The 121,896-nt window shown below is 44.0% G+C and overlaps 5 protein-coding genes and 1 non-coding gene across 6 annotated transcripts in view; 3 read left to right on the forward strand and 3 right to left on the reverse strand.

Annotated features, from left to right (window-relative positions):
• Ywhaq (tyrosine 3-monooxygenase/tryptophan 5-monooxygenase activation protein theta) overlaps positions 1–16,722 on the forward strand; it is a 24,863-nt gene extending 8,141 nt beyond the window's left edge. Inside the window, exons 3-6 of the mRNA XM_051205963.1 lie at positions 10,763–10,886; positions 12,338–12,501; positions 13,066–13,161; positions 15,973–16,722. Coding sequence (XP_051061920.1) covers positions 10,763–10,886; positions 12,338–12,501; positions 13,066–13,161; positions 15,973–16,032 — 444 coding nt within the window. The 3' untranslated portion in view covers positions 16,033–16,722. The remainder of the gene's footprint in view (positions 1–10,762; positions 10,887–12,337; positions 12,502–13,065; positions 13,162–15,972) is intronic.
• Positions 16,723–28,506: 11,784 nt separating this feature from the next.
• Adam17 (ADAM metallopeptidase domain 17) lies at positions 28,507–69,276 on the forward strand. Its single transcript, XM_051205949.1, has 19 exons — positions 28,507–28,797; positions 39,238–39,370; positions 43,066–43,196; positions 44,203–44,291; positions 45,916–46,084; positions 47,607–47,740; positions 49,525–49,614; positions 52,087–52,200; positions 55,559–55,703; positions 55,818–55,906; positions 57,639–57,791; positions 60,362–60,561; positions 61,683–61,786; positions 61,969–62,103; positions 63,721–63,851; positions 64,689–64,767; positions 65,747–65,835; positions 67,278–67,328; positions 67,611–69,276. Exons 1-19 carry the CDS (start codon positions 28,701–28,703, stop codon positions 67,959–67,961), a joined length of 2,484 nt encoding a protein of 827 aa, XP_051061906.1. The 5' UTR covers positions 28,507–28,700; the 3' UTR covers positions 67,962–69,276.
• Positions 69,277–69,303: 27 nt separating this feature from the next.
• On the reverse strand, positions 69,304–75,997 carry Iah1 (isoamyl acetate hydrolyzing esterase 1 (putative)). The gene is given in 7 exon segments (XM_051205951.1): positions 69,304–70,156; positions 71,536–71,657; positions 72,822–72,980; positions 74,478–74,626; positions 75,055–75,083; positions 75,085–75,108; positions 75,884–75,997. Coding segments are annotated over 7 exon segments (747 nt in total). The 5' UTR covers positions 75,965–75,997; the 3' UTR covers positions 69,304–69,973.
• An 869-nt stretch (positions 75,998–76,866) lies between these two features.
• On the reverse strand, positions 76,867–103,451 carry Cpsf3 (cleavage and polyadenylation specific factor 3). Its single transcript, XM_051205950.1, is given in 20 exon segments — positions 76,867–77,047; positions 77,818–77,914; positions 79,511–79,580; positions 81,244–81,331; positions 82,020–82,114; positions 83,005–83,103; positions 85,555–85,663; positions 86,772–86,924; positions 89,049–89,069; positions 89,071–89,196; positions 89,677–89,835; positions 90,524–90,699; positions 92,302–92,332; positions 92,334–92,453; positions 93,505–93,594; positions 94,782–94,959; positions 96,319–96,447; positions 97,664–97,761; positions 99,198–99,261; positions 103,316–103,451. Coding segments are annotated over 20 exon segments (2,055 nt in total). The 5' UTR covers positions 103,366–103,451; the 3' UTR covers positions 76,867–76,945.
• On the reverse strand, positions 101,675–101,806 carry LOC127237610 (small nucleolar RNA SNORA21). Its single transcript, XR_007835865.1, has one exon. It is a non-coding gene; the product is annotated as a small nucleolar RNA SNORA21 (small nucleolar RNA).
• Positions 103,452–103,705: 254 nt separating the features above from the next.
• On the forward strand, positions 103,706–120,846 carry Itgb1bp1 (integrin subunit beta 1 binding protein 1). Its single transcript, XM_051205961.1, has 8 exons — positions 103,706–103,753; positions 111,269–111,345; positions 112,514–112,617; positions 114,564–114,642; positions 116,349–116,482; positions 118,387–118,479; positions 118,914–119,063; positions 119,490–120,846. The coding sequence occupies exons 3-8, from the start codon at positions 112,546–112,548 to the stop codon at positions 119,559–119,561; spliced, it is 600 nt and encodes a 199-aa protein (XP_051061918.1). The 5' UTR covers positions 103,706–103,753; positions 111,269–111,345; positions 112,514–112,545; the 3' UTR covers positions 119,562–120,846.
• The last annotated feature ends 1,050 nt before the right edge of the window (positions 120,847–121,896 follow it).

Raw genomic sequence — 121,896 nt, forward strand, 5'->3', positions numbered from 1 at the left:
TGGCAGTCTGATGATGAGCCTTGCGCTGCTTCCAGGTTAATGGGGCACACTTTTTCAAGTGTAATCATGTACTGGGGCAGGGTTTTGTTTTTGAGACAGGGCTTCTCTATATCTCTGGCTGTCCTGGAACACATTATGGTTTATCAGGCTGGCCTCAAACTCAAAGAGATCCACCTGTCTGCCTCCTAGGTGCTGAGATTAAAGGTGTGAGACACCACTGCCCACCTGGAGTATGTGGAATATTCCTTTACACTGTGTGAATATGTGTCACTGTGATTGGTCTAAGAAAGAAGCTGAGTGGTCTGGACAGGATTAGATTAGGCAGGAGAACCAGACTAAGGACACTGGGAAGAAGCAGGGTGGAGTGAGATGAGTAGCCAGCCAGACATGGAGAGGAAAGGGTGCAAAATGGAGAGGAAATGTCACGTGGCAGAATGTAGATTAATATAAATGGGATAATATAAGTTGTATGATTTAGCTAGTAACAAGCCTAAGCTATTGGCCGAGGACCTGTAATAAATAGTTTCTGAGTGGTTATTAGGGACGTGGCTGGCAAAACAAAGCTGATCGAGGTCCCAACAGAAGACCCCACTTAACTACAAGGTAAGTTTAAAATAGAATTTTCATAAGTTAGCCTTTCTATGACAGCTGATGTGCTCATCACACCTGACCTCTGTTAATTGATAAAAAATGGATTGAGAATGTTCATACACTTTTTTATTTCTTAATGAATCTGAATAGTGGAGTCAGAGCTATGTGGTCTTGAGAGCTTTTGTATTTGAGAGAGAGCTATATGCTATACCTAAGTTGGCCTCAAACTTGCTGTGTAGCTGAGAATGAAATTGAACTTCTGCTCTACCTCTCAAGTGTTGGGGGTTACTGGCACAGATGTGTGCCAGCAGAAGATGCTGGGGATGGACCTAATATTTACTGCATATGAGGCAAGCACTCCCGCTGAGCTTCCCTAGCCCTAAACTAGTCCATGTGCTCTTCCCTGGGCATATGGGCACCGCTCCTTTTTGTTGCTGTTTTGTTACTGTTTTGTAGTGCTTTTCAGTCACACGCTCTGCTACTGAGCTACATTCTGTACCACTACTCCCCTTTCTAAAAAAAATTCTACATGCGGGGGTAGGGAGGGGTGTGAATCTACCTTCAATTTGTAATCATTTGTCTTCACCTCTAAAGTTGTGGGATTATAGACATGCAATTTTATATGGTGCTGGGAATCAGTTGCAGGGTTTTATGTATACTAGACAGTCATCCTGCTATATCCTCTGCCTCCCTCACACACCTTTTTATATTGTGGAACAGTTGAAAACATTTAGGAGTATAAAACCAAAAATTCTGCCCAAACCAAAAAGCAAATGTGCTTTTTCATGCATTATTTCAGTGATACTCTTTAATACAGCTCAACTCTTAAGTGTGATTTATTATTTTACCTTTGTTCAATATGTAAAGAACACTTTCAAGAAATAATTTAATCCATAGACTAATAAAAGTGACAGTGAATGAACTATAATTTTCTTCTCTTTACATCTTGTAATTGATGCCTCCCTTACACCTTCATGGTGTTCATAAAGTCAGTGGGGGGGGGGGGACAAAAGCTGGGTGGTGGTGGCCCATGCATTTGGGAGACTGAAGCAGGTAGAACTGGGAGGGGGGGGGCTGTCTCGAAAAACAAAAGAAAGTTTTTTTCAGATATATATCTGGCAAATATATTCTTAGATCAGAAAACTGGAAACAATTCATTAGGAAAATAGATAATAAATAGCATATTAGTCATAGAATACTTGCAATAAAAAAAGAATAGACTAGTTGAAAAATTGCCAAGTGAAAAATTTCATGAAAAAAATATTGTATGTAATTCTACTTAAATCCTAAAACAAGTGAAACTGATGGGAAGCAAAAGTGATCTGCATGTAGAGACTGTAATAGACTGGGGCAGGAAGGAACTTTATAGGATATTCCATTGTTCTGTGTGGGTGGTGCCGGTTATGATTAGCAGTGCTCATTCATTGCATACCCTGAGATAGAGTTGATGGACACTGTTATCCATGTAAGGAGTCCATGTACTACAGCTACATAGATGGTGGATGGTCACAGGTAACATTTATAGTGTAATGCAAATTATACCCTACTGCTTTAACAAAAGAACAGCTAAATGAAAGTACATTGGTGTCCTTGCTAGAACAAGTCTTTCCCTGTCTTTAGTAGTCTTCTAGTTTGTAGCAGAACTTGACCTATATTTACAAGCGGTTTTGACCTATTTGTTATTGAGCTTCCTTTGTATTAGGCATCAGAGTATCTGTCCAGTTTGACTATTTAGGACTAAACCAAGATCTTTTCCCTCCTCCTTTAGGAAATCCTTTCTGTTGAAATTCTGTGGCCAGAGGACAAAGTATGGGCACTGGTGTTTTTTGTTTGTTTTCTGTCACAAACCAGAAAGTTGGTGTGTAGCATAGTTTTTAATTGACAAATACAGAGGATATTTTTCATGCGTATCTCTGTAATCTTGGAGACAGTGTAACAGTTTGCATGGCAGTTGTAGCTACTGGGTACTTAACTGCCAGCATGAGAGTACAGCAGAAGCCAGACAGGACTTTTCTGAGGAGACAAGACATGCTGCAGTTTCTACACACCTTTTCTTTAAAGCAGAGGCTTGAGTGAACATTGTTACACCAGGGCATCTTTGGGGTGTGTTTCTGTTTTGTCTGTCCTTCTCTTTCTCCTTTTGTACCTTCCTCTTCTGATTGTGTTTGTGAAATTGAGATATCTTTATGGAAGGGGCATTTTTCCATTTTTATGTGCTGCTGCTTTTTTCCCTTTGTCTTTTGGGGTTTAGCTCTTTTGACCACAAACAAATAGCCAGTTGACCGCTTGACTACTCTGGTAGCTAGGGTGGTGCGTGCTCTGTTGGGCCTAAGTAGTACATTAAGTCTCTGACACTGTGATGACAGCTCTCCTTCACTCATGGCATTCATTTAGTAACTAGTCCAGCTGTGTTAGGTATCAGGTATTTTGTTACTATTATAGTTAAATCCCGAAATTTAGGGGTCTGTCTATGTAAATACTGTTAATCCCCTTTCCTCAGAGAGGCATTAATAAATGCTTTTGAATTTTAGTAAGCATAGTGGGAGCTAAGGAGCCTCAATGACACTTTTTCAGGTATTGATCTTGTTCACCTTAGGATAAGGCTTGGTAGAGGTGCTGAGTTACATGAGTTCACACTTGTGAGAAGTTAGAGGTATTAGTGTGGTGAGCCTGGATGACAAAGAGGTAGGGTGGGTAGTTAGTACAAATAAGTACTGTAGTTATAGACATAGGTTTGGAAATGCATTCATTCTTATTTAGGGCATATTAAATCTGGTAGAAACGTGTGTCAGGGTACTCACTCATTTTCCATAGTCAGATACACTGCAGGTTGGGGTGGGGAGTGTTCTCCAGTAGATGAAAGTGGAGGATCAGTTTATTGGATGGGGTGTGTAGTGTTGTCTTAGAAGCTCAGACATGACTAAGGAGGTTCTTTCAAGTATAGATACAGTAGTCAAGTGCTCATGACTAAGAAAGTTGTTTTACTCATTTACATGGACCAGTAGTACAGGAATGCTAGTGCTGCTACTGACATGACCAAAATATTTTCAAGTAAGGAGGCAGAGAAACTTGCTGGACCCAGTCATAATAAGGACGTTGTTTAGACTAACTGGCATTAGAACAAAGGGAACTGGGTGGCTTCTGAAATGTTTTTACAGCATCATCTCCACAGCTGGAATGGATTTGTTTTGTACATTGACTGTGATGCACTGCGGACCATGGATCTTTTTTCTTTAGTGTGTCTCTCTTTTTCCTGTTTCCATGATTCCCACTGTTCTGAAAGGCTCATCTATATTGATAATCTGTTTATATGCTCAATTGTATTTAAGTCTTAGGTTCTTCTTTGTTGTTGGTTTGTTTTTTGAGACAGGGTTTCTCTGTGTAGTCCTAGCTGTCCTGGGAACTCATTCTTTAGACCAGGCTGGCCTTGAACTCACAAGAGATCTGCCTGCTTCTGCCTCCTGAGTGCTGGGATTAAAGGCGTGTGCCACCAGTGCCCAGCAAGTATTAAATTCTTAAGAATTTTCTATATACATACTCATGCATATATAAATTGTAGAGAAGATTAAATCTTTCAGTTAGTGATTTGTAGCTAAGAGAGAGGAGATAAGTGTTGTCACGATGCAATTGCCTTCCTTGTCCGAGGCTTCTAAATTTGTTTTCACTACTGGGACATGAGTAACTATGGGAAAGAGTAGGGATAAAGCCAAAGGAAGCAGTAGATGACACCAGAGAAAAACAGGATAGAAAATGTAGAGTGCTTGTCTAACATCAACGGCAGCCTGGGATTTGGTCCCTATCACCATGTAAACTGGCTGTGGTGACTCACCCCTGTAATCAGTGCTTGGTAGGTAGAAACAGGAATGCCAGAAGGTCAAGGTCATTCCTAGCTACATAATCATCAGTTCGAGGCCACTTGTGAGTCTGGATGACATGATCTTGTCTCAAAAGAGTAAAATTATAGTTGAAAGTCCCAGTGTCTGTAGGACGGTTAGCCTTTTGGATAGATACTGTCCATGCATTGAAGAGAAGTGCCAAGTAGTGTTTTATTAACTCACTTAATCTTTACCAACATTGGTGAGGGAGATCATCAGTAACTTATAGATAAGAGACTGAAATACAGAGCTGTCAAAGGGATGGGCTTGTGAACTGTTAACATGGGCTCTGTACAGGTGTGAAGATCTGTACTTTGGTGCATTAGTCAGGGTTCCCAAAGAACAGAACTGATAGAATGAACTTATATACTGAAGGGAATTTATCACACTGGCTTACTGGATGTGGTCTGGGCACTCCAGAAGTGGCTGTTTCATACTAGAAAGAAATGTCAAAAATCTGGTACTATAGTCCCTGAGGCTGGATGCCTCAGCAGTCCTGGGCTGCTACTGGGGCCTTGGAGGATTCCCAGGGAGCTGGTCTCTTGTCTCTGTTGGAATATTGAAGAAATAATTATGTATTCTAAGTAGTTTTTTGAATATGCTTTCTGCTTTGCTAATTTTTTTTTTTTTAAGTTTTTACTTTTTTTTCTTTAATCCCCAACCTCCAGGTTTCCTTTTCTTGAGAGTTTGTTTGGAGGGTGTTTGTTTGGAAGGACAGCTACCACAGACCTATGATGAAAACATGACATGTCCTCTATCAGCATGTTACTCTGAGTGTGCAGCCTTGGGGTATCCTAAGATGGGGATACCAGACAGACCTACTGAATGAACTCTGGCAATTAATTGGGTAATAGGTGTCATAGCTGTATTCTCCCATCCCTTTCTTTTCTAATTGTAGTGCTGAAGCAAGTGCCCTGTGGTGGTTTGAGTGAGCATGGCCCCTGTGGGCGCATACATAAGTTGCCTTGGTTATGGTATCTCATCACAGAACTAGAAAAGTAACTAAGGCTGGGCACTGACCCAGGGGGCTGGAGCAAATTCCAGACCAGCTTGTCTACCTGGTATTGAGCCAACGTCCAGTGCTAGCATCATCTAGGGACCTTGAGGTTGATGAGCAGGCAGCCATGGCCATCTCAGACCTGGTCAGCACAGCCTATGAATGTCCTTTTCAAGTGCCTGTTTTTGAACACGTGCTGCTGGTATCTGTTGACACAGTGTTTGTGGTGAAGAGGCAGAACGGAGATGGTGAGTCTGTTGATGTCTGAGCTAGCTACAGAAGGCACTGGCTGGAGAAGTGACCTCAGACCTGTCAACCTTTCTTGCTGCTGGAACTGAGCTTGTGTTCACCACCTCCTCACCTGCACCTAAGGTGCAAAGGCTTAGCTGGCTAAGGGAAATTATAGGTTTGCATAATAAACACTGACACATACTCCTTCCTTAACTTAATTTGTTCTTCTTGGCTTCATTTCTTTTCAAGTTTTAAAAATTATTTTACATCTGTAAAAGAGCTTACGCAGAATAAAAGAAAATAATATATGCATTCATTATCCAACTTCAATAGTTTAAGAATTATGTGTTTAATTTTGAAAGAGGCCCCTTTGTAGTTTTGGTTGACTTGGAACTTACTGTGTAGACAAGGTTGGCTTGAACTCTCAGAACTCCTGCCTCTGCCTCCCAAGTAAGCTATCTCAGAGGGATTACTATACGGGGAGACTAAGGTACAGGATAATTTATGAAGAGTGTTAATATGTAGAAGAACAAGTGGCTCCAAATGCTTTGACTTTCTGGAAAAGCATGAAAGAAGCTTTTAGTAATTGCTGCTTTTAGGAATTGAAGACCTAGATGTGTAAGGAATTGTAGGGAGAACTTATTTTTTCACTTCTGTATTTTATGTGGAATACATGTATATTGTCCGTTATTCAGCAGGAATTGGTGCTTGCATACAAAATCAGAATAAGGAAGAAAGACATGATAGATTTGAATTTGGACCTGCCATTTTGAGATTTTTTTTTTTTTAAATTATTTTTACCCTGAGGAGGCAGAAAACAGAATAGGGTGACTATAATTTTCCTTCACAAGTTCCAGAAAAGCACTGTGCCTATTAGGCACTGTACTGAAATTTTTATAAAGGAAAAACACACAGAGACTTAATATTAATTATAAAACTGTTGGCTGGTTACTAGCATTTCTTATTGGCTAGCTTTATCTTATTATTAACCCATAATTACTAATATATGTATTTCTACATATATATATATATATTTCTACTAATATATGTATCTTACCAAGAACACCAGACTCATCAGTCCTCTCCTCCTGAGATCACATCTTGACTACCTCTCCCAGAATCCTCTTTGTCTCCTAGTTCTGCCTATCTTGCCTCCCTATTGGCCAACAGTGCTTTATTCATTAACCAATAAGATGGACATACACAGAAGAATATTACCCATCATAGAGGTTTTTAAAAAGTATTTTGTAAAGCAAAAATTACATAGTATATAACTTAATTAAAAATGAAATGGTTGTGTATGCTTTGTAACTTGACTGGAGAGGTCATTCATGACACTTGGAACAAGTTGGTAGTTACAAGTCATAGTCTTTGTATTTTTTAGGGCTACACATCTGTGTAATTTGGATATATGAAAAATCAGGTAGTGAAATTCATATTTTGTCTGTGTAGATGTATATTATATACCAACTTCATTTTAACATAGTTAAGAAAGCCTTAGTATTGGCTGTAGGGGGCGCTATTTGAAAGAACAGAACTAATAGGAAAAGGAGGGAGGTGACAAGTCCTTTAAAGTAAAGCTTTCAATAAAAATCTATTAGAGGTCCCTCATCTAGGCATGGGTGAGGTTAATATATAGAGCTGGTGGCTACAGGTAACATTTGTTTGTTTAAAGAATGGCTCTTAGAGGCTAGAGAGATGACTCAGCACTTGTGAACAATTACTCTTCTGGGATAGGGAGTAGGCTTTCCAGCACCCATGCCAGAAGACTCACAGCCTCCTATAACTCCTACTTTAGGGGTTCTGGCTCCCTCTTCTGGCCTCTGAAAGTGCCAGTATATATGAGACACATTATAATAAAAATTTTTTTTAGTTGCTCCTAAGTAGTAGACGCTGTCTTGGTACGCATGAAGTTTTTGTGTGTTTTATGTACATGTAAATTGATGAGAAAGATTTCCCTCCCCCCCCCCCCCCCCCCTTAACTTTGTAAAGACTTAAAAATTTGATGTTTTTTTTTTGGGATGTGTGTGTGTGTGTGTGTGTTGGGGCTGGGGCTGGGGCTGGGGGTGCCCTCAGAGGCCAGAAGAGGGCATTGGGTCCTCTGGGAGCGTAGCCAGCCCAGTGCTTAACTTTTGAGCTACTTTTCCAGTCTAATTTGTAAAGCTCATATTTCTAAAATAGCATGGTTATTTTGTCTGTATGACTATTTAAAAGTAAACCTAACTTGTGCCTCTTAGATATACTCCATTTTAGGATATCAGTAGTGTGTTTATTAATGGGTTTTAGTGAGGTGGCAGGAAACTGGAAAATGTGGGAACATTTGCTTCCTGTTTTTTGTTATTCCTTATTTTCAAGATTCCTCATCAGGTTCCTGCTCTTAGTTAATCTGTGTGAAGTGTAAGTCTTGTGGTTAGGAGCAGCATGTCTGACTCAGCTTACTTTGAGTGCTGTAGACCATAACCAGCAAGGAAGTGGATTACTTCAGTAAAACATGGCTCAGTTGTGACATGCAAAAGAGGGTTACCTTTACGAGTTAGTTAGTGGAGTTTGTTTGCTTCTTCTTCTAGTTCTTTAAGACAGGGGAGCAAGGAATAAGGAGGTGCTACTGATCTATGTATGTAGAGGTGCTTTTTCTTGACAGACTTAACTAGTTTATAGCTTTTGCAGTATTGTGCTTTTCTGAGAGTTAGTTACTTACACCTTTCCATTGAGCTCTTTCTTACATCTCTGATCTAGAACAGCAGTTCTCAACTCATGGGTCTCTACCCCAGAAAGGGTCGACTGTCACATATCCTGCATATAAGATAATTTACATTACGATTCACAGCAGTAGCAAAATTAAAATTATGAAGTAGCAGTGAAATAATTTTATAGTTGGGGTGACTACAACTTGAGGAATTGTATCAAAGAGTCACAGCATTAGGATGGTTGAGAACCAGGGATCTAGAAGAGTGCTCTCAGTTACCAGACCATCCTATGGTTGTGAGTAGTGCAATGACATCTTATGGCTTTCTGATGCTGTATGCCCCCCTCAGCCAAGTAACACTGCCAGTGCTAAAGAGAGCCCCAGTAGTAGTCCTCCAGATCTCCCAGGGTCATGCAATATGAGTTAAAAATAATGCATGGATATAGCTGTGGTGGCTCATTGTTGTAATTCTTTAACTCTGGAGGCCTAGGCAGGAGGGAGGACTGTGCTTAACACCAGAGTTAGCTACATAATGTGATTCTCAAAAAAACAGTTATTGTTTGTAACGGGAAACCTTGTTTTGTTTTTGAGTCATTGTTTCTCTGTGTAGCCTTGGTTGTCCTGGAACTGGCTCTGTAGACCAGGTTGGGCTTGAACTCATCCACCTGCCTCTGCCTCCTGAGTGCTGGGCTTAAAGGTGTGCGCCACCATACCCAGCTAGTATTTTATTTTAAGATTTATGTTCGATGTATGAGCGTTTGTTTTGCCTGCGTGTGTATTTTTGTACTATATGTGTGGCTGGTACTACAGAGATGAGAAGAGGGAATCAGATACTCTGAATTGGATGGTTGTGAACCACTGTGTGGGTGCTGGGAATTGAACCCAGGTTCTCTGCCAGAGCAACAGTGCTCTCAGCCACTGAGCCATCTCTTCAGCTCTGCGAAAGTTTTCTTTCTTTTTTTTCTTTTCTTTTTAATTTAAAGATTTAAGTGCTTTCCCTTCTCTGTTTCTGTTAAACTGTCTTGTCAGGATACAGTGGTTGCATTTTGTTAGGGGCGTTTTCATCAGATCTGTTTTTCCCATATGTTGGAGATCTGCTAAATAATCTTTCTTTAGTAATAGATATGTGTCAGTTTATAAATCTTATTCTGGGTTATTTTCTAGACTTTCCAATTTGCATCATATTTTGCACTTTATAACTTGTTTAACAGATAGTACCTGGTATTTTCTTTTCTTATTTTTTGTTTTTTGGGTTTTTTTTTTTTTTTTTTTTTTTTTCCCCAAGAGTTCAGATTCTCAAACTGAACTGAGGCAGAGGAGCTGGTCAGTTCATGTTCTCTGAGCTCTTAGTGTGATGCTGTTGTGGTGTTGGGTGACATCTCTCTCAGCAGCTTGCATAGCTCTTCTTGTACTGTGAGAAGTAGATAGTAGGGAAGACATCTCCACTCTAGTTCCAGTTTGAGTGCCAGCTTGGTTCACTGACAAGAACCATTTGAGGGGGAAAAAAGGCTTTCACCTTACAACAACTCCCACACCACACTCCATAACTGAGAAAGAAAGTCAGGGCAGGACCCTCAAGGCAGGAAGTGGAGCAGAGACAGGGAGGAGTACTCTTTATTGGCTTACTCTCCATGGTGTGCTCCTCTTTCTTTTTTATGTAATTCAGGACCACCTGCCTTGGGGTACTAGACTAGAGCTCTGTCTCTAACAGCAGGGTTGTACTCTAGTTCTGATGGCAGCCAACTCCAGTAACAATTGCTTGTTTTCTTTTGGAACCTACAGGGGTTTACCTGACTGACAACTTATAAGGGAGTATCCCACTCCTGGTCCTGGAATTTTTATGTGATAACATGGTCTCTGGGCAGCTTTATTCATTCATACACACATGGTGCCTCTTTTTTTTTTTTTTTTTTTTTTTTTTTTTTGAGAAAAAATTAGCTAACCCCAGGTGTCACTTGCATGTATTTTTAGTTTTGGTTGGCCCTCCTGTCCCTCTTCTCCATCTGCCTGCCTAGTCCATGTCACCTCTCATACATCTTCCAAAACTCGGGTGTACTCATAGTGTACTTAACCAACTGGGCACTTCTTCAGGGCAGCATGCTTTTTTTATGTATTTAGTTTAGTTCATGGCACCTAAGGCAGGTATCAGTAAGTATTGGGTAAATGGCTTATAACAGGACAAGATTTTTCAAATGATAATGTTTGGTGTATCCAAGTTTCTTTCTTTTTTCTTTTTCTATAAACCATGGGCAAGGCCTGCCACAGACATGAGTCCAGCAACCTGACCCTTTGTGAGAACATGCTTCAGGTCCAAGAAGTATACTGTTAAGTTCTTGTCTTGACCGAATGGCTTTTCATTAGTGTTTGATATATTTCTTTTAGGAATTGTTGGATAAGTATTTAATAGCCAATGCAACTAATCCAGAGAGTAAGGTCTTCTATCTGAAGATGAAGGGAGATTATTTCCGGTATCTTGCTGAAGTAGCATGTGGCGACGATCGAAAACGTAAGTATATCTTGACCTGTGCGTAAATGCAAAATTTATAAAAAGAAGTGGGAAAGGGTAGTCACTTGTCACTGAGACAAAATATCTGAGAAAAACACAGTTTAAAGGAGAGGTTTCTTTGGCTTTGGAGATTTTGATTCATGGTTCACTAATTCCATTAATGTGGACACTGACATAGGCAGACTTGAGGATATGCTAGAACAGAACTGCTCACCTTGGTACAGCCAGGAAGCAAGAGGGGTGGTATAGCTTTTCAGGGTACTTCCTAGTTTCCATCACCTCCCAGTAATGCCATCCATCAAAGGCCTGATCATTGGTTTGTTCAGCACCCCTAGGATGCCACACAAACTCACAAGCCTATCTTTAGCACGGGCTTCTTAGAGAATATTGCGTATTCAAACCATAACATTTAGGACAGTAGTCTGTAGGTAACTTTCAGGCTCTTTGCAACTTAAAAAATGACAGGTCTTGCTGGGTGTTGATGGCAAATGCCTTTGATCCCAGCACTCCGGAGGCAGAGGCAGATGGATCTCTGTGAGTTCAAGGCTATCCTGGTCTACGGAGTGAGTTCCAGAACAGCCAGGGCTGCACAGAGAGACACTGTCTCCAAAAAAAAAGTCTTTTATATCAAGAAAATTGAATGTTGCTTTATATTCCCCAAAATGAGAATACACCAGGAGACTATTGCATGGTCAAACTACATAGCAAGACTCTGCCTCAAACCAGTGGGGAGGGGGAGCGCTTATGGATGAACCTTGACTTAATCTTTTGTGCTTTGGGATTTTGTCAAACTTTTAGCTCCATGAATTTATATACACCTAATCAGTTATTCTCATAAATTATATATAGAAGTAGGATGCTGTATGTTATGTCTATGTGTGTGTGCTGGGGCAAAGACTATCACTGAAACTGTATCTACAGTTCTCTTTAAAATTTGAGTAACATCCTTTTGCTGGAAAATTTAACTTATGGCCGTATACATGTAACTAGGCAAATGCTCTACACTGAGCTATGTTTCTAGCCTCACTTAAATATTAAGTTATGAGGCTGGTCTTGAACACACTTTGAAACTTCAGTTCTCCTGTTTACCCCCAAGAATCCAGGAGGACAGGCCTGTTCCACCAGGTTCAGCTTCACACATTGCACGCTTAGGGGCCGTAGCGTTGCTGCTTAATTCTTATTGTGTCTGTGCCTGAATGGATATTAGAGCACCTCTTCTCCCACGTGGGCTCCAGGGATCAGATTCATGTTGTCAAGTACCTTTACCCAAAGACCATATTACCCGAAGACCATGTTGTTGCTGGTCTCCATAGGTTTTATTTAAATGTTGTACTGGAGTTATGGTGACTCAGAATAACTCATAGCTGGTACTTATTTTAAAGTAGTTAGCATGCTATGTATTAGATGTTTTTGCTGTTGTGTCTTAAATTTTTTTTTTCTCCAACTCACAGAAACGATAGATAATTCCCAAGGAGCCTACCAAGAGGCATTTGATATAAGCAAGAAAGAGATGCAACCTACACACCCAATCCGCCTGGGGCTGGCTCTTAACTTTTCTGTATTTTACTATGAGATCCTTAATAATCCTGAGCTTGCCTGCACACTGGCCAAAACGGTAAGGTTTGGGGGGTTGAGGGTGTATTTGGATTCTCTAGGAGGCCATTTCTTTTGCATTGTGGTTTTTTTTTTTTTTTTTAAATTACCATCTAGCAATACTTCCTCTCTCTGTAAACGCTGCGCTCTCACTCTGATTGTAATTACTAGTGTCTGCCTGAAGAGCCTGGAGGGAAAAGTCAGAGTAACTTTAGGAGGAAGCATCAGAAACTGGAAAGGAGTACCTTCCGAATTTGAGCACTAACAATCTCTTCCCCCAAATGTCTCAAGGCCATGCTAACGCTTCTAAGAATTGTGTCAAGTGTTGCTAACATAGTGTATTTGCGGCAGGTTTCAGGTTATATGAATTCTTTTTTTTTTTTAAAAAGAAGCAGAGGAAGTGTAGGTTTAGTAAGGGGGGGGAAGGACTTTAGTGATGAACCCTCACAACATCTTAAACCAGGCCTCCAAGCTGGTCCTTCCTAGTTGGTGTTACCTGTAGCACACTGTACACACAGTTGTATTTGCAGACTGACCAGTTCCTGTCACTCAAGGTATAGCTCACTGTGAATGTTAATTTTACCAGGCTTTTGATGAGGCCATCGCAGAGCTTGATACACTGAATGAAGACTCCTACAAAGACAGCACCCTCATCATGCAGTTGCTTAGAGACAACTTAACAGTGAGTGTTTCACTATTGTGTATCTTTGTTTCCATAAACAGTAATTTTATTTTGATTTTCCTATCCTTGGGGGCCAGTTATATAAGAGCTATAGTCTCTTACAAAGTTTTGAGAAGGATCTTCATGGTGATGAGGTATTTTATCAGACCTTCCTGGGAAAGGTACTGTGCTTGTAGGTACACAGTATTATTCTTATAATTTGACTTTGTTAAGCATGCTGATAACAGTTAATATAGAGAGCTTGTGTAATTTTAATATTTCCTTACTCTTGGTAAATTAGCTATACCCAATTAGGGATTCTATGGGTGTTGCAATCTCCTAAAATCACACAAAACAGCTTGTTGTAATAAAAGTTTACTTGATAGGGCTAGAGAGGAACATTGCTCTCCCAGAGGGCCCAAGCTCAAGTCTCAGTATACACATAGTGGTTCACAATGAATTAACTCCAGTCTTCTTATGACCTCCATGGGCACTGTACACACATAGTATGCAGATAGGAATACTTATACCTATAAAGGCTTAAGTTTTTATTACTATTTATTTTTTAAAGTTTGCCTTGTGAATTCTGTGTATTTGAATATCTGATGGAGGAGTTCCTAGTTTGCATTCTATTGCTGTGATGAAACACTATGACCAAAAGCATTTGGGGAGGAAAGGGTTTGTTTGATCTTCGAGTTTATAGTCCATCATAGAGGGAAGTCCAGGCAGGAGATCAAGGCAGGAACCTGGAGGCAGGACCTGAAGCAGAGTCCATGGAGGGTGCTGCTTACTGGCTTGTTTGTTCCCATGGCTTGCTCAGGCTGCTTTCTTTTGTCCAGAAGCACATTCTCAGGGGTGGTGCTTCCCATAGCAGGGCAAGACCCTGTCAATCATTAATCAAGATGACCTCAAGCCAGGCAGTGGTGGTGCATTCCCTTAACCATCCCTAGCACTTGGGGCAGAGGCAGATCTTTGAGTTCAAGGCCAGCCTGGTATACAGATTGAGTTCCAGGTCAGCTAGTGCTACACACAGAAACCGTTAGGAAAACAATGTTCCCACAGACATGCCTACAGGCCAACCTGATGAAGTTAGTTCCTCAAAGTTCCCTCTTCCCAGAAGACTTTGGTTTATATCAGGGTGACAAAAAACTAAACATAGGCTAAGCTTGTACCTAAGTTAATACTACCTCTGCTTGTAAGCTAAAGCCTCTGTTTAACTTAAACAGCAGATAAAGGACACGTTTGTGTTCTGTTCCTGTAACAAAGGGCCTGGGATTAAGCAACTTTAAGACAAGGAAACAATTAGTTTGATTCACGAGTTCTGTCCATAGTACCTAGCTATGTGGTGCTGAACAGTTCAATGGGAACATGTGTGGTGAGCACCCACATCTCTCCTGGCAGCCACAGGAAAGAGATGTGTGTCACAGTGTCCTCTTCAAGGACACTCCCACAATGACCCAACTTTCTCTAACTTGACACTTGCTCTAAGAAATTCCATCACCTCTTATTCAATCACAGTGACCATGTAGACTTTGGGAACATTTCAAGCCCAAACTATAGCAGGAAATAGTTGACAGTGGTAAAGCTTGAACTCATGTTGTCTTGCATGTTCAAGTAAATTTGATGGAATAGTATCTGGGAGGATTGTTGTTACTGTGTTTTATAAAGCTCTGCATCTATTCAGTTCTCCTGGACATTCTCTAATGTCAGCAGAGCCTGCAGCCCTATAGGACAGAAGAGTGATCTGTACATAACTGTTTCTGTATACTGATTGTATATGCCTTTCATGGACTCAGGACTAACTGTCTTTTAACTGGTTTGGTTCCATTTGTTGTTTCTAAGGGATAATTTTTGAGGGGATTTTATTCTGTTTATCTTAACTATCTTAATAGTAATTTAAGATACTCTAAGAGCCTAGTTTTTCTAAAAGTTCCAATCCTGGTGTAGGTCTGATAAAATTCACTTCCTGAACTTATTGCAATTAGTATTGACTGCTGACTTTTCACTTTCTCTTTATAGTCTTAATTAGATATTGGAATACTTAAGCTTTATTTAGCATTCAGTTAGTACATAGGTATGTGTGTTATGTCTCCTTAGCCTTGGTCACTTGCTCCTGTTTAAATTTCTGTCAGTGCAAAGTAAATCTACTTTTTCTGTTAATCCTTCATGTACTTGGAAAGACCAAGACCATGATTTTCTCCTTGTACAGTTTTTGCTTTATTAGTCTCATAAATTATACATATACAAACATAAGATAAGAGTTTATGTAGCTTTGTCTGGAACTCATTCTGTAGACCAGACTGGCCTTGAACTCAGAGATCCACTTTCCTCTGCCTCCTGATTTCTGGGATTAAAGGTGTGTATCACTACCTGGCTGCAAGTGATATTTAAATACTCTTTCACTATTGAGAATGGAAAAAGATTCTCAGCACCTCCCTTGTGTATTTTCTATGGCTTAACTACTGTGTGGTGCTGGGAACTATCTCAGTTTGCTCTCTGCTGTGAGAAAGTTTATGACCAAAACTACTTGGGGAGGAGAAGAGTGTATTTGTCTCTCACTTTATGTCATACACAATCCATCCTTGAGGGAAGTCAAAGCAGCAACTCAAGGAGGAACCTGCAGGTGTTGGCACTGCCCACAGTACATACGAGTATACATGCATGTGGTTTTATAAATGTCTGTTAGGCTGTGTTTTGAAGGGGTGATGGTGTTCAGTTTTGAGAAAGGACTAGCTTGATCATCCTCTTGCTTAAAGGATTGATTTCTCATGAAGGACTTGAACACTGTCTGGATGGAAGTAATGACTTGCCGTGTTTCTCTTTCTTCTGTAGTTATGGACATCAGACAGTGCAGGAGAAGAATGTGATGCAGCGGAGGGAGCTGAAAACTAAAGGCATCCAGGGTGCCGTCCTCCGTCCCCTCAAGAAAACCTTTTTACATCTCCATTCCTTATTCCACTTGGATTTCCTCTAGCAAGGAAGCCCATTCATGTGTATGGGATCAACTGTTTATAGTCTTTTCACACTGCAGCTTTGGGAAACTCCATCCCTTGATTTGTGTTGTCTCGGCCTTCCTGGTGTGCAGTTACTGCTGTAGAAAAGTATCAATAGCTTCATTTCATATAAACACGAGTAACTTCCAGACACTTGTGTAGAGGACTGACAGTGCATTTGGTATTTAAGTAATCTGAACCAGTTCTGCAAGTGGCTGTGTTTTGTATTACTGTGAAGATATGGAAATGTAGTACATTACAATTTAAAGTAATTGTAATAATAATTTCCTGATTTCTACATCCCCTTTCCGATCCTTTGAGGGGTTTCCTTTCAGAAGCAACTTTTCCATACTTGTACTGCATATTCTTTTTTTTTTTTTTTTTTTAAAGTAGAAATCCAGAAGTGTTAGATTGAATGGGAAAGCTCTTAATGCATCTGGTCTTGGAGTCACAGATCAAAATATCTCCTATGTAACACATTCTGGAGGTTACTTCTGTCTGTGACAACAGGGAATTTCTTTATGCATTCTTCATTTGCTGCTGTTTGAGTTGACAACTTCCTTCCCAATAAAAATTCACTTACACCTCCTGCCTTCGTAGCTCTGGTATTCACTTTACCTTGTCATAGAAGTAGCATGTTGCTGCCAGAAAACAAGTATTGCTTTGGGCAAATTAAAATGCATGTCCTTTCTTGGTACACTAGAAAGGGGAAATAAAGTACACAAGTCCAGGTCTAAACTTCAGTACTTTTCCATGCAGATTCATGCACATGTGAGAGGGTGTCCAGTTTGTCCAGTGATTGTTCTTTAGAGAGAGGGACCCACTATATTGTGTTTGCTAATCATTGACTGTAGTTCCAAAAAAGCCTTGTGAAAATGTTATGCCCTATGTAACAGCAGAGTAACATAAAAAATAAAACTACATTTTATAAAACCATTTATTACGGCTTTGTAACAGTTGCATACCTGTATTTCAAAGAACAGATGAATTTACAACTTTTTGAAGTTTTATTGCTATTTTCTGTAAAATGGTGATCACACCCATATTTCTGCATTGTGGTACACTTGTGGGTGCCTTGTAAAATCGAACTATATTTCTCCAGGTCATCTCATGGGCATCTCTTCCTCAGATGTGAGTGATAATCTGGTTAGGTGTCATGGAATTAAGTGGACATTTGAAAACTAGCAAAGTGTTGGTGGTGCACGCCTTTAATCCCAGCACTCGTGAGACAGAGGCAGGTGGATCTCTGAGTTTGTGGCCAGCCTGGTCTACAGAGCAAGTTCCAGGACAGGCTCCAAAACAATACAAAGAAATCCTATCTTGATAAACAAAAAACTAGCAAAGCAACTCCTGTGCTGATGAGTGCCTTGGCTGGTATTAGGATGGTGCTTCAATTACACGAACATTAGAAGAGCAGGAGTTACAATTTTAGCTAACCCACTTTGTAACTATTTTGTCTACCATTTGCACATTCAAAGTCATGTTGCTTTTAGCCTGTATTAGAAATGATTTTTCAAGGCAACATAATTTGAAAAATTAGCATTGTAGGTTTGTCCTTATTTATTATTAAAATATGAGTGTGGAACAAAGTTCCCTTTGCAGTTGCTTTGTGTTTGCCCTCTGGCTCTCTTCTTCTCTCCATTTCCCTTGACTCATTTTCTTCCCTTCCTTCTCAGCCTTTCACATGCTAGAGTACATTCCTGGTTCCTTAAACTTGAGGGAATAAAAAGAAATTTAGCAGCATTTAAAAGGTGAAGATGGGGGTATACTTGATAGGTATTCAGGCATTTTGTGCTTGCCTTTAACCCCAGCACTTGGGAAGTAGAGCAGGCAGCTGAGTCTGGCCAGTCAGGGCTACATAGTGAGCCCTGGTCTCAGAACACACCTTACTAAATTTGATCCATAGTTCTTCAAAAAATAAACAACCAAGAAAGGAAAACAAGGCAGCTCATGGGAATTTGTTCTCCCTGAGTTTAAGTCTGTAGGATACTGCTTTTTAAAATTACTGATACTTGAGTGAAGGTGAGACTGCTGTGCATTTGAGCTGGGAGAGTTTCATGTGTTGAACAGTAAACAGTGAATAAAGTCAGATGATGGGTAGCTGGGATGGACTCTCTGCTCTCTGTTACTCAGGCAGCTCAGACCTTAACTAGTGCTTACTGGTTTTTCAGAGGATTGGTGTTCTTCAGAACTCAGTAGACAACCACCTGACACTCCTACTCGAGGGGAGCCTTGGTGGGCATTCTTATGCATGCACACACAAAAGAATCTTTGAAAAGTGAGAATTTCTTCTCCATATAGAACTTGACATCTCAAGTCCTAGTTTATGGACTTCCCAGCATTATGTGGGAAAATGACATACTAAGGGGAGCGTGTAAGGAAGGGTTTGGAGTAATGGGAGGCATTAAAGCCATGTTTGAGGGCTTTTTTTCTCTTAATTTTCTTTTCTGGGGATTGAACCCAGGGCTTCATGCTACTAGGCAGCTTCAGTAAAGCCAGCTTCTGAACTCTGTTTTTGAAATTTCTTTCCAAGGATTTGAGTAGTGGCTAAATCCTTTAATCCCAGTACACAGGAGGCAGAGGCAGGTGGATCTCTGAGTTCGAGGCCAGCCTGGTCTACAGAGTGAGTTCCAGGACATGCTCCAAAGCTACACAGAGAGATCCTCAGGAAAAACAAAACAAAGTTTATGTGTTGCTTTATGGTATAGCAGTAGAGCTTTCTGGGGCAGTGCATATGTAGCAAACTAAAGCTTTTGAGCTTTTAAAAGGTAGCAGAATACGGCACTACTAGGGTCCCCCCCCCCCTTCCATCTGGAGTTGCTGCTTATGTGCTTCTGCTATTTCATCCCTGGGGTCTTATCACAAGACCATTTAAGCCATTCTCCATGATCTGATTTTTTTCTCCAGATTTCTGGACCCTAGATTAGAGACAGGTAGCAACGCCACAACTTTAGAAGTAGGAAAATAAATAAAGCGAGGTTAGCAAATTTTGAAATTAGATTTAAGTATAAGGTGGTTTGATGGAGCAGTGGAGAGAGGTGAACAGCCTCACATTAGGGCTCAGAGACTATCAGGTAGTCAAGCCTTCTGACCTCATGTACTCATGTTAGGGCTCAGACTAGGTATCAGAACTTTGATCCACACAACTTCACAGCTTTGTCTTAGTCTGAGTTACACATTCCTTAGCTACAAAAGGTGCACAACCTATCCTTGCCTGTGACCTAGTGCATCAAAAATTTCCAGGTTTGTGGAGGATTGTGGGTATTACAAAGGAGGGTGTAATAGGTTGAGCATGGTAGCAAGCACCTAGGATTCCAGCTAGTTACTTAAGCAGAGGCAGGAAGACCTTTTCTCAGCCAGGTATGGTGGCACACATCTGTTACCTCAGTGCTTTGGAGGCAGAGGCCATCCTTAACTACATAGTTCAAGAGCAACCTATGTTATATGAGACCCTCCTCCCTCCTATCTTTAAAAACAAAAACCTCAAAAGAAGGGCTAGTGGTAAAGCTCAGTAGTACAGTGATATAGACAAGAACCAAAGGTTTTAGATATATCAGGCTAGCCTAAATTAGACTGGACAGTTCTAATAAGTGAAAATTGTCTACCGTACTGAGCAGACCTATTACCCTAGATTGTCAAGGATACAGACACAGAAAATGACTAACTTGGGAATGAAAGGCTTAAAAAACTATTAAGCTGTTATTTTGCTTCTAATTAGTTTCCTCTGATGGAAAACTGGGAGAAAGTTCCATTGCTAAGTTAGAAAAATCCAGGACCCAGAGAAGAAATGTCTTTAGTTCTGTTAGATCAAGAATTTACTTGCCTCATGTTAGCACAGGCCTGTAAATAACACAATTGGGAGGCTCAGACTGTGTTGCACAGAGGCCATTTTCATGAGGTGGGGAGAGGAGCCCACTGTTGGAACTGTTAGTAGTAATGGAAATGATTTCACGTTTCTCCTGGTAATGAAATTTTTAAAGTAAGTTCATGTGCATTGTCATTTTGCCTGCATTCATGTGTTTATTCTGATCCCCTGGTACTATAATTACAGACAGTTGTGAGCTGCCATGTGGGTGCTAGGAGTTGAACCCTGGTCCTCTGGAAGAGCCACCAGTCCTCTTATTTGTCTATACACAAACACACACATACACACACACACAGAGAGAGAGAGAGAGAGAGAGGAGGAGGAGGAAAGTTTTATGTGTATGTGTCTAAATAAGTTACATAGTTCTTACTATATATTCTCTGATGAGCACCTAACAATGTCTGCATAGCTAATATGTGTAGTAACCACTGACCTCTGAACATCCTGAGCTAAAAGATGCTGTTCAAGGATGTCATCTAAGAGTTACATGTGTTGAGCCGGGCATGGTAGTACATGTCTATGGTCCTAGTGCTTGGGAGGCAAAGGTAGGTGGGTATCTGTGAGTTTGAGGTCAATCTGGTATATGTAGCGTTTCCAGGACTTTCGAGCTACACTGTACCCTGTTTAAAGAACAAAAAAGCAAGAGTTCAATGTATTGGATACCAGCTAAAAGTTTACAGATAACAGCATGGGTTATAGCATGAGGTGCTATCTGAAGGGAGGACAATGATAAGAATGTATGTGAGAAACTGCTCACAGAGATGGTAAAAGATAGATTTTTTTTTCCAATCCTTGTAGATAGCCAAGTTTCATCAGAGACTTTTCAAAATATGTAGGCAATAAAAATCTGACAGTATTTTATTTTTATTTTTTGTGTATGGGTATTTTGTCTGTGTCCCTTGCACATGGCTGCCAGAAGAGGATGTCAGATCCTATGGAACTGGAGTTTTAGGCAGTTGTTAGTAGTGATGTGCTCTTAACTGCTGATCCATTTCTCCAGCCCATCTTAGTATTATCAGACTGGAATCCCTGGCCCTTCTTTAAGAATCTGTTTTCATCAGTCCCTTCCATTTCTGGTTATAAAAGTGTGTGTGTGTGTGTGTGTATGGGCACAGTCTGGAAGAGGCAATTCTGTTGGACTTCCAAGGAAGCTCACCTGCCTTTGTGAAGTGGATGGAAACACTCCATTTAGCTAAGAGAGATGAAGAATGGTACAATTTCCTGTATGGGGCAAAAAGCCTGAAATATGAATTTTAGTGAGATGCACATTGATTAGCCTCCCTCCCTTAAAACCACGTGACATTTCATACCTAATCGGCCATTCCCTCTCTGTTTAAGGCAGATCTCAAGGGCATATACTCCCCTAGTTCTCTCAGAGTTCTTGAGTATAAGAGCTTGGCTTCTCTCACACCTCCCAAAATAGATGTTATTAGACTTCTGCATTGGTGCTTAACTTGAATGACCTGTAACTGAGGTGGTAGAGGTGACATTAGTGGATGACTGGCCTTCCAGCTGTTTTATATTCTAAAAATGTCGACAAATCAAAGAGTCTTCAGATACCAAGGACTGCACCTTATCCAGCTAATGAGCCAATGGTTGTCCTCTTCAAGAACTTAACTGATCTATACTTCTTCTAAGTAAGCCAACCAATAAATGGTAGCATGTACCCAAGGTGACTGTGTTTTGGTTTCTCAGGTTGACCAGTAGGTCTAAAGCAAAGCACTACACTGCGTGGATCACCCAGGATCAGAATTAGGGGGTCCCTAAGCCCACGGAGTAGACTTTTCTCTGTCTGAACACACGTTGAATCCTATTGCCTAGTCTAGATCCTAAGTGCTCTCATGAGCAAAACTTGGTCAGTTCTGGTGATACCATCTCATGTCAGCTGTAATGTGAATGAAAGCTCTCCTGCTTCATCAGGGAGTCCCCAGCATCAGATGTTCCCCGATCCTGCTCTTAGGAGTAAACAGTTCTTGACATGATGGATGGATGGATGACCTTGCCTGCTAGGAGCCAGGAATCTACACTTAAATTGTAATCAATTTATTGAGCATTAAACTGGGAAGAATAGCACTCCTCTGGCTTGAAATCAACATCTATTTAAAATATCTGATTGTGAAATGTAAAAGGCCACTTCTAGATTCTGGTCTGTTTTTGCAGGGCCTTTTACCTAAAGCTTTTCTGCCTTGTTTGTGTTGTTGTTAATGTCCTTCCAGTCTTCTAGCCTGTGGTTAGCTGATGTCTTGTGACATATGGAAGAGTCTCTGCCAATGGGCAGAATAGGGTGGAAGAAGGGGAAGGACGAGACATAGCTGCTTGATAGTAAGTAGCCTTGGGCCAAGAGAAAGGTTAAATTGCTGGGCAACAATTTCTGACAATTGGACTACTTATTTTATTGTATTCCAGTAAAAATGGGATCAGTGGAAGGACAACTAAACCACAAGAGACTTAGCCTCAGGGTTCAGAAATTGGGAGAAACATTCTCACTTTCTGCTGTCTGTTGGTGTCATCCTGTCAGAATGGCTTTGAGGCCCAAATATTTGCATCATAGTAATGTGACCCTTCTGCCTATGGGTATACACAGGCTAGGAGGGTGTGAGGAAACTCAGCATTCTATTAGTGTGCTGGGACTGTTGTGACTGCCATAACCTGGGAGCCTTAAGACAGACTTTCACAGTTCGCTTATACTAGTGCTGCTTTTTTTCTTTCTAATTTATGTATGTGTGAGCATTTTGCTTCTGTGTGTGTCTGTGCACCATATGTGTGCCCAGTGCCCTTGGAGGCCAGCAGGGGGCATCAGATCCTCTGGAACTGGATTTTAGTGTTGCCAACTGTCATGTGGGTGTGTTGGGAGGGAAAATCGACTCCTGCAAAAACTAGTCTAGTATCCTTTAACTGTTGAGCCAGCTCTCCGACCCCCAATTTTTTTTTTTTTTTTTTTTTTTTTGGTTTGGTTTTGGTTTTTCGAGACAGGGTTTCTCTGTATTGCTTTGGAGCCTGTCCTCAAATTCACTCTGTAGACCAGGCTAGTCTCTGACTCACAGAGATCCACCTGCCTCTGCCTCCTGAGTGCTGGGATCAAAGGCGTGCACCACCACTGCTCCACCAGAGAAAATATTTTTGAAAAAACAGGCATGACCTGACATTCTAAAAGAAGCAGCTATCTCATTTTGTTGGGTTTATTTATTTTTATTTTAATTATGTGTATGTGGATACATGCACCAGTGTTAGTACCCATGGAAGCCAGGCATCAGATCCCCTGCAGGTGGAGTTACAGACTGTTCCTGCTACCCATTTTTGAGTCCTGGGACCCCAACTCAAGTTCTTTGTTCATATGGATCTGCCTCTAAGTGCTGTGCTGATCTGGCTGAAGTGGAGTCCTGAGTTCTCCCAGAATCATGTGAACCGGGTGTGGTGCACTGGAAGCAGGACTATCAGAAGTCAAGGTCATTGCTTGACTACTTGACTACTTAAAAACCAGAATGAATCCTTTCAGGGCAAAGACACAATAGGGGTATTTTTCCTATTACCAGGTTTTGAATGTTGGAAACAGGCTTTCATTTAAGGACCCAGGCCACTGTAGAACTGGAGAATTAGTGTGAGTCTCCTCTGTGGGGCCAATCCAAGTCAGAACCTGGTCACTTTAGACCCTGTCATTTCAATCTCCTTTCCCTGTATTCTCTTTATTTATGCTCTTCTTATGTTTAGTTTATCATGTGGTCCCAAAGGGAACAGGCATTTCAGGAGGGGAGTACATCCACAGTGCTCCATGGGTGGCACAGCACATAGGATACATGGTCCTCTTGCATCTATCCTGACAGCCACTGTGATTCTGTAAAATGTGTGAGAGGGGGGTGATACAAAGTTACTCAACGAAATGGAGATTTGAGTTTTCGTTTTTCCCAATTTGAAGAGAACTGAGACTCCTGTTATAGTATGTCTGGTTTGCTCCTCCAGTAAAACATCTCCATGCTGGGGATGTCACTCCATAGGTAGAATGCTTGCCTAGCATGCATGAAGCTCTGGCTTGACTCCCACATCACATAAATCGGGCACTTACACACCTCACCTGCTCACCTGTAATCTAACCTCTCAGAAGGTAGAGGCAGGCACAAGTTCAGAGCTAGCACACGTGAAACTCTCTGTCTCAAAAAAATTCCAAAGAATAATGTTTTTAGCTGGGCATTGGTGGCACACGCCTGTAATCCCAGCACTTGGGAGGTAAAGGCAGGCAAAAGTCTCTGTGGGTTCAAGGCCAGCCTGGTCTACAGAGCTAGTTCCAGGACAGGCTCCAAAGCTACACAGAGAAACCCTGTCTCAAAAAACCATAATAATAATAATAATAATAATGTATCACTCAGGCCCCTTGAACAGTTTGTACCATGTTTGTTTTCTATGTAAAAGAATCATATGCACAAACTGTTTGAATTAAAACCTTGTAAACGAGTTCTTGGCACATGAACTTTGTATAGTCATATTTGAAATTAGCATCTTTGAGACTTGAGAATTTGTATTTCTTGAAGGGCTAGCTTTACTAACTTTGTTTGGCAGCAAAAAGAAAAAAGCACCCAAATTAAGGAATTATTAGCATCTTGGAAATAGTATAGGCTCTATGTCAGGTGAGGTAAGATATATAAGTAGGGCTTCAAGGAGGCTCATTGGTAGATACTTGCTAACAAGCCTGATAACTGGAGTTTGATTCTCATGACCCACATGGTGGAAGGAGAGACATCACTCCTCCCAAGTTGTTCTCTGTAGGGAGCAAGTAAAATCCGGAGTGAATGTGTTGATAACACAGGCCTGGCCATGTCAAGGACCTCAGTGCTTCAGTCCCATTTGAGTGGCAAAACCTCAGGTCTGAGTGCAAATGCTGACTGTGCAGAAATGTCCACTGTAGCCCCAGTCCTGCACATGTTTACGGCATCTTTATAGAAATACCCTGCCTCCCCATTCAATTGTATGTGATAAATATACTGTGCTGCTGGAGTGCTGTGGCTTCTCCATCAGAGAGCTCAGGCCACTCAGCCCCAGCTTGTTAGTGTCTGTCATCTTCTCGTTACCTCACTGTGCCCATTAGGTCAATCCCTGGAGCCATGCGTGGACTGCAGTTCTCACCCACATACATGCATCATGAGCCTACACAATGTTATACCAGCCATTTCTGTTTTCTTCTTGGAGACAGGATCTTGGTGTTAGGGTTGTCCAGGATGACTTCAAACTCCCCTTGTAGCCAAACATGGCCTTGAAGTGATCGTCCTGTTTCCCTTCCCAAATGCTGGGGCGATAGGCTTTGCCACCAGGCTTGGCTTATGCAGTGCTGGTTGTTAAACTCAGGGCTTCATGTGTGCTAAGCAAGCTAAAGCTTCAGTTCTGTTCATTTAGATGAAGGTTTGTTTTGTGTTTTAAGACTTACTTATTATGTATACAGTGTTCCATCTGCATGTCTGCCTGCAGGTCAGAAGAGGGCACCAGGCCCCATTACAGATGATTGTGAGCCATTATGTGGTTGCTGGGAATTGAACTCAGGACCTTTGAAAGACCAGCTAGTATTCTTAACCACTGAACTATCTCTCCAGCTCCCTGGATGAAGTTTTTTAAAATAAGTGTCCAGTATTTGTGGGGGTAAGTAAAATTACAGAACTAGATATGTGCTGTAGTATCTAACAACCACAAGTACTACTTAAATTGACTCACAGTCTGTCAACCGAATAATTAATTCCATAGAGTAGGATCAGTAAATTTTCAAGTAATCTTTTATTTGTCATCATTTAAAAAAATTTTTTGAGTCAGGGTTTCTGTGTAGCCCTGACTGCCTTGAACTCTGGGATCCACCTTTCTGTGCCTCTTGAGTGCTGGAAGTAAAAGCAGTCCTGACTGAGAGGCTCCTTCATTAAATCTTAGAAGCTGTTTCAGATGGTAAGATGAGCCCAGATCAAGACAACACAGCAATGGCTGTATAGAAAATTGTCCCTAAGTAGGTTAATAAAAGAGTAAATGTTTTTAAATTTTATTTTTATGGGTATTTTGTCTGCATTGTGTCTGTGTGCCATGCATATGCTTGGTGTCAGATCCCTTGGAACTGGTTACAGGTTGTGAGCCACCAGGTGGGTGCCCTTACCTGTGGAGCACCTCTCCACCCCAGGAAACATTTCTGATCTTGTTTCTGAGGATCAGGTGGGGCTGCAATGATCTCAAATGTTTGCTGCAGCTGTAGAATTCTTGTCAAACTCAAGTCTTAAGCTGGTGGCCTGTATTCCTATCCATCCCTCTGGGGGTTTCCCGTGTGTGCTCAGAGCATCAATACCAGCTTCTCAGTGTAGTACTAGCACACCAATGAGCCCGAGACAGGAGGGTATCAATTTTGAGATCACCCCAAAAGTCTGTCGAAGACTGTTGAAACAACAGTAGCAGAGAGGAGAATGTGAGAGGGAAGAGTATGTAAAGACCTAATTTTGGAAGTGACTTGTCAATATTTCTACTGCATATGTATAGTGTGACATGTCATTATTTTACATATGTATAGTGTGACAGGTCATTATTCTACTGCATGTGTTTAGTGTGACATGTCATTATTTTTACATGTGTATAGTGTGGCAGGTCATTATTTCTACATGTCTATAGTGACATGTCATTATTTCTAATGCATGTGTATGCTCTAAGTCACACACAGTAACAGTGGGAGGAGGAGGCCAGTTGCAGGAGGTGGCTCACTGAGGTGGAGGATCCAGCAGTGCTGTGGGGTATTTCTCTTTTATTGGCACACAGTAAAAGGATGACCTGACAGTTAAGTGCATACATTTATGATAGGAATTTCAAACACTGCAGCCAGTTATATTTATAATGAGAATGTCAGGTAGCTGGAACTTATGTCTAAAAAACTCTTTTGAGAGTAAAAGAATAAAAGCTTGAAGCCAAGTGTGCTGGCTCATACTGTCATCACAGCACTTGGTAGCTGAGGGAGGAATGCTTGGGCAGGGTTACAAAATAAGCCTAGCCCAGACAGCACACCAAACCACCTGCCAAAAGCAAACAAACCCCCAAACGCTTGAACACCAGACATTGACTGTTAATTATTCAACTTTGAGAGTGCCTCCATACAGCCCTGGCTGTTTTGTGTCAGCCTCCTAGCCATAGGATGACAGGCACAGGCCAGCACGCCGAGCTGTGTGTTGAGGTTCTTCTGTGCTGCCTTTTATCCAGCACAGCCTTCTGAGGTGTCCCACTGGCTCTCCATTTCCTCCAGTGGAGCTCTTTCACCCTAAAGCTATGGGCTATTGCTAAATCAAAGATGAACTTCATTCGAATCATAATTTGATCCCTGACTTGTGAATGTCGAAGATTACTTGAAATCAGGACTTACCCTGGAGCTTCCTGTGAATATAGTGGAACAGGAGCTTTTTAAAAACCAGTATGGTAGTTCTCAGCCTGTGGGTTGTGACACATTAAGATGTCCTGCATATCAGATATTCACATTATTGTTTATGGCAGCAACAAAATTAGTTATGAAGTAGCAACCAAATAATGTTATGGTTGGGAAACACCACAACCTGAGAGACTGTATTAAAGGGTTGCCGAATAAGGATGAGAACCACAAAACTAACATAGCTCATTGCATTTTCTGAGCAGGGCCTTGCAGGGGGTATAAAAATGTCCTTAAGTTACAAAGTTGAGCACATGGAACCTAGACACTCAAAAGAACTACCTTAAGAGTCTTATTAAACCATCACAGCTGTCACATCTAATTTATGGGGTGAAGTTTTTTTTTTTTCCGCTTTTTGACTAGGTATGCCATGAATGTGTATGTCTAGTTGAAAGCATTTTATACCTCAGATGTACAGACTGGGTTTAGCTAACATGTCAAAAATTGTACACTCACTAACTGTTGAAAAGCAATGTAAGATTTTAACTGGGACATTCCACAAGGAACAAATTTAAATCGCAGTTTATCTTTTTTAGGAAGACAACTTGAAATGTGACCGGGGCTAATAATATTCAGTACCACAAACAAACAGCACAGCACTCAGAACTAAACAAACAAACAAACAAAAAAACAACAAAAAAAAACCCTAAACAAAACAAAAAGTGCAAAAACCCAACTACTGCCAACCCGAGGGATGGAGCAGGGGAGGTACAAGAGTTGGGGTATATGGCCGCTCCTGCTCACAGGAGAGAGACCCTGTGCCCGGAGCACCAAGGAGCAAATCCCTCAGCATTCTCAGCGACCAGAAGCCACACTGCAGCACTTCAATGGGAACGCTAAGGCGGACTCGAACCCGCGGCCACTGGAGGACAGAGGAGAGACCTTGCCGGGTCGACTCAGGAGTCCCGAGCGGGTGGCCAGGAAGGTGCCAGCCGCGCGAGGACCTAGAGGGACCAGGAAGGCTCGGAGCCCCCAAGATGGCGGCAAGCCAGCGCCGGGGCGGGGCGAGCCACGCTTCCCAGAATGCCATGCGGTAGTCTCGCTTCCGGCTGTGGGCAGCCGGGGATCTGCGGCTGCGGCCGGAAGCGGACTAAGCTACTCTCGGCAAGCGCCGCCTGCACTTCCGGGGCCCGGAGCGTTGCTCTAGTTGTTCCCCTGTAGGCGGCGCGGGACGGGGAAGTTTGCGGGGCAGCGCCGGGAGGATCGCCTCCTCTTCCCGATGTGAGCAGCTTCCTGAACACTCTTGAGGAGACGGTTACCCGGAGAGGTGGCGGACGGGAACATGAGGCAGCGGCTCCTCTTCCTGACCGCTCTGGTGCCCCTTGTCCTGGCGCCCCGACCTCCCGAGGAACCGAGCTCTGGCTCCCAGCCGCGACTTGGTAAGAGCCGGGGAGCAAACGGGCTACGGCTGGCTCCGGGGAGCTTGCAGGGACGCCGGGGCTCTGGGGGCGCTGGGAACGGGGTCCTGGGCGACAGTGGCGCATCCCCAAGTTTTCAGTGTGGGAAGGGGGTGTGGCTCGGCGTTTAGCTAGGGAAGACAGATGGGCGCGTATCTCCGCGAGGAAGGACATCCTGCACGGGGTCTCTTCTGGGACCCGGACCGAGGGCCTGGCAGGGGTCAGGTCTCCTGGGTTTGCATTTTTGGAATGTGCTTAGAAAAGAGGTACAGGTATGTGGATGATTCGTGTGTGGAGTGTGAGAGGTCGAGATTCTTGGCTTGCTGATAAGTGAGCCTAAGGTGTTAGGTATTTCTGCCAAAAGAAAGCAAGACCCTGGAAGAAAGGACAGGCCCTCTTGCTGGTTCTCAAAGGCTAATTTGAGTTTCTTCTGTAGGAGGTATTTTTAAGCAGTAATCTGGTTGGAAGGCGGCGACTGAAGTAGTTTCATTTGCGTTTTCTGATTTGGAGTCTTGGAGTTGGATTTCCAGATCATCCCTAAGCACTTTTCTTGTTGGTGGAGAGCAATCAATCCAACTCTTGGATTGGCTGGCCACCATGAATGCTTTCCTTGCAATTTTAAACAGGTTACCAGGTCAGCCCTGGCTGACCTGTTTAAACAGTTTTGAGCCTAGAAACTGGAGGGAGGGTTCCTGCTTAGATTTTTCTAGAGAGAACTGGTTGTAAGGACACATGCTTTAGAGGTGTCAAGTTTGGTGATAGAGAACTTAATGGGTATTTTAGGACTCTTTTAGCTTGCAAATGTTGCCATCTAAGACATTTCAATTAACCAGTAACAAAGTGTGAAATGAACTAGTGCAGTCCCCATTGTGTGAAGTTTAAGATCTTGTCATTATAGTATTTTATTAGGCAGATTGAAACCCTGTGGTTTTCTTTATGTTTTGAGACAGGGCCTCACTATGCAGCCCTGTTTGGCCTGGAACTTGCTATGTAGATCAGGTTGACCTCCAACTCAGAGAGCACTGTCTGCTTCTGCCTCCCTAGTGCTGGGTTAAAGATCTTGCACCGCCAAGCCCAGCCCTGTCAGTTTTTTATCTTGTGTTTGTGTCTTATTTACTGAACAGAGGTTGTAATTGACTGGTGCAGACATTGAATGAGTTGTACATTTTAATCCAAATTTCTTGTGTGTGCTTGCATTTTAAAATGGATTATAAGTGACAGTTTAAAGAAAGTCAAAGGAGCTGTTTAGGAAGTGCTGAAATCTAAGTTGATGCAAACTGAAGGAAAAATTTTCAGGATAGATAGCAGAGCACAAGAACATGCTTCATTTTAAGGATGCTATTAAGGATAAACTTGCATTGAGACAATGAGTTGATTTTTGCACCATTCTGACACAGGTTGCTTCCATTCTCCTGTCTGCAGGTGGAAAGAAAAGCATGACGTCTAAGGGATCATACGGTGTAGAGAAATACTACTTTATTTCTAGGTATATTTTCAGCAACCTTTGCAGGTCATAGGACTTTTACATTTTTTATTTATTTTTAAGATGGAGTCTCACTAGATAGCTCTAGAACTTGCTTTGCAGAACAGGGTGGCTTTGAACACAGAGATGCCTCCAGAATGCTTCAGTTGCTTGCTTTCTTTTTAAAAATTTTAATAGCAAAGTGTAGCACATCTGTATCAGAAAAACAAACAAACACAAAGCCCAAAACCCATAAGTATAATCTCTTTATCTAAAATTTGAAGAACTAATATTGGGGCCGCCAGGACTTATGGTTGGTGGTGGAGACACAAAGATTAAATGATAACCACCTTTCAAAGTTGATGACTTGGTGGAAGGAAACTCATTCACAGACATAACAGACACACGTAAGACCACATGGAGTGCGTTAGGCCATGCTCGTGGCAAGTGCTATTTGTGTGTGTGTGTGGTGCTGATGAACTCAAGGTAAATTTCAAAATGTTTCAGACACAAATTCTGTGACCTATTTCTTCCACCCACTACATCCTCTTTTATTCAAAGTAACACAAAGGAAAAACAGTTTTGAAATCAAAGTGAGACTTCTACACCCCAGCTGCAACTGCACTATGATATCATGACTAAGCTCATGTGACTCATATCTTTTCCTAAATTATGCAATTCATAACAGTTCCTGAAGTCATTCTTGGTGACCTACAGAATACTCTAAAAGCCAAGTTTCTGTTTATTATGTACTTCTGCCCTTCAGAAAATTATATACCTAATCAATATTTAGTACATTTATGGCCTAAATATAGAACCAAGTAGGTAATTAAAAAAAAAATTTTAAAAAAACCCTATGTCCTTAAACTATGAGACTGACTGTTGGTCTTGAACAACCATGTCTAAATAATAGTTGGGTTAGGTTAAGCAACAAATAATATGAACTGACAAACAAATGCTGTTCTTCATTGACCACAAGGCTATGTTCATAACTTCCTGCACATGACAAATGGCTGCGTTCTCCTGAGGCCCATTTTTTTTTTTTCTACCCAATTAAAAAATCTGGGATGCTGATATAGCTCAGTAGGACAGTGCCTGCCTGGCATTTCTGTGCGAGGCTCTGAGTTTGAGCCCCATTTCCCAGCTTTTTATTAGCAGCACAATTGAACTTGGGATTTTGATGTGCGGCTTCTTCATACCAAAGCTGCTGTTTTATAAGTTGCAACCCTATGAAACCCAAATCCTTCATGCAGCACTCCAAGGGAGTTTGAAGATAACTTTGCTCTGCAGGAGCAGTCAACAAGACGAACTATTTCTGTGATAGAATGAAATGGAAGACACCACATTGGGGGAATTTGAGAAGTCCTTTCAGCTCCCACAGGATCTCCCAGAATGTTAAGTGTGAAAGTGGTTGATTATGGATCCTGTGCGTTGTGGAAGAAAGCACTGGTGTGGAAATACAACCTGAAGAGAGTGTGAACTGGGTTGATAGGCAAAGAAGGCAAGATTGTCTTCGCCACGGTGTGGAAGTGAAAGGCTTTCTACTGTGCTTCTTTGCTCTAAATTAAGCTAAGCTCATGGGCATTCCTCTCCCCAGCTTCCCCTTTGTCTGTGCCCCACCCACAGGAATTGTAGACTCAGAAGTCTCAGCTACTACTCTGGTTTCACTTGCTCGTGTCCTAACTTCTACATCTGTATCTCTCACCTTGTCTTGTTCTCTGAAGCCTCACTCATAGCCTACTGGTGTTTACACCTGTGTGTTCAAAAGCAAGGTCCTGTGGTACATGTAAAATTACTTGCCATCCTTTTCTTTGTCTGGAAAAACAAAAACAAACAAAAAAGAGTTTCTCAGTCTTGTCATCTGTTTTTTGGTCTTTGTTTTTGACTAGAAGGTGTTAGGGTGGGCTGGGGATTATTGAAGCTGCCCCCTTGTCTCCATTGAGTTTGCGCCTGTGTACAGCAGACCCACATGGCCCTGCTTTCCTCAGGGGCTCACCTGGACTCTGCTGACCCTTTAGGGCTGAACAGCTGCCAGTTACAGGACTTGCTAGAGTCTTGACCTAGGTTAGGCTCAGCCTTGGTAAGCACTCACCATAGAGAATTAGTGGAAACAGCTGACATTCCATCTTCCCTTACAGGTGTAAACCTAGAAGTCACAGTTTTAGTTCCAAGGTTTTGGACCCCTGGCCCAGCGGACAGCACTGCTTTCCTTTCCTCATCCTGTTGAGGATTTCGTCCATTCCCAGGGCTTCTTGCACAAACCCAGACTGCATCCCTCTCCTGCTGTGTATTCTGGGAGTGCTGACCGTGGGTCTTCAGCACAGGCACAGCAAACAGCAGTCTAGGCTTTGTTTTTTTCCCCGTTTTCATTGTTGTTTGGACAGAGTCTCACTCTATAGCCCCACACTGGCAAAGACTAGAGTGAGAGAGGGAGAGGGAGGGAGGGATGGAGAGAGAGAGAGGTACATACAAATGTCTACCTAGGTAGCCTAGGTAGCCAAGCTGGAGCCCCAGGAGTCTGTTAGTGATGTTCACTGTTCCTTCCGCAGCTAACTGATTTGCCTTTACCCAAAGTCCAAAACCCTTAATATTTTATTCCATGTTCATTAACTGACCTCCATCTGCCTCTCTAGTCTTACAAATCATAATCTCTAATTTTTCTTTCTAGAAGGGTTCTCACTGTTGAGTTCTGGCCAATCGTAACTCATTATGTAAACTAAGCTGGCCTTGAATTTACAGGGATCTGCCTGTCTCTTAGGTGCCTGTCTCTTAGGTTTGAGTACCAGGAGTAAAGGCCTGCACCACCACAGTTAGTTTCCTGCCATATTCTTGCTGTGATGTTCTACACTACATCCAGCTGAGTTACCTTTTCATTTCTGCAGTGTGATTAACTTTCTCTTAGCTGCTACCTCATCCTGTCTAAAAAATACTTTCGTGTGTTTTGCCTGTGTGCTTGTCTGTGCACCATGTACGTAGAATATTCAAGGATCCCCTAGAACTGGAGTTAAAGAGAGTTGTAAGCCACCATGTGGATGCTAGGACTCAAACCTAGGTCCTCTGGAAGAGCAGCCAGTGCTCTTAACCACTGACCCATCCCTCCAATCCTGACCTCATCCTTTTGATACAGATACTATGTCCAGGAAGGAAAAGCATCCTTGGTGCCAGGCAGGGATGCTAATCCTGCTATGTCTTTTCATATTGCTTGTCATACTTTCTCTCTTGGCAGGTGAACACTTTATGATAATTTTGTGATTGTTCTTCCCCAGTGAACTAGGCATGTATTTCTTTTTATCTCTGTCACATCACCAATGCCAGGAGGTTCTTAATGAGTTAGTTAAATAAATGAGTCCTGGTTTGAAAAGGGCAAAAAAGTGTAGAATGTGTTCAGAAATGTTGAGAAAAAGCATAAGGAAGAGAGGGCCCCTAATTAAATGTTAGGTAATGCTAGGCAGCACGTGGCAGAGGAGAGCAGGGCTTGGGTACTCAGAGGACATTCTCCAGCTGACCTTTAATTGGTGTCATTTGGTAAGCGTGTTTCTAGTTAGCTGAACAAAAGCTCAGCTGTTTCCTGTGCTGACAGTAATCATCTACAAAATGGAATAGGCAACTGCTTTGGAATTTCTAAAGAGTCCGTGACCAGGTGCCAAGCAAACAAGGCTCTTCAGGTCTCAGATTTGAGTGTGTTTTGCAGTAAATATATTGCAGTACAGTCTGGTGAGTTATACTCTGTGTGTGTGTGTGTGTGTGTGTGTGTGTGTGTGTGTGTGTGTGTGTTTGTCTGTCTCTCTCACTGGCTGGTCTGGAACTCACTATCTAAACCAGGTTGGCCTCACACTCATTTGTCTGCCTCCTGAGTGCTGGGATTAAAGGTGGGCACCACTATGCCAGGCACCAGCTTGTCCTTTGTTGAGAGATTTGGGTAGGATTAGAGAGAAATTCTGTTGCAAAGGTTATAGGAGAATGTGAGCTGCAACGAGAGGTTGAAGATGTCAGGGGCATTTTCTAAGAAACAGTATCTGGAGCAGGAGGTGGTTCCAGTTTACCTTCCAAGAGAGCTGTTTTTTTATTGAGTTGTTTGTAATGGCTTCAGGACATCTAATTTGTACTATCTAGTTATTAAAAGAAAATAATTGCAATGGAAACACAGCAGCTAACTATTTTAGGGTATGTTAGCAGCTACATTTAAAAGGTGCTTATTATAGACAGTATATTCAAAATATGTTTCTGTTTTGCCCTTATTTTTCTTATAGCTTCATTTTTATATGTAGTTAAGATTTTGGGTTATGAATAGCTTTTAAAGCTCTCCCCTTGCTCAACTCTGTAGATGCCTTGCTGTGAGCAGACTTTAAATGGTGGATGCTATCTCCCTGTCCTTAGGACATCCTGCAGTGCTGGATGGTTTCCCTTTCCCAGTTTAGCTTGTCCTGTTTCTGGTTCTTGTTTTTAAAAGCAATGCAAGGCTGAATAAAGAGTGTCTGGGAGAAGTGGGTCTTACACATGTGTTACCTGTACAAAGGAGTGGGTCCTTACTATAGTACAAGAAGAGCCCTGTGTGGAGTGTCCCCACCCACCCACCCGCTTTGCTTGTGCACTAGGTGCTTGGTCTCCAGCTGGAAGCATTATTTTTAGCTGTTTGCTTGCTTCAGCTTAAGTGGTTTTCTTTGCCCTCTTCCCTTTTTTCCCTCTTATTGGTATGGGGCAAGGAGGCCTCTGAGGGGTGGGTGTGTCTCTCTATGTTGCCTAGGGTGGCTTTGAGCTCTAGCCATCCTCCTGCCTTAGCTTTCAGTAACTTAAGATTACTGGTAGGAGCCATCATGCTGCCAAACTTGTTTAGTAGTTTTAAAACTTGGATTCACATGATAGTTACCTGGAAGGCGGCATAAGTTACTGGACCCCCCACACTGAAGATTTCTGAATGTTTTTATTTCTGACAAACTCCCAGCTGTTTGTGCAGTTGGTTTGGGGGAACCACATTCTGAGGGGCCCTGGTCCATGTTATTGAGAATGAAAGTACAATATCAAAGTTGGGTTTCTAAATCAGTAGGTGTGATTATGATCTTAAATGAAACTGAGTTCATGTACCAGCCTGTATCAAGGCAGTTGAAGACTAAAGGATTGTATTGGCCTCTCAGCATCTAGAACTCATCTAGTTTTTGAGCACAAGCCTAATGAACTGAGCTTTTTATGCTGAATATTTTATGGCAAGATACTATGATGAGAGCCAGATGTGGTGGCCTTCACTTGGAAGGTGGATGCAGGAGGGTCAGGAAGGAGTTCAAGGCCAGCGTGGGGCCCTGTGGGCAATACCACAATAAAAAAAGACGTGGTGAGTAAAACACGGCTCCTTTTTGACCATTTCCTAATCTGTGAGGTGAAACATGCCATAAACTTAAGTGTCGGAAGAAAGGTAGAGAGAGCTTTAGACTCCATAGGGAAGAAAGGCAGTGATGGAAGAGGTAGGCAGGGGGCTGGACTGTTTTCAGAGGCCTTTTAAAGCCTCTTGGCAGTAAAGCTTGGGCATCTCAGCCTGGATGAAATTCAAAAGCCCAGTGCTGCGTTGCACTGGGGTTTGGCTTCAGTTTTCTTTCTCCCTTTGGTTCTCTGGCATCAGAGATTGAGATGTTAGGCATGTTATTTAGTCTTCTCTGAGCCTGTGCCGTCCTCATTTGGAGATGCTCTGTGGAGATAGTGCAGTCACTCAGCACAAGATGGTTGAGTAAGGGGCAAGCTTCTTGATGGTTTTCCCTTGGTGCCTCCTAAGCTTTGTGATTGCAGAGTCTAATTGCCAGCACCTGAACCAGCTTTCTTCTGGATTTACTTTAAAAGGAAATTGTGTTAACACAAAAAGGGTGATATCTGCAGCTGTGAATTTTGACTCAGAACCTTGAATGAATGTTGGTTAACTTTGATATGGTATCAAGCATGCTTGTATCTACTTTCCTTGGGTTACCTACGTATTTAACAGGAAGATAACCTCTCTCAGACCCTGTTTTTGTCTTGCTTTAATGTCCACATCCCTTTCTCTGCTCCTTTGCTATTACCTCTCTTCCTTCTCTTCCCTTCCCTCCCTCTCTCTCTTCGGAGACAGTCTTACTGTGAGTGTATTTCACTGACCTGGAATTTGTATGCGGTCCCTACTCTCCTGAAACCCATGCTTTTCTTGTCCTAGCTTCTGGAGTGTCCAGATAATAGGTGTGTGCCCCCAGCCTGACTTGGATACCTTGTCCTGTGCATTCCACAGAATGCACTCATAGTAAAATGATGAGTGTTGAGTTCTGTTGCTGCTGTGTTTCAGCCCCTGGACTTTCCTCAGTGCCTGGCTCATAGCAGCAGGTGAATGCGTTGATGAACAGGCTGATTTCTAAAAATTTACTTATTTTAATTTTGTGTATGATTGTTTTGCTTTCATGCATGTTTGTGCCCCACTTGTGTGTCTGGTGTCCTTGGAGGTCACAATAGGGTGCCAGGTGCCCCACCATTCGGATGCTGGGAACAGACATGTGCAAGAACAGCAATTACTCTTAATTTCTGAGCTGTCTCTTCAGCCCTAAACTTTACCTATGGTTTTTTGAGACAGGATTCCTTTGTGTGGTCCTAACTATCCTCTAAAAATGATTATTTTAAGTTAAAAATCTTTTTTTTTTTTTTTTAAGTTCTTATTTTGGAGGAGGCAGCAGAGTCTGTTGGTTGAAAACGTGGAGAGGAATGGCATATACTTAATTATAGTAGCTTTGGTTTTGAATCTCAGTAGTAATTTTTCCTGAACTGGTGTTGTTTGTTTTTTTACTCTTTATTCTTTTGGCTTTTTTGAGGGGCCCACCACCCGGGTCCCAAATAAATCACACACGGATACTCATTCTTAGTTATAAATGCCTGGCCTTATTTTGGCTTGTTCCTTGCCAGCTTTTCTTAAATTATCCCATGTATCTTTGGCCTTGAGGCGTTTATCTTTCTCTGTTCCTGTGTACCTTTTCTTTCTTTCTTACCCCGTGTTTGACTTGTTGGTTGGCTCCTAAAGTCCTCCTTCCTCTCTCGTTCCCAGATTTCTCCTCATTTCTATCCTCTCTCTTGCCTCCATACTGGGTGTTCATCTTTTTTTTTTTTTTTTTTTTTTTTTAGATCATCAGGTGTTTTAGGCAGGCACAGTAATACAGCTTCTCAGAGTTAAGCAAATGCAGCATAAACAAAAGTAACACTCCTTGACAAACAATATTCCCCAACGTAGTGGGGGCAGTAAGTACATCTGTTTCCTCGTCGGGTGGTTTCCCACTGGGCAGTCAGTGCCCTCTCCCTGCACCTGCTGAGTTGGTAGATGCTAGTGAATGTGTTGGGGGCTGCAGTGACATGATGGTCTCTTGTTTTTGAGACAGAATCTTGCTAACAAGCCCAGACTAGTCTGGAACTTGGTCTGGGGATTTTTGTGCAGAAGCTTTGCTTTCCTGGTTTTGGTTTCTTAGGCTGTTAATACACAACATTTGTTACTTTCTTAATATCTGTTCACTGATAAAGGATTGTAAGGGATTGAGTTAGCTCAGTTTGACAATGAAAATGTTGGATCGGCTACTTTTTTTTTTTTCCTTTCCGAAATACGGTTTCTCTGTAGCTTTGGAGGCTGTCCTAGAACTTGCTCTGTAGACCAGGCTGGCCTTGAACTCAGAGATCCATCCACCTCTGCCTCCCAAGTGCTGGGATCAAAGGCATGAGCCACCACCTAGATCAGCTACTTTTCTGGACCTTTCAACATGCACACTAAAAATGCCCTTTACCTTGTATATGGTACTCTTCAGCAATACCAAATTATTTGTATCTAACCTCAGTCCATGCTCAGTTCCCTGGTAGTTTAAGTATCTTCCCACAGCTAGCTTGTTTACCACAATCCAGATTGATTCCAACATTGTAGTTGTTTCTGTATTACATCTGTTAGTCTGTTACCTCCTTGCCCCTCCCTTCTTCTAGGAGAAACTGGGTCATTTGTTCTGCCTGAATCTAACTTTCTAGGTGTGGCTGATGGCTTCCCTCACGAGTTATTTGTCTTGGCAGGATCTGAACCTTTTATATCTTAAGAGTTTGAACTTAGATTTTTATTAAGTTCAGGGGTTTTTTTTTTTGTTTCTTTCTGTAAGAACATGATTTGTTGTGCTATGCATTTGAGCACTTCAGCTTATTATTTGCCACAATTGACTGTTGGTTTAAGTGCTCAAAACCTAAAATTATTTAATTTTTATGTATATGAATGTTTTGCCTGTGCATACGTATGTGACAGTGTATGTATGTGGTTTGTGACAGTGGAGGTCAGAATAGGGTGTTAAGATTCCCTGGACCTAGATTTATGATGGTTGTGAGCTGCCATGTGGCTAGGAACTGAACCTGGGTCTTCCTCCTGTATAAGAAAAAGTGCTCTTAACTGCTAAACCCTCTCCAACCCCTGGCAACCCAACCTTTATTGATCTGTTAAAGATTTGTTTACTTTTAGCCAATGGATGTTTTGTATGTATGTATGTATGTACCATGTGCATACTGTATGTATGTACCATGTGCATACTGTATGTATGTACCATGTGCATACTGGTACCCATGGAGGGCAGAAGAGGGCCTTGGATTCTCCTCCTTGGAATTGCAGTTACAGATGGTCTGCCATTTAGGTGTTGGGATCTGAACCCAGGTCCTCAGAAGAGCAGTGAGTGCCCTTCACTGCTGAGCCATCCCATCCCTTCAGCCTCCATAATCCTTAAAGAAAAGATAAATTTTAAAATTGTGTTTGTGTGGTTATATGTGTGGTTGCCCACAGAGGCTAGAAGGCAGCTTTAGATCCCATGGAGCTGGTGTCATGGGTGTTTCTGGACTGTCTGATGAGACTACTGGGATTCGAATTTAGGTCCTCATGACTGAGTAGCAAATGTTGTTAAGCAACTGAGCTATCAATCCAGCCTGCTAATAATTTTTTTTAACCTTTATTTCAGAGAAGCTTGATTCTTTGCTCTCAGACTACGATATCCTCTCTTTGTCTAATATCCAGCAGCACTCCGTAAGGAAAAGGGACCTACAGTCTGCGACACACTTAGAAACGCTGCTAACTTTTTCAGCTTTGAAAAGGTAATTAGAATTATACAGAGAGTGATTGGGACTATGTGAGTGAGGGTGGGGCTTGTTTTGACAAAAGCAGTAAAAGGTATCTATAGAAATCTTAAAGATTTGTACTTGATGTAGTTATACTATGTGTGATTCTAACATGTTTATTGCTTGTTTTAAAAATTTTTATCAGTATTTTAAAGGAAATGAATATCCCAATAGTTTATAAAAATCTTAGCAGTTTATTAATCAAATGCTTATAATACTTTATAGTTTCAAAAATTTTTATTCATTTTTTGATATGAGTGTTTTGCCTGAATGCATGTCTGTATACCACATATGTGCTTGATGTCTTCAGAGGCCAGAAGAAGGCATTAGATTCCATTGGACTGTAGTTACAGAGTTCTGTGAGCTATGATGTATGTGCTGGGAATCCAACCAGGATCTTCTGGAAGAACAGCCAGTGTTCTTAACTGCTGAGCTATCTCTCCAGCCCCTATTTTACATTTTTTAAATTATTTGTTTTTACTATTTATGTTTGTGACTATGTGAGTATATGTGCATGGATGTGTGCTAGTGCCTGAGGTGTGTACCAAGGTCTGATCCCTTAGAGCTGGAGTTACAGGCTCTTGTGAGCCACTCAGTGTGGGTGCTGGGATCTGAACTGACAGAAAGGGAATAGGATTGAGACTGCAGAGATGACTCTGGCTGAGAGCACTGATTGCTCTTGCAGGGTATCCAGTTCAATTCCCAGCAGCCACATTAGGTACAAATGTACATACATAAGAAAGATACATAAAATCTTATTTAAAAAGCAGTAGGGGAATATAAATGGGCTTTTTAAAAAAATTCACAAGATAAGACTTTTTCACATAAAGATAACCATGAGTAATGTTACCAATGTTTTTTAGGGCAAAACCCTCATCTCAAGCCCAGGCTCCACCCACTTAGTACTCCAGTTAGAGAGACAGTGGTGAGACACACATCAGTAAGGAGTCCATGGACCATCAAAAACATCTTCTAGGTTCCCACATGAGGATTATGTCTAAGCAGAGAAAACATTGGGTCGTGGGAAAGAAAGACGTCAAGGTTCTGTCACTGTCTCAGTTCTGGTTCATTGGGTGGTCCAAAGACATCTTTATTGGTTGTCATTACTCTGATTTTTTTCTGTTTTGGATTTTTGAGACAGGGTTTTTCTGTAGCTTTGAGCCTGTCCTGGGCTCATTAGGCAGGCTGGCCTCGAACTCAGAGATCTGCTTGCCTCTGCCTCCCGAGTGCTAGGACTAAAGGCATGCGCCCCCACACCTGACTGGAGCCAGTCTCCCCAATCCTGACAGCAGATTCTTAGTGCAGAAAACCCAGAATGCAGGCCCTGGGACTCTGCTGGGAGAGCATTAGAGACTGTTACAGCTCAGGAGAACTTTAACCCAGAACAGGGCATTTGTAATAGGGAGCTTTTCTTTTCCAAGTCCATCATAACCGAAGTGGAAGGAACATTAGTGATAATGAATAAGTAAGGAAGGCACATTTTTGGATAGCAGAGGAAATGAGCTAAGGTTTTATGAAATGATGTATTCTGTCTCTCTGATCATCAAAAATATATAAGCGAAACTAAAATTACCTTGTGTGCTCAAAAAGTTAAAAATACTTGTTGCTCTGGAGACAGCCCCAGTTTCCAGTTTGGGTTTCTTCTTGACAGTTGAGAGATTTATGTAGACCCACAGGGAAGTAACATTTCATATTTTCAACACCATAGCTCATAAAATTTGTTCCTATGGTTGAGATGAATAACATATCTTGCTTTGCCTTGGGTATTAGTGGGCACATTGAAAGGTCTCTGTAAATATTAAAGTCTGGCTCACCAGTTTTTTCCTTTTTTTTTTCCCCCATAATGAAAATGCTTTAAAGTATTAAACCATGTAAAGAGCTGGAATCAATGTATTATAATATCCACACTTAGTATCTACTCCCCTAGTAATAATAATCATTACTGTCTTTCAAGGTGGGTTCTGTTGAGGAGGAAAAAACATGGCCTCTTTTAAATAAACACAAGCAGAATTTTGGTAATTTTAGACAGTAAGAGTTCTTCCATGGGATATCGTAGAAGCAGTGGGGTACAAACCCATTGTTCAGTTTCATAGTTGCCTAGCTGTGTAACCATGAGTGTGTACCTGGGGGCCCCCGCTTTTACTTTTGTGAAGTAGAGCTAATACACAGATTATCTTAAGAGCAGGTAGATAAAAGTAACGGCATATGACATAGTCTTTAATAGTGAATGTCTGAGATAATCAGGACACCCAACTTCAGCCTTAACTGTCAACATGTGTTTCCTTATTAGTCAGTTTCCAGTTTCTCTCATTCCCCAGGAATTAGTTAATGAGTTCCTTCCTTCCTTCCTTCCTTTTTCTCTTCTCTTCTCTTTTCTCTCTCTCTCTCTCTTTCTTTCACTCATTCTTTCTTTCTCTATACAGAATATGAAGGTTTATCTTTTAAAATTATACATTTTTAACCAGGATACACAGATGCACTTAATATAGCAGTACTTTTTGCAAAAATGGATCGCATAATACTCAGAAATGCAGGGAATAATTCTACTCTCTAAAAATTACATAGCAGGTGTGTGAAGCTCAAACAGCCTTCACAACAGAGGCAGGAAATGTTTGGTGACACCAGAGAGCTATGCTGCAGATGAAACTGCTACTGGGTGGCTGCAGACTGCCTGTGTTCTGCAGTGCTAAATGAAACAGCCTCCATCCCAGTCCTTTCAAATTGGGTCTCAGTGCTACAAGGAAAAACAGTCATGTAGAATTCTCAAGCAGTCAGAGATCCTGTTTGTAATGTCTTTCTTTATGTATGTATGTGTACACATGTGCCATGAAGTACATGTGGAGGTCAGAGGACAACTTGAGGGAGTTAGTGCTCTCTTTCCATCATGTAGGTCTCACAGATAAAACTCAAACTGTCAGGCTTGGGAGGGGAGCAATCACCTTTACCGTAAGCTGTCCTACTAGCCCCCATTCCCACTGTAAAGGCCATTTTAAAATGAGTCTTTTCAGTCAGGTGGTGGCGGCACACTTCTTTAGGTCCAGCACTCGGGCAGAGGCAGGCGGAGCTCTGAGTTTGAGGCCAGCCTGGTCTACAGAGTGACTTCCAGGACAGCCAGGAAATCCCTATCTCAGAAAAAAAGAAAACAATTAGTTTCTTTTATTCTGCTAAGGTTTTATAACTAAACCAATTAGTCCATTTGTATTTACAGGAGAAATAATGCTACATATACCTAGTAAGTTGTTGGCCGCTGTGGGTCTGGAGAGATGCCTTGTTGGGGAAACACTTACTGCCTTTGCAGGAGACTGGAATTTCCCAGCACCCATTTGGAGGCTCACAACCACTTGTAACTCCAGCTTCAAGGAGTCCAACACTTCTCTGGCTTCCCCTGGGCACTCACCCACGTGTACACAAGCCTACACACAGAGTAACAGAGGAAATCTTTTTTCTTTCCTGAGGAAAAAAATATGGAATGTTTTACAAATTTGCATATCGCTGTATCGTTCTAGTGTTAGTGTATGTGCTGCTGAAGTGAGCATGCGTTACAAATTCTGAAAAAAAATAGTAGTTACAACTTGGGTAGAGATTTCTTCATCTCCTTTCTTCTTTATCAGAGTGAAATGAAAATTAGGTCTCTGTTTTATGTCTAAACTGTGAATGCATTCTCTGTTCAGGCACTTTAAATTATACCTGACATCAAGTACTGAACGCTTTTCACAAAACTTCAGAGTGGTGGTGGTGGATGGGAAAGAAGAAAGCGACTATAGCGTGAAATGGCAGGACTTCTTCAGTGGACACGTGGTTGGTGAGTACGTGCTTGCCTTGTGTGGCACTCCTGGGCTGTTGTGTTCTGTGCTCATCACTGTTGGCAGTGACAGGATACCTGACAGACAAAAGAGGAAGGATTTACCTCAGTGCATGGTTTGCAAGGTTTTGGTTCATGATGCTCTGGTGTGAGGTGAGACGGGCCATCATGTAGCAGAGGCCTGTGGTGAAGAGGCAGCTTACTTCATGGTGCCAGGAAGTATGGAGAAAAGAGAAGAGCACAGGGACATGGCAGATCCTTCAAAGGCATCCCCCATGACTGATTTTTCCCAAGTAGATCCCACCTCATCACTAACCCATCCAGTTACGAGTTAGTCACCCATGGATCAATCCCTTGATGAAGTTAGACTCTAACTGCCAACTCAGCTTTGAACACAAGAATCTTAGGGGCATTTTTAGGTTTAAACCATCATCAGTCTCCAGCTTTAGCTTACTTACAAAGTCTTTCTCTCATGGATGGGAAAGGAAAGAGGCATTGATAGTCTATTATGTGTTTTTATTTGAGCTATGTAAGTTTGGAAGCAGAAACATTGTCTAATAAAAGGACATAGGTATTTAGCATGTTGTGTAGCAAGCCTCCTCCCTCCCTCTTTCCCTTCTTCCTCCCCTCTCTCCTTCCGTCCCTCTTTCCCTCTCTCTCAATCTTGCTCATATGCATTGCACTGTCATTCCGTCCCTCATCAGGCTCCAGACAGAGTGAAGCACTGAACAAAACTTGGTTTGCTTTTTATTTTTTTCTGGTTCAGGTCATCTGGCTTACTAGGAAATCCTGACCTACTTTGCTGACAAATATTTTTTCATTTTGTTTTTTAGAGACAGGGTTTCTCTGAGTAGCCTTGGCTATCCTGGAACTGAATTTGTAGACCAGGCTGGCCTGTAAAGCCTGCCTCTGCCTCCCAAGTGCTGGGATTAAAGGTGTGTGCCACCACTGCCTGACCCTAATACAAATATTTTTGATAATAAAAATATCTTCTTTTTTTCCCAAGGTGAGCCTGACTCTAGGGTTCTGGCCCATATAGGAGATGATGATGTTACAGTAAGAATCAACACAGATGGGGCAGAGTATAACATAGAGGTAAGTCTATTTATATGAAAGGGGGGTTGTATTTGGGGACAGGGATTTGAGAGAGGGTTTCTTGTAGTCCATGATGGCCTCTAACTGGCTATGTAACTGAGATTGGCCTTCAACTCCTGATCTTTCTGCCACTATTCCTGCCTTCTTTCCTTCCTTTGCAGTTGTCTTTCTTTCAGTAGCTTGTCTTCCTGATTTCTAAGGAGCTTTTTGGTTGTTTTAAGATGTTAGAGATAATTAGGTAGGGTAGGTCACATACATCTATAATCCCATGTGGGAGGCTTGGGTAGGAAGATTGCACTCAGGAAGGCAGGGGCAGGGGGATCACTGTAAGCTCAAGGCAAGCCTGGGATATATAGTGAGCTCTGAGCCAGTTTGAACTACATAGGGAGACCCAGGGTGATTTAAGAAACTTAGATAGGGAGCTGGAGAGATGGCTCAGTGGTTAAGAACACTGGCTGCTTTTCTGGATGACCTGAGTTAAATTCCCAGCAACCACATGGTGGCTCACAACCATCTGTAATGAGATCTGGTGCCCTCTCCTGGTCTGCAGGGATACATGCAGATAGAACACTGTACACACACTAAACAAATCTTAAAGAAAGAAAAGAAACCTAAATAAGAATCCGAATCCAAAATGTTGCAGCTGTGCCACCATGCATTGCTTGCAGTGCTGGGGGTGGAGCCTAGGGCGTCTTCATCCTAGCTGATGTGCACACCTGGACCACATGTTTTGAGAATATTTTTCTAGTGCTTTTTCTGTATGCATATGGACACTAAGTGTGACTATCCAGACTGTACTTCCTGTAAAACTGGGTCTAGTTTGTCATCAAAGTTTTTTCACTTAACAATGTAATTATGCATATCTTCTCGGGTTACTAAATATAGTTTTCTTAGTGAAGGCTCCCTGGTGGACTGTTGTTTTAGCCAGTCTTCTGATGATTGTTAATTGTGCTTTAATTTCTTGAAGTGGAATGTTCTAGAATGAACAGTGTGAACACAGTTTTGGGTGACCAGTCTGAGGTTTTTGCTTTTGTGTTTCATTTGTTTGAGTCCTCCTGTGTGCCTCTGTACGAGGCCTGTGTTAGGGCCTCAGCAGCATGTCTGATGATAGCCATGCTAATGGGCACAAACTGGTGTCTTGCCCATTTTCTTATATATGGGTAGTTCTACTACATCTGTATTTAAAGTCCTCTTTACATTCTTCAGCACATTTTTAAGTTTCCAGTAGTTTCTTATAAAATAGTTTTACACAGAGCAAAAACCTATCATGGTAAAGAGATGTTGCATATCTGAATGTTAAAGACACCACACGCATAGGTGTGTTGCCTGACATCACTACAGCATGACTATCTGAAACAATGCTACAGGTAGGGTAGGAATTGCAAAATTATTTAAAATGGAATTGTTTACGGAAAAAAGACATTTTTTTCTGCTTTGCATGCTTGTATAGAAATATGCATAAAATAGTAAATAATTAAATTTATTTGCAGCATAGAAACTATAAAATTCTCTAAGAAATAGTATTGCCCAAGAACAAAGAATGTTGTGAGAATTTTATTTACTCTATAATTCTTGGGGTTTTTTTTTTTTTTTCCTATTTCATCATATATGTTTTCCTTTTAAGCCACTTTGGAGGTTTGTCAATGATACCAAAGATAAAAGAATGTTAGTTTATAAGTCTGAAGATATCAAGGATGTTTCACGTTTGCAATCTCCAAAAGTGTGTGGCTATTTAAAAGCGGATAGTGAAGAGTTGCTTCCAGAAGGCCTCATAGACAGCCAGCCATCTGAAGGTAAGACTTAAAAATACACTTGAGACATGACATAAGCACATCACAAAGGTTTCCAACAGTAATATTTGGTAACTGATAAAAATAGAATGATTATTAAGTAACTCTAGTGTTTGGAAATACAGTTTTGTTACAAAAACTTTTAATTCTTTTTCTGTTATATAATAGTTGAAAAAAATAGGTGAAGCAATAATTGTCTTAAGAGACTGAAGAAAGACAGTGAAATGATTTAAGGGAAGTTTTTGTAGACCTTCAGAAATACGAAAATACTATTTTTGAAAAATTGTCATTAGCATTTGTAAGATTAATTAGGCGGGAAGACAGCTTTATGGTATTTGAAATACACAAAGGCTATCAATTTGGGGTCATTTAAAACAAAACAAAACAACCTTTTGGAGGGAGTGTTCTTCGATCCTCATTTTATTCATTTGTTATTCTTGAGACAGGGTTTCTCTGTATAACAGTCCTGACTGTCCTGGAACTTCCCCTGTAGACCAGGCTGACCTTGAACTCACAGAGACCCACCTGCCTCCTATGTGCTGGCATTAAACCACCACCTTGATAAGAAACTTTTTGTTAAATAACACTAACCTTTTAAACTTTCTGTTACAAAGATACATTTGTAGTTAATGTATGTACACGATTTCATTAAAAAGAAGTGCTGGTGATTTTGCTTCTATTCACTTTAGTGAGGCTCCCAGACCGACAAGTACCAGGGTCTTAGTAAGCTTTCTATTGCTGTGATAAACACCATGATCAAAAGCAACTTTTGGAGGACAGATTTTGTTCTATTTCATAGCTTAGAGTGCATTATAAAGAGAAGTCTGGGTAGGAACTCGAGGCAGGAACTGAAGCAGAGACCGTGGAGAATTGCTGATTACTGGTTAGCACCTCTTGGCTCCCTCGGCTTGCTTGCTTGTTTTTCAAGTCAGGGTTTCTCTGTGTAGCCCTGGCTGTGCTGGAATTTGTAGAGCAGGCTGGCCTTGAATTCAGGGATCCTCCTGTCTCTGTCTCTTCAGTGCTGGGATTAACTGGTTTAGCTTGTTTTTTTTTTTTTTTTGGTTTTGTTTTTTAAATAATCCACAACAACCTGCCCTGGGGTGAGACCAATCAGTAGCAATTCTTCTTGGTCTCTGTATCAGTTCTTGCTTCAAACTGATCTTGAACTCACTATGTAGCCAGGATGACCTTCAACTCCATGATCCTCCTGCCTGTACCTCCCAAGAACCAGGATAATAGTCATGTACTGTCATATTTGTCCTTAATGTTATCTTGAATAATAATAAGATAAGCATGCATTAAAACTTGGGCCTCCTTGGTTGGCTACATAGTGAGTTCAATATTAGCCAAGGCTGCTATGAGAGACCCTGTTTGCACTCTTCCCCCTGGAAATGAAAAGATACCTTTAATGATATTAAACTTAAACAATATTTATTTCGGAAACATGTTAGAACTAAGTGTTACTATAAAAACCCTCCTTGTTTTGATGAATTTTAATTTAATAGTGCATACAAATTCATATTAGAGTTTGTTCATCGAGTGAAGAGAAGAGCTGAACCTAACCCCTTGAAGAATACTTGTAAATTACTGGTGGTAGCAGATCATCGATTTTATAAATACATGGGCCGAGGAGAAGAGAGCACCACTACCAATTACTTAGTAAGTATTGGATGATGCACAGGATGACTGAGCATGTCATTCATGTGGTGAACTCATTCTGTAGTAATTGACAGCTTAAAGAAACCAGGCAGGCCTGCCCCAGACAGTGCGTGGTTTCCTTTCTTCTATTTGAGAGCCATTTACTAGGATCTTACATTTCTATATAGAAACTATACTTTCAACATTTTGAGAATGCATTTTGCTTTAAAATTACTATTTTCTGAATATTAGACTTCTACAGACTGAATTAGGGGGAATATTTATAATGCAGTCCCTGTATACAAGTGATCTCTTTACAATTGTTAGTATGGCATGCATACTTTTATGCTTCAGAGTTAAAAATAGGTATGTGTGTGAACTTGTGTGTATTTTCTGCTTGTGTCTATATTCCATGGTGGCTTTGTCTTTGTCACATTAAAGAGATAGGATAGGATATGATATGAAATGAGTAAGACACTCATAGCCATGGTTAACCCTGGGCAGATAGGAAGGAAAGGTTAAAGAGTTGTTCATACATGATTATTTTTTTCTTTCAGTCCTGGGGATCAAACCCAGGGCCTTGTGCCTGCTAAGCAAGGGCCCATCCTTGCACTAAGCTATACCCCTAGCCTGGCTGTAACTTTTAGCATCAGCTACTAAATTTTTAAAGTCAAGCAAATGACTTTTTCCAGGATTCTTTTTTTCTCAGCATGGCCCCATTCATCTTTGATAACTTGGCACTGATTAAAATGTTGTCATTGAGGGAGTAAGAGAGAATGCAGCTGTTCATGAACCAGCAGTTCATGCTAAAGACGGTTTCCTCATTGCCTCCTTTCCCACTCTCTCCCTTTCATTCTGACTTCCTCAGCCTCCTCTCCTCTCCTGTCATAGGGGAATAGCAGGAGTCATTGTGGCTCTTGTTCTAAGTAAGAGAGTCTCTTGAAGAATTCTCTGGGTTTGTATGAAAGGACTCCTTGTATTTCACTTCTTTGTATTTATACCATGAATGTGAGAATGCTGTGAGGTCCACTTTTTTTGTGGTTTTTTTTTTTTTTTTTTTTTTTTTTTGAGACAGGGTTTCTCTGTATAGCCTTGGCTGTCTGGAATTCACCCTGTAGACTACGGTGGCCTCGAACTCACAGAGATCCATCTGCCTTTGCTTCCCAAGTGCTGGGAACAAAGGTGTGCGCCATTACACCTGGTGGAACATCAACTTTTTCAAAGTGCATTTCTCATTGCTTCTTAAAGAACAATTTCTCCATAGCTGGAACAAACCTGTAACCCAGTTTTTGGACAGATAAACACTCCTCTTTGAGAAAAGATAAGTGATTCTTGTTCTTTCTGATGTAATGATTATGCTCTGCCTCTATCATGTGCACACGTGCCCATTCACACAGAAAACATGCATATGCATACATGTATCTCCCCCACCACGAAAAAAATGGGGTGGGGACCCAGTATCACCATTTTACCTGTTTTTGGGCCACATTTAAGGCAATCTTGACACAGTAAAGACTGGCTACTTCTTAGATTTTTTTCTGATAAGTCAGAGTTGACGTTTCCCTTTCATAGTTGACTGGAACAGCAGTATTTAAAAGGCCCAAGGTTAGGTACACAGTAACATTCTTGTAGCAGGGTTTCAAATTTGGCTCTTGGGTACCTTCTTTGATAGACCCATTAGTGATGAAGTTTAGTTTCTTGATGCAAGTCTTGCATTTTCTTCCTTTGTATGCTTATTCCATTAGGTTTTGTTACATTGCCATGAGTGGTAGTGTTCTACATAACTTCATCTTTTACATCCACAGATAGAGTTAATTGACCGAGTTGATGACATATACCGGAACACTTCATGGGATAATGCTGGATTTAAAGGTTATGGAATACAGATAGAACAGGTATTTATCAATAGTAGTCCTTGTGTTCATCCATTAGGTTCTATATAATAAATATTTTTATTATTTTCTAAAACCCTCAATCTGCCTTAACATTAATCATAAATATTCTCATTTGTGATATTTTTTAAAATGGTAATTGCGTTGCATTTTTGGTGTGTATTCCTAGATGGTAAAATCTCTGTCTTGAGGGGTATTTTAGGGATGAACCCTCTTAATGCTAGTATTTTCTCATCTATTAATTATATAGCTCTTTTGTTTCCTATGTTGTTTTCTTTTTCCTCTGATTATGCTTCAGTCTTTAGTTAGAATTCTAGTACATAAATCAGTAATGACAGGATATTCTAATTTTGTACCTGCTGTATCTCTTAGAAGAGTAAAAAAGGAGATTCTGATGGAATATAGAAAATATCAGGGCAAAAAAAAAAAAATCCTATAATTTTGAATCCATAGCCAGGGAATGTACTCAAGAATGCATTGTAGGGGAGAGGCTTATACACAGCAGTAGACCTCTTCTGCCCTTCGGTGTCCTTCATTTTCTTAGCTGATAATGCATGGCCGTCGGTGCTACACCAATGTCATCGTGAGTGTTCTCAGTAAACATTGACCTTGGCGGTTCAGACATTGAATATTTCTTTGAAAAAGTATATATTTTGATATAAGTATGAATATAATGTTTCCAGGTATAATGTTTCCAGGTTTTTTGTATCAAACCATATAGTCTTACAGGTTATAGTGTGTAAAATTGAGAGATTGAAACAAAAAGGCGAACGGCCAGGTGGTGGTGATGAACACCTTTAGTCCCAGCACTTGGGAGGCAGAGGCAGGTGGATTTCTGTGAGCTCAAGGACAGCCTGGTCTACAAAGTGAGTTCTAGGTTACCAGGGGGGTTACACAGACAGAACTGTATTGAAAAACACATAAGGCAAATTGCAAAAGAAAAAGAATCACTTACCTTGATATGGTGGTGCATGCCTATAATTCTAGTTCTAGTCAGACAGAGGCAGCATAGTCTAACAGCATAGTCTAGTTCTAGGTTAGTCAGGGCATATCTTCCAGAGACGACGTGCATGTGTGTTATATGTGTACAAGTAAGTCTGTATTTAACACACTGTCAATATGCTGTGTACTCTTGGCCCTCTTTGGCTTTTTATTTTATGTTATGTTGGATATAATTCCCTATTGATAATGTAAAGCATACTTACTGTTTTTAAAATTGCTATAATTTGTTTAGCTATAAAAACTATATTAAAAAACTTATAAAAAGCTATAAAAAACTAAGCATGTTTTTAGGGATCAGTAAATTGTTCCTTTTTGCCTTAGGAACCTGGAAACAATTGAAGAACAATAGCAATATAGGAAACAAAAATGCCAACTTCTTTAATTCATTCTAGGTGAGCTGGAGGATGTAATTTAGGTGTGTAGCCATGTCTTCCCATTGATTCTTATAGAACTGACTTTGACACACCATAGTGTGTCAGTGTAGATAGAAGGGAGGCCAGAGACTGCTTGCTGAGCCTGGCACAGCTTCTGTCCTTGTCCAAGTCCCTGATCAGAACCTTTCTTCCTTTCTTCTTAGTGGGTTTAATAGGAAGTTGTCTTAAACACACAAAGAGGAGCTCTGATTTTCTATAGTTTCCTATATAGTACAGAAGTGATGTTCATCCCAATACTTTATTTTTAAGTTATTGACTATAACTGTAATAAATATCTTAGGCTCATGTAAGCCTAGTTCTTCCTTTTTTCAAGTACAATGTGAAATTTTAGTACGTTTATAACTTTATGCATAATTCATTGTCTTGTCTTTTCTATACCATGAGCTTTTCAGTTTGTTTGGACCTTTGACTATCTGAGCTAAAGAATTTTGGTTATAAAACTTTTTATAGGAATAGATGAGTTGTTTGTGTGTGTGCATGTGCACTAGAGTGTGTACGTGTGTGTATGTATGTGAGTGCATGTGTATGGTTTTTGTGTTTAGTTTTTTGAGATAGGCTTTGGCTATGTAACCCAGATTGCCCTTGAACTAATAGTGACTGTCCTGTCTCTGTCTGAGCTTACCAAGTGCCAGGATCACATAGGTGCTGATTTTTTTTTTTTTTTAATTACAACCTTTTTATTTTAGATTTAAAGATGTGGAAGGTTATGAAATTGCATGTGGGTGCCAGGCATCAAACGTGGGTCCTGAGTAAGAACAAGGGCTCTTAGCTGCTGAGGTCTCTCCAGTGCTCAGATGCTGGGTCTTGGTTTTATTTTTGTCTTTTGAGGCAGGGTCTCTCCAGACAGTCCTGGCTATCTTGGAACATGCCATGTATACTGGGCTAACTCAGAGATCTGCCTGCCTTTGCATTGGAGTCCTGGGGCTAAAGGTGCACCATCATGCCTGGCGATGTGCTCTCGTTTTAAGTGATGAAATAATGTATTAAAAGTCCTAGGATGCTTTGGAATTGTTCTAAGTATGTTCTCTCTTAAGTATAGATTCGAATTCTCAAGTCTCCACAAGAGGTAAAACCTGGTGAAAGACATTTCAATATGGCAAAAAGTTACCCAAATGAAGACAAAGATGCTTGGGATGTGAAGATGTTGCTAGAGGTAGGCCATACTCTGCAGTTTGCAACTTCTAGTGGATGGCTGCATCTTTACTAGGGAAGGAGCATGGTTGAAACCTTAATATCTTTGAGCATCTGAATCAGCACAGAGGATCTTTTCTGGAAAATGATGTGGATAGTCAGTGTATAGGCTTTCACTGTGCTGTGTCTCAGGCCTCTCTAAAACTTCACCACAAGTCTAAGGGCAGTACTGGCAACTGGTATTCTCAGGAGATGCAATGACTAACTACATCAGTGGCATATAATCTCATCCTTCCAATAAGGAGCCAGGGACAGCCATGACCTTGAAAAACAAGTGGTTGAAGCCTTGTCATCAAAGTTGGCACGGGTAAATGTGTAAAAAGTGTGTGAAGCATAGAGAAAGACAAAGGTAAGAACATCAAAAGAAGGCACTCTTTGGCATGGAACAGCTACTGATTTTTGTATATTTGTGGCTACTTCAGGAGAAAATAAACATATATGTGAGTGTGTGTACGTGCACAGATACATACTTACCAAAGAAGCTGTGAACATGTCTTGGCCAGCACAAGTATAACTTGAGAGCTATAGAAATTTAAACATTTTATCTTCATTCTGGTAATAAGTTTGAAAAGTGTTAGCACCCTGAGTGCATTCTTAACTTAGTATACTGCTGCATGACTCCAGCATCTGTGCAGATCACTGCTTTGTTGTAAATTGGCTTTCTATACTGGTTGTATGGTAATTTCTGTTGCTGCTATAGCAAATGCTACAAACTTAGCAGCTTGGAATATTTGGGTGGGTTGTTTTTTAATCTCGTGGTTTTAGTGTGTGTGTTCTGGTAGTGGGCTAATATAGGTATTTTGCTTATACACCCACAAGACCAAAATGAAGTTTGGAAATTAAAAGTTTTTATTGTCCCCTCTCCTTCCCCCCAGATTGAGACCCATTATGTGCTGTGTCTGTATACTACTGGTTTATGCCAGCCAACCTGGCAGATTGAGATGGTATCTTTTTGTTTTGTTTTTCTGAGACAGGGTTTCTTCTGTGTAGCCCTGGCTGACTTAGAACTCACTCTGTAGACCAGGCTGGCCTCCAACTCAGAGAGATCCACTTTGTCTCTGCTTCTGGAGTGCTGAGATCAAAGGCACTTGTATTGTTGCTTTTGGGATAAGTCTCAGCAAATGTAACTCAGCTCCACTCCTGTTATTAGCAGAGTACCTGGGAAGCCTAAGCCATTGGCATTTATTTTGTCATAGCTCTGGAAGCCAGCAATACAAGCTAGAGGTATCACAGGATTGGTTTCTGCTCAGGCCTCTCTTCAGCATGCTAATATTTCCCTCGGTGTATGTCTGTGTCCTTACCTCCTCGTGTGAGTGATGCTGTTCTTGAATGGTGTATGCTAGCATTCTTGTGGCCCTGGATTTGGATCCCAGCACTGCAAAGCAACAACTGAACAAACCCTCCCCCAAAGTCACTTTTGTAAGGAAACAGGTTATCTCTAATTATGGCCTATGAATATGTCCCCACTGGACCTCACTTATTTCAGGAGAGGCTTTGTCTCCAAATACAGCTGTCTTTTGAGTTAGTCAGTGCCACGGACTACCCCAGCCAAGTATGAGAGTCCCTGGGATTAGGGTCCTCAAAGACTAGGTAAGGAAGGATTCAGCAGTGACAAACAGAAACACAGAGGCAGTTTGAGTCTGAGTGTATTTTGCAGTTCTCAAGCAAGGCTTTTTATAATAAAACAAATATTTTCTTTCGTTTGCTTCAGTGAAGCAAACCCAAATGACATCATTGTTACTAGGCACAGTAACACAAATCATTCAAGGCTAACCAAAACAATAAATCAGAAAAATCATTTAAGAATAACTGGCTATTTCTTAGATCAGGCTAATACATTTTTATGGTCAGTTATTGTTTGACATCTGCTACCCAGTTCTTTAAGTTTTTGAAATATTGAGCTATTTTGACTCTTATTAAGAAGCTTTCTTTACTAAACATTTAAACCCATTCTCGATGATACATGTACAGCCCTATGAAATTTTATTGTTGGGAAAGTTTTTGTCTTAATACTTATGTGAATGACATGAATGATTTGAAAAGCACTGGTTTTCCTAGAGACCACGTCTCAGGGGCTCATGGGACTGTTTCTTATTTATTTCTTCTGTTTAAAATGTCAGCGAAGGCTTTCAGGAACATTTCATTAATATGAGAAAAGAATAAAAGAGCAGAGATTGCCACAAGAACTATGGCTCAATATTTTTCTCTGGCTGAGAAGTTTCCACCTCAGACTGTGGAACTTGTCACACAGAATCTACTGGATTTGGTGTGATAAGTCAGGACTAGAACATCAGTATATGAGCTGTGATGATCATAGTTAGGCCCATTCATCAGGTGTAGATGTCTTGTCCTGGGTTAGACTTCCTGCTTGCCAAGCCAGTTGACCCACCACACTGCTTTCCTTTTCTTTCCTTCAGCCCCCAGAGAAGTCCTAGAGCCCCAGTCACCCTGTTGTCAAGGGACTTTCAAGGTCCCAGACAGCTGTCCTTCATTCTGTACATGGTATTCCCTGATCTTTCATTTTAAACGTGTGGGGGTGTGTGTTTGTGGGGGTGTGGGTGGGTGTGTGTGGGGGTGTGTGGGTGTGTGTGTGTGGGGGTGTGTATATGCTAAGCCAGGATCTTCCAATTGGCCTTTAATTCAACAGAGTTCTACCTGCCTCTGCCTCTCAAGGGCTGGCATTAAACATTTTAAAAGTCATGTTTTTTTTTTTTTTTAAAAAAAACTGTAATATTTTGGATTGTTAGGGTAAACAAAAAATAAAAGACACTGAAGTAAAGCCTGTGGGTGTGGGGCAGGGTAGAGGTTGGGAATGAATCTGTAGTGTTCTTTAAAATGGCTTTAAATCTTTGATTTGGTACCATACAACTAAGTATGTCTGCTTTTCCATAAACTTACATTTGTACATTTTTTAAAATAATTTGTATAATTATAATTTATATCCAAACAAAAAAATCTTTCCCAGCCCAAATAATTAAAAATAAAACAACCCTGGCACAGCGTGTTAAACTCTTGAAATACTTTGACCTGCTGTAGTGTGGCTCTCAGGAATTGGGGCTGCTCTGGTCCTGACTAGGTCTCTGTGTGGAGGAGCAGTGAATTCAGAGTAGGTGAAAAGTTGCCTGCGTGCTTGCTGCCTACCACTCCACGAGCACTGTGCTTTCTATCTGCTGGATGGGTGTGACCCAGGGAAAACAATCCCCTTCCTTGGGTTTGAGGACTTGTAGGTGTTTGAGCAGAGCTGCAACTGTTCTGTAGTGTGCACTCTGACTCTGGTATAATGGTAATCTAATGAAGAACACCATATTCTCTCTTTAAAGCAATTTAGCTTTGATATAGCTGAAGAAGCATCTAAAGTCTGCCTGGCTCATCTTTTCACGTACCAGGATTTTGATATGGGAACTCTTGGCTTAGCTTACGTGGGTTCTCCCAGAGCAAACAGTCATGGAGGGGTTTGCCCAAAAGGTAAGTCTCATTTGTGCTGTCATGACCCTGAGAGAGACGAAAGAGAAGGCTGACTGGGTTATGTTTCAGTTCTGTTTTTAAGAGACAATTTAGTCTGTTTCCTTTTTCCTTTAGCTTACTACAGCCCAGGTGGGAAGAAAAACATCTATTTGAATAGTGGTCTGACTAGTACAAAAAATTATGGTAAAACCATCCTTACAAAGGTATGTTTCTTGATGTTTTATTTTAAAAAATAATTTTATTAGAATGTTTTTATATTTGTGTGTGCATGTTTGAGCATGTGTGCATGTCCATGCACAGGTGTGTATAGCATAGGTTCCTCCTAGAGACACTAGAAGAAGGTGTTGGAACCTTGGGAGTTATAATAGGTGTTTGACGGCCATCTGATAGCAGTGCCGAGAATTGACCATGCAGCTTCTGGAAGAGCAACAAGTGCTGTTAACCACTGAGCCAACTCTTAGCCTCTGTTTTTGTTTTTAAACAGGATAGATTTGGAGTCCATTGCATTAGCCCCTGTTTGTGATCTTTTCTTCCTAAGATATTTTTGTATCTTGTGTTGGGGTCTGGAGATGTAGCTCAGTAGAGTGCTTGCCCAGCATGTACCATATAAAATCAGGTACAGTGATGTGTGCCTGTAACCCCAGAACTTGGAGGGTAGAGGTAGGATGTTCAACATTTCCAGATTGCCCTCAACTCCATACTATGTTCAAGGCCAGCTTGGGATACTTGAGACCTGTCTCAAAATACAAAACAAAACAAAATCCCCTTGTTTCTCTGTAGATATATCTGTTCACATATGCTTTGCTGCAAATAATGGAAAATCCAGTAAACAGTCGTGGCCTAAACAGGCTTACTTTTCTGAGTTACTTGCCTGAGGTAGCCCTCCCCGGGTTACACTTGTACATTCAGAGATGCTCTCCTCTGGGTAACCCTGGTTTTCCTTTAGCAATGCCTTTCTGAGCACCAGTCTCCTGTCCTCATGCTGTAGCCTCACAGGCACAAAGTGGTTCTTGTCTCTGTTGCAGCAAGAAAAAGAGACTAGAGCTACTGTAGGTTGTCCTTACACTGTAGGTTTTCAGCAAGCCTCCCCTGTCAGTTTCTGGTTGTATGTCCCTGGACATATAAATGCCCATAGCACCAGCGCAGGAAGGTAGCTTTTTAACTGAATATTTTATAAGGGAGAAGCCTGGCATGGTGGTGGACATCTTTATTCTGAGCACTTAAGAGGCAGAGGGAAGTAGATCCTGAGTTTGAGGTCAGCCTGATCTACATTGTGGAAAATACATCATACTGTGTTTGGGGGAGCCTTCAGCTTCCAGCCGTCCTTTGTTCCCCTTCCCCATCTAAGCATGCGGCAGTCAGGTCAGCTTTGGGTGTGGTTTATCAGGCTTCATCCACCTTATTTTTGTCTTTTACTAGTGAATTTAGTGTGTCTGTGTGTGTGTGTGTGTGTGTGTGTGTGTGTGTGTGTGTGTGTGTGTGTGTGTGTGCGCGCGCGCGTGCTCATGTGTGCCAGTGTGAGTTTATGTGCATGCAGAAGCCTGCATATTTGATCCCTTGAAACGGGAATTACAGGTGGTTGGAATTGAACTGTTGAACTGTGAAGTGCAGTAAGCACCCTTAACCACTGAGCCATCCCCTCCTCCCATTACATTTATTGGGGCAGGAAGATGGCTTAGCAGGTAGATACTATGTAAACTGGTCCAACCTCACACATGTATTTTGTGCATGTGCTTGCTGTCTCTCTCTCTGTCTCTCTGTGTCTCTCTACACACACACACACACACACACACACACACACACACACACTATGATGAGTGTGTGTGTGGACTGCTTATGGAAGTCATTCTACTTCTGCTTAATCTAATAATGTAGCATAGGCTCAACTGGCAAAAGCAGTTGATGGTTACATGTTTTCTTTGCCTGGTTCTTAAGGAAGCTGACCTGGTTACAACTCACGAATTAGGACACAATTTTGGAGCAGAACATGACCCTGATGGGCTAGCAGAATGTGCCCCAAATGAGGACCAGGGAGGAAAGTACGTTATGTATCCCATAGCTGTGAGTGGTGACCATGAAAACAATAAGGTACGTGTGTTTTGATCGTTTTTAGTGTAGGGAAGAAGTCCGTGTGGTGTTACTAGGAAGCGGGCTTGGTAAAGTACATATTCCTTGATGTTCTTCCTAGAGATGGAACTTGGTGCCATTTGGACAGTTTTGTCAAGTTTGGTCACATGTAAATGAGGTTTCATTGTGACAGTTACAGTAGTGGCTTTTGTTAGGGGCCTTCTTTTGAGGGTGTTTGACTCGGCCTTAAAAATGACCTGACAATTTACAATTTATTACTTGTTTTAATTCATGGGTACTTCCCAGTTTGCTGTTACCATTCTCCTTCCCTGTTCCTCTTCCTCTCCTCCTCCCTCTGGCTGTACTAGGGATTAGATGTGTCTTAATACAGCTCTTAAAAACAAGTGATAAATATAGAAAACCTGTGACATCATGTGGAAGCTGGTGAGGGGACATGAGTATTCATGAAACTGTTTTGTCCGTTAACACACGTTAACGGACACCTCTGTAATATGATGTATAAAACATCCAATGAGGAGAGACCCCTAAACCGTCACATAAAGCTAGTGGCTTTTGCATTTGACTGCTCCAGTGGTGAGGGTGCTGCCAGGGCTTAGGGACCGTTTGCCTTTGTACACTCGACTGCAAGGGAAAGCACATGATGCTACTTCCTCCTCTGAGGAATTCCCCAGGGGCCTTAAATGGCCTGTGAGAACTTGCTGGTGGGAGTGGAGCGTGGGCAGAGCTGTCAACGATACACGGTTGGTTTTGTCCTTCCTGCACCCATCGCATTTAGGACACATATTCTCCGTGACAGTTGAGTTTTCCCAACAAATGCTTCCCCTTATTAAAAAATACTATGCATGCATCTTCTATGTTTTAGTTTTCTTTTTTTTTTCAAAAAATCTTTACATTTACTTATTAACGGGGGTCATGTATGGTTGCCATGTATGCAGCTCAGAGGATAATTTTTGGGGGGTTGGTTCTTTTCCTTTCACCTAGGGATTGAACTCAGGTCATCAGGTTTGACAGCAGGCTTCTTTTACCTGCAGAGGCAGAGCCATTCATTTCCTTGGGCTAACATGAGTTAGTTACCATTCATATTCTCTCTCTCTCTCTCTTTCTCTCTCTCTCTCATATCTCTCTGTGTAGTTCTGGGACTTGGTGTGTAGACTAGGCTTGAACTCACAGAGAGATACTCCTGCTTCTTGTGTCCTGAGTGCTACAATTAAGCTTCTTCTGACCTGAGTGCTACAATTAAAGGTGTACACCACCATGCCCTGTTCATGGTTTTTTTTTTTTTTTTTTTTCTTTTCCCCCTCTCTCTCTGTATTGCTTTGGACATGGGTTTCTTGATAAACATTTTTAACCTAGGTGGGAAGGACCACAGGTCAGACATGATGTGGTTCTTTGTTTCCCCTGGTCAAACAGCCCTGTTTGCTACCAGATGGGCCGCCGGTGAGAGAGCAGTTGCCCTGAGGCGCTACATGAGCTGTGCACACTGAATCACTGGAAAGAAAGAAGGGATGCTGAGGGCTGTGAGGTCCCTGAAAGAAAGCGAAGTGTAGATACAGGTGCACACAGGAAGAAGACTGGCATTTAGAGATGGTGGTTGGAAAGCCAGTGACAGACCGGTCACTGTGTGCTTGCACTATCTAGGCCCTGGAGACCCATTGCTTGAGGGTGTAACTGCGAATGAAGAGGCATTCTTACTGCTAGTCACTGACCATTTTGACCTGTGGGGCATGGCGGGGCACTCCTTTAACCCCAGCACTGGAGGGAGGCAGAGCCGGGTGGATCTGAGCTCAAGGCTAGACTGGTCTATAGGGCATTCCAGGCTGGCGTGAGCTGCACAATTGAGACCCTTGTCTTAAGACAAAAACAAAGCCGAACCCATTTTGTATTGAATAAAGGGAAACAGTATTGCATCTGACACCAGTGAGAGGGGATTCGATGTCACAGGTGGACAGTAGCCAGGATAGCCAGGCTTCTATGCTGGATCCAGTTTTATCCTCTAACACGGTGTTCTCAAACTTCCCAGTGCTGTGACAACTCCCTCATGCTGTGGTGACCCCAGCCATCAAAGTATTTTCATTGCTACGTCATAATTGTGATTTTGCTGTTATGAATCGTAATGTAAATATCTGATATGCAGGATATCTGACATGCAGCCCCAAATGGGTCTCAGTCCACAGGTTGAGAGCCACTGCTCTAAAACCACAAGATGGGTGGGCAAGCAAGCAAGATTCTACAGAGGCGTAGGTGACAACCAGCAGTGGCCCATTGTTTCAGCTATTTCTCTACGTCATTCTGTTCCAGGAGCGAGTGAAGTCATGCTTGGCAAATAGGCAGTGCAATCAGTGTTTTCAGTAAATGGCTAAACACATCAACAAGTAACTATTGGGTTCTTCTGCATTATTCTACTTTAGTAGTTCCTTACTGTGGTAATCGAAATTACAGGTGACCACTTGACATATCACTCAGTGGTGGCATTGTCACAGTTAGTATTTGTATAGAAGCACAAAACCTATTTGGGAATGAGTTTATTTCATCTTGTTCTTTTTTGAACATGCCCCCTTTTTCCTCTTAAGATGTTTTCAAACTGTAGTAAGCAGTCCATCTACAAGACCATAGAAAGTAAGGCTCAGGAGTGCTTCCAGGAGCGCAGCAACAAGGTGTGTGGCAACTCCAGGGTGGATGAGGGAGAAGAGTGTGACCCAGGCATCATGTACCTGAACAACGACACCTGCTGCAATAGTGACTGCACGCTGAAGCCAGGTGTGCAGTGCAGGTGAGAAGTGTTCCACAGAGGTGACAGGAGACCACAGTGCATGTGCACTGCTGGGTGATGAGGTCCAGATAACAGGAGAACACAATGCAGGCACTTGAAGTAAAAGCGTATATGTTACAGCATGAGATTGTGTAAGCACAATACTTTATGGGAAATATTTAGACCTGTTTAAAAACAACACAAAACAATGCTGACCTTGCATGCATGGCCACTGATACAGCATTCCCTTTTGTGTGTTGGTTTTATTAAGTTTTTGAGACAGGGTCTCATTATGTAGCCCTGGCTGATCTTGAACTCTATATAGACTGACCAGGCTTACATGGGACTCATAGATAATCACCTCCTAGTACTTAAGTTTATTTTTATTTTAAGACTAGGCTTGGTAGTGACTGTCTTTACTAGCTATCTCATTGGAGCTTAAGAACCTCTGAAAAGCCAGGAATGGTGGGGCACACCTTTAAGCTCAGTACTTGAAAGGCAGAGAGATGCAGATCTCTGTGTCTTTGAATCCAGCCTGGTCTATATAATGAGCTCCAGGCCAGCCAAGGCTACACAGTGAGACCCTACCTGGAAAAAAGAAATCTTAAAACAGTTAATTCAACAAGGCTACTCATGGTTGTCTTTTTCAGTAGCAAAATATTGGAACAATCTAAGATGGTAATATTAGAATACAAATTGTTACTGTGTATCAGTATAATATAATAATGTAGAGTGCTATGTAATGATACTAAGTAGATTCCATATTAGAAGGTACTTACATGTTCATTTTTTAAGTACCTGCTGGACCATTGTTTGGTGAATTATTCGTCTGTACATTGTGCCTTTTAACTTGTAGATTATTGTAGGGAGTGGGATGGGACTTGGGCCACATTGTTTCATAGGCACAGGTGCATCCCTGGGTTTTTTCTTAATTAGTTAATGGAAACAAAAGAAGACCAAGAAGGTGATTGCTGTGTGTCCTCTCTCTCACTGCATTGTGGCACAGACAGCACAGCAGTCAGGCTGTGTGGCAGTCACTCGGCTCTGGGCTCTTGCTTCAGGGTTGAGGTCACTAACACAGCCATAGCATTTGATGTTGGGCTGCCATTGGCATTGAATGGTGTTTGTCTGTTCTTCCGTAGTGATAGGAACAGCCCTTGTTGTAAAAATTGCCAGTTTGAGACGGCCCAGAAGAAGTGCCAGGAGGCTATTAATGCTACTTGCAAAGGCGTGTCTTACTGCACAGGTATGTGTTTCCGTTGCTTCTCCAGGTGTCCTGTGGCATGTGAACATGTATTTGAAAATCAGGGTCAAGTTTCCTTTGGGTGAAAGCAGCCCTGAGCCCTTGCTGTGTGCTAGTGTGTGGCAACTGTTTTGTCCTGGGACTGTTGGCCTGGACTGATGAATGTAATTGGTGTTTGCCTCCAGGGAATAGCAGTGAGTGCCCCCCACCAGGAGATGCTGAAGATGACACTGTGTGCTTGGACCTTGGCAAGTGCAAGGCTGGGAAATGCATCCCCTTCTGCAAGAGAGAGCAGGAACTAGAGTCTTGCGCGTGTGCTGGTGAGTGGTTTCTGACTCCTGTCCCTGGAGGAGATCTGTTTTTTGTCTGTTGCTCTTTGCTGCTCATAAAGGGGGGGGGGGCAAGCAAGAGGATGTGGAAAGCAGCAAGGCATGTTAGTTTCAGGAGGCAGAGATCCCTGTGCTCAGATCCTGGCTCCCCACTCCATTTCAGACTTGTGGCAGGCAGACTGGCTTCAGGGTAGACTGGGAAGTCATTGAGGGGAGAGGGAGGACTGTCCTCCTACCTCACATGCCACATAAAACACAAAGGTAGCAATAGTCTGTTCCCATGGCACCAATGAGGGAACACCTTGAATTTAACTAAAGCTCTCTCCAGGGTCTAAGTCCTCTAGGTGGGATTTTCAGAATTGTGTGTGCACGTGTCTTCCCTGTGCATGAATAATCAATCAAAGGATCACTTGGGGGTGGGGTGTTTCAATTCTCACCTTGTACCATGTAGGTCTCAGGAATCAAACTCAGGTTTTTAAGTGGCAGTCGGTGCCTTTATCTGTTTTGCCCTGTGGGTGGAACTTCTGATGATGCCATCCAGGTCTGCCAACCTCTCATCCTGTTGGGGCAGCCTGGAAAAGCAACCTATTTACTGCTACCCTCATAGTTCTCCTTGGATTCCCATGCGCTTATTTTTGGAACCACTAGGTCTGAAGGGAGGCCTGGCTGGACTCCAAATTCCCACTCCACTGTGGAGCTGGTGGATTGATGGCAGTTCTCTGTTCTATATAGAGACATCAGCATTAAATCATGAGGCTGGGAACGCATCATACACTGGAGTGAATGGTTCCTCCTGGGGGCGGGGCAGTTACTGTAACAACAGCAGACTCAGCAGCAGATCACCTGCCTAGCATGCTGTAAAGTAGCACAGCTACCAGGAAATGATTGCATAAATGACAACAGGCTTGCAGTGCCTTGGAAAGGCACAGTCACAGTGAACCCCTGCTTGCTTTGTGTCCTTCTTGGTTTTTTCCTGAAGAAAGATAAACTTAGATTCCCCCCAAGAGCAAATGCAGACTGTGGCTGGCAGGTTAGCTTTTCATTCTGAGTCTACACAGCTCACTGGGTACTGACTGTTGACTTCTACCCCAGGTGGTGTCTGTCATAGCTGCATTGACCCAGGGTAGGATAGGCTTTACACTGGGAAGTCAGAGATGGGAACTGACAGGGTGCTAGGAACACTGGGTCAGAGGGACAAACCTGCAGGGTTTGGACAGAGAATACAGTTTGGCTTTTAATCATCAGACTTTTTTTCTTCTTTTTGAGACAGAGTTCACTTTGTAGACCAGGCTGGCTTTATACTCAGATCTGCTTCTGATCCCCAAGTGCTGGGATTAAAGGCCTGTGCCACCATACCCAGTTTTAACTTGAAGAGCTGAGGAATTATGAATTCAGAAGCTGTTAGGTGAATATGGAGTTTTGGCCCCATTATTTTTCATGATGCTGGACACAGAACCCAGGCCCTCACATCCACCATGCAGGCAGGCACTCTGACTGAAACCCTCATCCCGGGGTAGGATCAGCTTTTACTATCTGGGAGTGAGATCAGAGACTAGGAGTCATAGAAGCCTGTGGTGGACACCTGTGTCAGCTGGGTTTGTCTTTCAGACACCGACAACTCATGCAAGGTGTGCTGCAGGAACCTTTCCGGCCCGTGTGTGCCCTACGTTGATGCAGAGCAAAAGAACTTATTTTTGAGGAAAGGGAAGCCCTGTACAGTAGGATTTTGTGACATGAATGTAAGTATATGTCTCACCTTTTCTGTAACCTTGGGAGTCTCTCTTGTCGGGGGTTATGCATCTGTAGAGATACACGGGGTCTGACTCAGGTAGCTTAAGCAAACTCCATCTTTCCTACTCCGCCTCCTTCAGAATTGCAGCTTGAGCAGCTTTGTGGTCTGTGACAATTGTCCAAGTCAGGAAATCAGGGCTCAGTGTCAGCTGTCTCTACCATAAAGCCCCACCCAAGCCTGCTCTCACATAGAGTGTTCTGGTCTCCAACAACAAAGAAAACTAGGTTTCCTCCCCAGGACTTCTAAGTTTTGAATTTCAGTAACCCTAGAACACCTGCCTACTCCGCCTATACCATCCCTATCTATGCATATTCAGTGAAAGCAAGCACTGGTCACAGAGATCAAAAGGTCCTGTTTGTGTTTGGATTGCCTCTGGTGGCAAAATCAAGTACTAACAATACAAAGGCTTTCCTGTCCACCATGTGTATGATCACTGTCATTCTTACTGGCTCCTCTGAGGAAGACGGTTTTCTTGAACTTTATCCTGGTTATTCTAAAAGTAAACTTTTAGGCTGAGTGTGGCAACACACTCCTGTATTCTTAGCCATCAGAAAATAGACAGACCCAGTTTTGAGATACACAGGATGCCCCTGCAAACACCCTTATCCCCACCAGTGCACTAAAAAATTTGAGACTAATTGTGAAAGTGCTAATGACAGGTATCTTCATACTGGAATTACCTTCCAGTGTTCAAGGTAGGCCCCCCCCCCATGTGAAGTTGTTTACATGCCCATTGTTTTTCTGAGGCTTTGTTAGTCCTAAACATGTTTGTTTTCCCCTCCAGGGAAAATGTGAAAAACGAGTACAGGATGTAATTGAGCGATTCTGGGATTTCATTGACCAATTGAGCATCAACACTTTCGGTGAGTGAGTATTTCCCCATTATTCACCAAGATCTCAGCTCATTTCCACCGTGACTCGGGTGTGCTTTCACAATTTGTGATCCTGCATCAGAGGACTGAATATTCACCACATTTGTTATGAAATGACTGTTGGGAACTGGAGAGATGGCCCAGGGTTAACAACACTGGTCATTCTTCCAGAGGTTCAATTCCCAGCACCCATAATTACCTGTAACTATAGTCCTAGAGAACCTGACACCCTCTTCTGGCCTCTCAGGGCACTACATTCACATGGTGCACAGACACATGGTAGGACATATAAAAACAAAGGTTTGAAAGCCAGGTGGTAGTGGCCCACGCCTTTAGTCCCAGCACTTGGAAGGCAGAGGCAGGCGCATCTCTGTGAGTTCGAGACCACCCTGGTCTACAAGAACTAGTTCCAGGACAGGCTCCAAAACTACAGAGAAACCCTGTCTCAAAAAACTAATAATCAATATAAAGGTTCAAAGCCAGGCTTTTAATCATAGCACTCAGGAGGAAGAGGCAGGTGGATCTCTGAATTTGAGGCCAGCCAGGTCTACAGACTGAGCTCCAGGACAGACAAGGCTGTTACACAGAGAAACCCTGTCCTGAAAAACCAGACACACCTTCAAAAACATTTTGTTGGCTAAGACAAAACTCACTACAGGGCCACTCTTGTGTATCTTGCAGAAGAGAGTGGTCCAGCTGAACTTGGTTCAGTCTGTTGACCCTGTTGATGCAGGAATTGTTTACCAGTGGTGGGTCTGTTTTTGCAGATGGCAAAAGACTACTAGAGAATTTTGCTGTAAAAAACTAACCTTCAGGTCATAAAGTATTGTCATCTTAAGCATGTTGTGCTTGGTCGGTTGGCCCCAGGAACAGAGGAAGTAGGGTAATAATACTCTAGTTCCCTCACCCCCGAGCACTGCCTGGCATGATGTATATGGCTGAGACATTCACTGTTTGGAATTATTCACAGGAAAGTTTTTGGCAGACAACATCGTAGGGTCCGTCCTGGTTTTCTCCTTGCTATTCTGGATTCCATTCAGCATTCTTGTCCACTGTGTGGTAAGTCTAAATTTAAGTGATCAAACATTTTACAGAAATGTTGAGCAGCTGCAAACTGAATGATAGATATAAAGTGTTGCAGTGCTATCCTGAGTGTTCTAAGATGGCTTACCTCGAAGCCTGCCTGACGATCTTTGAATAAAATGGAAGCTGGGTGCTTAGCTCAGCTAGGAGAGAACTTCCCTAGGGCTGTGTTCCTCCTCCCCAGCACCGATAAACTAGGCACAGTAGGCCACATACTCAGGACATAGAGGCAGAAGGACCAGGAGGCTATCCTCAGATCCATAGTGACCACAACAGTAGGTACACTCATGTTCTTTCCCCAGGACTTACATGGTGAATGGAGAGAATGGACTCCCCAGGGTGGCCCTCAGCCTCCACAGGTGTATAGTTTTTTGTTGTTTTTTAAGCAAACAAACAAAACACAAATTATACTTTGAACACAGGAGAGCATTTAGCTGGACTTGCCTGGGGCCTGTGTCTTGTATAGTCAACATGAGTGCTTTTTAGCTGACTTGGTTATAGGGGAGCAAATGTCAACACTTTCAGGAATCCCCATGTACTGTGTAGATACTGACATTATCATGTGTGGTGGCCACATCTTTACAAATAAGTTAAAATTTCAGGTACTTTACAAATTGAGTTTAAAAAATTGACCTTACATGAGTAGGTAGTGAGTGCCTTACATATGCAGGGTGCCTCCTGGCTTCTCCCACAGTGTGGACACAGTGCTTATGGGGTGCGAAGGCTCTGGGGCACTTGTACTGAGGCAGAGCTGCCATTGTGGTGATGGAAAGTGAGGACAGCAGCACCATCCCTCCCAAGGGTTTATGCTGTGAAGTTGAGTAGATTGTATGCACATTTAAAGAAGGTATACAAGTGGACCATGAAGCTGACCTTGATTTCAAAGTAAAGCAACCGAATGGTGGTTTACTTAGTGGGGCCTTTCCCTTTCAGTTAGCATTCAGCCTCCTGCAGAAATAGTGTGGGGATCAAGAGTCAGTTCTGTGAAAGGCTATGGGTTGGGGTAGTGAAGTCAGGACCGAGGGAGCCCGCAGTTACCTTTGCCAACTGTCCAGTGCACCAGCACCATGGATGGGGTCTTACCCTGGCAGCTTTGATAGATGGGACTTAAAGCACCCCCTCTCCATGTATCCAGGCCACCGTTTGTGAAGAGCAGCACTTCCTGCCTGGGAGCATGTGGGTATAGCCTGCTTGAGTGTGTTCTCAGCTAGTGAACCTGTCCCTGGGTTTCTTTTTGGTAGTGCATGGAGGGGTGGCAGACAGACCCAAGGCTCAAGCGTGCTAGGCAACTGCAGGGATGAGCCATGTCTCCCTGCTGCCTCTATGTAGTTGAGGGTCTTAGATCACTCCAGGAAGCACTACTGCTTGAGGGTTGGGTTCCCTTTAGTTTTAGTGACATTTTTACTTGTTCTTTCTAGGATAAGAAACTGGACAAGCAGTATGAATCCCTATCTCTGTTTCACCACAGTGTGAGTATACACAGAAGACAAAAAGAGCAGCCTGAGCAGAGCTCTTCCCTCCCGTGCTAGGGGAAGGATCTGGTTGGGTGTGACGTAGTCGCTTGCTCAGGTGGAAGGCTAGAGAGGAACCCTGGTTTCCTCACAGTGCAGGTGGTGACTCAGCCTCTCAGCACTGGAGCTCCTGCCCGCCTGCGTGGTGGAGCCTCACCTAGCACTTGAGCACGGCCCAGGCCTACTATGGGGTAAGGTTACAGCCTAATGAGCTCTGATTCATTTTCCTCACCTTTCCAGAACATTGAGATGCTGAGCAGCATGGATTCGGCATCTGTTCGCATTATCAAGCCTTTCCCTGCACCCCAGACTCCAGGTCGTCTGCAGCCCCTGCAACCGGCCCCCATGATGCCGCCAGTGTCTGCGGCTCCAAAACTGGACCACCAGAGGATGGACACCATCCAGGAAGACCCCAGCACAGACTCGCATGTGGATGACGATGGCTTTGAGAAGGACCCTTTCCCTAACAGTAGTGCAGCTGCCAAGTCTTTTGAGGACCTCACAGACCACCCTGTCACCAGGAGTGAAAAGGCGGCCTCCTTTAAGCTGCAGCGTCAGAACCGCATAGACAGCAAGGAGACAGAGTGTTAGTGCTCAGCCACACCCTCCAGGACAGGCACATGCAGATGCTAGAGAGCTGAGCTAAACCAAACATTGTGACAACCCAAGGAACATGAAGCAACTTACAGGATGCCGGTCATGTGACGTGACCTTCCTATAACAACCGGTGTAGGTCCTTGAAGGGGTGAGGTCAATCTGGCTAAGTTCAGGTTTTGGGTTTTTTCTCTTTTATAATCTAAAATCTCCTTTGACCTGTGGTGCAGAAGTAGAAAATAAGGCTGCACGGATGCTTGGGGACAGTCTGTCTGTCTACACTGCAAGGGCCCCTGGCCACAGTGAAACACTGGGCAGGTATTACCTAGGGTAGCTGGAATATACTTTCTTATTATGTTTTGCCTTCAAGTAAAAGCAGAGGAACTAGCTGTATGTATACACTGTCTCTAAATATGGCCTGTCTTGTCACTGGAACTTTTGCAGATATAAAGTCCTGTCTACACTTAGGGCCATATTGACTAAGAACGGTCCTGTCCAGGATGAAGACTCTAGCTTCAAGTGAGGTGTGCAGTAATAGCCACGAGAACTTAGAGATGACCCATTCACAGGGTAGTTTCTCTGCCTTACAAAACAAACCAATATTGGGCTGGAGGATTGGGCCAACAGTTAAGAGTGCCCGGTTCTATTCCCAGCACCCACACGGTAGCCTTCTGACCTCTGTGGCACCAGACATGCATATGAAACACAGACAAACGTGGGCAAAATACTCACACATAAAATAAAAAAGCCAAGTGCTGATACAGTTTCAGAACCCAGCCGGGAAGAACGTGATTTGTGGTGTTGTAAGCTTGAGCAAGCGGCTCTTACCAGACCCAGCTCTGGACAGTGCTGCCACTCTCCACCTGGGGCCCAGCCCTGGAAGAACTATCTTCAGACCCAGCAAGACAGCCACATGACCTCCGGCTTTAGTGCTTCAGGAGCCTGGATGCAGCGCACTTACTGTGCGGAGGATAAAAACCATTACCCTGAGTTATGATTTCTATAAAGTCTAGTTGTAAAAGCATTTGTTCTAAGAGTTAAAATGTGCTCACCAGCCAACACATTTTAACCAAGATAACTTGTAAACTCTGAGGACAGCTAACCAAACCTGTGCCTTATCTCTGAAGATGTCTGTTACACTAATACTTGAACATGTACCTTGTGGTATTTGCTCTTTTAACTAGCCATGATAGCCTTATATTTTGAGGATTTTCTATAAGGTGAATGGGGTGTGTGGGTGTATGTATGAATCAAAGTTCTTGGCAGAATATAAGAAAAGCATTTTTTATAAAATTGACCCTTTTTAAACAAATCAGAATTGTTGTTTTTTTTTTTTTTTTTTTTTTCCATGTACAGTATTAACAAGCTGCTCAGGGTATATTCTGTAGCTGTGGTCTGTTGCTGTTTCAGTCAATAAATACTGACCATCAAAACAAAATGGGTCAAGAATAACATTTGCCTGAAAAATACATTATTAACATTGGCAACTGTTAGTGGGTTTTTTGAGCAAGGGGCTGGAGAGATGGCTCAGTGGTTAAGAGCACTGGCTGCTCTTCCAGAGGACCCAGGTTCAATTCCCAGCACCCACAAGGCAGCTCACAACTATCTGTAACTCCAGTTCAAGGGGATCTGGCAACCTCACAAAAACAAACATACAGGCAAAACACCAATGAACTTAAAAAGTCATGAACAGGCCGGGCATTGGTGACGTTCGCCTTCAGTTCCAGCACTCGGGAAGCAGGTGAATCTCTGATTTCGAGGCCAGCCTGGTCTACAGAGCTAGTTCCAAGACAGGGTTTCTCTGTATTGCTTTGGAGCCTGTCTCAAAAAAAAGTTATGAACAGAAGTTAAATCTTGAAAAATATTCAATTTCTTGGTATTTATGAATCATCAGTTTGAGGTTATATACATGATGAACAGTGGTTCTTAGAATGTTTGTGAATTAACAACTGAGGTGGTACCCATGAATGGCAGGAACCGCTCCTACTTGGGAAGGTTTCCCAGGCTGACTAATGGTCTCCGTCTCCCAGTAGACTTAGCTCAGGCTTTGTTTCCTCCACATCGTTCCAATAAGGAAGCAGCCACGGCAGAGAGGAGATCTTATTGTCCAGCAGCGGCCAGAGGTTTAAGAACAGAAACTCGTTTCCCTTTGGTGATAAATGCAGGCCATCTGATAAGTAGGATGAGAAGTCCTGTAGGGAGAGGAGTGATGTCAACTGTGACATCATCAGACCCTTCCAGGCCCATGGAGGAGAGGTGGATTGAGAAAGGTGGGTGGGGGAGTTTAGCATCTGGTTTGGGGACCGTGGGCTGACTTTATATCTTTTGTCTACATACAAAAACCAAACAGCTCTGAAGAACAGAACCAGCCAGGGTAGAATGGGTCGATAAGCAATTCATATATCTTTTGTCTACATACAAAAACCAAACAGCTCTGAAGAACAGAACCAGCCAGGGTAGAATGGGTCGATAAGCAATTCAAACAACAGTCTCCACTCCTCAGCTCCTCCCTGGGTCAGCATCACCAGGGAATGAATACCCCCAGAGAAGAAGCATTTTACTAAGGGATACACTGTAGGCCAGGGGAAGCGACTCAGCAGCGTGCGTGCTTGCTTAGCACTGCTCGGTCCCCAGCACCCCATAAATTGGCAGTGCACCCCTGTAACCCCAGCAACCCACTTCCAGGGGCAGAGGTGGGGCGTTAAAAAAATTCAAGGCCACCCTCAGCTACAAAACAAGTTCGGGGCCAGCCTGGGATATGTGAGGCCCTGTTATAGAAGGGCTAAAACAAACGTGTCTCTGTCTGACTGTGCTGCTTATATGCTACAGACCAGGAAGGATGTGGAACCTGCCGTTGTTGCTGTCCTCACCCTAACATGTCACTGCAGCCTTGTCTGGATGTCACATAGCTGAAACCTTGCATGTGACTTTAGAGTCCTCCTTTCCTATCAGCTTTATTCATGTTTTAGGCATCAAACTTGGCCTCTTTGCTGCCCAGGACTCTGGATTCGGGTTTACTCAGTCGTCTACAGAAAGACAGGTGCTTGCTTGCTCGGTTCTACTTTGTCCTAATGTGGATAATGCTGCCAAAAAAATATGTGGACAGCTTGTCCTGTCAGTGCATGTACACACCATCCAGCTGCCCTCCTGAGTGGCTGGCTGCACTTGACAAGTAGCTTTTTCCATATGTATTTGTCTTCAGGTTTTAAAGGCAAAATAATTCAACTAGAACGGCATCTTAAGCTGTGGATTTGTTAGTGAAGGTATGTCACTGTTTCATCTGAACTCTGCCCTGCACAAACTTGGCCATTGTTGTGTTCTAGAGTAACCTCTAGCTGAGGTTCTGGCTGCCCAGTCTTTATGCCCTTCTTGGTGAAAAGCATGGCTGATGTTTATGTCTTCTGAGACACGGTTTTATGTAGCCAGGCTAGCCTTGAACTGACCCTTCTACCTTCACCTCCTATGTTCTGGGATTACAGGCATACCTCACCACGCCCATCTGAAGAACCCTTCCAGGACAGCTTCTCCTCTGATCCCAGTAACCCTGAGAGGCCTGAGGAAACCAAGATACCTGGTTGTCCTTCTGCATCAGGGTCCACAGGTCAAGGACACCGGTCCCACAGTCTGTGGCCACTCGTAGACACGCATTAGCATATTCACCGGCAACTGAGTTACGGCGGTTTAACTTGCAACCTGTTGGTGACAAAGAACATCATTGGCAAACTTACTGCAGGTCCTTACGGAACTACAGTGACTAGACCGTTTCTAAGTGCCACTGATGCCAGCCTTCCTGGGGGGCTACGACAGTGGCCCTGCTCTCACGGTGGAGGACAAAGGGCAGAGCGGGAGAAGCAGCCAGCTGTGGCATCTAGAAGCTTCTAAGATGGTCAGGGTGCAGAGTTGAACCAGTTAGAGAGCAGATCACAACGAGATGGGTAAGGGACATGGCTGGAAATGTTGAGGCCATGGCATACACACTGCCACTGAGCAGCCAACAGCACTGCAGTAATGTGAGAGAAGTCGACAGCCTGCAGAGACTAGTCACTGCCAGAGCCTGCTACCACACGCTGTGCCCGTAAACAACATGCTCAGCCATCCTGAGGCTTTCCAGATACACGCCATAACTATCGCATTCATGCACATTATAGTATAAAATGTACACACTTAGTCAAGTACATGCAGCCCACCTCCCAGGCTATGAGGGCGGGAGACTACCCAGGGTAGGCGGCCAGCCACCCAGCTTAGGGCCAGAGCTGGGGACAACCTCCAAAGTGCAGGTGGGGGACAGGAAAAGATCTACTTTCCCCTAGTTTTGACAGCTGACCTGTGTTGAAAGCCATTTAAATGTGTCCCAGTCAAACCGTCTTCGGATCCAGGCCACGGAGACAAAGTCCACAGTACACAGTACACCTTTCCAGTCAAGTGTGCCAGCATGACAGTGACCATGCTGAAGGGACAAGGCACACAGGGAAGGAAAGTGGAGGGATTTTACCATCACTCCCTTCGCCAACTGCCAAAGGAGGCAAGACGGGAGCAGCTCCTAGCAGCTGAAAAAGGGGTCACCTGCAGAGCTCGGCTGCAGGCACCTTCCCTGTGCCAGAGGAGAGCACCTGACAGCCCCAGATTCGGCTGGCAGTGGGCTTTGTGTGCACCATGGAAGTGGCAACTACAGACGGTGCTGGGACAACGATGCCCTCCTGACCTACACCAGGACCCCTGCCCCACTCTGTATAAACCAGGCTAGAGTAGGACAACAGGCGTTGAGCTTGTGAGTTGGCACTCCAGCTGACGGGGCCCTGGAATGGAAGCCCCCAGCAATCACAAGCAGCTGTGACAGGCCAAGCATGCTTTGTTCACCTTTCAGGATGCATTCCTTCTCCCAGGCTGCTTCCAGCGGGGGTGGGGTGATGAGAATGACTCGCTCCTCAGGGATGTCCACAGACCTCAGGTACTGCACCATGGCCCTCAAGTTTGCACTGTACTCATCCAAGGGGACGTGCTGCTTGGGGTTCTCATCTGTTCAAGACATGTACACCTCAGTCTGAACACTTTATGAGAAACAACAAATAAGGCAAATATGTATTCCTTTCACTTGTTAAAAAAAAATTGGTCTTTGAGACAGTTTCTGGCACAGACAGGTTCTAAATTCACTACCTAGCTAAGACAGAGTCTTACTATGTAGCCCTGATAGCTTGGAACTCACAGAGATCCTACTGTCCCTGTGCTGGCCTCCCAAGTGCTGGGAAGGTAACTGAGCTCAGTGTACACACTAGGCAAGCAGTCTACCTACTCTTGGACATCCTCAGGCCTTCCTGAGTCTTATTGTTATTGCTTGTTTGTTTTGAGACAAGGTTTCTCTGTGTAGCTTTGAAGCCTGTTCTGGGATTCAAACCAAGCAGGCCTCAAACTCACTGATCTGCCTGCCTCTGCCTCCCAAGTGCTGGGATTAAAGATGTCCACCACGATGAGACAGGATCTTACTCTGATTCAGGATGGCCTGGACCTTGCAGACATCTTTCTATCCCAGCCCCCCCCCCCCCCCCAGTGCAGAGACCACAAGCATTACGCCCAGGCAGGAATAGACTTTTTGCAAATTTATAAATACTTGAGAACCAGAAGACACAAAGAAAAACAATTCCCTCCCTGTAAAGCCAGTTAGCTATTCGCTCACAGCTCGGGCCTCAGATGGGCTAGGGCCTTTTGAGCATGCTGGTCTTTTCTCTAGGTTCCCTATTGTCAGTAAGGCTGGATCTATAGGCTGTGACATATAAGACTGCCCCAGCTCCCACCCTGGCTGTCACTGGCTAGTCACTTAACCATGTCCTCACGGGAAATAAGGGGAATGAGAGGCTCTGCCTCTCAGGACAGCTATGTAAAACTGCACCGGACTGCAGAGGCTTGCTTGCTTCCAGTCAGGCTAGCACACAGGCAGAGCTCTCTGCAGAGTCTATGCAAACCACAGGAAGAAACAAAGTTATCCACGAGACTGCCATCTAGGCCGCTGCTGGTGATTAGATGTGTTCCTGGTCAGTCAGTCTCTGTAACATGTGTAATTTATGCAATTTTTCCCATTAACCAAAATACCAGTAACGGGTCAACCAGGTTGGCACACCCCTATCATCCTAGCACTTGAGAGGTAGAGGCAGGAGGATAAACTAGCCTTAGCTACCTAGTGTGTTTGAGGCCAGCCTGGGCTACAGGAGATGATGTCTCTAACAAAAAGATTCCTTTTTCACCAGTGAGTGCATGCCCTCCGCTGCCAACTGCATCAACTGAGTACACTCCAGTACAGGAACAAAGGAAAAGTAGTTGCAGGTGGGCCAGCAAGGCAGCCATGTGGAAAACGAGCCTGGAGTACCTGAGCCAAATGTAACCACATCAAAGCCCAGAGAAACCCATGTAGGCAAGCCCTGGGAATGCACTGTTCTCTGGGAAACTCGACTGTGAGATACATATAAACATGGGTTAGCCTGAGTCCAGGAAAAACAAAGTCAGTTTAGAAATGTCCTTTACCTTTGAGTGTGGCATCATTGGCACCGAAGAAAATGGTAACTGCCACTGGAGTTTCCTTGCTGCCCCCTTTACTAATTAGTCTTGGGAGGATAATCTTGGCCCATCTGGTATTGTAACCAGAAAACCCACGATTCAGAACATCACATTTTCTGAAAGAAAATTGTTTCAACAACAACAACAACAACAAAAAGGGGTTATGAGCAAAGAGTGGCTTCCTTGCAGTGTTCAGAGCCTGCCCAGCCTTCTCATATCCCTCAGTTAGATATGGATCCCATACAAGGGGCTAATTCTGTTCATGTCTGTGGTGGCTCAGGGTGCATCTAAAATGGATTTTTCTGACAGATGTTAATCTGGGCAAGTACAGAATGCTAGAGACCGGCTAACAGGCACCCTGGCCAACCCAAGTGCCACCTGATTTCACACGGTGGCAAACTTGATTTTGATGAACCCAAGTGCCTGCCTGGTGTTCCTTTAACCGAGGGAGAGAAAGGACCAACAGATGAAAACACACTGTGTCTCCACTCTTCCCACGAGGCCCATTAGGAAGCATCTGAGTAAATCTGGGAATTGTTCTCACCTGACAAGTCGGTCAGCCAGTAATGCGCCCCCATCCACCTGGCTGGAAAGAAAACTGAAGAGAAAAGCTAGTTACTATCCACACAGCCAGACACAATGGCAAAAGTGGTCGGGTCGCCCTTTAGATGCAGGCTAGTCTTGACACAACCCTGGGCTTCTTGCCTTCCTTGCTTGGGAAGGGATCTTGTTGGTCACTGTGGCTTCACTTGGTAGCTGTCTGGAAATGCAGTTTTCTTTATCAATGGACCTGAGCCAACTATCTATATTTTACTGTGATTTGACATTAGAGACATCTGTTATCTATACAGGGAAACTCAGCTATGTTGGGTTAGATGACATCGTGTTATCGTCTCACTTCTCCACAGATGAAAACCAAGGAAGCCAATTTCCTAACAGGGCAGCCCTCTGGCAACAACGTGCCACCACAGCCACCTACAAAAACCTAAATAATGTCAATTATTAGGGAACGCCAAGCCTGGGTATTAGAAAACCACGGGAAAGCGGGTTTTCTGTCTGCCAGAGGGAAGGCATTGTGAGGAACTTCCTTAATTGGGAGTTAATCGGTCTCAGATGACAGGATTACTTTTTCGTACTAGTCGGCTCAAAGTTCAAAGTGTCCTCGGGGAGAACCCGCAGGAGGCTGCGGGAAGCGGACTCGGAGAGGCCCCGGCCCCTCAAAGCGTCTCCCCCCATGGTCCCCCTGAAAAGACGTGGACTTGGCCCGGGCGTCCACACCAGCCCGCGAAGGTGCACGGCCCTCGTAGCACGAGAGGAACCGCGCCAGGTCCGCCCGGCACACGCGCAGACACAGCTGAGGGTTCGGTGGGTACCTGCGTGATGGAGTCCCCGAAGAGCAACACCCGAGGCCATAGCAAAGAGCTCCCGCTGGCTGCCCGCTCACACAGCGCCATGGTAGCCAGCTCCGGGCGGCCGGTCTGCGCCGGATGTGGAGGCTCCGCGAGGGGGCGGGGCCTCGGTGGGCGGGGCGGCTCTGCTCTCCCTCCTCCCGCGGGCGCTTCTGGGTCGGGTGAGTAGGGCTCTCTTAGCTGGCTCACCCCACCCCCAGGATTCCGGTGGCCTGGAGACTTGAAAAGCTCAGGGTACCTAGCTTCAGGCTGGCGGAGCTGGGATCTGCTTCAGCAGGCGCACCTGCCCCATCACTGGCCAAGTCCGAGCCTCTCCTTCCCTACTAGCCTTGATGGACACAGTAAAGCGCAGCTTTGAAAGCCAGAGCTGTTGAGGGACCCTCATTCCAGTCCACCAGACTCGATGGCATCGTGCCATTGCATTAAAACGAAATGCTTAGTTTTATATGATAAACGTTTGCATGATGTTGGGCCCTAGACTTTTGATATGGGCCAGACACAGGACTTGGGCTTTTTTTTTTTTTAAATATTAATTGCATTCTAAGGAGGTCAGATAAAGTGCAGGAGTGTCTACACACTTAGGAGGGGAGGTACATGGGATAGCTTCCGTTGGCGCAATTCCGTAGCTTGATAGTATGCTCTGAGGGTGAGGCACCAGCAAGCTCCTGTCTCTGACCTGAGCGCGCAGCTCCCCGAAAGGGGTGATTTTACAAACATAAGAATTTCTAAAGGGGCTAGAGAACGAGTTTCAAACCTGTGGCACAATATTTGCCTTCAACTGTGAACATGGACCATGGCTTTTCCTTTCTGCTGGAAGATCTAAGGATCCCAGCAGCGCTGGGTAAAGGGCCTGCAGGCAGCTCCAGGGAGGATGGAGGAGAACAATGGACAAATCAGTTGGGATCCAGCAGGAGTCAGGCCATCAGAAGTGAAAGGAAACAGGCCACCCCAGAGAAACTAAGGTATTTTATTTGAAGTAACAAGAGGTAAAGAGTAAAAAAAGTTCAAGTGCTGGGAATTAAGTGGTCAGTGCACAGGGGTCAGGGCGGCGTACAGCCTCTGGGCAGCCAGCTCCACCATCTCTCTGAGGGACTCATCCTCTTCACTTCCTTCTTCACACTCTACGACCTGAAAGTGAAAGCATAAGCTTCAACCTACAACCAATCAAATGAACACTCTAAACCCTGCAGGCTGACTGCCAGGACCCCAGCTGCTGGCCTATCCACCTGTGGCTTGGAAGTGTTCTCACAACACTGACTGGAGAGCCGAAGGGGAGGGGCAGGAACTGACTCTTAGGCCAAAGGCCCTACTATCTACTCAGTACATGATACTCGATGTACTGCAAGTCAGTCTGTGTAGCACAGATTATTTAGCAGGCAATGGGTGTAGTAAACTGTTCACCATTTGGTGATATTTGACTCAAACTAACCATCTTATGGCCACTGCCTTGTTATTGCTGTTGCTTTATAAAGGCAACATTAGTCTCACTATACAGACTTGCTTCAAACTTGTTCTAACTCAGGCCAACCTAGAACTTGTGATCTTCTGCCCCAGCCTCCTGAGCTTACGGGCATGCTTGGTCGCTGATGTCTTACAGTTCAACTACAAAACCCAGTGCCACAGAGTTCCAAGGCCGGCCCGGGCTACAGGATAAGAACCCATACATATCTCAAAACCCAAACCAAACCAAACCTGGAGCCAGGGTGTTGGTATTACAGGCACGCACTCCCACATGCCCACCTCTATGTGTCACCAGGGAGAACCCAGGCTTTGTCCAGGTTGTGAAAACCCCTACCAATCGAGCCAGCAAACTGCAGCACCCAACTGCCAGGGCTGAAATCTTATTACGGTCTTCACCTCATCCCTAAATGTCTTGAAACACATGGATAGCTACATACCCGAGTCTCCAAATTAATATTCGCTGTTTTCCCATCCACCGTGACACTGAGGACAGAGTCATCTTTCACACTGACACAGTCTTCTCCAAATATGTCCCTTTAAGTGGACAGAAATTGGTATCACTGAGAAAGTCCAACTTTACCGGTGCAAGGGGTCTAAATTCTAGAAGGATGCTTTTATTTAGCTACTCTGGAGACATGCTATTGATTATCCATTGTACAACAGCTGAAACACAGCTCTATTCATGGGAATACTCCACTTTGGTTTTGTTTTTAATTTGATACCTGACTAAGCTTAGGGCCTTGCACAGTAGGAAGACATTCCACACCAGCCCTTTACACTCTATTCTGAAACAGGGTCTCACAAAGTTGTCTAGAATGGATGTCAGCTTCTATGTAGCATAGATATTGTGACCCCTCCAGTTTGGGGCCAACTTGGGCAATACAATGATATTATGTCTCTTAAAACACGAAACAAAACACACACACACACACACACACACACACACAAAAGCCAACTAAAGTCATTAAAAAGCCACTATTACCAGTATGAAAGAAAACCAGAAGGGACACAAAAACCCCCCAAACACTAAGATTTCTACCTAAGTTACTCTTGACTTTGAGGCAGAAGCTGCCACTGTCATGACTGGAACCTGCAACGTCCTCAGAGGGTGTACAAACTGGCTACCAGGTGATAGGTTCTGGCCTAATCTACAGACCAACTCCTTCCCTTCCAGACTCACATCAGGCTGCCACTGGTGCAGCTGCACTGGTAACGGACATGAGGCCTGGGCGACCAAGACACTGGGAGCATGACTGTGATGGGGACAGACAGCCTGTGACTGTGATGGGGACAGCCTGTGACTGTGAAGGGGACAGAAAGCCTGTGACTGTGAAGGGGACAGACAGCTTGACAGACAGCCTGTGACTGTGATGGGGACAGACAGCCTGTGACTGTGATGGGGACAGCCTGTGACTGTGAAGGGGACAGCCAGCCTGACAGCCAGCCTGTGACTGTGATGGGGACAGCCCGTGACTGTGAAGAAGAGAATATATAGGTAAGCTTCCTCCTCTATACAATCCCCCCCATGATGCTCCAGTCCATATCAGGCCAAAGCCAAGGCTACCTGGCAGAGTCCTTTGAACCAGGAGCCAAAATTTATCTTTCTTCCCTTTGTCTTGCATACATTTGTCTCTAATGAAAACTAAGTTATTCATTCACCAAGCCAATTAGAGATCAGCACTTTAGGTACCATGTTAGGTGCTGAAATTATAAATTAACTATTTACTGTTAAGAGCATCCTGAAGTCAGCTCAAAGATCACCCACAGGAGGGCATATTGGTAGAAACACACCAGTCTAGGGACGTTCATAGTTACAGACAGACTTACTGGAAGGAGCTTAGAACATCCACATTATCAAACAATTCACACCCGAGCCAACACTTAAATAACTCTTAAAGGTACAGTGACACTCATCTGACATCGCGTCAGTTGACAGATGCGCAGGCTTTGTAAGCACAGTGCCAACCGGGCTGGGCATTGGCATCTGGCACCAACCAGAGTGAACTTGGACACAACTTAGTATGTGAGTAGTATGGGAACACTCCACGAGTTCAGCACTCCCACATTTGTTCCCTCACACCCACACACGCATACACCTGTGTGCCTGCACACCCAGCACCTGAGACTTACTGCAGCATGACCTCCAGCCTCTTGCTGTAAACATGCATCTCTAACTTCTTAGAGACCTTCTGCACCGCACCTAGAGGACAAACAGCTCAGTTTTCATATTCCCATTTATAGCCACCAAACAGGTCACCAGAGCATGGCTATGGGGACGTGAAGTAACCGTGGAGACTTCAAAGTCAAAGCATGGGATGTGTCACCCGCCCACATAAGGCAAATTCATGGGCATTGTGTCAGTTCATGTTTTTATAAAGGAAGGAACCACAATGACACCCAGTTCACTTTTATTTCCCACATTTCTCAAACTCATATTCTCAGGACAGGATAGGTCCAAAGACTCCAGGACACATGAAGCTCGCCTGTATCTAAACGTTATATTCAGTTACCATACTGCTATTGCATCTGATACGAATGTTTTAATAAAAATCAATACTTAAGGGCTGGAGAGATGTCTTGGCAATTAAGAGCACTTCTCGCTCTTGCAGAGGACCTGAGTTCAGACCCCAGCACCCATTCGAGGTAGCTCACAACCTCAACTCCAGCTCCAGGGAATCTGATCACTCTGGTCTCTAGAGGCACCTTTACTCATGTGCTCATACACATGAAACTAAAAGTAAACCTTAAAAAACAAAACAAAACAAAAAAAACCACTCACTAGGCAGGACAGTGGTGGCACACACCTTTAATCCCAGCACTCAGCGGGTAGAGGCAGATGGATCTCTGTGAGTTCGAGGCCAGCCTGGTCTATAGAGTGAGTTCTAGGACTACACAGAGAAACCCTCCCTGTCTTAAAAAACCAAAATGAAATAATGATAATAATACTACTACTTGAAGGTGTCTGCCTATTAATAATGATGTAAAACAAAACAAAACAAAAAAACCCAACGAACACAGAACTTGATGGTCAAAATGAGTCATCTTTAATCTGGAGTTAAGGTCACCCTTGAACATCCATTTTTACACACACCTCCCTGGCCTGCACCAGCTACACAACAAAGTGCTCACTCATGGTTTCTGCTCCCCCAAAGGGTAGGCAGAGTAAACAGGAGACAGGGTCTCTTTTCTCTTGTAGAGTCCAGGCTGGCCTTGAACTTGCCCTCCTTCCCCTACTCAAGTGCTAGAATGGCAGGTGTGCACTACTGTGCCCGGCCAGAACCATTCTCAGGGCTGGCGAAGGTTCCAGGACCTGATGCCCACTAAGCCGGTGCTCTTAGTGCTCAACCACAGCAGCCCCACAGAGCAAACAGCAGCACTGTTCGCAGGGCCAAAGGCAAGGGTGAAGACTGAGCAGAGACTCTCACACTGCTGTGACCCACAACCAGATGCTCACCAGCAGCTCAAGGGAGGGTGTGGACATGGCCTGCTTACTCATGTCAGTCATGTGACGGGGGGAGTGACCAGTTCTACTTCCTTCCCCTGTGCCCACCGTGTCTCTGAGACAGGGACATTCTATCCTCAGGGTGCCTCCTTGTGTAGTGGCACATCTGTGCAGCCACAGGGCGAACCTGCCAGTCATGGCACAAGCACTCACTGGCTGGAGCTGCCATTCTATTTGGCCCCTTCAAGGACCGCTCTCTCCCTGAGGACATGGCGGCTCAGCTGAACAGATCTTAGCATCTCTGTTCACAGTGTTTTAGAACTGTAACTAAACAGGGTTCTACCTTTCTGGGGCTCCACTGATTCTTTTCCTTCTTAAGAATCTGAGAGAGATGAGTTGGTGAGCATAGGGCAGGCCCTACCTTTCCTTATTTTTGGATTCGACTGAACTTCCAGTATCACGGTGGTCACTGTGTCCGCATACATGTCATTTGAGGGGTTCGCCAGCCACTACAAAGCAAAGGTGAGTCAGAAAGGTAGAACCGCAGCCATATTGCTGTGAGCTCTGCCTGTCAGGCCAGCAGGCTGCTATAGCTTTTCAGGGAATCAACTGGCTCCCAGTCACGTGAGACTCCAAGTCCCCTTGTGGCAAAAGGTTTTCCAAGCAATGCCATTTAATCTCCCCAATTATTTAACTGAAAGAGAAAACTGACCCCAACGTAACACATGCAACATAACGGCTGGTGCTGGTTAAACTCAGACTCACAGTAGGACAAGAGGGTGAAACACGAGGTGTGTAATGCGACCAGATACCGATACATATACATATCAGAATTTTTGTTGGTATTGGGTCTCACCAGTGTATCCCCACTCCACCCCTCAAGACTGTATGTCTGTCAGAAGAGGGTATCAGATATCCTGAAACTGAAGTTACAGTCAGTTATGCCACAGTGGCCATGTGGGTGATGGGGATTGAACCCAGGTCCTCTGGAAGAGACCATTCCAGCCCAGATGTTTGGTTTTTACATTTATTTATTTATTTATTTATTTATTTATTATGTTACAGTGTTCTGCCTGCATGTATGCCCGCAGGCCAGAAGAAGGCACCAGATTTCATTACAGGCATACAAACATTGCCCAGCTCCTGTGTGACAGTGATATCTCACTCCCCCACCCCTAGGCAATAACTAAATCTCACCTCTAGAACCACCATGCCTGGCTCCTGTATGACAGTGATATTCTTGAACACCTTCAGAGCAGGTTTTTCTTGAATCTCTAATTCTTCTACATCACCTGAAGAAAATTATAAGGGTCATATGATTTTCTTCTAGACTTTAGGAGGCATTAGTCTCTGCAGAGATAGTTAAAACAGCTGCTGTAAGTGGGAAGACTAGTAACTTTTAACAGTTGTGCTTTATTCCAACTGCTCATAGAAACTGGAGACTACAAGGTACACAATTCATACACATGCGCCTCAGGCACCAACACTTGGGTCACTGCCTAGAGGGATCCATCTCCACAGCACCTCAGCTTTAGGGCAAGCCTCATGGGCCAACTGCCCACTTCCACCTTGAGTTCAATTGTCACTCAGAGAGTCAATCTCCTCAAGGACTAGTTCATTCATTAATTAATTAATCATTAATTCATGACTTTCCTTTTTGGCCATACTCTTGGATGAGGGAATCTAAGGTGGGGAGAACCCTCCCCCCACTTCTTATGGGACAGCACTTTGCTTCAGGGGTGAGGGGCTCAGTGGCAGCAAGTGCCTCCTCTGAGAGCCCACACCGGTGATTCAGTCATCACCTTACATAGGGTAAAAACAGGAACCTTTCCTTTAAAATGGTGAGAATGACAGACACAGGGTTAGGCTCTCACGGGGGTCTTACCATGCCGGCTACAGACCGGTCCTGGCAAAACAGAGACACAGCATCTAAAACCTTAAGTATAGTTAGCTAGAACAGATTTAAACATGAGGAGAATGTTTAAACTGACATTCTTAGAATGGTAAGTGATCAAAGACAGGTGGGATCTTTAAAAACTTGAAGTATTTTTAGCATTTTTACTTTGAGGCGATAAAACAACACATGGGATTCTGAGACAATTATTAAGATGAAGTACATTGTTTCTTAAATATAAAAATTTTTTACTAAAGAATGCAATGAAGTGAATTTCTGTAAACACACCTGTCAATTTCTGTAGCTGGTAATACAGCAAATTAAAGGGCCCAGTGTATGGGATGGCCTGGGTTTGTTTCACAGTGCTCATGGCCAGGTCAGTGTAATCTGAAAAGAAAATAAGAATGAATACACTGTAAGAAACCAGACCAGATGAACATGATGGTAAACACACAATCCTAGCACTTGGGAGAGGCAGAAGGATCTGAGACTGGGGCCAGTCTCAGCTACAATGTAAGACAACAGCTAAGAAACAAAACAATACCAAATCACACAAAACACAACTTGCAAAAATACACTCTATGGATTAAGAAAAACATAGCAGATTAAGCACCTACCCAAGACCCAGCAGGATGAGCCCACCTGTGGCAGGCTGGAGCTACATATGTCTCCCAGTCTATTTTCCTACACTCATCTCATCTCATGTCACCTCCAACCCACTCAGTCTGGCTCTGGACACAGGAAAGTCCCCTTAATCCTTGGACATATTAGGTCCTTCATGTCTCCAAGCCAGCATGCCAGCCATCGTTGCCTTCTTTCCTGCTCACTGTCTCTATATAACTACCTGGCATTTCCCACGTCTCTGGGGGAACTCTCCTTTCTTGTCTCTATGAACAGAGCTGTACCTCTAACACTGGTCCCTCATTAGACTGGCACATCAACAGCCGGGACAGGGTTTCAGTAACTCCTCAGTGTCCAGCATTAGCCCGGAAGCTGGCCAAAGAGTGAGAGTTCACTGAGGCTGCAGAGTTCAGCAGTTAGCAGCACACACTGTTCTCACAGAGGATCCGAGTTCAATTCCCAGCACCCAGGCTGGGTCAACTGCCATTAACCCCAGCTGCATGGGGATCTGATAGCTCCAGCCACTGCAGGCACCAGTATGTGTACAAAACATTTAAAATAATAAAAACAAATTTTAAGAAAGGTTTTTAAAGACTTAGTGAGAAAACAGCTTGTGCATTTATTTGTATGTGTTATGGTAAATATCTCATTACGGCTGTTGTGACCCTTTACCCTCACAAAGCACAAGTTGGCAGCACCGAGTGTGCATCCATTGTTTGTCTGAACATAAACAGTAATCTTGGTGCCTGTTATGTTACCTGTATCATTTGTGAAAGCAGTACTCATCAATAGCTCAGACTCTACACAGATCAGAGCTCACATAGAAGTACTGATACATTACGGGGAAAAAAGCAAATTTACAAACATAAATGTAGTCCTATTTAGCTTTGTTCAAACCCCACTTTTCTCTAGTACATGCCTGTGTGCACGCACAGGTCTCTAGCTACACGATCTGTGTTACGTCCTTGCACAATGCAAGGAAGGTCCAGTGCAGTGATATAGTTAAGAGTTTAATTTTCACCAGCAGTGGTGGTGCACACCTTTCATCTCAGCCCTCGGGAGGCAGAGGCAGGGATCTCTGAGTTCAAGGCCAGCCTGGTCTACAGCGTGAGTTCCAGGACAGCCAAGGATACACAGAGAAACCCTATCTTGGAAAAAAAATAAAAGAACTACAGTTTATTCTCTCCCCTTGGCCATTCTTTTGGAGAAACGAAGAATGAAAAAGCCAAGCAAGTTATAAAAAGTTTGAGTCATAAAGGAACAAGGTGACCTAGGACTGAGGATGCTCACACTCAAGAGGGCCCTGGGGGTTCACAAGGTGTACCTGGGACTAAGCATGCTTACACCACACTCACACCAAACCAAAACAAATGTAAAAAAACAAAATGCTAGCTGAGCATGGTGGTCCATGAGTCCAATTCCAGCTACTTAGGAGGTTGAGTCCTGAGGACTATGAGTCTGAGGCAGCCTCGGCTACACAGCGATGCTCTATCTCACAATAAGAAAGGAAAAGAGCTAGCAATGTAGCTAGGTGGTGGAGTATCTGCTTAGTACACACAGGCCCTAAGGCTGATCCCCAGTACCACAGCAAGCAGTCTCAAACCAAACCAAACATTAGTCTGGGGGCGCAGAAGGCTGGTTCGGAGGCTGATGCACTCCACTGTCAGGGCAGACAGAGAAGGGCAGCTGCAGCGTCAGGAGGTGCGGCCTTGCAAGAGAGCTACTCCTAAAAGCTGTGATTTGGTCATCCCAAAGTTTCAACAAATTTTCAGGGAAAATCTTTCCATGGAGAGATTCAGATTACATTTCCCTCTTCCTTTTTGACTTGTTGCTACTTTAAATCTGGACCACTTGAGTGGCCAGATAGCTAAACAGGTAAAGGAGCTTGTCACTGAAGCTTTATGAGGCAAGGTCCATCCCTAGAACCCACATAGTAGGAGAGAGCCCACTCCAGACAGCTGGCCTCTGACCTACACACATGTGCATGTACACACACACAGACACACACACACACAAAGGTGAGAACCCACTCCAGACATCTGGCCTCTGACCTATACACATGTGCATGTACATACATACACACACACACACACTGGCGAGAACCCACTCCTGACAGCTGGCCTCTGACACACACATGCATACACACTAGCCGGAGCACTTTTGAGACTTCTGTGCATTGTTAAGATCAGATTGCACCACAGTTAACAGTGTACTTACTGGAGAGGTCACAGGGAGAAAGTATGTGGTAATTAAAGTTTCTTTTAACAAGAATTCCAGAAACCCGCTGGCCCTGTTCTGGTTTCTTGTCTGCCAAAAAGCCCATGACCTAGTAAAAACAGAGAACACAGGGTGGTGTCAAAGGTAAAGGCTTCAGACTGTGATCGCATGGGTGGGGTGTGTGGAGGGGTGCTCTGACCCATTGGGGAGTGTGCTAGCCACATAAAAGAAAAAGTCCAGTAAGGACAGGATCTCACACTAAGATGACACCTTCAACCACTTAAATACAGAAACCGTAAAAATTCAAAACCTACAATTTTTTATGTTATTTATTTGCTTTGTTTTGTAGACAGCATCCTAAGTAGCTCAGGCCTGGCCTGGCCCTCACTATAGAGCAGGACCTGGCCTTGAACCTTTCACCCTGCTTCTATCTCCTCGTGCTAGAATAGCAGGCATGTGTCGGCATGCCCAGCTGGCACCCACCCTCCTTCCATGTAAACGGTCTCCACTACAGACCAGTGAGCTCCCAGGGATGGAGACATGTCTACACTAGTTAGTGCAGCTGTAGTGAGCAGTGAGCAAGGCTGCCACACAGCATCAGTCTCATTCTGCTCTGACTGACTGTGGAGACAGGACTACACACTCCCAGAATGCTGACAACCCTGCTTTACCCCAGACAGACTGACTTCATTGCGGTGATGGGGGCAAGAGGAACTTTAAAAAAAAGCTTTAAAAACTGTAAACATTTTCTGGTGCTATGGATCCATCTTGGGGTGTGGCTAGGCAAGGACTGTTTTATTGAGTCACACCCATCTGTGAGCAGCACAGCTAGACAGAAAGCCCCTTCTCAGAGCAAAGCTGCAACCTTGAGCCCAAAGGTCCTTTCACCCTCAAGGTTCTGTATGAAAGGCTATCCACCAATTAGCTTTCTTTTCCAGAGCCACAGCTCAGTGAAGCCCACTTGTTGCTCTTGCCCAGGTCCAACTGGTGGCTAACAACCATCCATAACCCCAGTTCCAGGGGATCTGATACTCTCTTCTGACCTCCTCAGGGACCAGACACACACACGGTACACAGATATACATGTAAGCAAAATATATGCAAACACACACAAAATCTGAACATATTTCTCTGTTACCAAAATACATCAACACTCTCTCTCTGAACATATCTCCCTGAAAAGAACACGGTTGGGATCAGCACCTGCTGCCTTGTACCTTGGCGAGCTTCTCCCCCCTGAAGTTCAGGGTCACGGCCTCTGTGTTCCGAGGATTGTGAACCTCGATGTGAACTTCATCGTTATCCTCGTATTCTCTGATCAGAGCTGCTTTCAGCCTGGCCATTTCGTTCTGTTCCCCATGGACTAAAATCTGCACAGAGTAAGATGAGATATAAAGAACCGCTCACCACAGTGGAGTTAATTCATGACGCGTTCACACTTGAACTGAGGAAACAGTCCTCTTGTCTTAAAATTTATTTCTACTATGTGCATGTGAGTACAGGGTCTGGCAGAGGCTGGAGTTACAGGTAGCTGTGAATCTCTGGGTGTGGGTGCTGGGGACCAAACAGATACTCTGAAAGAGCAGGTGGCACTCAGAGCCATACCGAGCCATCTGCCCAGACCTGTGGCATGCATCCTGGGCGCACCTACTTTAAGAAAGCATAAAGGGACTACTGATGGGTGCACACGCTCTTGTCATCTCTAGTGCTACTGCTCACATCAAAAGCTAAACCAGACGGCTTCCATGGCCCTTCCAGCTTTAAACGAACTTTTTTTTTTTTTTGTTCCTGCTAGGAAAACATCCATTCTTTAGGCTTCTGATAGTTTAAAGCACCGCAAATGAGATGCAATGTTTCAAAGGGTATCTACCACTCTAGCACTGGCTGTCAGTCAATCTGTTTTGCTTTTACTGCTTCTGTCTTCCATGGCAGGCAACTAGTCTCCAAACCACTGGTAAATAGCGTCTATTTGGCCTTTGGCAGCATGGCCAGCATTAATCCAGGGCAAAGGCTTGTCAGCCCAAACCTGAACACTAACCACAGCACTGCTGAGTAGTGTGTAACCCTGACCAAGCTTCCCTGTAATACCACAAGTGCTGGGTTCCTCAGCGTAGGATGCCAAGACCAAGCAAGGGCATGGGTAAGAAGCCTGAGTACCCTGGCACTCCATGTGCAGTAAATGCCTATGCAGTAAATGCATGCAGTAAATGCATGCTAACACTATGACAGCTGTAGCTTCACACATAGCCACACACTGCAAAGTGCTGGTTATTACAAGGTAAATATCAAGTCCCGGCTGAGGTTTAAACCAGAGGCAGACAGAACCATACGGCCCTGAGATGCACCGACTGAAGGTGAGGCATTGGCAGAGCTGAGAAAGCAGAACAGTTTCTCTATCTGGCTTTGAGGTATGGGGCAGCACTCATGAATCAATCATACACATGGCAGAAACACATGATGGGGTCTAAGTCTACACTGTGCTCAAATTCTACAGCCTACATATGATGCCAAGGAGGGGAGTCATTTTCTCCATGGAAGAGTCTGTTCATCAAGGGCAGAGGGAAAAAACCTAGGAGGACCAGCAAAAGCTAACTATCAAAAGCACTATCAGCCACTAGGTGTCACACTAGCCAAAATGTGCACCAGCAGCCTCATGGATAAACAAGAGGCCCTGAGTAGAAGACATGCAGCAAAAAACCTAATTGTTTTCCATTTAACTCTTTCAAATTCCACCAAAATATGTAACCGCTTATTTTCTGCTGCTTTTTTTTTTTTTAAATTAGCATCACTGTGCAAGTATTCGAATGTGTGGAAGGTGCAGAGGCTTAGCATGCATGTGAAGTCAGTGGGCAGCTCTTGTCAGTTCTTTTTCTACCTTTACAGGGTTCTGAGGACTGAATTTAGGTCATGAGGCTTGTGAGACAAGCACATTTACCCACAGAACTATCTTGTTGACCTATTTTTTTAAAATGGTAATTAAAAAATATAAGTAACACTAGTAAAGAACACGGTACGTTTATTTCTATGTCTATGTACACATTGAACATGTACTTTCTCCTCTTGTCAAATGTTTGCACTGTCAATTTAGTAACGATACAAAGCATGCTCTGTGGGCCAGGCTGTGTCAAGAATGTCACATTCTCGATCATTCTGTCTGCACAATGACCTTATAAATTGCCATCGCCCTTAATTATAAAGCATGAGGAGGCTACACAATTTGCCGAAGATACACTGGAGGAGCCAGAGTTAAGGCAAGTAGCCACACCTCCATGCCTGGTTCTTAGGCTACCTGAGAGGCAGAGAATAGGACTGATAAGTCTGAGGGACTCAGTGTGAAATGGAGGAACACAAGCACAGCAGGCCTAACTCACATGGGAGCAATAAGGGTTAGACCAAGTGCTAGTAGGATGCTCTGTTCACAATGGCAGGTGAGGTTTGGGAGAGCCCCTGCATTTCATGTACCTTACAGCTAAACATGGTACACACAGACCAACCACGTGAGGCGGCTTCAGAGCACCGAATAAATTCACTGGTTTGCTGGTAATCTGTGTGAGCAGAGAAAGAAATGTAATCAACAGACATTTTCAGTGGCAACTTCTGTCCAGACATGGTGGTGATTTCTTCAGGTTCAGACATGATGTGCTGTTGGAAACAAATACAAGAAAAACAGACTATGCAATTAGACAAAAGAAGGTGCACTTTGGTTATGTCTTAGCAGTCACAATCTCTAATGTCAACTTTAGGACCTGTACCATCACAGTCATCCTGATGCCCATGACTTAGCAAGTAACAACACTTATGTTCTTCATGGAGTAAACCTTTAATCAGAAAGGCCAGGAGATTAACTGGTGTTCAGTGCCTAGAAATGCTGGCAATGAACCCTCAGCTGTCCATGAGGCTGCACCCAACTCTCTGCTGCAGTAGCTCCTCCCAGGCACCAGCTCCTCCCAGGCATCAGCATCCAAATGGCACAGGCACACTTCTGAGCAAAAATGCCTGAGAAAACTCAACTGGTACAGCCTACACAAAGTAACCATAAGTCCAAATGCCACAGAACCTGAACATGACTTATTCCAGCATTCTGGATGAAATAGTGACTCACACCCCAAGATGGTAACTGACCTTGGCAAGTGTCCCTTCTACACAATACCCTGCGATGATGACGCCGTTCCTCTTATCTGTACACCAGCTTTCAAACAGCTCTCTGGATAAGCCATTTTGGATCATGCCTGGAGAGGCCATTACAACACTGGGGCCGATGTCGTCAAAGTGATCCATACTCTGAGAGACAAAGGAAGGGTTAAAAGCCGATCACAAAGTGGTCAAAGCAGTCTCCACTTAGGGTACTCACACTTCTGCAAGGGTCATGGTAAGACCAGATAACATTGTGTTATTTGTGTTAAGTGCCACAATTTAAAATTAAAATGTACTGGGCATGGTGGCCTTTAATCCCAGCACATGGAAGGCAATGGCAAGTAGATTTCTGTGAGTTAGTTCCAAGTCAGCCCTGTCTCAAAAAACAAAGCTAACCAAACAAACAAATTTAATATGTTAATACTATAAGCATGTTATTTAAAAAGGTTTTGATTGTAATATACTTTACATTAAATCAGATTTTATTAATTGATTTTGGAGAGCCAAACATGGGAGTTTTATTAATTCATACATGGAACTTGCAATGCTAATCAGATGACCAGATGTGAGCAGCAGACTCTAAACCTGTGACCTGCCATATTTTTCCTGTCAGGATTTCTGTGGCAGAAGAGATCCAAATTTACAGCTGTATACTGAGGGAGTGTGGCTATCCAGGGCAAAGGCAGACCCAACTACAGTGAGTTCCAGGACCATGAGGCAGGCTGTAGAGTAAGGAGGGCTGCAGTTTACCCCTGCACATGCGCATGCACATGCACACACACACACCACACATGCGCACACACATACCCACAACCACCTCCCCTCCCCCAATCACCTTGAGGTTGCTGATGTGCTTGAAAACGAAAGGGTTGTTGATGTTGATCTGCTTTCGGATCTTGTCATTCATGGCGTTCACATAGGTCTGGTACACTGCCATGCACTTCTTGGCCAGGGACGATGCATAGTAAATGGGAATGTCATGTAGTTCAGGGTGGTTCTGCCAGTACTCATCTACAGGGATATTATGAGAGGCAACATCACTCACCACAGGAAGTAAACAATTCAAATAATTCATGATAACAAAAATAAAAATATTTGAACAAGTGAGAAATGAAGTACTATACAACTGTGTTTAATGAGTTTGAGAAAAGCTACCTTATTCCTTATTAATGTAAATTATAAATCTAAATACTGGTATGACCTCTAAAAATAATATAAAGTTGAGATAAGAGATCAGAAATGTGGATCTATTAACAAATGCTTCATTTCAAATTTATGCTGGCTAATAGACCATAACTTACTACTCCAGAGACACCGACTCCTCTAGAGGTTTTAATCCAAGTATTATTAATGTAATTATTAATTTAAATGGACTTAGAAACTGCTTACTAAGTCGTATTATTATAATTGTGTTTCCAAAAACCTTTTACACAAACCACTTGTTGCCAACTAGTGAAAGTGTGAACAAAACACCTTCATATGAAGGCCTGGTTTCAGAGGAAACTCATTAAGTCCCAGCATTTTATAAACATGCTGCCCACTGGCTGCTCAGGTGTACCCAGGAAACGTCTGTCTATGAAGAGTTTAGGGTTGGCGCACACATGAGGTACGTAGGGCGTTTACACTGAGGCATCATTCAATAACTCCCTGCAATCAGCTTTACCGGGTGACTGACATTTTTATTTATGAGGGTGACATCACAGTTCCACCTTCACTCCTCTGCTCTTTGCTGGTTATGACAGCTTTTCACACACAACTTGACAGACCAACTGACTCACATCAGGTTCACAAGATTGAACAGCGCGACCTCCATGAAGTGCACTAGCCCATCCTCCCTCGCCTGTTTTCCATTCACAGTGACAAAAACTGTGACTCTCAAAAACGGCAGCACAGAAGCATAGGAAGCAATTCTCTCTAGTTCTCACGCTCACTTGCTCACTATGAACACAGGTGCTAACCGTCTACAAGAACGCTTCCCTCACAGAATCATCACTGCTCAAGTTTGGAAGGATCAGTCAGTACAAAGCACACCCTTCTTGGTAGGACGTCAGAACACTGACTGAAGTCTTTGGAGACAGCAAGAAGCATTACAAAATAATAATAAAAAAAATAAATAAATAAAAAACACTCCAGTTTCTATTCATGTTTGTATTTTTACCTAAGTAGAAACATAGTACATGTAGGTAGTTTTGAGTCTTTTTTTTTTTTTTTTTAACATACTTAATACCGTGAAAAATCCTGAAAATACAATGATGAAGGGTCAGGCCTGGGATCCCAGTACTTGGGAACTGTCAGCTAATCTGGACTACACTATTAGTCTAAAGGTCTCATGCTGGAAGGCTCCTGAAACTGATGGGAAGCAGAAAGGCACACCAGCCTGGCTTTTATAGCAGTAGACGTGAGGTGCCTGCTATCTCCCTGGCTCTCACTAGCAACAGGTCCCCATGTTACCTTTATGGCACTGGGAACTGAACCTGGGTCTCATGTATGCCGGGCAACACTCTGACACTGGGCTACACCTTTAGTTCCCAAAGCAAATTTTTAAACGAAGAAAGATGGGATGCTGTACCTAAGGCCATGAGAGTAAATGGATTTCAACAGTCGCCCAAATACCTAGAATCAGCAGCAGCTCCTGAGCTCTTCCCGAGAGCAAAGACAGGAATGAGGCCCCTGCCCCCTCTGTTGACAATGTCGTGTACAGTGTTGCAGAACCTTGCTTCTCGCTCTTCACGCTTCTCATGGATGTGGGTTCCGTACGTAGATTCCTAAAGAACATGGGAGATATGTAAGACCAAGACTAATCAACCTGCAGAAGTCAAAGTGTTAAGGAAAAGCTGAGGCTGAGATTCATCTCTTCAGCAACATGGCATTAACCATGTCTACTGAAAAAAAAAAAAAAAAACAGTAAATAAATTAGAATTCCAATCTTATGTTCAATGTTACAGAAATGGAGCCAGGAAATAGCAGGAAAGGTTCCTTCTTCCCTCAAGGGAACTTTGCTACATGTTTTTTCCTCCTAACCTGGAGAAGTCAAAGCTGTATATGCTGATGTAGGTAATGTTTCTCAGGTTCGTATTCAATCACCTCACTACATGGGAATCGCTGCATTACCTGGACTTATGAGAAATGCAGATTGCAAAGCCCTGCCTACTCACAGCAGCAGCCCCAGGAAAGGCAGTGCCTCTCTTGCCAGATGGAAACAATCTTCCTCAGTGTAAGGCTGGTGCCTGTGCTGAGCACATGGCTAAGCCACGAGGAATCTGCTATGCATATTGCATAGTGACAGCAACAAGCAGGGGACCCTCACCCGTAGGCAGCTACGTGTCCAAGCGACAGCAACAGGGACCAAAGGTACTTGATGTTCCCATGTGTGGCAGGTCCAGTACACGCCCATTCCCTGACAGTGTCAACCACCACTCCATCAAAAGTGCTTCTGAAATAGGTCAGTCTCCTTTCCTTCAGATGTGAAAACTAACAAAATGTGACAAGTATCTGTGGAAAAGGCCATCAGCATGGCAAAGGCAATGGGACCATCTCTAACACTGTTTAATATGGTCTAATAAACTCACCCCGAAAGATATGCAGGCTACAGGGAGCCATACCCTGTCTCCTCACCCAGCTGAGAGAGACCATGTTTCTAAAACTAGACTAGAATTAATGCACTTTATAGCAAAGGGGAAAAAAGATCCAGGAAAGTCCTTATGAAGAAAACACGAACTTCCATCAACAACATCAGGAATTTGACAGTGAGATTTTTTTTCCACTACAAGTTCTGATTGCATCACACCAACTGTAACCCAGCCTGTTAATACTCACAATAATAAGGATGTCTGGCTTAATATTAGGGATTTCGGCAGCCATTAGGTGTCTGTCTTCTTGTCTTGAGAAATCACCTGTATATAACAGCTGTGAGAAAACATAAAACTAGAAAATCAAGACTTGGAAAAGGCTCCATTCCCTGGTAAGCAACTGAATCCTGAAGTCTAATAGTAAAGTTGAATTTAAAAAAAGAAAATCTGAGAGATTTCACATGCAACACTTGCATCTAATTTTAAATGAATAAATAAGTTATGAACGCCACCCCATGTTTCCATTACTCAATTTTCCAGGAAAACACCCCATATTCACTCCCTCAAAGATAACACACATATCAGTACAATTCCCAATGAGAATTCAGATTTGCTCTTCACTATGTCTTGTTTATTTCTGGTGCCCTGGGGCAGAGCACAAGAATCGACACAGTACAACTCAGAGTGCACACACTTCAAATAGACAAGAAGCAACAATGTGTCGCTAAAACCTGGTTCTCCACTTGCTAAAGCAGAATCACTGAAAACTTACAAGAGAGAAGCCAAGGCTCTCCTCTAGGTCTCATTTGGTGGCTATGTTTAAAAACCTGCCTAGTTAATGCTGGGGTGCAGCCACAGTGTAGACATAGCTAGCTGCTCTGGGAGTCTAGATGGCTTGGCTAGTGAAGGCACCTGCTGCCACGCCTAATGACTTGGGTTCACTCCCTGGAACTCACATGGTTGAAATCAACTCCAAGTTGTCCTCTTACCTTCCTCCCTCCCTACCCCCCCCCCCCCACACTCACTCACACACAAAATCCTTAGTCCACTCAACATGGCTGCAGAGCTCTGTGCTGATTGACCCCCCTTCACATCCACAGGCCACACTGTTTAGGTGCTTCCCTAAATCTTTCCAAATCATGGACATAAACACCAAATCATGTTTTAACTTCGTTAACTGCAACTTTTGGGAATTGGCTCTCGCCTTCTATTGTGGGCTCTAGGAACTGAATGCAGGTTCTCAGGCTTGTTCAGAAAACACTTTTACATACTGAGCCATGTTTTAGTTTTAAAGAAAGGCAGTCACAAATGTAGTTTTTCCTAACCAGTTGTCTGAAGGCCCCTGAGGTGGGACGGAGCCCGTGATGGCTGGGGAACCGTTCTGTTAGAATGGGGAGGGAACAGCAGTGACTTTAACTTGTCTCAGTGCTCCAACTTTCTGCAAATCTTAGGGAAGCTTCCAAGGGGACAGGAAGCTCTGCACTGACTCCTCTTGGGAAGAAGGGGGTCCAAGCAAGAACGTACCTTCACACCTGCAATCTCAATCATAAACATGGCGGCTCCCAGGACGTGGCCAGCATGGTAGCACCAGAACTTGATTCCTGCCACCTCCTTCACTTCATGGAAGTTAATGGTTTCGATTTTGTCCATGCTTTCTTCCAAGTCTGTCTCAGTGTACAGCATGTCATCTGCCGATATGTTGCTGAAATTGTAGGTGACACATGGATGTAATATTTCTTAACAGCACAGTACACAGGGATGGGGCTATAGCTCAGGGACAGAGATTTGCCAGAAGGCACAGGGCTCCAGGTTCAGTTCCCATACTGAAAACAAAACAGCAACAACAAACCCTACAGCTTAGAATCTCAGATAGCTGCTATAATTATTATAATACTAAGCAGAGTTACAAAGCTTAACTGTGAGCGGAGTGTGACTCAAACACTCCTGATCCTATGTAAACCTCAGGTCATTAAGACATAGCACCCTGCATATTTATTAATGTGAAGTACTGGGTACTGGATCTGAGGGCAAAGATGCTAGGCAGGCGCTGTGCCAGAGCTACGTTCCTATTCTCTACTCTCCTTTGTCATTCCATGGAGCCAGGCTCTCACAGGGACACTCAGGCTGGTCTTGAGCTTGCAATCTTCCTGTACCAGCCTGAGGCAGGATCATGGGTTTGTGTTACAGGGGCCCAGCTACACAAATCACTCTTTAATATGGTATTTCTCAACTTCTTCCTCCACCATTCCTGAGGGAATAATGTTCACACACATGAACACATAGCAGGCATTCTTCACTGGCCTGGAAAAGGACGTCTCTCAATGTCAAGTGTAACACTTCCTAAAAATTATAGAAATGAACTTCACACAGACTCTGTAGCCACACTGGATGGTTTCACAGGCCAGCTGTTTCTTACTGAGACTGCTTTAGGTTAATGACCTAACTGTGCCTCATGTGCACTGTCTGTAAAATGGGTTCACAGAGGAGCTGGCATCATGAGTTTGTGAGGATTCAAGGGGACTGGGCACTGAGGACTATGCGGTATGGGTTAGCAACATTTGCATTACGCATTTTCCATTCCTTTGTATTTACATATGATGAGTAGCAAACACCATGTTGGCTATCTGGGTAAGAGCCAACTGCTGAAGGCTAATACTTCACATGGTAGGTGTCACAAACATGTTGGACCCTTTGATGTAGAGGAGTGGACATTTCTCCTACAACTGGTGCCGACTTCTCCAGAGCACAGCATCACTTAAGGCAATTTTCTCTGGTCAGACTGTCCAAAGAAGGGAATTCACTATGCTTCATGCAGTCAGTCTTAAGTTACTGGAATGTCTAAATGCTACTACTCACAGGGCGTTTCCATGAGACCTCTCGAGTTCTACATTTACACAGGTTTGGAAGGATGTGACACCATACACAGACTGAAGCTGGATGGTGTTGATGATGGACAAGGTGTATCCTGAAGCTAGATTATGGCATCCTTCTGAAACAATGCAGTCTGTACCTGAACTGTGAGCATGGGGTGTCGCTGGCATGACCCACTGAAGAGACTCACCTGACTTTGACATAGTCTGAGAGGAGCCATCTGTAAATAGCCTTTGTGGCATGCGTCATAAACGTCCGTCCTTTGAAGCTTGTCTTCTGGAGGAACCAGGGCAGAGCCCCACAATGATCCAGATGGAAACTGACAAAGAAGCAGGGCCATCAGTGCTCTGGGTACCAGAAGCCAGCACCCCATTGAGTTCCTACTCAATGGACACGTGTGCCGAGGACATGAGGACACATTAGAAAACCAAGAGGAGGCAATGTCTGGTCACATTAGAAAACCAAGAGGAGGCAATGTTTGGTCTCTTCTACCACATGGGTCTAGGGCTCAAACTCATGGCAGGCTTGGTAGCTAGTACCTCTAACCTCTGGGCCTTCTTGAACCCCTCCCCCCATCAGAGATTAATTAGAGGGGGATAGACAGCCATAATTATAACAAACAACTTCATGAAGAGCCTTGCTGTGTTGTCAATGCTGGCCTCAGATTCACAGTAACCCTCCAGGTTCAGGCTCCCTTGTGTTAGGACTACAGGTGTGCACCACCATGCCTTCCTTAAGGGAAGTTCTGTTTGTTTGTTTGTTTGTTTGTTTGAGACAGGGTCTCTCTACATAGTCCTGCCTGTTCTGGGACTCACTCTGAAGACCAGGCTTAGCCTCAAACTCACAGAGATCCACCTGCCTCTGCCTTCCGATTGCTGGGATTAAAGGCGGGCACCACCTAAGTGAAGTTCTTACTGAGGAATGTGACAAGACAGCAAGGCCAAGGAGCTCCCAGGAGAGGGCTCCCTTGGTTTCATCTGAGGATGCCCCACAGAGGACAGGACCTTTCCACCGCCATTCATTGCATCATGCGCAGATTCTTCCTAATCAACTTCTCTAGCCTGATGACAGAACAGTGTTTAGTCTTAGTTTAGACTTAGAAATCTGCAGTGTGTTTCCTAATAGAAAATGTTTGGTTTTGTTTTTTATTTTATTTTTGAGACAAGTTCTGACTGACCTAGAACTCACTGGGGAGAGCATGCTGGTCTCAAACTCACAGAGATCTGCCTGTACCACTACTCAGAGCTTATTAAAAACAAAAAACCAAAATCTGCCCAGAAAATGGCTCAGAGAGAATAAAGGTACCTGTCAACAAACCTGACCAGAGTTCGACCACCAGGACCCACAGACAGAAGAGAAAAGCAGCTCCCACACATTGTCCTCTGATCTCCCTAACACTGTGGTATGAGCACGCGCGCGCGCGCGCGCGCGCACACACACACACACACACACACACACTCTCTCTCTCTCTCTCAATGTAAACAAAACCTCACAGAAAGGTTTGAAAAGTGGTGCTGTCTATAACGGAAACTTACTGACTGATTAACAGAAGGTCGATCTCAGCTGGGTCGATCAGATCAATGTAAGGAAGAGCATCCATTCCTTCCAGGCCAGGGTGGATCCCACAGTCCAGCTGAAGGAGGAAAAACCCAGCAAACAGGTCACAACCTGCTACACATCTGATGAAAACTCATTGGCAGACGCGAGATCACATCCAGAGGAGCCCGGTGTGTGTGCACTCACACCTCGGTCCCATGGAAGACGGGAGTGCCTGAAGAAGCTCTCAAGTTTAACACACAGCCCATATTTAGCAGGAAGGATACAGAATACAAGACATCTCCGGGGTTCACGACACAAACTAGTTCTTCCTCATGGGCGCCATTACTAATAGGCATTTCCAAGTTTGTAGGTTTGGAGCACTTCCCCGACTAGGGAGAGCACTATCAGCACGTTCCTGCAGGCTGATGACTGGGGATTTCTTTCATGGGGTGTTATTACCATGTTAGTAAATTCTTGCATCAATGACTTCAGTGGGAGCTGGAGACATGGCTCAGTGGTTAAAAGATGTTCTTAGGCAAGGTAGTACTAACTGCCCAGGACAGATATGTGCCTGAAACAGTGATCAAACCTCAAAGACCTTGTGGTCTAGCAGCAAACAGACATGGGAAGGACCCATGCATACCCATCCACACCAGGCTAGCTATAGAGTAAGAGAATAAGAAAGAATGGGGGATTGTGGAATTTTCCTGAAACCCCAACACTTAGGATGTAAACAGAGGATAAAGTTGTCTGGTGGCTGTTACTCTTCCACGGAACCTGGTTTGACACTCAGCTCCATTTCCAGGGATCTGATGCCCTCTCTGGCCAAACACCCATACAGGTAAGTGATTATGTTTTCAATAGGTGACTCTGGGTACAGATGCCTATGTTTTAAGACTGACATTAGGAAGAGAGGACAAAATAACAAGAGCCAGTGCCCGCCTCTCTCTTGGAACCTTAGGAACCAATGCTCCAATCCCTCCTTCTTGCAGGCAAGGAGACGGACCTGGCAGAGAGCCAACAGGACTGATGCCACTTGTGGGGTGGCCAGAGTTGACATACATTCAGGGCACTTAAGTCCTTGATGTCTTCCCAAAGGGGTAGGGTCATCAGGCTCTCTAGACACTTCAGGAATGTATAAGACTGTGGAAGAGACAGTCTGGTAGATCTAGTTGGCAGTTTTACAGTCTTACAAGGTATCTTTTTAGGCCACTTAATGCTTTCAATTCCTAAGCACAAGTGTGCTAGTCATTCATCACATAGAGTTGGCCACCTACATGCACACCTCTCTCAGCTGGTACTGTAGAGATAACTGGCTCACTAGACCAGACCAATATATAGCCAGTCCAGACAGTACTGACAGACAGAGCTACAGCCAGTCCAGACAGAGCTATAGTGTTTTCATGACTATACAAGCAATCACTACCCAGGCTAGGGGTGTGATTCAGTGGTAGAACACATGCTTGCATGCACAAGGCCCAAGTCCAACTTTGAGTACCAAACAGCAATAACAACACTGATAATACTTACCATGATTTTTCTTCCTTTGAACTCCAGAATAATGCATGATCTTCCCACTTCCTGCCCAGCACCACTGCAAACATTCAAAGGGAGAAATAAAATGATTAAAAAGCAATTAAAGCAGTCCAGAGTTGGGTTTGGTGGCACATACATACACATTGTGTCACTAAGAGGCTACAATGAGTAAATCCTGGCTCAGAGAGTCCCTGTCTCACTACACCCAAGTAACATTCAACATAGTAAATTCAAACTCTTTCACAACTGAAACTGCTTAGGAGTCAGACAGATGACAATTCCACAGTTTCTAACAGAGGATAAGTACAGGGGTAGGAAGGGGTGAGAAGCACCTTGAGAGTCCTTGGGAGCTGAGGGATGTTTAAGATGGAAATGAGCAGTCACACAACACTTCTAGGACAATGGTTTCAGATAAAGCTACCATGTCATAGCCTCGGATCTTGAGATCACTGTACTAAGTAGCCTGGTCACCCATGGTTTCAGCCCTTCCTTTTCTGGCACACCTTAAGCTAAACATAACAGCTTCTTGGATATAGTTTCCCCAAAACCTAGCTCACAACCCACTTGATGTTCTTAGGCAAGGTAGTACTAACTGCCCAGGACAGATATGTGCCTGAAACAGTGATCAAACCTCAAAGACCTTGTGGTCTAGCAGCAAACAGACATGGGAAGGACCCATGCATACCCATCCACACCAGGCTAGCCACAGAGTAAGAGAATAAGAAAGAATGGGGGATGGTGGAATTTTCCTGAAACCCCAACACTTAGATTGTAAACAGAGGATAAAGTTGTCTGGTGGGTAGAGTTCTGGGAATCTGAGGCCAGCCTGGCTAGCCTACAGAGGGCTCCAGGACAGCCAAGGATACATAGTGAGACTCTCAGATAAATAAATTCCATGGTCATTTCTGTTCCTAGTTAAAATTCTTGGGTTCTTATCTACATGAACTCCCATTTCCTTCTTATGCCAGCTTCCCTACAGCCTGTCTGTTTGCATTTCCTCCCCTCCTTCCTCTCCATTCACCAGCTGTTCCCAGCTACCTTTCTGAGGTTGTCCTCGATACTAAGTACAAGCAGCTCTACTTAATCTAACTGATCTACTTGGCAGCTATTACCTCCGTTGTTTAAGAGCTCCTTCAAGCACTTAACAGCGTCTCTGACTCCACACTCGGGTGTGTCTCGCTAGGCTTTCCCATTTTTTCCACTTCATCTATCTGCCTTGGCTCTCTCTAGCCTCTGAATGCTAATATTCTGAAGTTTCTCCTGGGACCTCTTCCCAACTTCATGGTCTTTACACTCAAGTGTCTGACAAAGCTGCTGGCTTCAGACTACGTATCTGCAGCCCAGACTGTTCTGATTTCTAGACCTTTGATACATGTACCTGGTGCTTAAGCCTCTTTACTGGGGTATCTGCCAGGTACTGCATGTTCAATATGGCAAGTTAGTTTTCAGAAGCTCCTAGACCGGCTTTCTTCCTGGAATGCTCTGCTCTTGGCCACTGACACGACTGGCTCCTTTAGATCATCTGAGTTTCAGTTCAGGTTTCACCTTCTCAGACCCTTTCTTGACTTCCTATTCTAATGTATCCTTTATTGCAAGCCTCAATCTGCCATCCCACATCACTGAGGCATAACATAGATACATTCACTTATGGAACATGTCACATATTTTTAAAATGGTAGCTCTATTAAGAAACATGTCTATCTTGTCCTCTGTTGTTCTGCTATGCTAAGTGAAAGAAACCAAGCACAAGGGGCTCATGTTGTATGATTCCATTTATATGAAATGTCTCAAAAAGGCAAATCCACAGAGAAGAAAAATAGATTGAAGGTTGCTAAGGGGGAGGGTTAGGGAGAAACAAGTGTGATTTCTAATAGGCCTTTTTTTTTTTTTTAAAGGGTAATGAAAATGTTCTGGAATTAGGTACTACAGTCATAATAAAGGTTATAAATTCCTCAAGTACACTAAAAATTATTGAAGCTGACCATGATGATTCCTCAAGTACACTAAAAATTATTGAAGCTGACCATGATGGCAATCCTGTCATCCCAGTATTGGGGACACTGAGGTAGGAGAACTGTCATGAGTCTGTTCCAGGCCAGTGTGGGCTACATAGCCTGACCTATGTCCAAACAAACAAACAAACAAACAAACAAACAAACAAACCACACCCCAAATCACACCCTAAAGTGCACAGCTGTATGAGCTGTCTTTCCCATTTGCACCCTCTGTCCTCCTGTACTAGCTACTCAGAGTTTGGAATGTACCCCCTATGCTCCAAGACTAACCCTTCAGATAGTATCTTGCAGTTACAAAATCCTCAAGACTTTACATCTGAACTCCGGAAACCCAATTCTTCTAGCCCATCGCCCCCACCTTACTGGTTGGTTATAGCCCAGTTCAGTGACATCCTACCAGATGTCTTCACTTAGTCCATCTTTTTAGTCATCTACCGAACTGGAGTTTGTTCTTTTTCTTGTCACGTCACCGATTGAAGCAAACAACACATGTTGCCACTTCACCCAAAAGTGACGCTTTTACTCTGTCCCTTATTGACGGCTCAGTGGGTCACTAGCAAAAGACCCACTGAGTGCTTTTAAAGGGGGGAGGGGAGTAGCCACATTCTTAATGTAATTCCCACTGTATTAGAGAGTTGCTTCAAATCTCTTGTTGGCTTACTATAACTGCTGTAACAAATACTCAGTCTTTAGTATCTACAAAAGGTCCTTTACAAGATGGTCAGACAGTGGTGGCACACAACTTTAATCCTAGCACTTGGGAGGCAGAGACAGGTGGATCTCAGTGAGTTTGAGACCAGCCGGATCTACAAAGCTACACAGAGAAACCCTGTCTCAAAAAGCAAAATAAAGTAGTATTCCACAAAACAAGGTAGACCTGATAGCCTGCCCCAATTCATCTGCTGTTAACCACAACCACAGTGAACTGGTCTCGAGCTGGGACCACTCTCAAGTTCCCCTGGGACACTGGCTCCTGCACTGTCTTTAATTTCTGTGAATTCTTTAACACATTTATCACATTAGAGGATGCATAGTATCCTTGCCTCCATCTGTTAGAAAGCCCCATCTCCAGGCTTTCAGGCCCTGGGTACAAGGCCTACCTGTCTTCTTGTAGCATATATCAAAGGAGCATTATATTCTGAACTTTTCACCTCACAGAGCATGTTGTTTCCACAGGAGGAAGTGGGATCTTGGGGGCTACTTCCCTACCATATAGCGAGGCTGGTTTCAGGTCTGACTCCACAGTAGCTGTCTGTTTTTACAGATTCATCCCAGCACCTGCTCTAAAATTCACCAAAGGAGTGTAGTCATGAACTCAGCCCTATTTGATACTTGCTTAGTGTTATCTGGGGGAGGCAGCAGGGACACTTGGGTGCACTCATTCAGTAAGTGCTTAGTAAATCTTAATAAATGGGTAAAGGAGGTAGTTTCTATCTTCTGAAAAATGCTCACATTCATGTGGTGCTAGCTAGTATCTAAAACTGAGCAATAATCGTGTGTGGCGTCAAATCGCGCAGCGCATCTGTACCGATACTTTCTTCACCTTTACACGCGTGAGGCAATTCTCTGCAAACACTGCAGAACGCTGAAAGCCACCGCCACTAAAGCCAGTCTTTTATGCTAACGTAGAGCTGAATCTCTCCCCCTGACACCTCTGCTTTCTCCTCTGTAATTTCCTCTCACCCTCTGCGAAGGTCTGAGCTCTGAAGGTATACACACTCATACCACGTCTTTACTACCCCGGCCATCCGAGCACGTGTAGGGTCCCAGAGATAATTAGACAGACACAGCCCTCCCTTGCACTGTCCCCCTGTACCTGCCGGTTCCCTCAAGGCGTGAGCTGGTGTGAGATCCAGACTCGTGCTAATTGGCAACCCTTTCTTTATGAAAGCGCCCAAGGACCTGGGTTTTTTTTTCCCCCCAACTCCGACATACCCTACCCTGAGACGGAAGGAAAAGTAAAATGACACTGAATCTAGCAGGCCCCTCGGAACATTCTCCAAACCCCGTGAGCCTGGGAGCCGGACCCGCAGGAGACAACCCCTCCAGGCTCTCACACATCCGGGGCCTTCACTCCCTCTCTAGCTTGTCCCTTACAGGGGTCGGATCAGCAGCTGGTCGCTCTCCTCTGCAGGGATCGCGGACATCCTGGTAGTCTCAGGATCGGCGCGGACAAGGAACCCGACGCCGCAGGCTCTAAACTGAAAGCACAGCCTCGGCGAACTAAAAAGGAAAAAACCCCGACCACCCACACACAACTTCCGGCGCACTAGTGCGCCCAGAGCTGGGCTCGTCTCTTCAACTTCCGGTCGGAGACCAAGGCCCCTCAGGTTCCTCTCCGCGCGATTAGAACCCGGAGGCGAGGCCTAAAGACTGCGCCTGCACGGGGCCGGGGCGTGGCCTAGAGGACCAGGGCAGGAGAATTGGCAAAGCTGGAGCTGGATTGCAAACCGGAGGAGCCGCCCTACCGCCGGCGGCGGACCATTTCACACCCCGCGAAGCGCGGGAGGCCCGGGGCCGAACACAGGCGGCGAGGTGAGAACCGAATCGGGCCGGGCGGTGCGGTGCGGGCGGAGGGAGGGAGGGGTCTCCCGGAGCACCCGTCCCCCACCCCACGTCCCGAGGCGGAGGCACCGACTGAGTGCAAACCGGGGAGAGGAAGAGGAGCCTCGGTGCCCGGTCAGGGAGGGACCCGTGTTCCCGTGACAGGTCCGCCGCCCGCCTCCCCGGGGACCAGGCTCAGAAAGGGCCCTGAGGCCTCCCTCGGATTGCTGCTGCACCCCGACACTGGGTTTGGCGTCGGCTGTTTGCACCTCTGCTTGTGGGAGCTTGTGTGCAGAGCTTTGCTTTGGAAGCCTGCTTTTGTTTGGGTTCCCAAGTTAACTTTCTGAAGTGGGGAAGTTATCGAGTCTGGGTTTGGCGGCCTCGTGTGTGCGCAGCTGGGCGTTCCCACTACCCCGGAGGCGCAGATGACCCTGGGGACCGGCTGATTCTCCTGGGCGGGAGTGAGAGCTAGCGCTTTCTGGAGTGCCTGGTTGCGTTTGGTGATGTTGGATGTTTAGTACTAGTTGTGTTTTGCCTATCATCTCCCAAGGTAATTCTCAGAACCCTCCGCTAGCCTGTCTATCCACTGAGAGCAACCCCAGCCCCGCCTTGGACTAGTTGGATAGCATATTTTAATGCTGTGAATCTGATGTTCATTCAAGCAGTGGGTCCTTTAGTCCAACCTGGAAATCCAAGGAAAGCTTTCTTAGAAGAGGCCTGAAGGAAATTGTGAGAGGCAGGTAGCTGCCAAAGGACATAAAATGAAGAGTTCTGAGGGAGGGAAGTTAGAGCGGAGCGTAAGAGCACACAAGGAGCTTACCGCTAAGAACCAAAGCGGCTTTGCATTCCTGACCGATGAACTGAGATTTGACCTTCTTTAGTCCATTATTGTGGGGATTCAGTGAAAGCTTTCCTGCACTAAAAGTGCTCTTTGACCCGGGCTTGAAAGAAATCTTTGTCATCTTTTTGGCTAAAATGCGAGAGCAGGTCTTAGATCCTCAAATCCTGTAGGACAAGATCACTTAACCAGAGAGTTGGCTCAGTAGTTAAGAAGCTGTACTGCTTGCTATTGTTGAGGATCTAAGTTCGGTTCCAAGCACCCATGTCCAGTAGCTTGCCACCAGCTCCGGGGGATCCTGCTCCTACACACAGTTTTTTGGTTTGTTTGTTTTTGTTTTTTTCTAAGGTAAAGACTTTATTCTCAAGTTTCTTCAATGGAGTTGTGGGTTCCTTAAATGTATCAAACTTCGTACTTGGGCATTTTCTAGATTGAAATTCATCATGTTTGTGCTGAAAAGAATGCTATTAATCCAGCAAAGATGTGGGGCTGGTTATGAAAGACCCCCAGAGACCCCAAGAGTTTGGAGCCTGTCAGGGGGGAAGGCCCTTGCCCCCAAGAGACGAGACCAGACCACTGGATGCAAGTGCAAGAGGTTGTTTATTATTTACACACAGGTACCTATGGACGCCCCAGTCTTTTGAGAGACTGAGAGAGCGTGCCTGATTAAAGCATATGCAGTTTATATAAGGTTGGTGTAGCAAGAAGCAGGCTTACAGAAGCAGAAGCATGGTTACAGGGAATTCATTGTTTCATCTAAATGTAGCAGTTGTAGTTAACCAAGGACAGTTGGTTATTCGGGTTGGGCACAAAGAATACAAAGAATTCAGTTATGACTATCTCAGCATACTGGACACTGTCTTGCTGACCTTGCTTTAGTCCAAGCTGCAGACCACAGATATCTGGTTGGCGTTGGATGAGAGCAGCACCTGGTTCCCTCCTGTACTTTTTTCATAACTTGACCTTGGCAAATTAGCAAGAGCAATTTAAACAGGCAATAAGCATAGTGGGGGTCTTTCATTCCCCCCTTTTCTATAAAATGAATAAAACCCTTTATTCATGGTTTTTCAGTTTTCATTTGTTTTAATTGCTGGTACTGCTGGGTCAAAACTAGGGCCTGAACAACTGACAAGTGTGTGTGTGTATTTTTGAACAGTACCAGTCTATTTAAAATGCATCCAGGCAGCAATCCTGTCTACTTTCAGGGCGGTGGGAGTTGTCAGGAGCACAGTGTAGGGGCCCTTCCAGTGGGGCTCTAAGTTCTTAGTCTGATGTCTCCGAACCCAGACGGAATCGCCAATCTGGAAAGAGTGGGGCTGACAAGAGGTTCTTTGTTCCTCCCGGGATGCGGCCGCCAGAGGTTTCCAGACCTCTTCTTGGACTATCTGTAAGGCTCATAGATGCACCTGTATGGAAGGGGTGTTTGCAAAATCAGAAATGTCAGCATCAAAGAATGATACAGCTGGCGGTGGACTGTCATATAGTATTTCAAAGGGAGTTAGGCCATGAGGGCCTGGAGTGTTTCTGGCCCGATAGAGGGCCAGAGGTAGGAGTTGCACCCAGTCCTTAGAGCCAGTTTCAAGCGTTAATTTAGATAAAGCCTCCTTAATAGTTCTATTCATCCTTTCTACCTGTCCTGAACTCTGGGGTCTGTAAGCACAATGTAATTTCCAATTTATCCCCAGCAACCTGGCCACCAGCTGACTTACCTGGGAGACGAAGGCAGGCCCATTGTCTGATCCTATTACCTGTGGCATCCCATATCTGGGAAAGATTTCTTCCAATAGTTTCTTGGTGACCATTTTTGCAGTCTCATGTTTGGTAGGAAACGCTTTCACCCATCCTGAAAAGGTGTCTATAAAAACCAGTAAATATTTATAACCATATATTCCAGGTTTGACTTCAGTAAAGTCTATTTCTCAATGGACATCAGGCCTATGGCCACAAAGCCGGGTTCCAGGATCCAGTTTGGTTTTTCCTTGGTTAATCTGGGCACAGGCCAGACAGTTAGCAGTTACTTGTTCCAGTAATAAATTCCGATTGGGAAGGTAAGTTCCAATTTCTTGTTTATCTAGCAAAGTTTTCATCTTTTTGGCACTCAAATGAGTCAGCTTATGGAGGTGGTCTATTAACATTTTTGCCATTTTTATAGGCAGTATAGTCTTTCCTTGGTAGACCCAGCATTGTCGATTGGGGTCATAATCTGCACCTAGTTTCTGAACAATGTCCAAATCCGTTTCATCATAGTCCCAATCTGGAGTCTTAGCCGTTTCCTTTTCAGTCAATATGCTTATAGTCAATAGTTGGGGGCCTAAGGCTGCTTGTTTGGCTGCTTCATCAGCCAGGCGATTTCCTTTTGCCTCCAGGCTTTCCCCCTTTTGATGTCCAGAGCAATGCATTATGCTCAATTTTTTTAGGAAGGAACAGGGCCTTTAATAATGTCAAGATTTTTATTTTTATTTTTGATTTCTTTGCCTTCTGATGTTAAAAGGCCCCTTCTCCGATAAATTTCTCCATGGACATGGGCAGTGGCAAAGGCATACCGGCTATCAGTGTACACATTAAGCTTCTTACCTGTTGCCATCTGGAGAGCCTGAGTCAGAGCAAAGAGTTCAGCTCGCTGAGCAGAGGTGCCTCCGGGGAGTGCAGTGGCCCATATGACCTCTGAGGCATTCGTCACTGCAGCCCCTGCCTGTCTCTCACCATTTAGCAAGTAGCTGCTGCCATCTGTGAACCAGGTGTAGTCTGCATCTTTCAAGGGCTGATCAGGCCACATTCCATGCATCTCTGCAAGGATCTGCTGACAGTCATGGGAGGCTGGTTCCTCCAGCAGTGGTAACAAGGTGGCTGGGTTCAGGGTTATTATTAGGGGTGGCTGTTGTATGGCCAGCCCATGCCCCCTGTTTCTGCCCAGGCCAGGGGGTGTTGTTTTAACCATAAGTCCATTTCTTCCTGCTGTTCAGGAGGCTTTTCAAAAAGTCTATATTCATTTTTCAATTGTAAAGTCAATATTTTAAGTGGAGCCCCTTGTGGGCCAGAGACTTTAGCTGCTGGTCCTTCAAAATGGATCTGGGCTTTTAATTTAGTCAGTAGATCTCGACCCAGTAATGGATATGAACAGTCCGGTACATGCAAAAAGGAATGTGAGATTTTACCTGATGCGAGATGAACTTTTCTCTCCGTGGTCCATCGGTATTGTTTTTCTCCGGTGGCTCCTTGTACCCAAGCTGTTTTGGTACTCAATGGCCCGTTCGTTTCGGGTGAGAACTAAATGTTGGGCTCTAGTGTCCACCAGGAAGGTGACTAGCTGCCCCCCGACTTTTAAGGTTAGCCTGGGCTGGGGGAGGGGGCTCCTGGCCCCGACTGCCCTAGTCTTCATCTAGGGCTAGAAGCTGAGTTGGTCTTTGGGAGTCCGTCTCCACGCCTCTGAGTTTTAGGTCTCTTAGGGCAATCTTTGACCCAATGGCCTTTTTCTTTGCAGTAGGCACACTGGTCTCGATCTACCCTGGGCCTCCTAATCCAGCAGCCTGGCGCAGGGGAAAGGCTCAGCAGGTTCCTTCGGTGGCTGGCTCCCTTTGATCTCGGAGTCAGCTGGCTACCAGGGAGTCCGACACAGTTTTTTTTTTTTTAACCAACTGATTGTGAGCTCGGCTCTGTACATCATCAATGATCTAAAATAAACTTAAGGAGGTGGTTAAATATTGTTTCATATTTTCTTCGAAATAAAGAATCAGACAGATAAACAGAACAGACAAAACACATAGACAGCCAGCATAAAGACACGCTGCGCGGCTGCGTAAAACCGAAACCAGATACTGAGTTGGAGGCACAGAGGATCTTAAGCCCCCTGGGCCCCCCAAAACCACGAATCCCTGGGACTCGTTGTGGGCCCCGAAAAATCGGGCACCCCAGATCCCTGAGACGTCTCCCAGGGTGGCGGGTGGAAGTCCGAGCTCGTCAGCTCCTTCTCAAGCCGCCTACAGACTCGACTAGCCTAGCCGATTACCGATCGCTGCGCAACAAGCAACAAGTAAAAGACATATGAACAAGACAACAAAGAACAGAAATTAAGCGCTGGCCAGCTTACCTCCCGGTGGGTGTCAGTGTCAGTCTCTAGGGGGAAGGGTCTCCAATCTCGGTGGGACCTCCAATGAAAGACCCCCAGAGACCCCAAGAGTTTGGAGCCTGTCAGGGGGAAGGCCCTTGCCCCCAAGAGACGAGACCAGACCACTGGATGCAAGTGCAAGAGGTTGTTTATTATTTACACACAGGTACCTATGGACGCCCCAGTCTTTTGAGAGACTGAGAGAGCGTGCCTGATTAAAGCATATGCAGTTTATATAAGGTTGGTGTAGCAAGAAGCAGGCTTACAGAAGCAGAAGCATGGTTACAGGGAATTCATTGTTTCATCTAAATGTAGCAGTTGTAGTTAACCAAGGACAGTTGGTTATTCGGGTTGGGCACAAAGAATACAAAGAATTCAGTTATGACTATCTCAGCATACTGGACACTGTCTTGCTGACCTTGCTTTAGTCCAAGCTGCAGACCACAGATATCTGGTTGGCGTTGGATGAGAGCAGCACCTGGTTCCCTCCTGTACTTTTTTCATAACTTGACCTTGGCAAATTAGCAAGAGCAATTTAAACAGGCAATAAGCATAGTGGGGGTCTTTCAGTTATAGCCATGGCGGAGGGTTCTACAATGTACTCAGGGGTCCTGGTGTGTAATTGGAGGCTGAAGAGTGGTGAGGGATTGATGGTTTTCTGGTTTCTATCAGTGACTGCTTAATTGCCTGAGTAGGAGAGATGAGGGAGGAGCACATCTGGAGGGAGGGTGGTATGTTCAGCCTTCGATAGTTTTGCATTTGATGAACTCCTGTAACATCTAGATGACAGACAGCATCCCCCAGCTCATTTTTATGCATTAATAATTTGGAAGCAAGAATAATTTGCTTAAATACACGTGTCTAGAAAAGCACTAGATACCAAAGACTAACCAATTCTTTTCCCTTCAAGTTCCTGGATTGATGCTGGGAAGAAAGATGTTGCAAAGGTCATAGTGATATTCAAATCATTGCCAAGGGTTTGTGGGTATGCTTCAGGAATCTACTAACAATAGAACCAGATTTTATTTTTAAGTAACTTTTTAAAAATTAATATGTAAGTATTCATTTATATATGTAATCATATCTCCAAATCTAATGGGTTCTCAATCCCACATACTCACTGCTTTAATGTTTGGGTTGTTTTTTTTTTTTTTTTTTTTTTTTTTTTTTTTGAGACATGGTTTCTCTGTGTAGCCCTGGCTATCCTGGAACTCACTCTGTAGACCAGGCTGTCCTTGAACACAGAGATTGCCTGCCTCCTGAGTGCTGGGTTCAAAGGTGTGCGCCACCAGGACCCTGCACCACATTTCTAAATCTGCATTGTGAAAAGAAGACCAACGTTCCACTGTACCAAAAAGTGGAGCCCTTCCCTTATCATTATTTTCTAAACAATACGCCACATCAACTGTTTCTGTAGCACTTACATCAGATATAATGTGGAGAGTGCTTGCCTAGTTACACTAAATAATTTAGAAGTGATTTAAAGCGGGTGGGTGTAGATTATAGGCATTTTGTGTGGTTATGGAACCGATCATCTATAGATACCAAGAGGCCTGCACTAAAATATAATGTGTCTAGGGATGTCATCAACCAGCACTTTAACTATCACAGGCTACTCCATGGTGCTGCTGGGTCAGCCTAGTTTGGCAAAGGCCCAGTGCTGAGGCTCTCCTGACCGCAGGTGTCATTTGATGTGGAGTATTCCTTTGCAACAACTTCTGCACGGTAGTTGAATAACCTTTCACTCCCTTGCTCTCACTCCAGGCAGTTAGTTCCATAGTGGGCGCCCATTGAGGGTCTGTAAAGCACAACACTAACCCTGTCCTTGACTGCTCTGGAAACACCGTTGTATACTGTTACACTCACACCATGCTTTTTGGTGGCCTGCCTGGCCTTGGACACTCTTTCCCCTGCCCCTACCCATCCTTTTCTCTTCTAGTTTTCCTCATGGGAATTATAGTTCTCTAATAGTTGAGTTATACTTATTGATCTTCTCACTCCCACTAAAATTGGACACACAGCACGCCCACCCCAAGGTCAGCTTTGTCCACAGCACCTAGGTGCTTACTGCCTGTCTTAGGGTTTCTATTGCTGTGAAGAGACACCATGACCACGGCAACTCTTATAAAGGGAAACATTTAATTAGGGTATCTCACAGTTCAGAGGTTTAGTCCATCATCGTCATGATGGGACATAGCAGTGTTCAGGCAGACATAGTGCTGGAGAAGTAGCAGGCAACAGGAAATGGTCTGAGACAATGAGCAGTATCTTGAGCATGGGAGACCTCAAGCCCACCTCCTCCAACAAGGCCACACCTCCTAAAAGTGCCACTTCCTGAGGGAGCCATTTTCTTTCCAACCACCACAGTGCCTACTGACTGAATGAGTCAGTCCTTCTTGCTTCAAATAAAGTAAGCAATGAGAGGCTGACTAAACTCTCATGCTCAGGCTGCCATGGCAGGTAGCCTAGAAGGTGGGCTGAGAGGGGGTTCTACAAGGACAAACAGAAACCCTGAGCTTGTTTGTAGTCCTCTACCCACTTCTGGGTTCTCTTCCTCTGCTAGGTCCACTGTTCAGCCTGGGAAGGATTGGGCACATCAGGGGAAGGGGAAGCTGTGTAGAACCTTGGAGAACAACACAAGTAAGTGTTTGGTTCTGGGATAAGCATGATCTATAGAGATTGGGTTTGGGTAAAATGTGTTTAGATTGCTTTTTCAAAAACTCCAAGTTGAAACCTGGGTCAAGACTCCCTCATCTACACAAGCTCGCTCTTGTTGCAGGGAGGTGAGGAGCTGACACCTGAGAGTGCCTTTTATGTCACCTTTTTACTTAGGACTTGTCTCTACAAAAAGAAAAGTGATCATTTCACAAGGCATGGCAGTCTCTGCCTGTCATCCCAGCCCTTAGAAACTCAGACAAGAGAATCATGAGTTCAGGGTTAGCCTGGGCTGCATAGCAGGATTCAGTCCCATGGGATGTGGAAGAGGACAGGCAATGCATGCCTGTAATCTCAGCATCCTAGAGGTAGAGGTGGGAGGGCCAGGAGTTTGGGTCATCCTAGGTCATACATTGAGTTCAAGGCCAGCGGGGCCAGAGAGACCTTGCCTCAAAATGTAAGAGCAGCAACTGCTCTTAACCATTGAGCCAACTCTCTGCCCTGTTTTTCTTTGTAAATTGTATGTATACATGTTTCTAATGTGCATGTGTGTCTTTGTGTATACACCATAGGTATGCAGGTGCCGTCAGAGACCAGAAGAGTACATTGGATCTTCTGGAGCTAGAGCTGGAGTGGTTGTGAGCCACCTGATGTCAGTGCTGGGAACCAAACCCAGGTCCTCTAGAAGAGCAACAGGCGCTCTAACTCTCCAGCCCTTCTGTAAAGTCTTTGAGGGAACAGTAGGAATTGAAGCCAGGCTCTCACACATTGCTAGGCAAGTGCTGAACCACACAGCCACATTCCCAGAGCAGCACTGTATAATGCAACAGAAGAAAGGGATGAAAAAGAACAGCATCCAAGGGAAGTAAAAACAATGCACCCACAGACCTGGAAAGGGCTGGTGGTTTCTGTCTGTGCTGTGCGGAACATGATCTGCAGTCGAGTGTCCTTTCCTTGTACTTTTTTTCGGTTTTGTGAGACCTGATCTATGTAGCCCTTGCTGGTCTACAACTCACTCTGTAGACCAGGCTGGCCTTGAACTCAGAGATCCGCCTGCCCCTGCCTCCCGAGTGCTGGGATCAAAGTCGTGTGCCATGACCGCCTGGCCAGATGCTGCTCTTCTTGACAACACTGGAAACACTCCTTCCTCCAGGGCGGCGTCTCTGGATCAAGCTATGGTGAAAGATGTTTCGCAAAGGCAAGAAGCGACACAGCAGCAGCAGTTCCCAGAGCAGTGAAGTCAGCATGAAGAGCAAGGTAGGAGAACAGGGACAGACAGACAGAGGCTCAGAGCACTGAGGACGGCACTCGGTGCTGCCCACACCATGTCCTGGTTATTCACCTCACCTGACACTCTGGGCTTGCTCTAATTTTACAGTTTTGGTAATTTACTGAAATTCTTAAATTCACTCAACTAAATGGGACTAAAGCTATGAGTGATCTCACTAAAGCACACTGATTTAAGATTAAAAAGGTCTTTTTTAAACTTTGTGTTTGAGGGATTGAGGTGTCTCTGCACATGTGTGGAGGTCAGATGGGCTACTGGCAGGAGTTGGTTATAGGTCTCTGCCTTAGTCAGGGCTTCTACTGTGTGAAGAGACACCATGACCACGGCAGCTCTTATGAAAGAAAACACTTAATTGGAGCTGGCTTACAGTTCAGAGGTTTAGTGCATCATTGTCATGGCAGGGAGCATGGCAGCACACAGACAGACTTGGTGCTGGAGAAGGAGCTGAGAGCTCTACATCTGGATCCACAGGCAGCAGGAAGTGAACTATGGCTGGGTGTAGTTGGAGCATATAAGACCTCAAAGCCCACCTCCACAGTGACACACTTCCTCCAGTAAGGCCACACTTCTAGATAAGTGTCACTCCTATGGGCCAAGCATTCAAACTCATGGCTCAATGGGGACCATACCTATTCAGATCACCACAGCTTCCATCATATGGACTGTGGGGACTGAACTCATCTTGTCAGGCTTGGGCAACAAGTGCCCTTACCTCATTGACCCGTATGTAGCCTCCTTTTTCCTCCTCATCCTTCAAATAGGGTCTCAGGTAGCTCAGACTGGTCTCAAACTCACAGCAAGGAGTCCTGAAGCATAACCTTCATCTCCTGACTCTTCACTTCCTATGTGCTGGAATTACAGGTATGGGCCACCATGCTTGGCTCTAAATTTTTTTCAGTTACTTGTACATATATGGGGAGGTTATGCAGGTGACTGTAGCTACATACAGAGTCTAAAAGAAGGCATTGGAACCCAGAAACTGGAGTTAAGGTGGGTTCTGAGTTGCTGTGGGCACCAGGAACTGAACTCAGAAGAGCTGTACCTTCAGCAATCCATAAAATGTTATTTTTAAATGATAGAAATTGCAGGCATAGTCCAGGCGGTGGTGGCGCACGCCTTTAATCCCAGCACTCGGGAAGCAGAGGCAGGAAGATCTCTGTGAGTTCGAGGCCTGCCTGGTCTACAGAGTTAGTTCCAGGACAGGCTTCAAAGCCATAGAGAAACCCTGTCCCAAACAAACAAACCAAAAGGAAAGAAAAGAAATTGCAGACATAGAGAGGTGAGATCTCTCAGAGTTCAGGGTTTATGTGCTCAACAGTATTTCCTTCCCCAGGATTGGTTAAGCTCCATGTGTCAGACTGACGGTAGTCTGGCAGTGCCAGTGGATTTGTGGAACACTGACATTCTAAGTCAGGGCTTTACCAGAATGCCTTTTCTACAGACATGAACAACACCGACAGTAGAGCCCAGTGAACTAATTGCACAGTTTTAAATTTGGCTACCAGGTTTGTTGTTCTGTTCACAAGGACTGCCATGCTGTGTACCAGAAACTAGAGGGAGTAATTGCCGAGGGCCAGATTAGGAACGGGGAGACTTACTTGGTTTCCTCTCAGTGTTGGACAGGGACAGGGACATTGATTGTGACTGGCTTTATGCATGAGGTTGTTCTGAGGTTCCATGGAAATAACAGGACAGCAGGAGGAGGAGGTCACAAAAATTAGGAGTTGGGAGCTGATGGCTAAGCCTTAGATTGAAGATACCAACATCATGTGTCATGTGGCTTTTGACGTTTGCTGTGGAAAATGTCTTTGGCTACGGTCAGTCTGCTTTAATAACTAACCAGATATTGTGTCCCCCTCAGCTTAATAAGTAATTTGCATCAGAGAGATGTATGACTTACTGTGTTTCTTCTCAGTCCATGGATTCCAGCCTTGGGGGTCTTTCGAGATCCAGCACTGTTGCCAGCCTCGATACTGACTCCACCAAAAGCTCAGGTACGAGGGGAACAGGTGACTTGGTGATTGCTCTTGTGTTTACTCTCGTGGTCTTGTGTGGCAGAGCAAGGCCTCCTACCCTGGTTTTTCTTCCTCCCAACTGCCACTTCTGGAAAGTTCTGAAACTTGGTGAGATGGGCAAAAGTGTAGTGTGGTAGGAGCTTGCCAGAGGCACTTAGGCAAAGTGCTCTCAGTAGGTCTGACAGCAAGCATTTTAATAGGTAGCAGGGACTGGGTTACACTTGGACTTAAATGGTTTTGAGTGTGGGACAGATGTGTTAGTGGAGAAGGGTTTAGGTTGGGTGTTTGTGGCACACGCCTTTGATCCCAGCATTTGGGAGGCAGAGGCAGGTGGATCTCTGTGAGTTCGAGGCTAGCCTGCTCTACAGAGCAAGTTCCAGGACAGCCAAGGCTACACAGAAGAACCCTGTCTCAAAAAACAAAAAAGGAACCATTAATCTCAAGGGCTGCTTCCAGACACCTTGGTTGAGATGGCAGAGGACACACGTAATGAGGACATGTGTCCAAGACATGTGCAGTTAGTTACACAACTGCCTGAAATTGGTAGCGCCTTAGAAACTAGGAGACTCTTAACCAAGCTCTATAAATAGCTGATAATTGGAAATACACTCTTTTCATTTTCATTTTACCTAAAATGATGTCACATAAAATTCATTATCTTTACCTCTGGGTGTGAAAAGTTGGCATTGTTTTCACGGTGTCAATGCAATTGCACTGCACTTCCATAGCATGGCAGGTGTCAGGAGTGGTTTGAGGCAGTTTCTGAACTGGCTGGATTTTGTTGCCATCTGTTAAGGGACTTCTAACATTATTCTACACATATTTTTAAAAAAGAAGTTGTTATCTCTGACTGAATGTGTCCCGAATCATGGGATGAAGTAAAAGGAACCAAAAGGTATAGTTATGCATCGTAAAGCTGCCATTCACTATCTAGTTGGCTTTTAGATTTTGCTTGTGTTGAAATGAAGGTTACCAGTGTTCATGTGCCCCTGTCATCAAGGCTTTTATACATCTGGTGTGGCCAGCCCTGAGGAAAAGCTCAGTAGAATTTGACATTCTTCTCTATTGTATCAAGAAATCTTTCATTTAGAAACTTGTAACTAAGAAACTGTGTGTAGAGCCAGGCATAGTGGTGTCCACCTTTAATCCAAGTGCTTAGAAGCAGGTGAATCTCTATGAGCTTGAGGCCATCTTAGTCTACTTGGTAATTTCCAGGCTAGCCAGAGCTAGATGGTGAAAACCTGCCTTAAACCAGCATAAATAAATAACTAAATAAATAAATAGCTAACGTGGTGGAGTGTGCCTTTAATCTTGGCACTCTAGGAGACTGGGATAGGTAGCTCTCTGTGCTTTTAAACCATCCTGGCAAACAGAGGGAGAGTCTGTTTCAAAATGAAATGGGCTCCAGATGGCTGAGAGGTTAGGAGCACCAGCTACTCTTGCAGAAGGGGCCCTGGTTCAGTTCCCAGCAACCTCATGGCAGCTCCCTACTGTCTGCAACTCCAAGTCCAGGCGATCCAGCACCCTTTTCTGGCCTTTTCAGGCATTGCATTACATTTGTGTAGATGTAGGTAAGACACCTGTACACGTAAAATGCAATTAAATCTCTTTAAAAAAAGAAAGAAAGAAAGAAAGAAAATGTTCTGTAAAGTAGACACTGCTTTTCAAGTCTGTTGTTATCTTAGGGCAAAGCAACAATTTAGACACATGTGCCGAGTTTCGAATAAAGTATGTTGGTGCCATCGAGAAACTGGACCTGTCTCAGGGGAAGAGTCTTCAGGGACCACTAGACCTGATAAATTATATAGATGTTGCCCAGGTGAGTGGCAGAACAAAATGGATTCCAATGGAAGCCTCTGGTTGTGATGGTGCTGAGTGTGTGGGGTTGTGATGGTGCTGAGTGTGTGGCCTTGATGGAAAATGTTTCCCTTGGGTCTCCTGTAGGGTACTCACTGTATTTGGCTGAAGCCTGTGTCTCATCCTGGGACAGCACTGAGTTGTAGACCATGCAAGGTCCTCTGGGGAGGGAAGCCTCACAGGAGAGTGTCTTTATCCAGGCATAGAACTTTTACCTCTTGTGTTTGACTGGTCTGGTTTACTGAAGAACTTAATGCAGTCACAGCTTAGATGGTAGATTCTTGTAAAACAATCGGCCAAAACCTTACTCTGCTGAACTGGTTTCACTGGTTTAAAAACTCATGACATGGACAAAAATATCTTCTGTTGTTCTTTTGTTGTTTTCCAGACAGGGTTACTCTGTGTATTCCTGGATGTCCTGGAACTCTAGATCAGGCTAGCGTTGAACTCAAGAGATCCCCCTACCTCTGCCTCCTGACTGCTGGGACTAAAGGTGTGCGCCACCAACGCCCAGTTTGTATCTTCTTTTTTTATACTTCATTTCCAACAAGAATTAAGGTGAGAGGGGCTTCAAAAGTATACTCATGTCAGGAAAGTAAAATGAAAAAAAAAAATAATAACCATTGCAGAGCTGGAAAGGTAGCTTGGTGATTAAGAGCAATGGCTGCTCCTGCAGAGGGCCCAGGTTCTGTTGCCAGGACGAAGACGGCAACTCATAGTCATCCATAACTGCAGCTCCAGGGGCACAACCCCCTCTTCCAGCTTCCTCAGGCATGCATTGCATGCTCATGGCACACATACATACATAAAGGCAAACACCCACAGACATTAAAATATGTACCTTGCAAAAATAGAAAAACAAAGATAATACTGTACTGTGTATAACATAAAATTATAAAATCTCTACATTTACCTTACACTTCAGGAGATTCTCTGTGAGTTGAAGGCCATCGTGGTTCGTACAGCAAGGGCCAGGACAGCCAGGACAACATAGAGAACCCAAAGTCATTATTGACAGTACCATTATTTTCAGTCTTAAATCTGTGAGAAGATCGGCAGGGTGTTACTGATACTGGGAGGGCCAAGGACTGATGCATCTGGCCATGCCTCAATTACTGTAATTCTTCATCCCATGAAAACATGTACAATGCAGAACACCTATTACCTGCCAGTAATATCTTTCTTGAGAGAAGACAAATTAGGCAGCATTCTTAGGTAGATGAGACCAGTTGATCTGCTTGGAATGGGCAATGATTATTTAGTTATCACCCACTGTTTTGTTTCTGAACAGCTCAGACTGTTGATAGATAGTTTTATGAGCAGAGTTGATTTGTCAACAGCTTGTCCTTCTGAGCTCCTGGATCCATAGTTAGCAAGATGTATCTCAGCAGTCAGACAGAAAATGACCGTGAGAAAGATGGCACCTGCTATCCAACTTCCTGACCGTTCCCTGTACTGATACTAAGATAAGCTTTGAGGATTTGCAAATCTAAGTAGTGTAAATTTTGTTTGTTTTGAGACAAGGTACATAGTCCGGGCTATCCTAACTACAGTCCAGGCTGGCCCTGAACTCACGAGATCCTTCTGCCTCTGCTCCTGGGTGCTAGGACTAAAAGCTTGTGTGGCTTAATAATGTAAATATTTTAATGTCACCAAGATCTGTGGCTAGGCTCTCCATTTGCCATTAGGGTTTATATCACAAAAGGACAGGATAGTACACGGGAGAGGATCAGTCTGAATTTGGGACAAGTGCTTGTGTAGACTGAGTCTAAAGGGTCTGAGGCTGTGGTAACAGAAGCAACCAGTCTAACTTAAGATGGTCATGTCATTTTCATGTGTGTGCTGTGGTTTACTTCCACTTTACAGCAAGATGGAAAGTTGCCTTTTGTTCCCCTGGAGGAGGAGTTTATTCTGGGTGTTTCTAAGTACGGCATAAAAGTCTCAACCACGGATCTGCATGTAAGTACATTCTAGGAAACCCAGAGTCCCAGCCTTTCAGGGTGCACTCGGGCTTGGGTCTCCTGTGTCCTGGGTGGTGGCTGTTGTTAAGCTCTGCCCATTCCTTAGGGCCAACATGACCTTCTTTGTGTTCCCAACATACATGGTGTTTCATGTAGGGACACACCCCCCACTCCCCCCCCCCCCCCCTCACTGTTGGTTGGTGTAGAGGCCAGAGATGAGGTCAGTTAGATGACCTTGTTCCTAATTCTCTGGTTTAAACAGGAAAGTGTGACCCTGAGAGCAAGTCATCCCATAACTAGGCATACCATTGTTCTGAGAAACTGTAGTTCTTTCCCCCCAATTCATTCTGCATGGGAAGAACATACTCCCCTGAGAACTAGGAACACTGACAGCCATGCCCCAGCTTCCTGAAGGACTTGTGATCTCCACAGGGTGTTCTGCACAGGCATGCCCTATATCTAATCATCCGGATGGTGTGCTATGACGATGGCCTGGGAGCGGGCAAGAGCTTGCTGGCACTCAAGACCACGGATGCAAGCAAGGAAGAATACAGCCTGTGGGTTTACCAGTGTAACAGCCTGGTGAGACACCTTGGTTTGTTCCCGTTTGACAGGTGAAATGGTGACTGTGACTCTTCCACAGCTTCCTAAGGCCGAGGAAATGTCACCCCCACTGGCGGTCCTCAGAATTAATAAACCCCAGGTCAGCAGCTACTTAGGCAGACTGAGAACTGCTCCTGCCCAGCAACACTGATCTGGGCTGGGTCAGAGCTCGCTCCCTCTACTCGTGAGCTGCCATCTTCTCAGGCTCAGGGCATAGTATGAGCCAGTACTGTCTGCCCATCTCAGACGTTTACTGGCTGGGCAGGTGCTGATGTGTAGGTTTCCGGGAGAAGCAATGTGATGTAGTTGGATTAAGTTTCCTAGAGATGTATCATTATTTCCTTGAGAATCCCTTACAATGTGTTTTGTCATATTCGTAACATTGTATCTCTTTGTACAATGCAGGAGCAAGCCCAAGCAATCTGCAAGGTCTTATCCACAGCATTTGACTCTGTGTTGACATCGGAGAAGTCCTGAACTCTGCAGTCAAGTAGAAACTGACCCATGTGAGAACTTACCTGGTCCTGAGTCTCCCTGCTTTCCATTTGCAGCTGTGGACTATTAGAGGGTGTAAGGACCCCCCCCCCCCCAGTTTTCTGAAGAAAAGTAGTGTGTAAAATATTGGTTGTCATTTACAGTGGATTAACATCTAATAAATTACCTACTTTCTGAGCTAAAAAGAAACCTTGGGGCTGGACAGATGGCTTAGGAGTTAAGAGCACTTGCAGAAGACTTGGGTTCAGTTCTCAGTACTCACACGATGGCTCAAAACTGCCTGTAATTCCAGTGCCAGGAGAGCCGACTCCCCCCTCTAGGTTCCTCAGGTACCAGTCATACATGTGGTGTACATACATATATGCAGCCACTCACACATATACATAATAAAACCTAAAAAATAAAGAGATAAAGAACCCCCTGTTGTCTTTTTAAAATACAAAAAAAGTCTAATTAACACTGATATGTCACAGAAGTTCACTCTGAATGAGACTTGCACCCTATACCTTCCCAGGGACTTGGGTCACTTGTGTGGTAATCTGGGTTTGGGCAGGCATAGGTTTGAATTGGGGACTTCAATTTCACATGACCTTGGAATAATGACAGCAGTGTCAGGACAAAAAGCACCCCCAGCAGAAGGGTCCTGTCTGCATAATATCCAGCGCACTAGTGTCTACATTGGAGGATGCCTGCTGGTTTTGGCAAATGGCTTTAAAAGGATCTCACAGTTCACACCCTCTGTCCAGTGCCAATAGCTAACACTTAAAGATGAAAACCATGTCAATTTAAAAGAATTTTATTTTTTTCCAGTCAAATGTCTGGTTAAAGGGAAGTCAATTTATTAGACATGCTCTAATTATAAACCACTGCATTAAGGACAATGAAAATAATCCGTTTAGGTTATACAGTATATACAGTTGCGCTGCAACTAGACCAAAGTAATTAAGTGAATGAATTGAATATCATACATCTCAAAATAGCATTCTAGGCTGCAGGTCACTCTCCACCCTCAACAGCAACTTGACCAAAGTAATCAATCATCAAGTGAATGAATTGAATATCATACATCTCAAGAGAGCATCCTAGGCTGCAGGTCACTCTCCACTCTCAACAGATCACACTAGTCTGTGCATCATATTTCTGAGTCATCTTCCCTCCAACTCAGACCTGATGGAAAGTGGCAAAAAAATAAAAAAATAAAAGAAGCCCGAATTCCACAGCTGACTCCTGTGAAATGTAAACTTTAAATATAAATAGATATCTACAATGCTTTCAGTTAACTTTTTCTTCTCAATCTGCAAAGAGCAAATAACTAAGAGAGGATAATTAGGAGGAAAGTCAATAGAATTTCTCTTCTGGTAAAAAGCACTATCTGTTCACGCACAATAGCACCACCAGAAAGTGGAAAAATATTACCTAGGCATTTAAGTACCAGTGAACCCCACAAGTTAGCTTGGGACTGGAGTTCAAATGTTGACATAAATCAACTGGATTCCTCCTAGACCTGTCACCGGGTCTCCAAAGACCGACAGTACAGATGCAGGGGGTGGGGAGCACTGTAAAAGAGGTACTGGGAAGTGCAATGTGCAAAATGTGTCTGTTCAAGCTCTAAGTCTACGAGAAGTGACTGGGAGAAGGGCTCAAACGGTAGAAATTAACTAGTGAAATATAACGAGTAGTGTTCAGGGAGAGGGAGGAGGAGGGAGACTGACTTAATTATAGATCTAACACTTTTTTTTACCCAGAATCAGAAGCGTCATAAAACGTTCCAGTTTGTCCTGTTTTCTTTGAAACAAAGGGAAGCTCCGTTCTTGTAAGAGCCTGGCACAAAGAGTAAAGACGGAGCTACTCCAGTCAAGTGCCAGCGACGGCATCCATGCCTTGTTGCCAAGCCTACACTTCAACCCATTCCTTTTGCTCCAACTCCAGCTTCTGTTCACACCCTATGCTTGCCTCTTCATCCCGAAAAAGTGACAGAATTTCCCATATCTCAACTATGACCTTTATGCTTACACTTATTAAATAGAGGTATGACAGTCAAGTTCATGAACTAATGAGTTTTGATTGTTATCAAATACAACCTAGTTCCCCTCCCCCACACCCACATATTGTAAGTTTAAAAGTGACGTGATGGCCTTATGTAGTGCAACTGGGACCTTTGGGGCTCCCCAGGCAAGACAGATTTCTGATATGCTCTTGAAATACAAACAATTGGACAGGCTAGATTTCAAGACAGTGTAGCTACCACCACCATTCCTTTTGGAGAATCCTATTAAAGACTAAACACTAAGCTGAGCAGGTGTCCTTGGGAGCTGGG

This window comes from Phodopus roborovskii, unplaced genomic scaffold (assembly GCF_943737965.1).
Source record: "Phodopus roborovskii unplaced genomic scaffold, PHOROB, whole genome shotgun sequence".
NCBI classification, from domain to species: Eukaryota; Metazoa; Chordata; class Mammalia; order Rodentia; family Cricetidae; genus Phodopus; species Phodopus roborovskii.

Coding starts and splice junctions, on each gene's coding strand:
- Adam17 (XM_051205949.1), top strand. CDS start 28,701: ATGAGGCAGCGGCTCCTCTTCCTGACCGCTCTGGTGCCCCTTGTCCTG. Junction 28,798..39,237: donor TGGCTCCCAGCCGCGACTTG/GTAAGAGCCGGG, acceptor CCTTTATTTCAG/AGAAGCTTGATTCTTTGCTC. Junction 52,201..55,558: donor ATGTGAAGATGTTGCTAGAG/GTAGGCCATACT, acceptor CTCTCTTTAAAG/CAATTTAGCTTTGATATAGC.
- Itgb1bp1 (XM_051205961.1), top strand. CDS start 112,546: ATGTTTCGCAAAGGCAAGAAGCGACACAGCAGCAGCAGTTCCCAGAGC. Junction 114,643..116,348: donor TGACTCCACCAAAAGCTCAG/GTACGAGGGGAA, acceptor TTGTTATCTTAG/GGCAAAGCAACAATTTAGAC. Junction 119,064..119,489: donor TTTACCAGTGTAACAGCCTG/GTGAGACACCTT, acceptor TGTACAATGCAG/GAGCAAGCCCAAGCAATCTG.